Below are 144,179 nucleotides of genomic sequence, written 5' to 3' on the forward strand. Positions count from 1 at the left end.
AGTGATAAGCCGAGTGCAGACCCAGAAGTAACTTCTAAGCATTGCCAGGTGTGCCCCCAAGTAAAAAACTTTAAAAAAAAAAGTACAGATTAGAGCAGCATTTCTCAACCAGGGAACAAGTGAGTCTCCGGGATATTGCAAGGGGCAACAGGTAAAGATCATGTAAGTGACGGTCTACAGTACAAGACTGGGGGCTGACCCATAGGAGTAGAAGGAAGTAAGAGCAGAGAAAAGTTGAGATACAATGGTTTAGAGAATTGTTTTTGAGTTCAACTCCTGCTCCCATAGGGGTTTCTGCTTCCGTCAGTTTGCTAGCCTGACTCTGGAACTTGCAGGGATAGTTACTTGCTTGTGAATTCGTTTCCCTAACAGAGACTTGTTGATGTTTTGGTTTTATTAGCTTTTTGTTTATTGTTCAGATGGAGGGGTAACTTCCAACATCCTTTCAAGCTGCACTAGAAACCTGTGTCTCGATACATTTAAAAAATGAACAAGCTTATGTTGAACCACCTAGAATTTGGTTTGGGAAGGTGATTAGAGATAACCAGACACATGGAATTAAAGAGAATTTTCCCAAGCTGAGCAAAACCAGATTCTCGGTTCACCTTACACATGTCTAATTTATTCAGAGCTGACAATCTCATTATGTCTGCTACCTATAGTAAGAGGTGGTAATAGGTTACCCTGGACCAGGCCCATTGAAGGAAATGTTGTGTCATAAAAAACAAATTTTCCACCTTTTAATTCTCTCTGTGACTGACAGAAAGAGTTATCTTTAGAACATAAAGCAATTTAAAATGTATTTCAGGAATATCTTGGTATCATTCAGCTGGGAAAAAACCAAATTTCTCTCCACATTTCCCTACAATTCCCAGGGGTCTTCTAGGGCAGAATCACAGACTAAAAATTGCTGAGACTAATTTGGGCTCAGTTAGGGAAGCTATTTATCCTGCTGCACATATTTTTTTCCTTTTCAAACATCTAGTCTTTCCATTAATGCTGTGAAAGCATCTATGTGGAATGAACAAGGCTGTTGCACATAGTGAGTCATTTCCATGAAAGCAATTCTCAGAATTATTAGCTTTTCTTGAGTATCTACTTTTCTCCCACAATATTTTAATACACTGTTACCATATTATAACCAAAAATCCTTAACATTTCAATTAGGCAAACAAGCACATTCTTGATGTGCAAATATTCAGATTTTAACTGAAGAAACTTAGTTTTACACATTACCCTTTCTTTATTTCTGCACTTCAAAGTTTACTCTATCCAATGATCTTGGTTTCATATATGTCCACATATTTCCATGATCTTGGTTTCATATATGTCCACATATTTATACACTTGACTGAAGATACTTCATTTTTGCCCTTGCACACTGTGGTCATAATTTGTTAATGCTTCATCTATCCATAGGTTTTTCACATTGTATATTCCAAGTCCTTCCTTCAAAATCCTTCCTGCTTTTCTAACTGCATTTATTTTGTTTCTTCATATGGCCTTGATGAACCCTCAGCTTGTGATTCAGTATGTGGGGTAGCCAGAAAGAACTAAGGCAAGTACGGATCTTTATGGATAAGAACTTCATTGTGAAAGTCTCTCTTACCCTGTGGTTAAAGAAACCGGTCTGCCTTTTAGGAACTTTTAGCTCCCACCTCACTTTACCAACTATGTCTCCAACAAATGTCAGGTGCTGTTATACTATATATGCTAGGTCAATACAAGTTGTAGCAGTCAAATCAGTAAGTAATTTTTGACGTGGCCAAGTAATCCTCAAGTACTAACTTTATAGGGGGCTCTACTCTTGGCACTAGAGATTCAGAAAAAAAAGATAGAAAAGTACCCCAACCATGGATTCCACCCAAAATCTAGTCAGGGAGAGACTCCGCAGTTGAATAAGAACTAGAAATCAGAACTGAGAGTGAGGGCCTGGATTTCTTTGCCATGACATTATTTTATCTTGTCACTGTCACTGTCATCCCATTGCTCATGGATTTGCTCGAGCAGTAAGGTCTCCATTGTGAGACTTGTTGCTACTGTTTTTGGCATATCAAATACGCCACAAGTAGCTTGCCAGGCTCTGCTGTGCAGGCGGGATACTCTCGGTAGTTGCCGGGCTCTCCGAGAGGGATGAAGGAATTGAACCCAGGTTGGCCACATGCAAGGCAAATACCCTACCTCTGTGCTATTGCTCCAGCCCTTAAAATGATCTTAAATATTACTAAATTATATTAAAATATTAAGATATTTTATATTAATATTATTAATTATTAGCATACTACTTCATCTTGAATAGTCAGGTAAGTATCTCTGAGTCCAGTTAAGCAGAGAAAGTCACCTCAGGACTAAGGAAAGGCTGAAATCATGAATGCTTTTGTGTGTTGGCTGGGATTTCATCCAGGTTTCTTGCATGTGATCTGGATTTGTCAAAAGCATGAGGCCTCAAGGGATTTGGATTTCTTGTGGATCACTCAAACAAACAAGTGACCAAGTAGAACTAAGTGCAAACAGTATCTTTCTGACCTTCATTTAGAAGTAACATGTCATTATGGTCATTACCCCGCTTTGCTAAGGGTACTGGGCAAATCATTAAGGCCAGTCCCTACTCAAGGAAATAAATACAACATATCTCAGTAGAAAGAGTGTCAACTAATGTGCAAAGGTGTTTAGAAACTTTTATTAGTTAACTACATGGCAGGAACTTAATGGTTGAGGGCTTTGACAAATGTGATTTCCTTATATCCTTAGGAAGAGAATGAAATAGGAAGCTTGAAACTATGAACTATACTGTGAATAGGCCCTACTTAGACACTACAGCTATCAATTTTCCTTTCTCATAGCCCATTATTTACTTTCCATTGTAACTTTCCTCTTTGATAGATACTTTACTATTCCAGGTATGCTAATAAAGAGTCTGCGTTATAGTCTGCTCAAGTAGGAATCAGCAATCCTTGTTCACAAACAGTAGATACTTCAGGACCTGTGGAACACTTATGGTTTCTGTAGCATAACTGTGTTTTTTTACAGTTCTTTTAAAATATAAAAACCACTCTTAGCTTGTTAGCACAAAAACAAATTTATTCCTGAGCTCACAGGTTCTTGAAAATTGTATTAAAGGTTTGCAAGACAAAACTCAGAAGCTTAAGAAGCTGAAGTTTATTGTACAGTTTAAGAAGTATCCTGGTCCTACTCTCATTGCTTCCCTGTACTTTTAATGTAATTGAATACATCAAAGTACATAGCATTAAATTCGAAAAGCTAGATATTGAGAGGTTCTCAGTTTTTATATCTGCTAGCTGAGGAATAAATGAGGCTGAGAGACTAAACATCTCTGAAATCACAAACTCAGTGAAGGACATGATTAGAACACAAATCCAGGCTTGCAGAGTTCCGAACTAATGTTCTCTCCACTTCATCGTATCATAAACTTTCTCAGAACCTTCTAATCCTTTGTACATTACCTTACACTGCTTGGGGAAATAAATATCCTTGGGATTTATTAGGTCATTGCTGACTATACTTCAAATTATAGAGGAAAGCATGTCTTAACTTGCAAAGTGAAAAATTGATGTCACATTATAAGTTTATTGTAATATGTTTTCAGTGTGAAGATTGTTAACCAAGAATGAAAAACAGTGTTATAAGAAAAGGCATAAACCGCTCAACTATAACAAAAACAAATTCCACCTCAATTTTTGTTTTTTTTGAGGATGAGCACTTCACCTAACACCACCAGATCTCTAACTCTGAATTAACTCACAGTTATTTTCCCCACAGAGTTATTTCCTGTAGTTGATGTGCCCAGATTACTTCGGTATCATTTAAATCAAACACGCATGGACTAATTCATTCACCCTTCAGCTTTTGAGTTCTGACAGATAGCAATAACCATAAGCAAATTTCAAGTAGAGTATCTTACTGCTGTGTATAATTAATAGAAAATAGTAAGAATTCCACATCATGGCTACACAGAGATAGAAAGGGGTTTCTCAATACTGGAATGGCAGACTTTAGAATGATGAAGGTAACTTCATCAAGTCTTTCAAGGTAACTTACCCTTTAGTGGCTATATATGTGTTTTGATTTTTCCATACTTCATTCATTCATCCCATAGGTGAGTGCCGCATCCAAAAAGAGGCCCTCTGCACATCCATGATTGCTCCTATTCTTGGAGATAGAGTTCTTGCAGCACTGACCAAGGAAAACATCCCAAGGCTTCTTTTCCCTTCTCTAGGGTTGTTTGCCTTTGCACACACTTGTCACATGTGCTTCATTATCCACCTGTCCATGCCAGCAGAGGCATATTTACCAACAGAACTTCACACAGTATGAGCTTCATCAATGCAAATGCAGTGGAGTTCTGATCTTTCACCCCTCTCAGGACGCTGTGTGGAAACTAGCATCTCCTGGGAATGTTCTCTTTTAACCACTTAATCTGAAGGAATGGTAGCCAGTGACTAACACAGGGGTCTACTTTCTTTTCACCATAGCCTGACTCTGAAGGCAGTCCCTCACTGACTGACAGGCCTCTTTCTCTCGTGAAAGTCCCCTGGCCCATAGGGAGCTTTGACTTGACTGTTTTGCCATTGAACCCCAAAAAGGGGCTAACACCCAGCTGGCACTGAATAAGTAAATGGTTGTTGGGATGAACTAAACGAATTCTTAGTTGGCCACTGCTTGAACTATTCCTCGTTGTCCAGGAGTTTTTACTTCTCAGGTATATGAAGCTTGAGTAAGAATTGAACACTTTACAAAAAAAAAAAAAGATGTGTGAAAACATTTGAAACACTTGGAAACACCTGGCATATAACTAATTCTGGCAGGCTGCAGAAAGAAACATTTTTCTTTCAAGTAAGCAGGTTGCCGGCCTTTTTTGTGGAGAATAGCTTCTTCAGAATAGCTTTCCTCCTTTTGTTCTGTGGCTTAAGGACCGGGAGCAACGGGCGCTGGGAAGGGATGACGCTCTCTTGGAAGAGCCGGTAACGCCTTGGGGCTGGTTTGCCCAAAGACAAAAAGCCAACTGAAAAACGCGCCCTGGAGTGGAGAAACAGTCTGGGGCACCCAGGAGGTAGCTCGCGTTCTTGGAGTCCGGGGGTGGGGCGGGGGGGGCAACAACAGGTTTCCCCCTTCTCCAAGAGCCGCTCCGGGGATGCTTCCTAGAAAGTCCCGGGTGCGCCCTAGCCGGCTCCCCCGCAGACGCGTGCCTGGCCCCGCCTCGCCCGGTCCGGCTCGGAGGGAGTCGCGGCTCGGGGCCACGTCACGCGCGTCCCTTTAAAGGGGGATCGTGACGGCGGCTGCGGGGGCAGAGGCGGGAGCCGGGCTGGAGTCGCGGTTGGCACGGGAACTCCGCGGGCGTCCGCTCCGCCAGCTCCGGGCACCGCTCGGATCCGCGCCCAGGTGCCACCCGCGGGGACCGCGCCCGGTGCCCTCTGCCACCTGCGGGGGTCGCTCCCCGGTGCACCCTGCCACCCCCGGGTTGCTACCCGCGAGGGTCCCTCCCCGGTGCCCCTTGCCACCCGCGTGGGTCGCTTCCCGGTGCCCTCTGCCACCCGCGGGGGTCGCTCCCCGGTGCCCGCTGCCACCCGCGGGGCCGGACGGGGCTGCCCCTGCGCCCGGGTGCCCGCTGCCCCCGCGCCTGGCGCGCCTCGGTGCCATGAGCCAGAGCCCCACGTTCGGGGCGGGGGCGCGGCGCGGCGACAGCCAGGACTACCTGCTCATGGACTCCGAGCCCGGCGACGACGGCGGCCCTCGGCCCGCGCTGCCCGCCTACGGCTACTACCCCTTCTAGTAAGTGCACGCGGGAGACGGGGTGGGGGGGGGTACGCGGGGCGGCGGGGACCTCCGGGCTCTGCTGGCGTCCCTGCTCGCGGGGCGATGCCTGGCATCCCCGAGGGTCGGCGCGCTGGGGGCGCGGGCTGCGGGACGCGGGAAAGTTGCCGGGCGCGCGGGAGTGGGGGTGCGGGGTCTCCGACCCGGGGGTGGGACCTTCCAGGTCTTGGGCCCAGAGAGGCGGCCTGGCCTTAGACGGTGTTGTCCATTCCAGTAACCCGGAGAGGGGGACTTAAGCGCGGCGTGGGGAGGCCCGAGTCTCGCACCCAGGGGCAGCAGGAGAGCGTGTCCTGCTCGCGCTAGCCGTGCCTGGTGTCCGGAAGGGACATGGTCCACGCCCCCCAGCTCCTCTACCCTGCGGTCTTTCCCCCACCAGCGCCAGACCCTCGGCCTGGGCTGCCCAGCGTCTGTCCACGTCTGCCCCAGCGCTGTCTCCCGGTAAACCCGAATGGTGCGACTCATTTTCCTCCAAACAAAAAAAGAAAGAGAAGTTAGAACTGGTTCCGTTGGTTCCGTTTGTACAACTTGAAAACATTTTCTTCACTGCCTCCCTCTTCCCGCCCCAGGCCACCAAGAAAAGTTAAGAATCTATTTCCCGTGCCATAAAGTTGAGCCGTTTCAGTTGTACCGTTCAGTGTTTAGGATGCGCACTAAGTCGTGGACCCATCACCATCGATGCCAGGGCACTGTCATCTTCCCGACAATACACGTTGCACTTGGTGTTCGATTAGAAAATACCTCTGCTTCCCAGCACGCGGCCTCTCACACTTTAATGAGCCAATGAATTACCGCAGAACCTTGTTGAAATGCGGGTTTTGAGTCAAGAGGCTCCAGGTGCAGCCAAGATTCTGCATTTGTAAGTCACCCTGATGCCAGGCTGCTTCGTGGACCATGCTCTCAGTGGCAAGGGGTCATGACAAAGGACACATAGAAAAGAAAGCCAACCCTGGATGCTTTGAAAACAGCTATTTTCGAATTTACTTCGAGGGTGTATGTTTTAAATAGACGGACTTTTTTTTTTCTTTTAAACTGGCGCAGATTTAAGATCTAGGAAGCCCCAAGATTATGGAAATGTTACCTATTACTAAGTTAAGCAACTTCAAAATTTAGACTAGCAAAATATTTCCTTTTTTTCTCTTAATCATCTGATCATCCTACAGTCACTTGTTATATTATCCGTGATAAAAAATAAAAAGTAGGGATTAAATCCTGGTAGTGAGGGAGAATAAAGTATGATAAATAACAAATAATAATTTCAAGGTGTCTTATTAACTTTAACACTTTCTTTGAATGTGGTTCACTGTCTTATTGCTGTACCAGTTACTGTTTAAAGAATATGTATTTTCCTCCATTCAAGGAATTCCAGGTCACTTTAATGGATAGGCCTGAGCCCCAGAGAGGTGAATGAAATGGTTTACTATATGTGTACTATAATGAGTGCCCCTGGGGTTTCATGTTGCAAGAACCATAATGGATTAAGGGGGATTCATGTTCCAGAATATGTTTGATCTTATCTGAATCTATTATTTCCAAAAGATCCTGAAAGATTTCCAAAAGGTCACTTTTCATCAGTGTTATCCTGAAGTTTTATTTTTCAGTTGATTAACTAAAAAATCTAACCAATATGTAATATTTAACAGTATGTAATATGTATTACATTTGAGAGCTTAAAAAAATTTGGGCCAGAGAGATAGTACACTGAGTTCTAGATTCTTGCCTTGCTCATGGCTGATCCAGATACCATCTCCAGAACTGCATATGGTAATTCCTTTTCCCCTGCCCCAGTCTCCCAGAAGTGATCTTGAGTGCAGAGCAAGGAGTATGACCTGAGTATTGCCAGGTGTGGCCCCCAAACAAACAGATAAAGAACTTAAAAATGACTTGCAATTAGGAGAGCTAGAAAAAGGGCTAAGGCATTTGCCTTGCATGTGGCCGAGCTGGTGCATGCTCAATACCACATGAGCACAGAGCCAGGAACTGCAGTCTTTCTTCGGCTGCAGCACCCTTGGGTGGGTATGGTCCCAAAACCAAGAAAGGAAGGGATAAGGAGAGAGGAAAGAAGGTGGGAAGGAAGAAGGGAGGGAAGGAGGAAAGGAAAGAAGGAAGGAAGAAGAGAAGGAAAAAAGGAAGGAAGGAAGGAAGGAAGGAAGGAAGGAAGGAAGAAAGGAAGGAAGGGAGGAAGGAAGGAGTGGAGGGAGGAAGGAAGGAGTGGAGGGAGGAAAGAGGGAAGGAAGGGAGGGAGGGAGAAAGGAAGGAAGGAGTAGAGGGAGGAAGGAGGGAAGGAAGGGAGGGAGGAAGAAAGGTAGGAAGGAAGGGAAGAAAGAAGGAAGAAAGGAAGGAAGGAAGAAATTTCTGTTTGGTAGAGAGTACAAAAAATCTTTTTACATGCTATTAATTTGTGATTTAATAAATTTCAAAATATTTTTCCCATGTAGGAAGCATATTATTTGTGTGTGTGGCTATTACTAGTATACTTTATAGATAGATTTGCCATTTTCTAAAGTTCTTGACCATTTTCCCTTACAAGATAGCAAGATCCTTATAAGTAGTTATTTCTGTGAATAACTCTATTTAAATAGTGTTCCAGAATCAAACATATATGATCCTTAGAATCAAGCCCAGGGCTTCCACATCAGAAGTTCATCATTTGTTTTGGGGGCCACACCTGGCAATGCTCAGGATTTACCCCTGGTTCTGCACTCGGGAACCCTAGTGGTGCTCGGGGACCATATGAGATGCTGGGGATTGAACCTGGGTTGGCTGCATGCAAGGCAAATGCTCTCCCTACTGTGCTATCGCTCTGGTCCAGAAGTATAGCATTAGAATTTTAACAGTAAGTCTGTAGTTTGCCATAACTGAATATTTGGACATAAGAAAAATGTTAGGGCTTTCTAAATTTTCATAATCTAAAATGCACTATCACTATCACTGTCTCCACCCATTGTTCATTGATTTGCTCAGATTCAGGACTTTCAATAATATTTATTTTTAATAAATTAAGCACAATATTACACTTAATGGGCTGGAGTGATAGCACAGTGGGTAGGGCGTTTGCCTTGCACACTGACTGATCCAGTTTTGATTCCTCCTCCCCTCTGAGAGAGCCCGGCAAGCTACCGAGAGTATCTCACCTGCGTGGCAGAGCCTGGCAAGCTACCCGTGGCATATTTGGTATGCCAAAAGCAGTAACAACAAGTATCACAGTGGAGACATTACTGGTGTCCGCTTGAGCAAATCTATGACAGTGATGTCAATAATGATTACAGTTAATATAAATAGTATTTATTATGAGTAATGCTGTATCTTAAATATTAAAACTAAAATATAAACTAACAAAACTGTTTATAAATAAATAGTATTAATTTAGAAGATAAAACTATGACAACATAATAAACTTAACTAATCTGAAAAAAATCACCTGTCAAGACTGGACAAAATACTGGAACGTCACTCAATTCTATTACCATGTGGTCAAAGCCAGGAAGTCAAAAAGCAGCCTGTGAGGTGTCAGCTTGTGAACGGACATAGCTGGCTGGAGGATTGTGGACCAGAGTGACCACAGAGGCCGGGGATAATGCTCCTGTGAGGCCAAGAACCTAATGCTTTGCCCGGAGAGGAGGTGGAAGTCAGAAGGAAGATGTCCCTGCTCCTTGCACAAGACCAGAAACTTTTTTTGCTTTTTGGGTCATACTTGGCATTGCACAGGGGTTACTCCTGACTCATGCACTCAGGAATTGACGGTGCTTTGTGGACCATATGGGATGATGGGAATAGAACCCAGGTCAGCTGCCTGCAAGGCAAATGCCCTACCCGCTGTGCTATGCATAGCTCCAGCCCTGACCAGAAGCTCTTTTTTTTTTTTAATTTTATTGAATCAGTTACAAGATAGTTACAAGCTTTCATGTTTGACCAGAAACAAGATAGTTACAAGCTTTCATGTTTGACCAGAAACTCTTAAAGTGAAAGTTAGCTTAGAAAAATGCCCCCATGATAGATTGAGAACAAGAGACTTTATCAGCAAGAGAAAAAAAAAAAGCCCTTTCCCCCAAGAAACAGTAAATGCTGAGGAGTGTGTGATGAAACATGGGTCTTCTGATTTCAGCTGTTCCAGCTTAGGTAGAAACAGTTTGGTGGCTTCTTAAGTGATCGAAGATACATCTGCCATCTGATCCAGCAGTTCAGTCCTAGGGATTTACTCAAAAGGTACAAAAACTCAAATTTGAAAATATGTATTGATGTCTAAGTTTATTGCTCCTCTATTTACTATAACTAAGACGTGGGGGCATTTAAAAACTCAGGGATCAGCATCATAGATTGTGGAGATATTACCAGGCGTGCTGAAATGCTGTTTATTCTATGAAAAACATATGTCTCTAAGAAGACATTAGGTAATTTTTTTTCTCTAGACACTTACATTCCTTTTTTTTTTCCTTTTTGGGTCGCACCTGGCGATGTACAGGGATTACTCCTGGCTCTGCACTCAGGAACCACCCCTGGCTGGGCTCAGGGGACCATATGGGATGCTAGGATTCAAACCCGGGTCGGTCGCGTGCAAGACAAACGCCCTACCTACTGTAGACACTTACATTCCTTAATGACAAGTAACTTCACAAGTAACTTAATTGTTTACAAATATAAATGTTGACAGATTTTTTTAATGTGAATGGGGTAGCCTGCAAGTTTACTGTATTAGTCTATCATTTTCAGTAATTCTTTTGTTTGTATTATAAGTCACACTTGGTGGTGCTCAGGGCTTACTCCTGACTGTGCTCGGGGATCACTCCTGGAGGGCTTGAGGGACCATTTGGGGTGCTGGGGATCAAACTCATGCAAGACAAATACCCTATCTGCTGTACTATATGTCAATCCCCAGAGTCCTTGGGTTTCTATGCATATTATCATGTCATTCGAAAATGCTGATTAGCTGTACTTATTTTTCAATTTGGATTCCTTTTATTTCTTTGTCTTGACTAATTTCTATGACTAGGCCTTCCAATACTATGTGGAATTATTAGTTGTGATCATGGATATCTTTGGTTGATGAGTTTTTGATCAAATGCTTTCAGTTTTTCACTACTGAGTATGATATTAGCTGTGAGTCTGTCATATATGACCTTTTCTATGTTGAGGTATATTTCTAGATCTTTATTTTTCTTGAATTTTAGAAGTAGCAAATGAATATTAGATCTTGTCAAATGCTATCTCTGAACCTATTTTATGATAATGTGATTTTTATCTTTCTCTTGTTGATATGGCTTATTGAATTAATTGATTTGCCTCTGCTAAATCATCCTTGCACCCCTGGAATTAATCCCACAAAGTCTTGACATCCAATGCCCTTAAAGTATTGCTGGATTAAATTTGCTAAGATTCTCTCGAGGATCTTTATGCATGTTCATCAAGCACACTAGCCTATAATTTTACCTTATGTGTGATGTCCTTGTCTGCTGTACCTATCAGAGTAATGTTGGCCACTTGTCATTATTTCTTATATGCTTATAATAGTTTTGGTTCAGAATTATTATATATGATTTCAAATAACACTTATATCTATAAAATCAAAGAACTAGAACTTAGTACAGGATGTGCAGTATGAAAGCGGCTATTAAAGAAGAGCAAGTGTAAAAAAAATCACCTTGGGGGCTGAGGCAACAGCTCAAGTGGCAGAGCTTAGGCTTAGGATGTCAGGTTTGGGTCAACCATTGGCACCAAATTGCCCTGAAATCTCTACTGGGTGGGCCTGGGCCTCTCAAGGCACCAGTGGATACAGACTCTATTAAAAATCACCTTTAGATTTGCTTCCCATTATTGATTTATGATTATTGTCCCAAGCCATTTGAATCAATGTATATCTTTTAAATCACCAGAGTATAGTCTGTATTCTGTATGATCTAAGCCACCTATTTTGCTTTCAAACCTCCCCTAGCTTGAAGCAGTCAATACATTGTTACTGTCACTGTTGTCCTGTTGTTCATCAATTTGCTTGAGCAGGAACCAGTAACGTCTCCATTGTGAGACTTGTTGTTACTATTTTTGGCATATTGAATACACCACGGGCAGCTTATCAGGCTCTGCCGTGTGGGCAGAATACTCTCAGTAGCTTGCTAGGCTCTCTGAGAGGGACAGAGGAATCAAACCTGGGTTGGCCATGTGCAAGGCAAAGGCCCTACCCACTGTGCTATCTCTCCAGTCCCTATCAATACATATAAATAACAAATTACTCTAATGTATATTTTTAAATTTGGGGGTCAACATTCTAGATTGTGGAGATATTACCAGATGTGCTGAAATGTCCATGTTCATTCTATGAAAAAATATATGTCTCTAGGAATACATTGGATAATTTTTCTCTAGACACTGACATTCCTTGAATGATAAGTAACTTCATCTTTTCCTGTTAAAAAATAAATCATACGAGAAGGACATTTTTTCTTGAGTCCATGCTTATTTTTCTCCTTTCACAAAAATGCTAAATATAATTGGATTCAAATTACCACTTGTGATTGCTCTTTGTTTAAAATCTTCTGCTGACTATTAGTACATGGAGAAGTATTCATCTATGTGCCAAATTTTAATTAAACTTTAGCATTTAAATTAAGTATGAAGTTTAATATTCTTACATCATTGAAAAGAATCGAATAAAATTTCTGCCCTCACTCATTCCTTTTCTTTGGATGGGATGGGCATTGGGGCCAGCTGCATGCAAGGCTAGCACCTTAATGCTCACGACATATATCCAGCCCTGAATCAAATTTCTTATAGAATATATGTTTAGAGCAACATATAGAAATGGATGTTATAGCAATATCTCTGTAGTGTAAGAGTTCTCTGTTTAATTCAGGTAACTCAGGTCAAAGAAGAAAAATGATATTCACTAAAATTATTTACTATTTAATGCAAATCAATTTGTTTTGGTAGAAAGACTAATCTATGTACAAATATTTGGGGGAAAAAATATTTTTGAATACTTACTCTGTAACAAATCCTTTTCTAGTTGTCATATAAGTTCTAAATTGTGATAGTTGAAAATTATCACTCTGGATAAGAAATGAATGCTGAAACTAGGTAAAGGGGCTATAAATAATACCTGTACTGCAAACCATAATGCCCAAAAGAAAAGAAACAGAGAGAGAGAGAGAGAGAAAGTGTAAAAGTGTTTGCCGTCAAGGCAGATAGGGGATTAAAAGTAGGGTGGCAGGAGGGAAACTGGGGACACTGGTGGTAGGAAACCCAATTATGAACAACTTCATAACTGTGTATCTCACAGTGACTTAATAAAAAAATTCTAAATTGTTCCTTAGATCAACTCTATTTCCATTGTACAAAAGACAATGCTGAACTAAAGGTTAAACATTGTTCATAAAATTACAGTCAGTAAATTGTTGTCAGATGATAAAATCCAAAATATCTTTGACAGGGGGCTGGAGAGATAGCACAGCGGGTAGGGCGTTTGCCTTGCACGCGGCCGACCCGGGTTCAAATCCCAGCATCCCATATGGTCCCCTGAGCACAGCCAGGGGTAATTCCTGAGTGCAGAGCCAGGAGTAACCCCTGTGCCTTGCCAGGTGTGACCCAAAAAGCAAAAAAAAAAAAAAAAAAATATCTTTGACAGTGCAGGCAGGATCTCTAGACACATGGAATGGCAGGTCACACTCTCTCAGCATCCCATAAAAATCACACATACACATGTCCAGGCTGGGGAATCAGCTGACAGTGATGGTGGACAGTGTTCTTGGAATGAACAGTCACCATTTCTTCTCTCTTCACAGGCATAGTAAAAGTGTAGATTGACTCTGATCTACTATACAAGACCCCTTATTTTGCGCTCATTATATCAATATTAATACTGGATAAGGGTAGAATTAAGAAAGAAAGTTTTGAGTAAATATAAAGCGATTTAGTCTCTACCTTCCCTTTCCATTGAAATGCTTATCATCTTTGGAGATCAAGCTACACATTCTACTGTTTTCAGAATAACAATAACAAATCAGAATTAAACTTCTCAGTGTCTTCTATACGTTAATATTCCTCTGTTTTCTTTATGGTGTAAACTAATTTAACATTGATAACAAACTATTGAGATATGCATTTTTATAAGCACTTTTATTTTGCTGTTAATTTTTTTCAAATTTCAAAAATGAAAGTGGAGATTTCATTATAGGATTTGTATAATTTTTAAACCCATTTTATATAGTATTCATCTGAAAGTTATGAGTGCCAGAAATAAATTATAGTGTAGATAGGTATGCTAAGACTCACAGCCTCTTCGAGGAAACTTTCATATTTGAATTAGTCACTCTGGTTTGCAGCAGAGAGCACTTTATCTGGACATAAAGTAGGGTTAGCAGGATTTTGGAATTTTTATGAGAATTACTAACAAAAATATCTCAAGAGTGAGCATAAGACTTAGAAATGACATTATTTCTAGAGCTCTTAAAAAATCTTTAAGGCAGCTAAACTGTTAAAGATAAAAATCATTTTTGTTAATACTGTGTCAACATCCTGAAATAATTTTGCACTGAGTTGGTTGAAGGTGACAGAGGTAGCTATAAAAGTATGGTGTCTGGGCCAAATGAAAATCCTCATTACCTCCCAGGACAATGTTTTTTCTGTTTACAGAAACCTTTTCTTGGAAATGTATTCAGAGCCAAACACTACTCCATCTGGAAGCAGATATTAATTTTTGTTTATAGTTCTCTGATCTAGCAGGTCCATATTTGGGAATCATGACATTACAGTATATTGAGTCTTATGGATCTATCAATTATAACCTGACCTGACTTTGTATATGATATCAGTAAATAGGCAAAAAATGTTATCTATAAAACCATACCTTACATTTTAACCTTATATTTATTTAAACAGGTATTATACTTAATTAGATATATATTTGAATCACAATACTCTCACATATAATAAAAGAAACTCTAAATAAAATCAACATATTAAGGTACTCCCAACACTCTTTAACACTGAGGAATGGGATTTTTTGCCTAACTTTCAACTCAGAAATTTCAAGATCCATATTTTTCTACATGGTATTGTCTACTAGGTCAAAAAGAACATTTTATAATACAGAATTTTTTAAAAGGAATCCAAGAAGCCCATGATAGACTAAAGGCTTTTGGTGCCATCAGTCACAGCGACTGTAATTATATAAAGCCAGCCCATTTTGATTAACAGTTTGCCAATGAGGCTGAACAAATCAGTTTCACTGCTGTTCTTCACATATGCTACCTCACTTCCTTCAATATATGTACACATACACACATACACATACACACACAAACTAATTTATTTCTTTGGCTTGAAAGGAATTCTCAGCTAGTGTTTACATATTTATTTTCAATCTACTGTAGTCCATGAAACTTTAGGTGTCATTGCTTTTCTATGCACTGAAATGAAAATTATGTCATAATAATGAAATGAAGTGAACTACAATGCAATGAAAACTATGTAACATTTCATAATAATGAATGACATCTAACTGGGAAAGACTGAAAGGAGGCTTAAATTTTCACATGTTCTATTCCAGAGACATTCAAAGGAAAGAAGTGTCTTTTGGAATCAATGAAATACGGCATTTGGGCTTCTAGAGTTCAAATAAGTTAAAAAAAAAAAAAGATGAGATCTGAAAAATTACAAGGCAAATGACATCCTTGAGAATCTGTCCAGATCTTAAGAGATTTGAACTTTAGCTGACTTAAAAACAAATAAAAGACTATTAAAGTCTTATGCTTTGTTTATATTATCTTAATTTATATTTGCTTTATTTACGTAACCTTTCTTGATTCTCTAGGAAAAATTTCTTTGTTTTAAATTCCCATAGGAGGGCCTGGAGAGACAAGAACAGCGGTTAAAGTCTCTCGCCTTGCATGCAGCTGACTCTGTTTTGATCCCTGGCACCCTGTATGCTGATCTCTCAACACAGAGCCCAGAGTAAGCCCTGCTCACTGCTGGGTATAGCCCCTACACACACACACACACACACACACACACACACACACACACACACACACACACACACACACACCCCTCAAAGGAAGTTCCCCAGAGTATTCACTTTGGAGACCAATTATTTTAGTGATTTTAGATTCCCCCTAAAAGTCACAATGTGGAACTAAGTCTTATTTATCATTTGTGTATGTGTGTATGTGTGTAAGTTTCTCATAAGTAGAGTAGAAGCTATAAAACTTAAAAATCCTAAAGTTCATATGAGGCACATACCTACCACCGAGCCACATCCAGGCTCAGATCATATCACTGCATCTCCGAGAAAGTGCGGGACACAGGAGACTATAAAAAGGAACAAAAGCAAGTGTGTAAGAGAAGAAATAAACCTGCCGTTATTATACAGGAACATGGCATATTTTTGATCCATACTCTATTTGATAAGGAATTTTAAAAACTCACTATCAATATCATATTTCAAAGCCAGAAATAAGAACAAAGGTACTTGGCTGATTTCAACTCACAACAGTCAGTGGCTGCCCTCATAGGAAAATGAATCACATTATTTTATTAAGCAAACTTTTGGTAGAAATAACTGAAATAAAATTTAAATGATTTGTTCTAAAATTTCTGGTTGTACAGAAAGATACACTCTCATCAGTAGTGAAAAGAATAACAACAAAAGAGCATAAAGAAAATCACAACATGATTTACAAGGGGGTGTCCCCTGGAAAATTTGGGGACTCAGGATGAAATCACATTGTTCTTTAATTTAGGGGCTGCCTCTAACTTGTAGGTACTATGCATATACTACTTGTTCACATCTTTTCAAATACCACTGAAATTAGCTATTTATATTAGCTTCTTCTCTTCCTCTTTGCTCCTCTTTCTAAGAGTTAAAAGTCTTTATTTTTTAAGTACCTCATATTTCTTCTCTTTCCCTTCTATAATAATGTCTATCTACTTTTAGAATTAGTGGGGAAAAAATAAAAAGCAAGTGTCTATAGTTAAAGCACAAAATATTTTAGCATGTCAAGATAATTATTTTACCTCAAACTCTCTTTATTCATCTAGATAAATGAAACTGTCATATTTGATGACATAGGTTATTTAGATTTATAAGATATGCCCTAGGAAATTCAATAATAAATAAAAGGACCAAACTTTGAAAGGAACTTGATTGTTTTTAACTAGAATAGTTTGTGTTATTGGGCCATTATATTCATGAAACCGTATCACTAACACTATACTCTAAATCATAGCACTTCAAATAAAAATAAAACAATTTCAAATTAATTAAGATAGGGAAATTTAAGGTGACCCTAAATTCTCTGGATATTGACTTTTCAAATGTTTTTCTGAAAGGAAGCAAGGGAAGGATGAGTTTGTATGTAACTCAGTTCATATAATCTATGTCTAAAACTAGGGTGCTTCCCTCCCTGCCAACATTCACTGAATTGGAGGTAACGTGGGAGGGACTAAGGAGATGGAAATAACTGTTATCTAATATGCACAGAAGTCAAAAATTGGTGGGGGTGGGGGTTAGGGGGGTGGTGGGCTTCTGAGTAGAAGAGCTGGCAACTGGCAAAAGGCTTGTTCATACAACTCATGAGATACTCAACCCAACCTACATAAAAAGATTTCCTGTATATATTTCTGACAAGTCTGGTCCTTTTAGCCCATCATGTACCTGAAACAAAAAATAAAGAGGGGAGACAGGGCCAGTGAGATGGCTGAGCAGGCACCTGGGTCAAATTCTTGCTATCATGTGCTCCTGTGCTCCCTCTTCCCCATGCCCCTGACTTCGCACCTCACCCCTGCACTGCCAGAGACACAACTCAGTGATCTTCAGTGAGTATCACTAGGTGGATAAATAAACCCAAAACAAAACAAAAGGGCATGTGTGGGGACCCAGCTATGAGATATTATTATTTTCTCTCAGCTGTTGAAATTATATACAATTTTAGTTTGCCTACCTTTGTTTAAATCTAATCTTTTCTGTTGAAAGAAAACAACAGTGGAGGTGATAGAAGTGAATGAACATTACAAGTAAAGAATGAATGTTACAAGGAATACAAATTGATCAGTAAAGAATAAATGTTACTAGTGACACAAACTTAGGGGGCCAGAGCCACAGTACAAGGGGTAGGGTGTTTACCTTTCACAGGGTCAACATGGGTTCAATCCCCAGCACCCCATATTTCCCATATTATCTCCTGGCCCCCTACTCTGAAGAGTGCCAGGAGTAATTCCTGAGTACAGAGCCAGGAGTAAGCTTTGAGCATCCCCACCCCCCTCAAAAAACCAAAACAAGTAACATTTTTAATGTGAAATATATGGACAAAAATGGATCTGACAATTTTTTTTAAAAAGTCATGAAAAATAACTTTTCCTATCTTAGTGCCTGAAAAAGGTTGAAAACTGAATCACACTGATATTTCTACTATAATATTCTCTATCAAATAAGAAAATTTTCCTAACATCTTTATATTAAAAATGTGAGTTACTCAGGATAATGTTAGTGTAGGCATAAAAGTTTCATAACTCTGAGACCCACTTAGAACATTGATTTTCTATTGACAGCAAGGTAGAATGATTAACATATTGAATGGTAGCCTGAATCCATCAAAGAAAAAAAAGGCTCTAAACATTTTGAACACAAGTTCAGTAAAGAGAGATGTAAGCAGAGTCTCGGGCCGGGGCCAAAGCTTGGGCTCTGGCCGAGATTCGACCCGGGTGGCCATGCCTTTGCACAGCCGCGTGGATGTGGAACGAGCAGGAGCCAGAGCAAGCTTTATGACTTGGGGTTCCAGTGAGTGCTTGCAACCATGTATGCAGACTGTGAACTAAGCTTTTGCTCCATGCTGCTCCAGGAAGGGAAATGATTCAATTTCCAACTTAAATCTCCCTGGCCTTAATTACTATAATACAGAAATTGTAAACCTTTTTATCTCTTCATTCTCATCAGTGGAAAACTTATTATCAAATATTTCCTTGTCAATAGAGCTGTATTCTTGGGGGATAAATTCCAACAAAAGTAGTGAGCCTGTGTTGAAACTCCAACAACAATAGTGAGTTTTGTGTTGAAATATGGAATATAATCAAGGTAAAGAGAAAAGGAAGTGAAATTATCAGTCACGCAGGGGGGGGTTGGGGGGTGATGTGTGGGATGTATACTGGTTTTTTTTGTTTGTTTTGTTTTTGTTTTAATTGGTGGTGGAATATGGGCACTGGTGAAGGGACGGGTGTTTGAGCATTGTTTAACTGAGACATAAGCCTGAGAACTTTGTAACTTTCCACATGGTGATTCAATAAAATAAATTAAAAAAAAGAGAGATGTAAGCAATGCATTTTATGAAGAGTTAAAATCCAGGACAGGAAAGATAGTACAGAGAGGGTGAAGGAGCTCTCGTTGCATGCGGCCAACATCCTGTTTAATACCTGGCACTATAAGGAATTTTTCAACAAAGGGGCTAGAGAGATAGTGGAGGGGTTCAGATGCGTGTCTACACCACAAGTCAGGTGACCCAGGTAATCCCCAACAACCCAGGACCCTCAAAGCTGCATCCTCAGGCTCATAGCCAGCTGCCAGCTTGGTTGGCCAAGAACAGCTGAGAATTTCTGGGAGCGGGTCTCTGGTCTCCCAAATACTTCTTGGGAGCCCACTCCAAATAAAAATTCCAATAAAGGTAACAAAAATTATTCATGGTATAGACTTGATAGTATAGTAAGATGTTAATTACCTTCTTCACAACAATCAAATATAACCTGAGACCCCACTGAGAGAAACTTTCGGGCATCTACGGTGTGTCTCCTCAACCCCTTCCTTAACATCCCCTCTTCTTACCTTCCTCTTGACCTTCCTGCTTTAGCAACTAGCATGATACTTTCACAAAAAAAAGCCATTTCTTTCTTTGAACTATTTCTTTAATCACCTGTTCATGGGCTGGGCCTGTCCACAGGTGTATTCAGGTTGAAACCACTATCTACTACTGTAGCTACTGACCTGTGGGCTAATACACAGGGCAGATGCTGGTTCCCAGGTGCAGAAAGGGCGGACAAGGCTGGTCTAGATGACATTTTCCCCTTTCTTTAAACAAACTTCCGCTCCATAAAACGTGTTGAGGCTGGGGTTCCACCTTAGAGCAGATAGAGCCTATTGGTCTCACAAACTTGACCAGTGAACTCTGCACGTGTCTGCCGAATGGGACTTTCAGGTATTGGAGGGCAGAGGCTGGGATTGAGTGATATATTTGTTCACTGCAGGACGGTGTATCATATACAATGTCTAAAAGTGTCTGAGGGATGCAAGATGGAATCAATCTTACTGCCTCATATCCTAAGCAAGTAATGAGAATAAGTGAAGCAGGCCGGCTACTAGGAAGTATTGGGAACACAGTGACCTTGAGAGGCTGCACCCTACAGAAAAGGCAATTTCTGTGCCACCTGGGTCACTGTTTCCAAGAGACCCCAACTAGAAGCATGTGCCCCTGGTCCTCCAATTTTTAAAAGAGAAGTAAGATTTTTATGTGAAATGTTGTGATTTTATTTTTTTTGACTGGTTGCTGATTGAGATTCTGTGGTTTACAAGAATTTTAACGATGGTTTCTTATGCACATAATTCCATGCCAGTGAACCCGCACTTCCTCTCCCTCTCTATCCCACCCCCCCACCCCGGAAATGTTCTGATTTCTGATTTTAAAATGCCAAATGGTTCAAACAGATAACAGAACAGATCTAACTTTCAGACCAACATTGTCAAAGAGATTTGGAATAAACAAAAGATTAGTTTCCCATGAAACCCTAATGAGGTTGAGTAAATTTTCTCACAACTCCATTCAGCACAATGTTTATATAATTAAAAAGCTCTGTGTGTTCTGTTTGAACCCAGGTTATGCTGTGCATCTCTGACAATGTTTCCAAGAACATGACAAATACCTGCAGGGCAGCACTGAAATCAAATGTGGAAAGAGAGTCTGTGAATATTTTTAATGCTGAACAATGAACTATAAACTTTCATTGAAATCTTGTACAGAGAGCAGGCAGGATGCTTGCCTTGCACATGGTCAACGTGGATTCGATCTTTAGTACCCCATATGGTTTCCTGAGCACTACCAGGAGTGATCCCTGAGAGCAGGGCCAGAGTAAGTTCTGAGCATCACTGGGTATGGCCCTCAAACAAACACTCCGGTATAGAGTAGGTGTTTGCAAAATGCTTCTCCCCCCCTCAAGTTTCTTATTTTCCTTTGTTATATGGCATATGGATGATAACAGATGTTGATTTGGGTAGCCAGATGATATGGGGCTGCATTTCTTCTTTTTAAAACCAACATGGGAATCAAAGGAGACAGGAGTATGATAGAGGAGCTCTTCCAATATGTGTGAAAGAATAACTGAGCAGCAGCCTGTATTATATAAGGTATGGATGAATGAGAATTATTTGGTTTAGCCTGACCTTCAAAAGGATCTGTTGGACTAGCAAATTAATAGGAATTTAGTGATAGTGAGATATCTGGATTTACTCTATGATATCATCTTACTTTAAAAAACTGAGTCTGAAATAGGATATAAGTCATAACAAAAATTTAGGGTGAACATTACTAAACCTTTGCAGGGAGGAAGAAAGAAAACCTAGTGTGGCGTCCAGAGCTATAGTACAGCAGGTAGGGCCCTTTGTGCCTTGCATGTGGCCAACCTGAGTTCGGTCTGCTGCACCCCAAATGTTCCCCCCTGAGTCTTCCAGGAGAGATCCCTGCACACAGAACCAGGAGGAAGCTCTGAGCACTGCCAGGTGTGGCCCAAACAAACAACCTTAAACTAGTGTGATCTGGGGCTGAGGGAAGCACCACTAGACCTTTTCCATCCCAGACTGCCCAGGCTGTTGTTTCTGAGTGTGTGGAACTTCACATGTTCATGGACCAACTTGGATATAAACTTGGACAGAGCCTGCTGAGTCAGGCATGGATGGATGAAACGACTGGTGGCCTCTTGACCAAGTTCTGCGCTGGACTCCCTATCTGACTTCCCCTTAGAGCCCAACTTCCTGAATGTCTGTAAGCCCAGCTTCTTTATTCACGGCAACTGATGTCATTTACTCCCCATATTTGGAGAAAAGAATGATTTTCCTGGCCCTGATATTTTCATCTTATTTCTGCCACTCAACAGCCACACCGTATATAGTCTGACAGTACTTTAAACTGTCCATGTCTTTGCATTGTTGTTATAGCCACAGCCTAGAGTCCAGAATTAGACTGATAGCTCATTCAGTGGGGCAAAACAGGCAATATTAACAGAAAATAGTAATGTAGGATTGTAAAAGAAAATAGGACCAATTTAAGATATATAATGTGAGTTATATGTTTTTTTAAAAGATATTAGTAATCTGATAGCCAAGACTGGATCTATTTTGGGATTTGTTGTTCAAGCATCAGCCCACTAATTGTTTTTGCTCAGGGCAACAAACAAGCAAACAGAGAGAAGAAATGATGTCTCAGAAGGAAAATGACATTTCTGGCTGACCCCCTTCATTTCTGTTTTGTGCCAGAATGAATTGATTAAGGTTTTATTATTTGGGCCAGATGCTTCCTGGACCATTTTTATTTTTGAGATACAAATTACTGAGACATAAGGTGATAAAAATATTTAGAGTCAAATAATTTGGATGCTTAGGAAACTCTAATACCCATGGCTGCTCCTTCACTTTTTTCAAATATGTGGGGGGATGTGGGTGGTGTTGGGTATTGAACTTGGGTCAGCTACAGACAAAGCAAGTGCCTTACCCTCTATACTAGTTCTTAGGTCCTGTAAAACTGTATTTTAAAAGGCCTACTTTGTAGAAATTCATAGGATTCTGATAACCTTTACAGAAATCCTATTTTAGCCCTATCACTGAAATAATAACTTTTGTGTACACAGAAAAAAAAACCTGCTCTGTTCTGAATCACCTTCAGAACATTAAAGTCCAAATTGGCATCTCCTAGAAACAGCTTATATGTGTGAGAAGTATGTGTGAATATATTTGAGTGTAACATATTTATTGACATAGCAGTTATGTATTGGTGTCAGAATTGGCTAGTCATCGCATTTTAGCATGCTTTAGTTTGCTATGTAATCCTGAATATTAGCCATTAATGAGCAGCAGAGAAGACAATAGGATAAGAGTGTATCTTGAGACAAAGAAAATACTGCATGACATTAATTCCTCACTTTAATATTGACAGTGTGTTCTTGGAAACTATAAGTAATGTGAAGCAGAAACATCCAACAATGAAACTAATTTGACCATAGATGATTGACCATAGAAGAGCTTCTTATTTCTATGACGTGTTTCTGATCATAAAAATACCTAGCTTCTAAAGACCCCAAGACTTCTAGTATTAAACAGTAATCTGTATTCATTCATTCACTGGTTTTCCAACCTGCTTATTCTAGTTCAGGGTTATAGGTGACCTGAGCTATACTTTGAAGACTTTGGGGCAGTCTTCCAGGATAAAAGTCACAAACACAGAAACATTACTACCTGGGTTTCTGTTAAGATCTTCATCTTCTGGATCAGGTTTCCAAGAGCTCACTGTAAGTTACAGCTGGGAAGAGATGCCACAGGCTGAGCTCTGGCAGGAGTGGACAGTCCTGGCGGTACTCCCGCTCAGCTGGCAGCTCTCCTGCAATCCATGGCGACCAGAAGTTTCTGAGGAGGGCTCGGAAGGTTCTAGGTCGGGGACTAGAATCTGAAGATATTCTTGGCAGCAGACCTTTGGGCATATCCTTAACCCTACATAGTTTCGCAGAACTGAAGCTGCTTTGCTACTTCCCACAGTAAAGATGAATTATTTTTAATGTTTGTGAAAACCTGGAGATTTAAGGCCCTTTCAGCAACAAGTACCAAGATCCCTAAGAAATATGGAAACTGCGCCCGAAAGAGCTTCATCTCTTTCACCGATGTAATGTGCCAACATCCCTCCATCTGACCATAGCTGGAGACTCTGTTTTTGTTTTTTGTTTTTTTTTGGGTCACACCCAGCGATGCTCAGGGGTTACTCCTGGCTTTGCACTCAGGAATTACTCCTGGCGGTGCTTGGGGGACCATATGGGATGCCGGGGATCGAACCCGGGTTGGCCGCGTGCAAGGCAAACGCCCTACCCGCTGTGCTATTGCTCCGGCCCCAGGAGACTCTGTTTTTATGTACCTTCTCTTCTTCATTCATTTATCTCTCAAACAAGCTCATGATTGCCTTCCAGGATTTAAAGCCAAGTTCCTTCCCTTGATGGATAGTTTTTAATGGGATGGGGGTTGTGGGACCTAGCAAATACATTAAGCAAGGTGATGTTTACTTTACTAAAATTATGTATTTTTTTAGAAAAATGAAATCAATAAATGGGACAAACTATGATAGGATGGAGAGCTACTTCAACTAGACCTGGCAAGGAAATAATGTCCCAGGAACAGAGAGTTAAATGGCAGCATTGAGACAACAATAAGTACATAGGTCAGGAAGGAAGGTTATTCCAGGGACGAGGGAGAAATCTGGAAACACTAATGACAACAAAGCCAGAGTCTGGAGTCTGAGCTATGTATGGTTAGACAGTTTTCTACCCTATATGGTTTATTCTTGACAAGTCTGAAGACACTCAGTGCAATAGGAAATTATTAGACTGTTAGCAAAATAAATATATGATCTGATAAATTTCAGTAATTAACAGTTTAACTGGAAGAGCAAATTGAAGCAGAGAAGTATGCAAGATGCTTGATCTATTACTTAGTGCTTTAATTGTAAATCAAGATTGATCCACAAATAAATCCTTTACTCATAAAAAAATGTGAATCTTGCTTGAAAGAGCATTCTTCAAAATGTGTATGTTAAAAAAGGGCAGGAGAGGAAAGGGTAAAATGAAAAATTGTGAAAAGTATCTTTTAGTGATTTGTTAATAAATGAGATAGAAGGCAAAATAGAAAAAGTCTTTTTTCTTGAAGACAATAGTTAATGCCCTAAAGGGTGAAGCACAAACCCTCTCCCAACATCAAAACAGCTCACAAACCTCTACAATATCTTTATTTTGTAATACTGACAGAAGAGGGTGCCATTGAATTAGGGATTTGTACAATGTAAAAAGAGAACAGAAAAATATTCCAACCATGCTGCATCCTTACCAAAATATGGTATAATGACTATTAATTTAATTTAAATTTATTTTATTTTTTTAATAACATGGGAGTACTGCTATTTGTTCAGCCATTGAATAAGCTGATTAAATTAGGCATGAACTCCACATTATTTCTTTTATTGTTTCACTGTGAAATAGAGTTACAAAGCTTTCACGTTTGAGATTCAGCCATACAATGATGGAACACCCATCCCTCCACCAGTGCACATTTTCCATCACCCATATCCCAGTCCTCACCCTTCCTCTATGGCAGACAATTTCCCCAAAACTCTCTCTCTAATTTTGAACATTATGTTTTGCTCGAAATTTCTCACCACCATTCAAACCTACCTGCCAGGGGCAGATGCTAGGTAATTTATTTTCCATTGCTCATTTTGAGTATCATGAGAGCTTGAGTGGCCACGATTGTAAATGTAAATTTCTAGATTGTAAATGGTTGGGTTCCAGAGATAGCTCTGTATGGCACTAATCCATTTTTGGGATTCAAATGGGAGTCTCTGGGCCAGGGCCGTTGGTGCACTAAAATGGCACCTGGAGGCAAATTGTGGGTGTAACAGCCAGTCAATTGGGTGGGAGGGGACCCAGGGAGGGACATCCTGGGTCCTCTGCCGCATACGGTCTGGAGATTTAGTCTTGGAAACTGCATGGGAGGGGGGTGCGCTTGCTTGTGGAAGCTCTTGGTTGCCGGGATTCCACTGGAGTAGGTGGAGAGGATGCACCTGCTCCATCTGGGGTGCCCCGGTGAAATTGGTTCGGCATGGGGCCTGGAGAGCTCTCCGACTCTCTGGTGTCTTCCAGGACTTGCTGCTGTGTCTCTGGGCCAGGGCTGTTGGTGTGCTAAGATGGCGCCCAGAGACAAATTGTGGGTGTGACAGCCAGTCTGCTGGGTGGGCAGGGACCTTGGGAGGGACAGCCCAGGTCTTCTGCCGCCATGTGGTCTGGAGACTCTTAATTTTAGTTAAAATAATTCTAGGAGGAATGCAGTAATATGATCTTTAAAGTATATTTTTTATAGCAAAAGGCATTTAATTTTTGGTTTTCAGGCCATACTCACGCTGTGCTCAGAGGTTACTCTCAGCTCTGTGCTCAGGAGTGCTTGGGGTACCAGGGACCAACCCTGGGCCTCCTGCATGAGAAATATGAGCTCAGCCTGCTGAGCCATCCCTACAGCTATGTAGTGGTATCTCAGACTGGTTATCACTGCATTTAGCGATCCTTATTACATCATTGTTGGGGCTGCAGGAGGCAGTGCTCAGGAGCAACTCCGGCTTAGTGCTCAGGGGTGGGTTACCACTGGCTATGCTTGAATGTAGGCCCCTGCAGGCTGAGCACGCACTCCAGCCACCGGGCTCCCATCCCAGCCCCCACAGTTCTGTTAGTGACTCATAATGTTAAGCATCTTTTCTTATACTTATTTGTATTTATATCTTTTTTATGATGTGTCTGTCACTCTGATTAATTTTACTTGGAATCTTGTTTCTTTTATTTTGTCATTTTCATTATGTTTCTATTCCATTTTCATTCTAGAAACAAGTGCATCATCACTTATCAGGTAGTTTATTTATCACTTATCAGGTAGTTTATTTGCAAATATTTTCCCCTAGTCTATTGTCTATCTTTAATTCTCTTAAACTCTTTAAAACTAAAAATGTGTTTTTTTTGCTTTGTTTTGTTTTGTTTTTGCTTTTTGGGTCACACCCAGAAATTAGGGGTTACTCCTGGCTTTGCACTCAGGAATTACTGCTGGTGTTGCCTGGGGAACCATATGGGATACTGAGAATTGAACCTGGGTTGGCCGCATGGAAGGCAAACACCCTACTCGCTATATTATCACTACAGCCCCCTCAAACTAAAAATGTTTTAAATTTAAAAACATTTTGAAAAATAAAGGTATTTAAAATTTTTTGAAGCACAACTTACCAATTTTTAAAAATAATTAATAGATCGTGTTTGTGGAGTTAGATCTAAAGATCAATCTTTTGCTAATCAAAGCTGTCAAACTTATAAGCATAAATTTTCTATAATATTTCTCCTCCTCCTCCTCCTCCTCCTCCTACTCCTACTCCTCCTCCTCCTCTCAGGGCTTACTTACACGTGGATATGCACTTAGAAATCATTCCTGATGTTGCTCAGGGGACCACATGGGATACCAAGGATGGAACCTGGTCAGCCACATGCAAGGCTGTACTATGGCTCTGATCGCCCTGGCCCCTCTCCTATTATTCTTTCAACATCTGCAGAATCTGCAATATACCACTACTCTCATTCTTGACTTTGGTTATTTGCATTTTATGTCTTTTTTGTTTCAGTCTGAAAGGGCTTATATATTTTTATCCTCAAAAATTGTCTACAGAACACTGGTGCTGAAATTATAGCAAGCAAATTTTTAGCGGTATCTAGTCAATTCTGGTTTTACCTATGCATGTTTCCATCTATTAAATATTTACTAAGAACTCACTAGATGCAGGCACTATCTCAGGCATTGAGAAATAACCATGCCTTTATAGAATTATAGAATCTACATTCTTGTGAGAGAGACAATAAATAAAATAAGTGAGCAAAAATATAGCTGTTAGTGATTTGCAGAGCCCTTGCTGTCCTGCAAATCATAATGGTGGAAAAGGCAGGAAGAGAGATTTAGAATGTATGCACTAGTGTTTGACTTTTAAATAAGATCCAGGGAAAGTGTTGCTGAAAGGTGAAGTTCTACAGGAACTGGACTGGCAGTCCTATGTTGGGGGCAGGCGTCCAGGGGAAGAATAGCAGAGAAAAGCAGAGCCTGGCGTAAGCCTGCCCCACACGGGAGGGAAAGGTGACTGGAGCAAAGGGACTGTGTGGGGGAAGGAGTTCAATGTCAGGCAAAAAACAGAGGCAGTTCAAGGTCAGTTGGCACTGCGCCTGGAAGATCCTAGCAAAGTTGCTGCTTTTACCTTCACCTCTGCATCTAAGATGATGCAGAGGGTTTGATGATCCTGGAGGGTTTTGAGATGGCTAGGGGGAACCTGACTAATGTTTGAAATGTTGCTTTATCCCCTATGGTGAGTGTCCACTGTGGTGTGGTGGATACTGCAGAGACGCAATGGAAGGAGACTGGACACTGAGATAATGATCCAGATGACATGGTCAGATTATACAGCAAAAAAGTGCTCAGATCCACGATCTGTTTTCAGGTGCAGCTGAAAGTGGATCTTCTAAATGAACTATTTCTAGGGTAACAAAGAAAACAATGAGACAAGAGTGCCACCAACATTTTCCCTTCGAGACTAGGAGACCAGGATGATAGTAACTGAACTAGGGAATAAGAGAAGATGATCTTAGAGAGAACATTATAGAATGTTTCCCCCCAGTTCTCAGCTCACATAGGTTATACAGCTAAGTTTCTAATTCTTAGATGCAGAGGTAAAGGTAAATGTTGTAAATTTTACTATTAAACTGGAAAGTGGAGTTTTCTTCGGCAAGCATGCTTTACATTCATAAAAATCAGACTTAAAATATGAAATACAACCTCTTCAAACATAAGTTTACACTTTGTCTTTAATCAGTGATTGTTAGTATTAACTTAGAGTTTCTTATATATCATAACTAATCCAAATCATTGTAGAGTTGACTTATTCATAGGATATTGTCTTAGTTTTTAATAGTTTTATTAAAAAATAATACCAACATTTTCCCCTATGTATAGCATATCTGTTTAGAATCAACTCATCAACATTTCTTCATGATGGGTAAAGTAGAAATAACAAAGCCCATATCACAAATCATAGTGAATATTCAGTAATAGTTGTTGGGGCTGGATCGACAGTACAGCAGGTAGGGCATTTGCCTTGCATGCAACTGACCTGGATTTGGTTCCCAGCATCCCATATGGTCCCCTGAGCACCGCCAGGAGTAATTCCTGAGTGAAAAGCCAGGAGTAACCCCTGTGCATTGCCGGGTGTGACCCAAAAAGAGAAAAAAAAGAAAATTCAGTAACATTTGTAAAGTGATGGGTACATAGTAAACCTTGAATAAATGTCATTCTTCAACATCCAGTTCCATTCAAACTCATTAATTCTATACATACAGATTATACTCGGTTTTATTTATAAACTAGAAAGATATGAATATTTAGTGAACTTATAATTTACTTGGTACAATTAATATGCTCAAAATAAAACACTAACAAATTGCTATATTTCATTTTTACTGAAAGTAAAAATATTTTATTTCTTTTTTTACTGAAGATGTATAAGTACATGAGTTTACAAGTAAAAATTACTTTAGAATACAGTAGGATAATACTTATTAAGGCTCAGCTTGGGACACTTGCTAATGTAAGTGGTAACTTCTTTCTTTTGGGGGCTGGGAGTAGACCCAGTGGCACTCGGGTTACTCCTCCAGCCTGTGCATAGGGGTCTCCTCAGGGTGTTCAGGGGGCCATCAACAGCATGTATCATACCAGCCCTCCCTCCCCTGCCTGTGCACTCTTGTGCCTCACTTTACCTCAGTGAGAATAATTAGAACACCTATTGAAGGTGATTGTTTAAACATTTATTTATTTATTTATTTTTGTGTTTAAACATTTAATTAAGACTAACAGAGCTCTTAGGAGTATGCTAGGCCTATAATATTTTCTGAATAGAATACATATGATATTACAGCCTTTCTACAGATCCTTTGAAATAGGAATGATATAATCTTAATTTTGGAGGAAGCCAGAGTCAACAAATGGCCAAGAGAGAATCGAACCTATTCCTTGACTCTCCAGTGTCTGTGCTCCTTTTCTCCATGTTTCATCAGGGACCTCCTGGCATGTTGGGAGACCATGGCGGTGGTGAGCCAAGCCAGGAATCAAACTCAGGGCCCACACATGCCAGGCTCTACCACTTGAGCATCTGCAGAGCCTTGTTTTCACTATTTTAAAGCAACTTTTCCTAAACAAATGATCCCACTTTATGAATTCAGGGCATAGGATCAGAAAAACTAACTGTGTAGCTTAAAAAATATCTGACATGGGGCTGGAGCGATAGCACAGGGGTAGGGCATTAGCCTCGCTCCTGGCCAACTCGGGTTCGGTTCTCAGCATCCTATACGGTCCCCCAAGCACTGCCAGGAATAATTCCTGAGTGTAGAGCCAGGAGTAACCCCTGTGCATCACCAGGTGTGACGCAAAAAGCAAAAACTCTCTCTCTCTCTCTCTATATATATATATGTATGTATATATATATGAGGATACTGCATGATATACAGAACAAAGCTATAGAATATAGATTTGTTTTCAAAATCATTGGGCGCCATTAACAATGTATTATGTTTTCTAACAACATGCCCACCCACTTTTCACTGCAGTGCTAGAGATGGAAGTCAGGCATGGAGCCAGGCCCCAGCCTATGCCTAGTCTGTCAAAGGCATCATTCCATTGAAAAAAAGGGTATATTTTACTACTGAAATATCTAAATTGCACCAATTTAGTTTGTAAAAATTGGTTGACTTCTCATTCCTCTTTTCATACTCATATATAAATTTATTTTATTCCTGCAATTCCATGATCTGAAAACTAGTGTGTTATAAATTATATTGTATCCTTCTGGCAAGAGATCTTAAATGAACAGACTTATTTTATAAGAGATGAAGCAAATAAAAGTGTTTTTAACTGCAGAGTAGTCTCCCTTCCCTTCAACTATCTGAGTCATGCTTACTTAACAAACACAGGATATATTTCTTTTTAAAATATAACATTCTGATGGGCAGAGGAAGTTTGTGCGGGATGGCTGTGACACATATGCTTATTGATTAAAAGTGACATTCTAACTGTGTGGCAAAAATATAAGTTCTTTATCTTGAATTTAAAAATATGTAGAAATTCCTAAACATGTGACAAAGCTTTTTTTTGGTGCCTGGGCTTGTGCTTGGCACTGGAACTAGAATATGAATATGAGCTCAAGTTTAAGAATTAGGTGTATACAAAACTGGTAAGGGAAATCCTCAATCAGAGGAGGAAGAGAAAAGAACAAAATGCCATATAGGATAGTTTTAGAATACATTGAAGATTAAAAAGAAAATACCAGGGCACCGAAAATACATTGTAAGCTATGTTAGCATGTAGAACAAGAACAGAGGACAAGGAAGGGTCAGTGTGTTGTTTGGGGAGGCACAGAGTTCATGCTTAAGAGATGGCATTGGGGCCAGAGAAGTTATTTCATGTCTACTTAGCAATGCACATGTGCTTATTACATATTTTCAAACTGGAAAAGGTTGAACATTTATGATTAAGCAGTGTTTGAAGTCTATAGATCTACAAAGTGCTAAATAATTTTATACTAAATTTCACTAATCACTAAATACAGAATCACTGTGCAAAGCAGCTATATCCTTGAGGCATCTGAGACTCAGAGAAGACCCAACTAGCTAGAGAAGAATCAGCCTTTTCCCCTTCAAAGCTAGATTCTTCCCTCTAGTTTGAATAATTCCCTGGCTCCCCTCAGCTCCAGCTCAGCCGCATTGTATTTGCTCTTAATTGTCCTGGTCTCTTCAGATTCTGTGTCATGGTGCTGCAGACTGAAAGCAGGTATTCTCTCTATGATGCATGTGCTCTGACACCAAGCCTGTCTTAGCCCCAATAGCTACAAACAGTGAAGAGCCAAACACCATTCATTAGAGACTCGAAACCTGAGTTCTGAAACATATCTCCTAAATTGGAATCCTTAGCTCTGGGGGACTTATCTAAATTATTATATTCTGCCTTAAGGATAAACCCTAAGTGCTAAACTAAGGGTCACACTGGAATCCAGTTTTGAGTACCTGAACTGATCGATGAATAAACTGCTAAGTTGCTGATGGTGGACATGAGATTTGATAGTGACATCAAAGACCTAGAGCCCCTGAGTAAAAGAAAGGCTTCCCCAAATTTCTCATTCCATGAATTAAACTGTGCACCACCCCGTCCAATATTTGGTATATTTGGAGTAGCTCATGATTCTAGGCTCCAAGTGACAAAACCTCACTTTGAGCATTTGGATCTAGCCCCGTGGTGGTAGCTGAGAGCACATTGTAGCCTGTTCCAAGTTTCTAAATCAGACTTGTTTTCTCAGGGCTTACTCCTGGCACTATGCTCAGGGATCACTTCTGGCAGTAATGGGGGTCCATGTGTGATGCTGGGCTTTGAACCTAGGTTGGCCATGTGCAAGGCAAGTGCCCTCCCTGCTGTGCTATCTCTCCAGGCCCTGGAACACCAACTTAGAATACAGATGGTTGAATCGCAGTTAAGGCCTCTTTCTAAAAAGATAATGAACTTCCTGGAATGGAATGTGGGTGTCTTCCCTGACACACAGCTTAAAGAAGAGAAAAATAAGCTCAGAAAGGTGAGAAATGATGATGCATTGGTGACTCATTATAAGAAAAAGTATACTTACTGTTTTCTCAGTGTGTATATTTTTTTTCTGAAGGAGTTAATCATAACCAAGATAAATTGCTCTTCAACATTACACTCAGTCTTCTATAGAGGGGGATAGAACTGGTGAAGGTATAGAGGGACTGCACCAAAAGGTATTTTTGTTCCTGGACTTTGGGTTGGGTGCCACTCACCACATGGCCAGCAGGATGTCAGCAAGCAGGAGGTCAGTCCCCTGGTTCTCTCCTTGAGAGTTAGCTGTTCCTTTCAGTTAGCCTGTCTAACTTCTGTTAACTTCTCTGTCCTTATGCCCTTTCAGATCCAATCTACAGTCTTAATTTAAGTACCAGGTGGTTTCATGTTGGATTTCCCTAACATCTGCCCACACATTCCTAAGAGTCTTTTCCTTAAACTCTTCAGAGGGAGGGAATACATTAGTGATGGGTGTGGTGCATGAGAAATCATCAATAGAATCATCAGACCACAGAATATCAGTATGTATCACTTGTCATCCCGTTGATCTTCAATTTGCTTGAGCGGGTGCCAGTAACGTCTCCATTTGTCCCTGTTGCATGCTAGTGTAGCCCAGTGATATCTGCTCGATCCAGGAACAGGAAGAGCCTCAAATCATTCATTCAGGGTTTTGATGAAGAAGTCTGACCATCTCGTAGGTGGGCGGCCACGCGGTCTTTTGACGTCCCGTGGAATCCAGTCGATAACAGCTCTAGTCCAGTGGTTGTCTGTGAATCGCATTCTGTGTCTGGCCCATCTGATTCTTGATGCCTTGGCAAATGAGACAGTGTCCCTAATTCTTGACCGTCGACAGAGATTGTAACTCTGAATTTTTTCTCTCACTTGAGTGAAACGTGATACTCCTAGCATAGGTCTTTCTATTCCTCTTTGGGAAAACCGAATAGCATTTGGGTTAATTTTTAATATCAGTAAAAAATTTAAAAATTATTTTATATAATTATATAACTCCTCAGATTACCTGATTTAAATATATTGTATTTGTCTACTTGGGCTCTGTTTTATCACTGTATCACTGTAATTCCATTGATCAACTATTTGCTCAAGCGGGTGCCAGGAATGTCTCCATTCATTCTAGCCTTGAGACTTTAGCAGCCTCTCTTTAACTCATTCTTCCCAGCGGTGCCACATTGGAGGCTCTTTCAGGGTAAGGGGAATGAGACTAATCATTGTTACTGTATTTGGTATATCAAATATGCCACGGAGAGCTTGCCAGGCTCTGCTCTTGGTAAGATGCTCTAGCAAGATGCTCTCAGTACCTTGCCAGGTTCTCTGAGAGGGAGAACTTGGGCTCTGTTTTATATAGGAGTTATTTTTGAAATGCTATATAATACAATGGTTTGGGTGGAGATTAATAATAGTAGCAGAGGGTTGAAACCTCTTGCTTTGATGAAAAAAATTGGATATATTTTGCTCATATTATACATAAAAATTTTAATATGCCAAAGACTACTCTATCAGAATAAATGCATGTAACTAGGTATCTACCAAAGATCATTTGAAATAAGGAAGAAATGACATATGAATAAATAAAACCAGAAAAAGGGGCCTGAAAGAAACAATGATATTTCAGATTCAGTTATTTGATTAAAAGTCAAGTTCCTATAATTGTTCCAATATTTACTCACGTTTACATTTTCAGTTTCTAATGCACATAAAGAAGATTCCAGTGAACGATGAAAATGAACAAATAATGAATATGTGACATGCACAGTACAATTTCCATCCATCTTGCTGGCGCTCAACTCACAGTGTAGAGTCCAGGCTTCGTTTTGTTGGTGGAGTGAGGAAAGAGTGGTGACATGTGATCGGTCAGAGAGAAAGTGTTTGATGGAATGAGAGGCATCCAAGGGGAAAACAGAAGCTAAATGAATATGAAGAAATAACTGAAATGTGTTGGGAAGTTAAGAGGGATTTAATAGTACACTGGGCAGATGGGTGGTTATGCTCTGCGTGTGGTGCCAAGGATAGGCAGAGAGAGTAGACGTGAGACAGTATCTGTTCAGAAAATCTCTGCTTCTGCATGAGGACAAGCCGCAAGGATGCTATTAAGAAGTATCTGTTTGGAAATAATCACTTGGGACAAGAACTGACCTCTGAAAGTAGATAAAAGAAGGAAAAACATAACCTTTCAGTGCCTGTATTGCAAACAAGAATGCCCAAAAGGGTGGGAGAGGGGGTGGAGAGAGAGAGACAGAGACAGAGAAACAGAGAGACAGAGACAGAGAGACAGAGATAGAGAAACAGAGACAGAGAAGAAAAATGCCTGCCATAGAGGCAGGCTGGGGCGGGAGGGCGGGGGTAGTTGGCAGGAGGGAAACTGGGAAGATGGTGGTTGGGAAATGCACACTGGTGAAGGGACAGGTGTTGGAACATTGTATGAGTGAAACCCAGTTACAAGTTACATTGTTGTAACTCTGTCTCACAGTGATTCTTAAAGAAAGAGAAAAGAAAGGAAAAAAAAGTGTCCTTCAACTCCCTTTACTCCCTATTGTTCCCTTTCCGCCTTTTACTTTTTGAAATGGAGATAAAATATTCTAGAACACACTGTGTCTCAGTTTTAATACTTTGTTACTTTTTGTTTGTATGTTTTGGACCCACACCTGGCAGTGCTTGAGAAGGTTACTCCGGATTCTGTGCCCAGAGTATTGTGCAGTTCCAGGTATAGAGCTCCGGTCCCCCACATATGGAGCATGCGTTATGGCATTTTGAGCTCTTAAGCACCCATGTTTTGCTTATTTTTTGTTTGTAGGATTGTGCATCCTTGTGGAAGCTGCTGGCTTTATAAGGGGAAAAAAACATGCTCTAAACTTTTACTCGTGTGGGGCTGGAGCAATAGCACAGTGGGTAGTGTGTTTGCCTTGTACGTGGCTGACCCGGGTTCGATTCCCAGCATCCCATATGGTCCCCTGAGCACCGCCAGGAGTGATTCCTGAGTGCAGAGACAGGAGTAACCCCTGTGCATCGCCAGGTGTGACCCAAAAAGAAAAAAAAACAAAAAAAAAAACCCCTTTTAACTCCTGTGATGAGAGGGATTCATGCACTTGACAGTTGTGTATGAAATCACTGCTGTTTCCCTTCTCCTATGCATTGGGGGTCCAGTGGGGATCAAGGCAAAAGTCCTCGCTCTCTCAGAATGAAGGGGCTCCAGAGTTATTTTCCTCTCCTCTAGTCTCGGCAGAAGGGCCAACCAGGACGTGTCATGTGGCCAGTGATGAAGTAGACAGAGTAAAAAGTCTAATTGTTATAAAATTATAACTATTTTTATCATCCATACTCCTAAAGTGGTCTATAAAACTGCTAGTTGTATTGATTATAAATATTCATATACCAAACTCTGACTTCCCCGCACCGAAAATTGTGTACATAATAAAAATACATAATATGAAATTTCTTCATTTCCTCATTCTCAGGATGACTCAAAAAGTCTGTGTTTTTCTATGCTTCCTGAACTAGTTACGTGCCATTTGTATCTTTAAAGCTTTTACTTTAGTATAATTATGCTTTGATTAAAAAATTTTCAAGGATTCTTAAAAAAAAATGAGTGGAGCTAGCTATTTCATATGGACCTGAATTTGTGGAGACACGGTTCCATTTGATGAAAGTGCATCATGTTTGAGCAGGAAGGAAAGGAAATTAATGCACATGCTCTAGTCTCAAGAATACAGTCCATTCAGCTCAGAAGCCAATTTGTGCTGCTGCATTTTCAGTACAGATGGGTCATTCCATCTCCCACTATCCGGGGAAGCAGCCACTATTTCGCCAGCAAAAAGAATGAGGAAAATGAGGTACGTAAAAACTCAGTTTTCATGACCTAATCAATATGTGAAAGCTGTAGGGGACATTCTTTCCTAAGAATTGTATACATGGTGATAAAACAAATTTAAAAACATTAAAAAAATTTAAAATGTACTAAATATTATGGCTTCAATGGTTATATGGATAAGGAACAATTAATAAACATTTCTCTAAATATAGAAAAGCCAACTTTGCAAAAGTGTGTCCTTTACAACTAGATGGAATAAACTATCTCTTTCACTGATTTAGTACTTTGAGCTGAAGTTTCTCTAGGAATGGTTTTTCTAGGTTCCACTTGTAATTAATTTTGTACAAAATATATTTTTAAAATTTAATTTCAGAGAGGCATTCTGTCAACATTTAGTACCTTGATGGTAAGGTTTAAAAGTTTTGTTTTTTAAAAAGTTATTTATACTGCATTTGAAAGTCAAGGATTAAATCTTAGTGGCATAATAACTTATGTGGGAGCATTTATTGCTTTTTTATACTGCATTTGGGGAAGGGAAGGAGAGGTTGCAAAGCATGTGTTTTGTTCTATCAACATACAAGTTGCTTGTCCCTTCTCTTCCAACCACGCAAGGAGGTTTGACTTGCTGCGTGCAGTGTTTATCTCCTTAAGCAAGCTCGGATGCTTCCATAAATATTCTGTCTATGTCTTGTCTGATGAAGTCATTACATTGCTAAAGTAATGATGATAGCACAGGTCATTTTTTTAAGAAATAAAACTGTAAATTTATGTCACTACATATGATTAATATCTGTGGTAATAGAATAAGACAGGCGATGCTTTAAAGTTGAAGAACACAATTTCCATGGAAAGGTCCTTTTAAAGGATGGAAACTATAGGCATGACGTTATAGCAGTTTAGAAGGAAATTTGGTATATCCTTAGCATTAGTGGCTTATCAAGATAGGCATTGAAATAAATCATTATTTTAAAATTATGGAATTAATGATAACCAAATTTGACTTATTCTACCTCAAATTTAGATATGTTATGTGAATAAGTAAATGTTTGAAACCAGGTTAAAATTTAAATCATGACTAAGTTTACTGATCATAATTTTTATTTCCTTAAAACAACAAAACCCACATACATTTACCATTGCAGTACTTGACTTTTTATGGATATTTAAAGTAACAACTAAAAGTGATAAAGCCAGTGTCATTCTTCCTAGATATCGGCATACAAAAAATGATGAGACAGAGGTTATAAAAAATAACAACTCAGCATTTCTTTCATGTCTAAATTCAACTGACCATGGAAATAATTCTGTGAAATAAGCTGGACTATTCTTTTTTTGTTTTGCCTTGGGGGCCACACTCAGTGGTGCTCAGGACTGGCTCCTGGCTCAACACTCAGGGATCAGTCCTGGTGGGCTCAGGGGACCCTGTGTGGTCTGGAGATCAAGCCAAGGTCAGCCTCATGCAACATTATCTGCTATTCTAGTGCTTAGGCCCCCACCTCCCATTCAAAATTTGAACAAATACTTATCAAATACCTATTAGGAATCAGAACCAGATTCTAATCTGGACCAGCTGCTGTCTAGACTTGAGGAACAGATGTTGCATTATCCTCCGGTTTCCTTTTACTTGATTGTGTTTGGTTTTGGTCTATATCCCAGATCCTCCTCTTTCTTATTTTGTTCCTTTTCCTGATACAGAACCTTTGCACTGTGGTGTTCTTAGTAACTAGTGTTCCAAATTGGGAAAAGAGATTCAGGTCCTCTAAGGTCTGCTCACTTTGGAAGGAGAGATGGTTGGGGTGGGGCAGGGGTGGGAATCTTCTCACTGGAAAATTTGTGACAGACATTGAGGAGAAATGTTCTCAGAGTTGTTGTTTTTTTAAGAGGGAAATATCTAACTTCAATCATCAATCACGATTTTTTTTCTCTTTGAACCCACCCTATCCTGGCCTTTTCCTATTCTACAGGAATTTGTGCTCTCTGAATTTTTAGTAAGTGATGATAATAATAATGCTCAAAAGACGCAGAGGATCAAGAGAGATTGTCCAGAGGGTTAGGAGCAATGCCACAAACCTGGTTTTAATCCCCAGCATTACCTTTCTCTCCCCAGTAGTGTTAGGAGTAGGCTGAGCACCTGCGTTGTGGCCCCAAATTTAAAAATGACTCCTAGATAAAAGATAAAAAAATCAAAAAAGGAAAAATCCCCATCATGGCATCTTGATCAGAGGTGAAATCTTTTTTTCCCTTTCCTATGACACACCGAATTCCCACAGTGCATGCTGGATACCTCTTAGTCCAATGTCTACAGCAGTTATTGTTAACTGTCTTTCTTATCTTAATTATAATTTTCTCAAGCTCCCAGTTATTTTTCTTAATAACACCTAGCACAAGTCAACCCTTAATTGTTCCTGTGAATAAAACTAATGCTGTCATACTTAACTGATTCCTCTCTAGCAAATCTTCATTTGTATTTGACAATCTCACTATTCCAAGACACATTCTCACCTGGCTTCTCGTCATCCTTGCATTAACTTTGCCCTGTTATATTCCCCTGACACAGAGTTATTGCAGCAAATAGGCAATATGTTTGCATCTAACTTACCCCTTAAACTGTAAGATTTGTAACAACAAAAAAATTCTACTTTTTTTCACCATTAGTTTTATGGGTAGTTTATAGTGCCTGACTCAAGCATAGAAGCGACTCAATAAATATGTCTTGACTTGAGTAGATTTGCTATTTTCTCTATTTAAAAAATACTTCATACCCTATATACTATTTGTAACTAGATTTATTTTATGTCTATACCATCTGTAGTTGAAAGGTACATATCAGTCTCTATGTGAATAGCACACAGATATTAGGGAATTGCTTTACTCTCCCTCCCAAATTTGGAGGTTCAGCTCTGCAGTGCTTGGTATTCTAAAAGAAATTCTTAGAGTCCATTAACGAATCAACATATCCTCATTTTAAATCACTGTTGGCCTACCAGTGACGAGAAAGCATCTAATATACTTGAAGATGGCATTAGTTGAAGAGCAGGTCATTTAGCACACTAAAATGCTCTTAATACAATTTGTTGACAATTTTTCTATTTTCTTACAGTGGGGGCACCGACAACAGACTGACTCACCGGCGGCAGACGATTCTCCGAGAGAAGGGTAGAAGGTTGGCCAACCGGGGGCCAGCGTACATGTTTAATGACCACTCCACAAGCCTATCTATTGAAGAGGAGCGCTTTTTAGATGCAGCTGAGTATGGCAACATCCCTGTGGTGAGAAAGATGCTGGAAGAATGCCTCTCACTCAATGTCAACTGTGTGGATTACATGGGCCAGAATGCTCTTCAGTTGGCAGTGGCCAATGAGCACCTGGAGATCACAGAACTTCTGCTGAAGAAGGAAAATCTCTCTCGTGTTGGGGATGCCTTACTTCTAGCTATTAGCAAAGGTTATGTTCGGATCGTGGAAGCAATTCTCAGCCATCCAGCTTTTGCTGAAGGCAAGAGGTTAGCAACCAGCCCCAGCCAGTCTGAGCTCCAGCAAGATGATTTTTATGCCTACGATGAAGACGGGACACGCTTCTCCCATGACGTGACGCCCATTATTCTAGCTTCCCACTGCCAGGAGTACGAAATTGTGCACACCCTCTTGAGGAAGGGTGCTCGAATTGAGCGTCCTCATGATTACTTCTGTAAGTGTGGCGAATGCAACCAGAAACAGAAGCACGACTCCTTTAGCCACTCCAGGTCTAGGATCAATGCCTATAAAGGACTGGCAAGTCCAGCTTACCTGTCATTGAGTAGCGAAGACCCAGTCATGACAGCTTTAGAACTTAGCAATGAGCTGGCAGTACTGGCCAACATTGAGAAGGAATTCAAGGTAGGTCTTTCACCATTGGAACTTCACCCTCCATAAGCCAACTCAAGGCCTAGTAACAAGTATCCACTCTTTGTGCTAACTGCTGTGGACAGTAATGTGCTTTTTTTCAGCAGACTCTTTATTATAATATTGTATGGTAAAACTTCTGAACATTACCACTTAATGTGATGTTATAAATACTGCAATTTATTATATCCAATTCTTATCACAATGTTGAAAAGGTATCTCCTTTCCATACAGAGGTACAGAAAGGTTAAATAAGGTCCAAGGTCACCACACAGTAAATGGCAGAGCCCGGATCAGAATCCAGATAACTGCACCCCAAATCTAACTTATTTCTGCTCTAAGGCATTATTTCTCTATTCTTAACTCTAAACTCCCCCTGCCATTTACCTAACCTATTTTATAGGATCTTCACTTTATCTTACTAGTGTTATTTCTCATATATTTTTTCCTTTTCCTCTGCTGTATATTGCTGGAATTCTGGTCTGGTTCATCAAGTATAGTGTTTTGCAATGACAAGTATTTGTTTACTTGAGACATTTGTTGCGAACACTATTTGTCATAGCATTCCGTAGTTGACTCCATGCAGATATGAGAATCAGTCCGTGGCAGAGAAATCTAACAATGAGAGGTCAAAAAGACGTAGAAACAACCATGGGCGTGAAGAGCTAGTTGCAGGTCTCTGAGGAGACTGGGGAGACAGACTGTGTACTCATTTACACATTAAGAATATTCTATCACAGCTGTGGTGAGGGAATTGAACAAACAGTAAAAATATGCAAAACCAGTTGTAAGATCAACAAATATAAGGTATATAATGTATAACGTGATGACTATAGTAACATTACTATATATTTCAAGTTGATAGTAAATCCTAAAAGTTATCATCTCAAGGGGGAATCGACCTTCCTTCTTTGTTTTATTTTTATTTATTTTTCTAAAAATTTTAAAATTTTATTGAATCACCATGAGATAATTACAAGCTTTCATGTTTGGGTTACAATCTCACAATGATCAAACACATTCCACCAGTGCACATTCCCCACCACCAATATCCCGGGTATATCCCCCTTTCCCACCCTCCCCCTGCCTCTAAGGCAGACAATATTCCCTATACTCTCTCTTTTTATATTTTTATATGATATGATACATGTTAATTAACTAGGTGATAATTTCATAATATATGTGAGTCAAGTTCTCATATCATATAACTTTCTACAAAGTTCTATGTCAATTATAAGTGAATAAGACTGAAAGGACAAAATGGGGATGGGAAAAACTTTTGAAATTCAAAACTTTTTAAATGCAAATCAAAAGTGATATCTGGTATTTGCCAAAAATTCTCTGTGTTGGTAGCATGACACTTCAAAAACCTTAAATTTAAACTTGAGATATACCTACTATTGGCAACAAGCACTAAATCAATTAACAAACAAACAATTCCCCCCTCACCCCATACACACTAGAACTTGAACTAGATACCGAAAACAAAGTCACATATTCAGGCTTCTTGCCTTAACTCAAGTTTCAGCCCTGATAAAGAAGCATAATTTTTAAGACAAGAGATCAATACCAGGTTTTGTTAGCAAATTCATTTACTCAAATTTTTAATTTCTTACCTTAGTAGCCCACCATGTACCTATGACTTAGGACTCCAAACCCTTTTCTTGACCCTGTTTTTATTTTAGGTCACCTATGGTAAGGAACAATGCTCTTTTTAATTGTACTATAGTCACCAATTTTATACACCAGGATTTTCCTCAACTCTGCCATTATGGATAAGTGCTTTCACAGGGCTTTTCTAGATCCTTTGTGTCTTTCTAGGATACCAAGGATAGTACATGCCCCTCCACGTACTTTGAGGAAGGGGAAGGTGTAGATGACCCTGCCATGTCTGTTTGGAAACCGTTGCTATATTCTGATGTCTAAGTGTTCAAAAGTGCCTGGCATTGTTTGAAAGAGAAATATCTTTTAAGAAACCCCAGTGAAAAGTTTATTTTCTTAGCAGGAAGGAAGTGTGACTATTATCAGACATGAGTGTCACTTAGAAGCTAAAGTAGCCTGCAATAGCAGAATCATTGCAGCAGAAGTATAGGGCTGAATGCAAACCAAAGTGTAAGAGAAAATGTAACAATGCTGATCTTTGTAATTTTATTCTACATGATTTATATGCTAACTTTATGACATGCCAACATTTGCATTCCTTATAACAAAGGAGAAATGAGCAGAAATCCAGAAAATTAAATAACCATCCCAAGATGACATCGTTTTTAAGCAGCAGAGCAAAACTTCAGATACAGGCATGCCTTTCACCCAGCCATTTCCTCTCTTTAAATGAACAACAACAGTTTTTATTAACCTACCACATGCCACATACTTTGCTGGGTTGTGAGGACTCAAAGATGTGTAAGATATAGTGGATATTCTGAAGGTCATTGGAGTTGTTCAAATGAGGCAGACACACAGCCAAATAGATGCAGTAAAAAATGTCTAGAAGAGTGTGTTCTTGCCTTTGAATTTCCTGTCAGAGAAAGAGTTTGTTTGAAATAGATGGCCAGAGGATATCTCATTCTAGAAGTTTTAGATCTCTGTCAAGCCGAAAGTCAGGAAAGAAAGCTAAGTGTCACAACTTGCTTCATGGGATGCCGAGTGCCCCTGAAGTTACTGATTCCCTGAGTCACTGCTCCTCACACTTCCGGGAGAATGAGAATTGCTATGCAAAGGGAGCAATAGAAACTGGTTATCAAACACTACACTGACTTACATAAGCAGCCACTGCTGATGGAAACCATCGCCAGAAATGTAAGTCGCACCTGACATATCCAGGAAAAGTATTTTCTTCAATTACTGTTTGAAATATCTTCTTTCTTTTTTTCTCTTTTTGGGTCACACCCAGCAATGCACAAGGGTTACTTCTGGCTCATGCACTCAGGAATTACTCCTGGCAGTGCTCGGAGGACCATATGAGATGCTGGGAATCGAAGCCGGGTTGGCCACATGCAAGGCAAACGCCCTACCCGCTGTGCTATCGCTCTAGCCCCCATCTTGTTTCTTTTTATCTTGTATCTATTAGTATCTGAGTGATAGTTGATCTGAGAAGTGTTTAACTTTCATATCCCTCACAACCCCACACAGCACGCATGAACACTTTATCATTCATATTCGTTGTGACAGAGCTCAATGATTAACAAGTTGTTGGTGACAATTACTCTGAAAGCAGGAATACTATAGAGTTACTAACCAATTCATATACATTGCATTATTAATGTATCCTATTGTACATAATTATATTATTTATAAAATAATTTGGACTGGAGCTATAGCACAGCGGGTAGGGCATTTGACTTGCATGCAGCTGATCTGGGTTCGATCCTCTGCCCCTCTCGGAGAGCCCGGCAAGCTACAGAGAGTATCCCACCTGCATGGCAGAGCCTGGCAAGTTACTTGTGGCATATTTGATATGCCAAAAGCAGTAACAACAAGTCTCACAATGGATACATTACTGGTGCCTGCTCGAGCAAATCAATGAACAATGGGACGACAGTGCAGTGCTATACAGTACAGTGCTATGAAATATTTTGTAAAATAATTATAAAATTATTTATAAAAATAATATTCTATACTTACTCCTCAAGGACATAACTAATTTTTTTAAACTCCCTGTTTAGTAAAACTGTACAATAACTGGTACATAAAGCATATGGTCAAAGAATGCATGAATGAATAATTGTCTTATTTTCAATGATACCCAGGAATTCCACATGACCTTACCGTTTCTAGCTTTGTATTTGCTCACTGTATCACCATCACTGTCATTGTATTGTCCATCAATTTGCTTAAGCGGGCACCAGTAACGTCTCTATTCCTCCCTGTTGTGTGCTAGTTCGGCCTGATGACCCTTTCAGAATCATGGGAATGAGAACCATCATTGTTACTGTTTTTGGCATATTGAGTATGCCACAGGTAGCTTTCCAGGCTCTGCTGTGTGGGCGGGATACTCTCGGTAGCTTGTCGGGCTTTCTGAGAGGGACGGAGGCTTTGGGGGTGGCCTCTAATCTCCTTTATAGGTGTTCCCAATCTACCTACTGTAAGCTTTTGGTGGACTGGCATGTTGTAATGGTCTGCACACTGACAAACATGCACCTGCCTGCCTCTCTGGGCAGCACCTGGGACATCTGCGGCCTCAGGTTGATCTCCTTGAGGTTGATGGAGTGTGACCAGAGGTTGTTGAGCAGCTGTCAGAGCAGAACCCTATTTTGGAGGGTCTGTGCCAGGTTGAACACCTGCGCTGAATCCCAGGTCACCCAGGGGTTGGCTGACAGCACCCCACAGTGGATGAGCCACTGTGCGCACTGCTGCCACGGCTCTATGTCTGGTGGTGTTGCGACTCGGCCTGGCTGGGGCAGGCGGTGCCACTGCAGCCACCACCATGGTTTCTCCATACCACACCAATGCCATTCTGTCTGAATATTGCAAAACAGCCGATGATGTCCATCAGAAATCATGCATAGAGTTCCATGCCTGGCGTGCTGAGCTGTGCCTTGTTGAGGCGAGATGGTGAGCCGGGTTCGGGAGAGTGGGAGGGTTTCGGGCAGCATTGGCGCCCTCTTGCTTCCAATCAAATATAGTGTGTTATTTATGGAAAATGAGTAGGGAGTGTTTTATGATGTGTTGTGCGGCTGCTTTTGTGGTTTAGGAATATGTTTGCTTATATGTGAAGCTCAGCCTGAGAGTGTGGAAAGTGGCCTGGAGCGTGGCAGCAGTTGGGTTGTGATTGTTGGCTGTTGGGGCTGGGTCCCTTGGGGCGGGGAGGGCTCTCACTGGGGTGCCCCAAGTGAAAACAGCCTGGCACAGAGTCCAGTGGCATGGTTATGGGGGGACTCACTTTATGCTCCCTTCTGGGAGAAGCAGCCGTGAGTTTTGGGACAGTGGCCGATGAGGAGATTATCTGGTGCCGGCAGGAGGTGGCTTATGGCTATGAGGAGACTGGGGTAAGCAGGCAGAGGATCTCTGCTCCTGGGTTCCATTAAGCCCAGAGTCCAAGGTCACAAAATTTCGCATTACCTGGGTTCTGTGGGAATTCAGTCATGTGTGAGGCTCGGCCTGAGCGTGTGGAAAACATCCTGGAGCGTGGAGATGGTCGGGTTGTGGAGGTCGGCTGCTAGGGCTGGGTCCCTTGGGGCGGGGTGGGCTCTCACCCCGAGTGAAACAGCCTGGCATGGAGTCCGTATTTGTTACTTATGTCAGTTATAAAATCAGATAATTTGGTGTGGAGAGACTGAAAATACTTGGTATAGTGTATGAAATACTGAAAACAACAGTAATAATCACCACTGACTCAATAGCAGCACTAGACCAGGAAGCCGGCATTTGTTACCCGGGACAATCTCCACAGCAACTCTTAGAATGGGGCCTCTATCAGTCCCATTTTATACAGGAGGATGTTGAGGGTTTCCACGATTAAGTCATTTGCTCAAAGTCAAGCAATTATCCATGGCTTCTCCTATCAACATGATGGACCCTTCTCCAAAGCCCCCAGGGTTTGACAGTAATTTCTATGAATCAAATATCATGTCTTGCATAGAAAGAAGAGTCAGATATTACAATTACATAATAATTATTTTTATATGTAGGATAAAATAAAGAGACCCCTTTGAGAAGGTAATTTTTACATTTTTACCTGGGCACTTTAATGTCTTATTATCTCTAAACTCTGTTCTTTTATCCCACTGTCAGCTATTTTCAATAGAAAGGTTAATAAATGATAATAAGTGAGTATCCCTTCTCATTTATTAATATATGATGTGGAGGTGACCTTGAGATATTAAACTAAGCTTCCAGCTTCTCTTTCTTTCCTTTCGAGGCCCAGTCACGAGAGTAGCCTCTGCCATATCCGTCCACACTTCACTGAAGTGAGGCTTAAAGTCTCCTTCTACCCATCTGAGATAACTTCAAGTAGGAAAATATTTATAGGGAGATTCTCAAGGAGGGGATAAGTGTGTATTTCTAAAAACAAAAATCTTATTATTTTAAAAATGTTTGTTAGAGAATGTCTGAAGTATGAGTAATGAGTTGGAAACCAATTTCCAGTAGCACCGAGATCTTGCACATTAGCCCCCACTGGGAGGATCAGGACCTTAATAAATATGCAACTTCACTTATGTCTTTTTCTGGAATTCTAGAGATTTTGACTATTATGGTCTTGTCTTTGAAAGAACTGATGATGCATCTAGAAACAAGCTTGAGAGGTAAGGTGCATTAAAGTTCCATGAATGGTATTTCAGATGCCAAGAAGTGGTTTGTTTTTGAATTTACCCTCTGATTCATCATCATCATCCCATTGATTGTTGAATTTCTCGAGCAGTCTCAGTAACTTCTCCATTCGTCCTAGCCCTGAGATTTTAGAAGCCTCTCTTTACTTATCCTTCCCAACGATGCCACATTGGAGACTCTTTCAAGGTCAGGGGAATGAGACCCAACATTATTGCTGGTTTTGGCATATGAATACACCATGGGGAGTTTTCAAGGCTCTCCCACGTGGGCAGGAAACTCTCAGTAGCTTGCCAGTTTCTCCCAGAGGGAGAACTAGGCTATAAGATGTTGCTTCCGGGAGCTTGGTTTTAAGTCTCTGGATGTTGGCTGTTGGTGGGATTACACGGCACCAGGGGCAGTTCCTGGGTGTGATGGCTAGCTACTGGAAAATGGGAAATCTGGGCGGAAGAGGTCCAGTCCCAATCTGAGCAGGCTTCAGAAGTCTCAGCCCTGGGTCCCACACACCTGCGTTCCTCTGCTGGTACCTTCATGCGTGAGGCTTATCTGAACATATGGAGAGGGGCCTTGAGCATGGCTGTGGCTAGGCTCCAGAAGTTTTCAGCTGCGGGAGCTCTGCTCGGGATGGGGAGGAAAGCTGGAGCCCACCCTCTCCAAGGGGCCCTGGGGAAGACAGCCAGGCGCGCGAACAAGAGTCTATCTGCTTTTGCTTTTGCTTTACCCTCTGATTATATATATATATATATATATATATATATATATATATATATATATATATATATTTACTGTTTTAGCCAGATATTTATAAAAGTTCAGAATCCTGTTAAGTATGCATCAACTCTTTAAACATTGATTTAACCTCACTCACCTTGTTATTTTATGTGTAAAATGAGGCTAACATGGTCAGACAGCTCAATGGGTTAAGTGCATGCTTTTCAAGTGGGAAGGCTGGGGTTGGGTCATGGGCACTGCAGAATGCCCTGAGCACAGAACCATGAGTAGTTCCTGAGCAACTTTGGGTATATCCCTAAGACAAAAGAGCAATAGAGAGTAATGCCCCTAGTCCAGAGAGTGGTTTGAACTTATGTAAAATCACACTGAGAGCTGAATTTGACTGCAGCTGTATCTAACTTTAAAGCTCCTAATCAACATACCCCAGAGTTTGTTCAGATAGGGGCTGGAAATGTGACTTAAGTGACAGAGCCATACCTTTTACGTGTGAGTTTCTGGGGGTTGGTCTCCAGCATCTGGTAGTCCTTGGGCACTGCTGGATGTTGTCACTGTAGCAACAACAGACAAACAAACAATAAATGGTTGTTCCCATGATCCAAGTTGACTATTTCATGAAAGGAGTAAAACTGCTTGCAAGTCTGCTTATAGTATTTTGCCAGATAGCTTATTTAGAAGTAGTTTAAACCATTATCAGCCAAGAAAGGTTCTGCTATTAGCAAAACAGTGTAGAAGTTATTAAGCTCTTCTGAAAGATCACTTGGCATGATTTACAAAGGGGAGCCCAAGTACATATTTTACACATACCTAGCACGAGGCTATTTTCAAAACACACCTCCCCCAGTATTATCTTAGTAACTGACCAGAGCAATTAATCTTTCTCCATCATCTTTCTCACTTGAGCCTCCTCAGTGATCTTTTCATCCTACACCACATTGATGGCTTCAAGATGGAGACAACTACCTCTAAATTTGCAAAGCTGAATTTTAGAATAAAGTCTACCATGGAAGCTATGGCAAAATGGGAAATGGTTTGACCTTCTTGTGTCCTAGTTCTTCAGAGATCAATGCAGAAATTCATTTTACAAAGAACCAAAGAGGCAAATTCTTAAAGGCAAAGAATTTGGGGACAAACAAATTGATTCTGACACTTTATGGCTGTGTGATCTTTGACACGTTATGTAACCTATTTTAGCAAGAGTGGATTAAATGAGATAAAATAATCCATGTTTAATAGGTCTTCATGACACTGGGTTACAAATGACTTATATCAATGTAGGAGAGTTAAGAAACAAATATTAGAATGCTCTGGATGAAGATGTACGTGCATGCCGTATGTAAGCTTGGCATGAATTGTTGTGTCTGAATTGATCTGTACTCTAAATATTCTCAGTAGAGTTAGGTTGCCAGCAACAAATCACAATAAAAACATTTTCATCAAACCTTCATTTATCCAAAGAATTTTAGCTAACAGCTTTTACATTATTACCTTTTGACTCTGTCACATTGAACATAATGTTCTTCAGTAAACATTTACTAGTTAAACAGATAAATAATGTTAGCTTTCCTCTGAATTCTCAGAAAATAGCCCATCTCTCAAGTTAACCAAAATTGCTTATAAGATTTATCAATGTACATTTAGTTGATGAAATTATGAACACAGAAGATGTGATGTATCAAAGGAGGGCAAAGCTGCTTACTTTCCATTTCTTCAGAATCAGTCAGAATTTGGCAGAGTATACTGCCTCCTGGTCATTTTGATTATGCACTAGGAAAATTTCCTTTTTTAGGATATCAAGAAAATCTTTTTGAGCTAAGATATTTCAGAGAACATTCAGCATCAACTAAGATGGTAAAACAATAGTAAGCCACACCCGGCCGCAAGGAATCTCTGCTTTTCCCCTCTACACCATGAAGTCACTGAACAGTTCTGCTGTACGACGCAGTAAAATGTGCCACTTTCACATCACCATGTTTTGTCTTGCTTTATCTTTTTTCTAGAATGACTACAAAAAACTATCAATGCAGTGCAAAGATTTTGTTGTTGGGCTCCTTGATCTGTGCAGAAATACTGAAGAAGTAGAAGCCATCCTGAACGGGGATGTGGAAACGTGCCCCAGCGGAGCAGACCAGAGCCGGCCAAACCTCAGCCGCTTGAAACTCGCCATTAAATATGAAGTGAAAAAAGTAAGGTTAGGCACAAAGCCCCGTTTAACTCATTGCACATTTTATTGGTGCTAAGTGATGGTTTGGTGGAGGCAACAAATTTTCTAATTAGCAGCTGTACAAGACAGGCTCCCTAAGGAGTCTCAGAAGCCTCCTGTGAAGCGGAGCCCAGGCTAAACATCAGGCTTGTATGAAGTCTGTACACACAGCAGCACACTGACCACCACTTTGCTCTACTTACTAATGATCTCCAGCAGTTTTGTGTGACTGAAGAGGTTTTTGTCATGTAGCAGGAGCATCAGTTTCTAAGACCTGACTCAGCTTTCCCATTTGGGACCAATACTTTCAAATCCTCCTATATTATATTTAAATCTACTCCTATTATGTCTCTATTACGTTGCATTATTTCCAGTTTCTCTTCATACATTTCCTCCCAATCTACATCCTTGACTGGTTCCTGAGGTTATGATGAATACATTAAAAAGAAAAGAAAACAGTTGGTGGGGGGTGGAATGGAGAGAGGAACTGAAAGGAAGTGATAGCATTGTACAGGAGGCAGGAGGCTTGCCTTGCATGGGTTCAATCCCAGCACTAACTAAGGTCCCCTCAGCACTGCAAAAACTGATCCCTGAGAGAAAAGAATAATCCCTGAGCATAGCTGGGTGTGGCACCCCCCAAATAAATAATTTTTTTAAGTTGTTAAACCTAGGCTATAGAATTAAAGTAATATATACTAGTAATAGCACAGTGGGTAGGGCGTTTGCCTTGCACGCAGCTGACCCGAGTTTGATTCCTCTGCCCCTCTTGGAGAGCCCAGCAAACTACCAAGAGTATCCCGCCCACATGGCAGAGCCTCCTGGTAAGCTACCCATGCCACATTCGATATGCCAAAAACAGTAACAACAAGTCTCACAATGGAGATGTTACTGGTGCCCGCTTGAGCAAATTGATGAACAACGGGAAGACAGTGCTACAGTGCTGTGGTAATGATAAATCTCCAAAAAGTATTGACATGTCCCCCCACTCTTATACACTTTAAGGGAAAGTAGTTAAAACCCATATTTCTCTTCACAAATTTTTGTGTTGTATATGTTTGCATATCGTTAAATAAGCATCCATTTAAGTTTTCTCAAAGGCTGCTTTGTTGTATGCTTGGTCAGTTTACTAAGTGCTCATTATTTTCTTTAGGCTTCAGTTATCACAGATGGTCCAACAAATATATTAGTTTACTTGTATGAATTTATTTGTAGACAAAACTCCTAGGCACAGAATGAATGTGGCAAGTTTCTACTTTTCAGAACATTTCAGAACATCTGCTAAATTTTCCTTGAAGACAGGTGCACCTGTTTACACACATGCCAATTATTGTTTCTTCCACAGTAGAAAAAGGATATGGTTATATTTTATCATTATGAAAAGACACACATTGTGCTATTTCTATTATCTTCAAGATTAACCACGCTTAACAATCATTTGTAGTTCCTTCATATAACCTATCCTATATAAAAACTTTTGGTATTATTTACCAATTTTTATTAGGAGTTATAAATTTTTTTTCTTTTTGGGTCACACCTGGCGATGCACAGGGGTTACTCCTGGCTCTGCACTCAGGAATCACTCCTGGAGGTGCTCAGGGGACCATATGGGATGCTGGGAATTGAACCCGGGTCTCCCGCGTGGAACGCAAACGCCCTACCCACTGTGCTATTGCTCCAGCCCCAGGAGTTATAAATTTTTATATACTAAATAACATTGCTCAGTGTCATACCTAGGTTTTATTTGTAAAATATCAGTATGTGAGAATAGCACTGTATGACATACATAACAGTATGTCATCCTGTTCTTCATCGATTTGCTCGAGTGGGCACCTGTAACATCTCCATTGTGAGACTTTTTACTGTTTTTGGCATACAGAGAGCTTGCCAGGCTCCGCCGTGTGGGCCAGGATACTATTGGTAGCTTGCTGGGCTCTCTGAGAGGGATGGAGGAATTGAACCCAGGTCAGCGGCATACAAGGCAAACGCCCTACTTTCTGTGCTATCACTCCAGTCCTCCAGTATGTGAGAATACATGTCATAAATGAAAAGAAATAAAATTTAATTATAAAGTTTTTTTCATTGAAAGAGTTATGATGTAGAAATAAAAAATATATAAACAGGATAGTATATACAGTCTAGAAACATACCAAATTCCACATAAATGGGAATTTAGTATAAAACAAGATTATTAGGGCCAGAGGTATCTTAAAGAACTGGGGCACATGTCTGCATGCAGGAGACCTGGGTTTAATTCCCAGCACTGTATGTTTTCCCAAGCACCACCAGGATTGACCTGAGTACTAAGCCATAATTGCCCCCAGGTTCACCTCTGGGAACAGGCTGAAAGAGCAAAATACACACACACACACACACACACACACTCACACACACACGTAAAACAAGGTCATTAGCATTTTAGATGAATGCATAAAAAGTAATATCCTTTCTTTAAAATGTAATAAGCTATGTGGGCTCATAGAATTTTTATATCACTCTTTCTAAATTGAAAAAGTATATTCTAATAAAAATCCTTGTGTGAAATATTAATGAATTATTTTGAAGATGATAAATTTTCAAAACTGCATATGTTTTGAAAAAATACCATTAGTCATAAAGGAAAGTTTGATAAATTGGACTCTTCAAATTCATATATATCAGAACTTCCTGCTGTCTTGTTGGATACCTGTCAAGTGGATGCTTTATTATAATCATTCTTCAATTTAAACAATACTTGTATGGAAAATCACGCAACGAAATATAAACACAAATAAATGATGTCTGCACCAAACCTTTCTTTAATCAAGCTATGAACTATGCTCTCTCCTTCCTGCTAGTTTGTGGCTCATCCAAACTGTCAACAGCAGCTTCTGTCCATCTGGTACGAGAACCTGTCCGGGCTGCGGCAGCAGACAATGGCCGTCAAGTTCCTCGTGGTCCTCGCGGTGGCCATCGGGCTACCCTTCCTGGCTCTCGTGTACTGGTTTGCTCCGTGCAGCAAGGTGTGTGCAGAAAGCACGGACCTCAGGGATCTCCTACCAGCATGTCAGAGCCGGCCAAGCGAGGAAAATTCTATTTTCCAAATGAAAATTTTAGGGGTGTCAGAATTGAGTTTAAATAGTCCTACAGGTTTTAATATCTTCCAGATAAGAAATTTTTTGATAAAAAAATAAAAAGAAATAGGGAGCAGAAAAATTTTACCTACAATTGAATGAAAGTTAATTATTCTGTTTATGTTGTTATATTTCCTTTTTAATTTCTCACTAGGTATGTCTATGCATATATCTTGATGCCATAGTAAGCACTGAATAGAAGGATTTTTTTAAAAAATCCTAAAAAATGGGGTCAGAGATAGTACAGAGGTTAAGGTGCTTGTTTTGCATGGGGCCAACCCTAGTTCAATCTCTGGTATTGCTAATAATCCCCAAGTACCTCCAGGAGTAAACCCTGAGAAACATCTGGTGTGACCTGATGTTTCAAAAATTAATTATTATTTATTCAAAAATTATTCAAAAATTAATCCTTCAAAAATAAATATTTCAACTTTTCTCCCTCATTAAAAAATGAATTGACAGTTTTTTGTTATTTTATCCATCATGATAAATCTTGCTTTAAATAAATTGTGTAAATACTAATATATTACTTGGTTCAGTGAAGAAAAGCTACATTAGGGACAGAGTACATTGTGTGACCCAACAGAAAACCTGTCTACTTGTACAAATTATATTCTTGGGCTTTGGAGAAAATACTGTGTTGGGAGGGACCCAGACATTCACTAGTGTGACAGAGCCAGCTTGTAAGTGTCGACCTGCTCCCTTAGCAGACACAATTTTCTGTTCAATATTGTCCAGTGAATTTATTCTACATAATTTTGAAGTACATTTGGGAAACTATTTAAGTTTGAACTCAAGAGTCAGACAGAGATCATCCCAAAGCAATGGGGTTAATGTGTCTGCTGCACCATCAATTCATATACTGTATATAAATGTCACTTCCTGAACCACTTGCTGTTTCCTAACATGGACACGACTCACTCAAATACCTGCAGTATTTTGAGTGCAAACACTTAGATCACCATTGCTAACATACAGTCTTCTTACTACTGAGCACAGAGTTAGTGCACTAGACTTAAGATCCTAAGGTGTTCACAGTAAAAGCAGGTGCTGCCTTATCAGTTTCTCATGCCTATTCCATTAGGCAGTTCCTTGTGAATAATGCAAATATTCTGCTCTGCCTTTTGTCGTGACTATAATTTTTTATTCTTTTGTCAAAATTTTATATATGTAAGAACTGGAGTATTATTTAATAGAAAATGTATTCACCTATCAATCAGGAATACCAGCATATGTGATGAAAAACGTTGCCAGATTTTGTAACCACCAAAAATTTATTTTTCTATAATTACTTCCATAAGTATACACCATTATCCTAGGAGATCATTGGCATGCACAGGTGTTTATTCTTGTCTATGTGAGTCTGTGTTTTGCAAGGCATATGAAACAAGCTAAACTTTTCCTTTGGTATGTATTGTGGCAGATGGGGAAGATAATGCGTGGACCATTCATGAAGTTTGTAGCACACGCGGCCTCCTTCACCATCTTTCTGGGACTGCTAGTCATGAATGCAGCTGACAGATTTGAAGGCACCAAACTCCTTCCTAATGAAACCAGCTCAGATCATGCAAAACAGCTGTTCAGGATGAAAACATCCTGCTTCTCGTGGATGGAGATGCTCATTATATCCTGGGTGATAGGTAAAGACTGATTTTTCTGTCATCATTTATTTTTGCAGCTTTAGCAATTGAACTGAATGACACCAATGCCCACACAAGTAAGATAAATGTATATAAGGCACCACACGCCATGATTTTCTTCTGGTGATTTTCAACACAAGGAAGCCTTGAGTTATTATCTCTATAATAGTCTTCATTTGTGCAGTGTGATATTTGAATTTCCAAAAAAAGCCATGATGAAAAGAACAGTACAATATTAGCAAAATGCTGCCAGTGATGAAAAACCTGCCACTCATATTTCTGGAGAGTTATGACTTATATAAGCTTAAAAACAACTACACTCATTTATGTCAAGATATAACAGTAACTGAAGTCCCTCACATTTGATGAGCATTTGTACCAAGCACTTTACATATATCAAATCACACCATTTCTCTGTGCCTCACATTTCTAATGTATACCATAATAATAACAGCTACCTGATAGCACTTGTGTGAGATCAGTCATTTGCTTTTCATCTTCCAGATGGTAAGTGAAACAGAAGAAATGCAATCTTAACTACTACACCCTTTGTGTATAGTGTCACTCAGACATACGGTGTGTCATTAAACATAATGCACATGGGAAATCTATTTCAAGCATATATTTAAAAGCAAATAAATTCACCTATTTGTATACAAGTTTACAAGCCATACCCAGCAGTGTTCAGGGTTTACTCCTGGCTCTGTGCTCAGGGAACCAGACACAGCACAGGGGATTGAGCCGGAGCCCACAGCATGGTGTGCAAGGCAAATGCCTTAATCCCTACTATCTCTACAACCCCATGAGAGAAAGCACTTAGTAGGTACCAAGAGCCTTTGTTCAATAATGAGGATACCTCAGGGAATGGCATAGCACTTCCTGGCAGTCTGGGAACAGGTTGGTAAGAGCATCAGTAATAGAAGTCTGTGTAAGAAATACATGTAAGGAGACATGGGACATGTCCATCTGAGCGAGGGGGATGGAGAAGACATCCCTAGACAATGTCTTCAGTCTGAAATTTTGAAGAGAAGGAACTGTCAAGTGCGTGGAGTGATTCTTGTGGGGAGGAGGTGTGACTGAAGAGCACTATGAGGTGTGGAAACACCAGAAGCTCGTGTGCCACGATGGAGCAGAGGTGCACCTGTCGGTGTGGGGACAAGGGGCGGGAGCTCCAGGCATGGTTTTCTGCTGTTGGGATGGAATCCAGTCCCCCTATAGAAAGAATTCCTTCCTGTGGCTGTAAGGTAGAGTGAGGGCTGAGTTTAGAGGATGGAAAACAGCTGGAGGGATGAGGGGAACGATGATGATGATGAGGAGGAGGAGGAGAAGGTGGAGGAGGAAGAGGAGGACTCAGGCACTGGGGGAAAGAGTCTGAGAGCCTCTTAAGAGAATGTGGAGAGAGAGTTTACCTGGAGAGAGCCGTGGGTTCTGGTTGGATTATTAGGTGCTGAGTATAGTTTGCTAAGAGGGAAGGTTTAGAAGGAAAGTCATGAATGCCATTTCAAAAATCCTTTTTAAGATAAAAGTAACACTTCTTTATAATATTATATAGATGTTAAGGAAAGATTTTTGTATCAACATCTGCATAAACTATCACTGTATCACTGTCATCCTGTTGCTCATCGATTTGCTCCAGCAGGCACCAGTAATGTCTCCATTGTGAGACTTGTTACTGTTTTTGGCATGTCGAATACGCCATGGGTAGCTTGCCAGGCTCTGCTGTGCTGGCGCGATACTCTTGGTGCTTGCTGGGCTTTCCGAGAGGGACGGAGGAATTGAACTCGGGTCAGCCGCATGCAAGGCAAACGCCCTACCCGCTGTGCTATCGCTCCAGCCCCGAGAACTGAAATCTTTTTAGAGAACTCTCAAGCTCAGTCGTGATGGTAGATGGGTATGGGGTTTGGGTGCAGTAGCTCCCACGTTTTTGTTTTTTGTTTTGGGTTGGTTTGGGTTGATTTTTTTCTTTTTGTTTATTTTTTGCTCTTTTTGGGCCACAACCCAAAGCTGTGGTCAGGGCTTACTTCCAGACCTGCACACAGGGATCAGTCCTGGCAAGGTCAGGAGGATCATATAGGTGATGCCTATGTCAAAATTAGGTTGCCTGTGTGCAAAGCAAATGACCTACCTGCTGTGTTATTCTTTAGGGCCTGAAGTGCATTCTTCTGCTACTACCCCATGGTAATGAAATCTACCTAACGGTTTCAGTCATGTGGAAGTCCCATTAGTTCTGTTCTGATTATGTGAGTTCCAGTGAGTGTTTTGGATGTTTTAGTTAAAGATTTCTACAAGGGCTAGAAATGTTACTGAGTAGTAAAGCTTTTGTCTTACATGTATGAGACTTGATTTTGATCCCTGGCAACTGGCACTACTTCACTACCACCATTACACACACACACACACACACACACACACACAACCATACAATTTGATAGTTTATGTGCAGAACTAATGAACAAGAATATTGATTGTTTTAAGGCTCTTGATCAATTTTTAAAAATTAATTGCTGGCAATGCACTATCATTGGTGAACTATGGGGTGTGTGGGGAATGGGATTTGTGGTTCGCTGAGTGGGTAGGGAAAGATTTTAAAAGATTTAGTGCTAAAACCTTTCAGATTTATTTTGCTTTGTTAAACAACTAGAGCTACAGTGAAACTGATTGACATTTTAAGCCCCTTTCTAATGCAGGCATGATATGGGCTGAATGTAAAGAAATTTGGACTCAAGGACCCAAAGAATACTTGTTTGAGTTGTGGAATATGCTTGACTTTGGCATGCTAGCAATCTTTGCTGCATCATTTATTGCAAGATTCATGGCATTCTGGCATGCTTCCGTAGCCCAGAGCATCATTGATGCCAATGATACATTAAAGGACTTGACAAAAGTCACATTGGGAGATAATGTGAAATACTACAATTTAGGTGAGTTTACAATACATAGTACTAACTTGAAAAAGTACTTTGAAAATTTTCTTTGTAAGGGGAAAGGTCAAAACTTATTAATTCTCATATAACTGCTGATGTGTTTCTAGCTTCTTTAGCATATTGTAGCTAAGATAAATCAGGTTTGTACTTCTGATTTATCTACTAGCTGGAAAACTGATAATCACAGGTTGTTTTCATTTTAGCTCTGATCAGTTGACTATCAAATTCCATTGAAAATGACTATACTGTGTCTTGTGTGTTTTTTAAATCTTTGTCTATTGTAAATAGTATACATTTGAGTGACTTTTTCATTTAAGACATAAAAGCTATTTGAAAGTTAGCTTTCAATAATCCACCCAGGATTTGTACTGGATGAGAAATAAGAAAGAAAGTTAAATATGGAGGACAAATTATCACCTCAAAGACCAACGAGGTTCAGGAAGGTCAACACAGGTCTAAGTTTATTTGCCCCTGCCTCCATAATCGTGAACCCCATGAACAGGCAGATGCTTCCCCTAATTTCCCTATAGAAGAAATGAGGTCATCCTTTTCAAAAAGGACTATCGCTGCTAATGTCCAGTCAGATGAGGTTCTTCCAATGAGGATGAGTGGTAAATTCTTAAAACAAAGAGGGCAGAGAAGAACTAAGAACACCTAGTAATTCTTTCAATTTGAGCACACAAGTCATTCTTCATAACAAAAAAAGTGACAAGTGGGATAAAAGTTGGTCCAGTTATTTGCTTAAGAAAAATCATTTTATTTAAAAATCTAGTGTGGAAAAAAGATTCCCTCTGAATATGTGCGGCAGATCCTCTGATAAGAAATGACTTAACATTCAATTAACATCTCTATGGGTTTACTGATGTCATTACATAACGATTTCTTTTTATTACTTTTCATTTGACTTACTACTTAAAGTTTCAGTATTAAGGTTTGAAAATTAAAGCTATTATTTGTATACAATACTTATATTTAAATCATTAAGAAAGGAGACTGCTCCCATTTGTTTCCTTTCCTAATTCTAGTTCTCAGAATATAAACAAATACAAATCTATAATATTTTCCCCTTTCTTACGCATTTTTTTTATTTTCCTACATAGTGGTTTCTTAACTACATTTTGATGATCTTATTTTTATGATTTTATGGTAAAACAGATTTCAGTGATAAATGGAAATTACTTTGAGGAAGCAGAAATCACTTATTAGAAGTGTTCCAAAAGCAAAGATCATATTATACTGTAATCATAGCTTAAGATTAAATAATATTCTACTATTTATTTAGTGTCAAGCATTTTCTAAATACATTTGCTGAATTTTGAAATAGTGAAAGGGATACAGAAATTTATGCTATCTAAATTTCTTTTACAGATGGGAAAATGAAGTGAAGTAATTTGTGCTAGTTGTTCCAGTATATGGGGGTGTATTTATCAGTAAGAGTATGTACTTATATATGCATGTATAGTTGGAAGTTATTAACCATTATGCTATGTCCTTATGGAAAACTGTCAGCAAACTAGGAGAGTCATTTTCTCAGTAAATGTAAATGTTCAAGTATATCTGACACAAAAATACTCCTTAAGATCAGAGATTGGGTTGCTAAAATACTAATACTTCTTCTTCACAACTGAAGTTTTCCTGATAAACAAGAAACTCACAATAAATTTTGTCTTTTCTTTTTCCTAGCCAGGATAAAGTGGGACCCCTCTGATCCTCAAATTATATCTGAAGGTCTCTATGCAATTGCCGTGGTTTTAAGTTTCTCCAGAATAGCGTATATTTTACCAGCAAATGAAAGCTTTGGACCTCTGCAGATATCACTGGGAAGAACAGTAAAAGATATCTTCAAATTTATGGTCATATTCATCATGGTGTTTGTGGCCTTTATGATTGGGATGTTCAATCTCTACTCATACTACATTGGTGCAAAAGAAAATGAAGCTTTCACAACGTATGTGATCTCAATCTTATGAGGATGGAAACTGATGATTAAAGAGATATTAGCATAACAGTTGTTAAAAATATTCATTAAGGTAGTTTTGATAAAGACTTCACCTCTGATTCATCTTACGTCTAGCAAAATGAAAGAATTTTAAAGTGAATTGGGAGAACCCAACAATATCAAACAAAAATAGCCAACATTTTTAGAGCCAAACATTATAATAAGTTTCTCATACCATTTTATTATTTCTATTCCATGGGAAGGGGAAACTCAAATTCAAAAAGGTGAATCTTTTGAACGTTACATAGTTGCTAGTATGTGAAAAAAAAAAACCACAACACAGTAGGCTGGGAGGTGGCACATAGGGCCAGAGAGCATACTTCCCATGTGGGAGCCCTGGGTTCAAACCCTGGCAACATAGGATCCCCTGAGCACTGATCTTGGAGCAACTCCCAAGAAGTACTGGGATGCCTTCTCAAAAAAAAATGGACAACAACAGTTCTCAGGGTGATCCCATATCTATGCTCCTAAGTACGGTGCTCTTGTGTCTACAGGAGTGCCCTGGGGCATGGCCTACGAGAACAGCTGCTGTTTAATTCAGTGTGTTGAATCTTATAAAGATCCAAATTATCAAAAGTGATGAGAGTTTTGACATGTGTTAAAAAATACCATAGACTTATACTTCTTATAAAATAAGTTTGGAACAGATCATTCAGTGTTACAATGAGAAGTATTTGCTGAAATGTGACCCACTTTTATCCCTGTTCCTATAACATGAAGTTTAGCAGAAAAATTAGATCACCTGGGTTATGCATGGTGTTTAGTTTTGGTCTGTGATTGGACTTCTTAAATTTTCCTGCTCATAACCTTTCTTTCATATGAGAAATTGTTACATGACTATGGCCATAAGGCATACAAAATAGGCATAGAAATTAAACATTTACTAATACCAAAACAAAAAAAATTATTTAAAACAAAATTTTAAGATTTTTTTCAACCCCATATTCAGTTATGGGACCAACACGGGGTTGCAATCCCCAGTTTAAAAAATGAGGATCCATAATAATGTCTAAAAGTTTCGAAGTTCCTGCCTAATTCATGTAATTGCTTATAAGATTTGCTAAGTTTGTACTTATATTTTCCATGAGACATTAGTATTCTCTATGTTAGTTTAAGTATAGATAAATAGGACACTTAAAAAGACTCTAACAAGTTTATTATTTTAATTAATATATTTACTTTCCACTTCATTGACAAAGTAATGGATTATTTAAATGTTAATATCTGTAGCTAGGAAGTTGTATCATTCACTGAATGCTTATTACATTTGTAAGATATTTGAATGGGTCTTTTTTTAGCCATACCCAATAGTACTCAGGTCTTACTCCTGGCTTTATGCTCAGGGATCACTCTTAGCAGGCTTGGGGGGACTACATAGGGCTCAGGGGATTAAACCCAGTCAGCAGTGTGCAAGAGCCTACTTGCTGTTCTATGGCTCTGGCTCCAAGTTGTATGTGTGTGTTTTATATTATTACCTCGTCCTAACATAAATCTAGAAGCAAAAGCTTATTGCACCTATTTTGTAGAAAACTGAGGTTCAGGGAAGTGAAAAAAATGTTCTCCCAAGTACCAGATAATAATTTGCAAGCTATAAAATGAACTCACTTTTATTATGATTACCATTTATTCATCAATGTTATTTCCTCTCTCTTTTTATTTTCCCTAGAGTTGAGGAAAGTTTTAAGACATTGTTCTGGGCAATATTTGGACTTTCTGAAGTGAAATCAGTGGTCATCAAAAACAATCACAAATTCATTGAAAACATCGGTTATGTTCTTTATGGAGTCTATAACGTTACAATGGTCATCGTTTTGCTAAATATGTTAATTGCAATGATCAACAACTCATTCCAGGAAATTGAGGTACCATAGCCACAGTATCACTGCTGCACATTTTTATGCTCTGTCCCTGTTCTTGCTTTTGTTTTTTAATTTTCATTTGAGGCGCTATGATATACAGGACTGCTAATAACAGGGCTTCACGCACGCAGCTTTCAGTTCCAACACCCGCACCAGTGTCCGCTTCCCTCCACCATTACCTCAGTGTCCTCCCACTTCCCCCCCCCCACCCCCCTGCTGTGTGTTTAAATCATCCCAGGGATTAGCTCAAGAAAAGTGCCGGAAGGACAGATGTCCCCTCTTCTTTTATCTGTCCCTGTTTTCTATATTTGCTGGGTTAGCAATCTTGAATATTTTATCTCTTTTCCTCGAATACAACTTCAGTGGGTAGAGTGTGACTACAAAACAAAAAGAGAAAAACAATGTCAGATTTAGCATTCTAGAAAAAGCTCTAGAAATTCTGTACCAACATAAGTTTATAGTACTGTAACACTGTTGTCCCGTTGTTCATTGATTTGCTCGAGCGGGCACTAGTAACATCTCCATTGTGAGACTTATTGTTACTGTTTTTGGCATATCAAATACATCACAGGTAGCTTGCCAGGCTCTGCCATGTGAGTGGGATATTCTCGGTAGCTTACCGGGCTCTCTGAGAGGAACAGAGGAGTTGAACCCAGGTTGGCTGAGTGCAAGACAAACGCCCTACCCTCTGTGCTATCACTCCAGTCCATAAATTTATATTTTATTTAAATATTAATTCTCCAAAAAAATTTAGAGTGATGTTCAAAACCACTCATTCTCAAATTTAGAGTAATAGCATAGAATATTTTGTCTGTGTCCTGAATTAATAAAATAAGTGATCTGTTGCAGAATAAACAAGTGAATAATTTTTCATACTGTTGCTCAGAATATAGAAAGGTACATTCATAACTGTCAGTGTATTTATAAATACATGCAGGCTTTGAGATCTATAGTCCTGAAAGCCTGATAAAATTCCAGACAGATTTAGGAAAGAGTGAGTGAGTTGAACACTAACACAGTGAAACTCTCTTGGAGCCTGTTGGGACCAAGAGTGTTTGCAGGCCCCGTTACTTCCACCACACAATGTCAGAAGCATCGCAATAATTCTGTTTCCTTGCATTCCCTTACTCAACTGTCATGTGCATTTGTCTAGGATGATGCCGATGTGGAGTGGAAATTTGCCAGGGCCAAACTTTGGTTTTCCTACTTCGAGGAGGGAAGGACCTTGCCCGTCCCCTTCAACTTGGTGCCAAGTCCAAAGTCTCTGTTTTATCTCTTACTGAGGCTTAAAAAATGGGTTTTGGAGTTGTTTCAGGGTCATAAAAAAGGTTTCCAGGAGGATGCAGAGATGAACAAGGTAATTTAACTGAACAATTATATGTTGTAAATGCTGCAACTGCTGGTACCACTTTCCTACACCCTTTTTAATTTTTTTTTAAAAGTCAACCATGATGACCAGTTCATCACTTTACAAAGTCAGGTCAGTATGGCCCGCTGATTTGAGTCTGTTTAGTAGGAACACTCTGGATATTTACTATCAAAAGAACGACTGCAAGAGTCATGAAATAAAAGAACGACTGTAAGAGTCATGAAATGTAACTGAAATAATGTGTTCCATTATCTGGGGGCTTAAAGGGAGAGCTGTTCAGCATCCCATTTTCACTACTGTGACCACGAATCCCCCACTTCATCTTTGATATATACATTGAGGTAGAGAATCAGCCCTGGATATGACTCGGGGAGATCTGACAAATCATCAAGTAAATTCAACACTGAGAAGTACTGAAATCTATCGCTTAGCTGCAACATGGGAGACAGACTTGGCAGTAGATGGTTAAAGAAAGATCTAAGGATAATAATTGGAAACCATAAATAAGAGGCAATGCAATCTCAAGACACCATAAAAGCAGTATAGAGCCTAGGAAAGTTGATGGAGAGTTCAGAAATGTTTAGAGCATGTGTAGAATGCTACGTGTAACTCTGTGTGTGTGTGTGTGTGTGTGTGTGTGTGTGAGTGTGTGTACACGCGCACGCGCACGTGAGTATGGAAGAGACTTGCTCTACAGAGGGATTTTGTAAAGGTACATAACTCTACACGCAGGAGGACTCAGAGAGTAGGTGCCCCCAGAACAGGGGCAACTGTGGTGCTGGGCTCATCTAACAGGAAGTCAAAGGGGCGGTTTCATCTGAAGACCTGGGGTAGAGCAGGACAGGATGAATATCTTTAAATTTTCCACTTTTGGCTAGAAAGTAAAGTCTGCTGTTCCTTCAAAAATAGAGAGGCATTGAGCAAAAGTTGCAAACTCCTCAGTTTTAATTGTATGTAAAAATAAAACAAAAAGATCTGTCCAGTGCATGGCTGGGCTGTCTGAGAAAGTGGCGAGCCCTCCCCATTGTGATTGCTGGATAAATGCTGGAGAACCCACGCAGGAATTTACAGACCTTTCAATATGGGGTGAACATTGAAGTAAGGGATTGTAGAGCAGTTCTAAAATTCTATTATTGAATGACAGAAATGTTCTAATCCCTACTCCATTTTCCATTAACTGCTTGGGGTTATAAAGTGGGTAATCCACTCTTACAGCTCTGGTTTCCTCAACTATATTGGACTAGTAACAATAAAATATAACTATAACAATAACTATCTACAGTATGATGAGCAATTCAAATTAACATGTTAAATAAAGTGCTTAAAAATCAAAAGTCACCTTCAGGTTCAGATATTATAAATATTTATATAAGAATTTTATAAAATTATATCATCTACAGATGATACTCTTCCAGATTTATCATTTATGGTACTCTGGGTAGAGCAGCAAAAATTTTGGTCACTTTCTTTAATGTTATTTAGTGTGTTGCTTACAGGGGATAATTAGAACCACAAAAATGTCTGAAAGAAATGTCTAAGTACTTACTAAATAACACAATCAGAACATGTCTAAATTTGTTTAGAGTATTAGACTAGGTTGCTTTCATAATATGGAATAAAGAGTAAATTTTACCTTGTAATTCCAAGTATATAATTGGCAAGTGTACTCATTTTACTATTTATCTTTAAAAGAGAAATGAAGAAAAGAAATTTGGAATTTTTGGAAGTCATGAAGCCCTTTCAAAATTGTCCCTGGACCAAAAACAGGTAAGATGATATGTGAAACTATAGAAGTTTCACATTTATGTGAAATGTATATGAAGCTCTGCATAATATCAGGCTTATTTTTTTATGAAAAGGGGAATGGTCAGAAGTAATTTCCAGAAAGAAAAAGATAATAACCATAAAATATTTTAACTATTTTAACAACATTTAGAGAATCTGCTTAAGAGAGGTGGAGATAAGTTTATAGCCAATTAACAAGAAAAGAATTATATGTATATTTAAGACAGATATTAAACATATCTTATAATACCTATAGGGGATGAAACACAGAAACAGTAATGTAAAGAAGGAAAACTTAAGATAACAGAGGATCTGTCAGGATTTTGGTGAAGCTACAATGAACTGAGCTCAGTTGAGAGGGAAAGCACGCACATCTTGAAGAGGCTCCTTAAATGGTTATCATGGTTGTTAAACCAAGATTAAGTATGGAAGAGTCTAAGAGATAGCACAGTGGGTAGTGTGCTTGCCTTGCATGCAGCTAACTCAGGGTTGGGCCTAGGCACCGTTTTTTTAAAAACAATTTTATTGAATCATCGTGAGATAGTTACAAGTTTTCATGTTTGGGTTACAATCACACAATAATCAAACACCCACCCCTCCATTAGTGCACATTCCCTACCACCAATATCCCCGGTATACCTATACCCTCCTTTCCCACCCTCCCCCTGCCTTCATGGCAGACAATATTCCCCATACTCTCTCTCTACTTTTGGGCATTATGGCTTGCAACGCAGACACTGAGAGGTCATCATGTTTGGTCCATTATCTACTTTCGGCACACATCTCCCATCCTAACTGGTTCCTCTAGTCATCATTTCCTTAGTGATCCCTTCTCTATTCCATCTGCCTTCTCCCCTCCGCTCATGAAGCAGGCTTCCAGCTATGGGGCAATCCCCCTGGCGCTTGTATCTACTGTCCTTGGGTATCAGCCTCATGTGATGTTACTCTATACTCCACAGATGAGTGGTGCCCTTACCCTGCCAGGAGTGATCCTTGAGAGCAGGGCCAGGAGTAAGACCTGAGTACCACAGTGTGGCTAAACAAACAAAATTAAAAAACTAAATAAAAGGTAAAATATGGGAGCAAGCACAGGGAAACCTCAATACTGAGTATAACTGACAGAGTTCCCAGATAGCCTCGTGTTCTGGAGATGCATCCACTCTGGTGATGGGGATATCTGCTTCTTTCTTATAGCATGCACACAGCAGAGAGGCAGGGCATGTCCAGAACCGGGCCCCAGAAGGCTGCTGGCAGGGGCGATTTCCTGTTGCTCCTCAAGGTTTTTGGGAAACAGATGCATAATGGGAGCTTCCATCTCTAACACATTTTTTTAAAAAAAATTATTTATTTTATTGAATCACCATGTGGAAAGTTACAAAGTTCTCAGGCTTATGTCTCAGTTATAAAATGCTCGAACACCTGTCCTTTCACCAGTGCCCATATTTCACCACCCAAAACCCCAGTATACCTCCCACCCCCCCATCCCCACCTTCGTAGCTGATAAATTTCACTTCATTTTCTCTTTACCTTGATTACATTCCATATTTCAACGCAAAACTCACTGTTGTTGAAGTTTCTCTGTTGGAGTTTCCCCCCAAAAAAACAGCCCTACTGATAAGGGACAATGAAGTGGGACATGAAAACTGAATCTTTGACTACCCTTAGGAGCACTTCCGGCAATTTCTGTCATTGTAACTCACTGAACAGAGAGCTATGCTACAGCAAACCCCTCCGCACCCCCACCTAGAACACAAATACCAAGGAGATTATTTAACTTTGTTGTTGAGTATGTAACTGTCCCCAGTTGTCCCCAACAAAAGAAGGGTACTCCTAATTATTAAGTCTTAGTACAGTATTTCTGTAATATGCACTGGGGAAGTTGAGGTTCATCTCATTTCTTTCCTGTTCACTATTTAATTAACTTCTCTGAGCATCAATTTCCTCATCTATAAAATAGGGATGATATAATTATATCAGCTGATGGAGAGTGTGATGGTGGAATGTCTTATGCATAAAACCCTATCATTAACAGTTTTGAAAAACCCAGTGCCAAAAAATTTTAAAAATCAGTAAACATTTTTAAATAAAATAGTCCAATTATAAAAATAAAAAACCCTGTACATCACAGAAGGTTGTTGGAAGATGTTAAATTGGTGCTTTGCAAGTTAAGACATATCATAGAAAGATGGCTCCTTTTTACTAGTTGGTAAAAAAAACACAAATAAATTAGAAATTAGCAGCATATTGAATTTTATAGTTTTGCAGTACCCAAATACTTATGCTATGTGACAATTATAACATTAAATCTTTAGACAAAAGTTCAATGGAATTAAAATGCATTTTAAAACTTTGTAATAAAAAATTGTCTTTCAAGACCAAATAATTTTATTTTCTGTATAGTTTCTCCCAAAATGTAGCCAATTAAATTTTGGATCTAAATTATCCAAAATACATGGAGCTGGGCACATTGGCACTGTTCAGGGGCTAGTCCTGGCTCTGGGCACAGGACTGACCCTGACAAGGCTTAATGTCTATTTTCCCCCATCCAAAAAAATTGGGGGACATTTTGGGTCACACTCAGCAATACTCAAGGTTTACTCTTTCCTGCGTCTGAGCTCAGGAATCACCCCCAGTGGACTGCACCCAAGTCGGCCATGTGTAAGGCAAGAGTCCCGCCTGCTGTAATTTAGTGCCAGTTCTGCTCCATTCAAAATTTTAACAAAAATTCATGAAATATCTATTATGTATTAGAAACTGATTTGAAAGCTTTTTAAAAAAAAAACTGTATTTGCACTCAAACTCATTCACATTTAAAACAGAACTCATATCATAAAAAAATATCCAAAGGAGTTCACAATTGATTCATCATATGTCTTTAAATTGGTAGTTCCCGTGTAAGGGTGACTTGTCACGCCCTACCACAAGCATCCTTGGGTCCATTTGTGCTACCTATTTTGCATTGTCATAATTAGAGGGGAACTGTTATCGGCATTTAGTACACAGAGGCCAGGACAGTTGCTGAATATTCTACAGTATAAAGGAAGCTGCCCAGAAGATAGACTCATTCCTGCCCAAAGTGTCAAAATGTCACATTTGAGAAACCCCAAGCACAGGCAAAGCAGAATGCGGAGTGTTGTGCAGAAACTCTCCGAGCAGACGGCAGTGGCTGCTGTCCTCTAGAAAACCCACAATCACACATGTCCTCAAACAGAAAGAATCCCATTTTCTGGCTTTCCTGGCACTGACAACTCTTTTGTGCCACCCAGATCATTTGTAAGACATCAGCCAAATACCGCCTAGCTACTCCTTCATGTTGTGGAAGAATTATCACCATGTAACTGAGTTATACCACCTGGTCCCTATACCTGGGCTGCACAGGAATTAGGTACTACGTGCCCAAGAAGCCAAACGAATAATAAGTACTCTTCCTTCGTCTCTCCATCTAACAATGCTCAGACCTTATGGTGCCTGGGAAACCCAGGATATCCCAGAAATGCTGAGGGCCTCAAGAAATGCACCTGCCGATGCTTTAGGGAGCCAGGTGATGCCAGAAATTAAACCCAGGCAGGGTGCATGGTAGACATGTGCCCTAGCCCTGGGGTGCCCCCAGGCCACGTGTGTATTGTTTTTTTCTGGTTCTGATAAGACTGGCCACAGTTCCCTTATTATCGTAACTCTGCTAGATCATAACTGAGTTATAGCTGTTCTTTCCTGGATACCCAGAACTTAGCACAGCACCTTATATAGAAAGGACACTCAGTGTAAACTAGTTGACTTGATGAGTATGAACTTGGCTGTTTTAAATCAGCATGTGGCCATTTAAAGCATCAAAACCTTGGATTTAAATCAAGGATTTTAACTGAGTGTCACTGAACTGTTTTAGCACGTTAGGTGTCACTGGGAAAAATAAATCATGTCCATCTTTGAAGCCAGGCTTCAAGTTTTCATCCCCCAGAAAATAGTTCTACACCCAACCCATATATATCTGGGGCTGATCTGTTTTTCTCTTATTCTCCTACATTTGCTTATGAAACCATCTTTGGCTTTAGGAAACTCTTTAAACAGTTTTTAGTCATCCTCATAGCTTATTAAAGTGTGTTAACACTTTTTTTTCAGATTTTTTCTTTTTGGGTCACACCCAGTGATACTCAGGGATTACTCCTGGCTCTGCTCTCAGAAATTACTCCTGGCAGTGTCAGGGGACCCTATAGGATGCCGGGGACCAAACCTGGGTTGGCTGCGTGCAAGGCAAACACCCTCCTCGATGTGCTATCTCTCCAGTCCCTCAGATTGTTTCAATTCTTTGCTATTGACCTGTTAAGACAAATACATTGTTTTAAACTGGTTGCCCAGATGTGGTCTTTTGCAAATCCTAAAGTCCAAGTGGATTAATTTGTGCATTTTTGACACTTACATTCTGCCTCTTAGCAAAGCTTTGCCTTGGTGCTTTTTGGGGAAAGTCCATGAGACTGTCATGCTGCAATTCATCTTCTTGCAGTCCTCATATTGGCATGCTGATCCCATAGCAATAGACCTTTGCAAACACCACCATTATGTCCCCAACTAGATTGCCTCTTCCTCTATCACAAGATGAAACTATGGGAAGGATCAAACATGACAACTCTTGGTTAGATGGCTGCCCTATAGCCAAAGATCCCAAAGATTCCTCAGACAACTGCTAGATGTTGATAGACTAAATTGTGATCTGTCTTGGAAGATAATATACTAAGCAAAATACATTATAATGGCATTAAATATGTAGATTATATAGAGAGGTTTATAGATGTGACTGATATATATTATTTAAATCAATTCCTAATTATTTTCAACTTATAGCTTGGGCACAGTAAACAGTCAAGTATAAGAAGTTCAGAAGATTTTCAATTAAATAGTTTCAATAATCCTCCAAGACAATATCAGGTAAGCAATTATTTTTAAAGAAACAAAGCTAGTTATCTAAAATATGTAGAATCTCAAACTGTGCTGTTCTTTAAATCATACTGAACTACATTTTTCTTATTTCAAGAAGTATTTGTGTAGTAACTGCCATGTGCCATATATTTACTAAGTATTAGAGATAACGAAACAGATAAAGTCTTGGTATCATGGGTTTTAGAATCTCTGTCCATTTTTAAAAAGTACTCTTTACAAAGAAACAGAGAAAATAGAATTTATCTCAAGTCCCAACACTACACTTAAAAATTTAGAATACATTTGGTGAATACTCTCCAGATGATTCTAAATGTATATAACTTTACTTATATTTAATACTATTAAGAGTGAGTTTAATATATTTATAACAGAGGAGGGGCCAGTGAGGTAGCCCCATGGGCTGAGCACATGCTTTGCATGTAGGAGAACTGATGGTTCAGTCCCCGTATTACATGATTCCTTATCACAGTGCAAAGAGAGTCCCCAAGCACCACTGGGTATGGCCTCCCCCCAAAACCCTTAATAACAAAGAGTAATGGATTTTTAACCTACAAAACATATTCATATTATTTTTTTGATGAACAGCTTAATTTAGTACAAATAAATAATATGAACTTCCTTGTTGATGTATACTCATAGGTTTACTTTTGCTGCTATTTATTAGTGCGTTATTAATATACTTGTCTAGAAATCCAATTATGTATGTAGAATAAGATCTTGGAAGTAAAATTGTGCTGTCCACCCTTAAATTGAAGGCTTAAATGTAGAATTTGGTTTTGCTATATATCCCCCTGCCAAGATTCTGTGCAAATTCTGAGTCTGTTTTTCATTAAAAGATATTTATATATATATACAGCAATATATATGAGTATATGATAGGTATCTGGTGCCCGCTCAAGCAAATCAATGAACAATGGGATGACAGTGCTACAGTGCAGTGCATATATGTATAAAAATAAAAAGAAAAGGCGCGGGCGAGGGAAGGGACGCCTCACCGCACCGAGCCAGGCACAGGGCCTAGGGCAGCAGCCGTCTCTCCCGCCACCCGAGTTCGGTAGCCTCCGGCCACTTCCCCCACCCCGGGGAGGTTGATGGCGAAGATGTGGCAGGCGAAGGAAGGAACGAAGCCATGATGGTTGGTCTCACTTGCAGTTTATTCCAATCTTCTCTCTATACACTCTCCCCGACCTATACACTTTCCGCCCTCCATACACTTTCCGCCTCTATACACTTTCCCCCCTCACCTTCTCTCCAAATCCCTTTTATTGATCATGGCCCTTCCAAAGGGCGCAATACATTGACGTCACCAAAGCACCAAAAGATCTTACAGGAAGGACATTGAGGCAACATAATTCTCTTGTATCTGCAGGCCCTTAATCTAGGCCCCTGGAAAGAAGATACAAAAGCAAAACCAAAGCCTTCTTTGGGCTGAAAGCACTGGGATTTACATTCCAAAGACTAGGCTGGGCCAGAGCCTGGAATCTACAAAGTCAAGTCAATTCTGGCTAGCACCTTAGATCCGGGTCAAAGATCAGCTAGGTTTTCAGTGACAAAAGATTTCTGTAACAAAACTCCAGAAGGCAGCTGGAAAAGGGGAAATATTCCAACACATATATATCAGTGAAACTATTTCTTAATTGCCAGCAAGTACAAAAATCACAATTGATAACATTTCTTGAAAAGAGATAGTAAAAGATAAAAAAAAAGTACACATTTTCCTGTCCCATATGCAGTAATCATATCCTTCATGTGTCCAACTTAAAGGCTGGGTGTTGCTTTAATACTTCTTAAACAAAAGACAAGCAACACACATCAAGGATTGGATCTTTGCTGTAAACCTATTCTTTTCTCCAGAATTAACTTTTGAGTCATTAGCTTAGGTGCCCATGAAAATTGCTTCAGAAAATCTGGAGAGTATAATATATTCCCTGTCAGCTAAATCATAATAACCTTTAACAACCATCACTTCTAAAGGGAGACAGACTCAGAAACCTATTTCAAATGAGACGTCTGTCATGAACAAAGAAATTGAAATAACTTTATCCATTCTCTCCTTAGAAAATAATGAAGAGACTCATTAAAAGATATGTACTAAAAGCCCAGATAGATAAGGAGAGTGATGAAGTAAATGAAGGTGAGTTTAAACCAAGGACATCTTATTCCCTTTATGTACCAGATCCAAGACACGGGACTTGCAGCAGGACTGAGAGAGAGCTGGAGAGGGACCTGGGAATGATGAGTGTCAAAAGGCGAAAAAGACAGGCTCTCTCTAACTTAGCAGTGCCATAAAATACTGACTGGGGAAATGGGCTGTGGAGAGATGCCATTTGCTAAATGAGCAACTATTGTTTGTGAGGGAATACTGAACAGAAAAGCAAATGGGTAAGAGAAGAAAGAGGCTAGATCCCTACAATGTCTGCCACCAAGTTAATTAAGAAAACAGAAATTTCTCCTTTGGGAAGTTATTTCTTTTGATAGAATTTAAAATACAGATGAATATGGAGTTAGGTGTGACTTTTATCTCTCCCTTTCTCTCTGTATCATGCATTTATATTGGACTTCTTACCACTCTTGTTTTTTCAAAGGGGAACTGAAGGAAATCAAACAGGACATCTCCAGTCTCCGCTATGAACTCCTTGAAGAAAAGACACAGAATTCAGAAGATTTAGCAGATCTTATTAGAAAACTTGGGGAGAAACTCTCAGGGGAAGCAAACCAGGAGGAAAGCAAGAGATAATGTAAAACTTTCCTAAAATTTCACCTATCTTCGCCAGAAACTGTATTTTTGAGTTTGTTTTAAAAGTGTCAATGTCACGGCATTTTAAGCAAGAAAAGGTTGAAAGGCAACTTGTGTACCCAGAGACCTACTATTTGAATTTGTGATTAAATTCTATTATTCAAGTTTACTGATTATGATGAAAATTAGGGGTGTGGTTTGGTGCTTGTTTCAGCGGAACACTTATGATGCTGGGACTGCCAGGACAGGGCAGTCACCAGGAGGGGCAGAGTGCTCCAGACCCCTCCTATTTCCAACCCCACCCCCGGAAGGGGAAGACTAGCCATTCTCTCCCAGTGTGTACTCCAGCCCCTCCCCTCCTCCCCCCCCCCCCGCCCCCCGCACATCTACTTCCTTGTGGTCATTTCTTTCTTAAATTTTTTTTTTAATTAAGTTACCATGATTTGTCAAGTTATTCATCGCTGAGTATCAGGAATACAATCCCACCACTAGTGTCCATTTTCCTCCACCAATACCCATAGGTTTCCCGCGCCCCTCACCCCTGCCTGCCTCCTTGGCAGGCATACTTTTAAGTTTGTTTTTTATGATTTGGGTCGCATTCTTACAGTGCGGTTTAAATCTGCACACACACCACTCCTTGAAACCCCAATGTGCTCCTGCCCCTCTCCTGTTAGCTCCTGTTGGCCTCTTCTGACTTCTCCCATTTCCATCCTATCCCATGTTCATTTCAAATATCTTCTGGCTAGCTCTGTGAGTTTCTCACTGGGTAGTGACTTCCAGTGCTGAAATCGAGAGGGAAAAGATACTCAATGTTGGTGCTAGAGATAGTGCAGAGGGTAAGATGCGTGACTTGCATATGGCTGGTGTTGATTCGAGCCTCAGCACTCCATATGGTCCCCCAAGTTCTCCACTCATCAACACAGAGATCTCTGAGCACAGAGCACTGCCTGGAGTGGTCCAAAGACCAAATCCCAAACCAAAATCTATATGGCCATTTAGAAAATGCTATTTAGTCACATACCCAACTTAGCTCCCTCAGAACGTGATTAATAATGCAAAGATAGTTATTTCCTAAGCTTTTGGATTCCTCTCTTTGAAGATACTACACTGACAGTGAAAGTGTCTGTTCTGCACATGAGTCATGGAACCTGCTAAGCTGTGTGTGTGTATCTGCATGTACACTCATACACATGCAATGCTTGCTTGCCTTATTTTCTTTTGCAGCCAACATCGATACCAAAATCTCTTTATGCTATTTTTTTACTGTGCCTGAAACATTACCACTCCAGTAAGGGTACTGTATTGCAACCATTCAAAGTTATAAACAATTCTGGTCATTTAATCAAATTATAGCACAATTCTGTCCCACATTCATGGTCTTTTTTCAGGTGAATTCCCACATTTGGCATCAATTGAAAAGGGTAAAGAGTGTTGAAGGAACTTGAAGATACAAATCTGTTATTCTTACTATGTTCTGTCCTCATTTCAAAATATGTAAAACACAAATTTGCACTTACGAGCATTCCCCAAGAAGTTATTACTCACATGTGTAAGGCAATAGCTAAAATAACTGCAGGAGAAGGATAAGGGTTGAGTCGATCAATTATCCAAAGCCTGTTAATATTTGATGATTTAAACTCAATAAAGGGGGTTTCAAATGCATCCTTCTAGCTTGATTTAAAGATGTAATGGTCCCAGAAATCTGTTTTTGTTCCTGTTTTGACTTATAGAAAGCAAAGAATCTTTATGTAACCAGATCAGAATTTACAGCAAACATTTTATATCTTGTATTTGTGGGTATTATTTATTAAGTCCTCTGAGGCTGGAGAGATGAATAGCAGGTAAAGTCTTGCACACAGCTGACCTAGGTTTGATCCCCAATATTCCATATGGTCCCCTAAGCCAGCCAATAGTGATTCCTGAATACAGAGCCAGAAATAGCCCCTAAACAAACAGAAAGACCTCTTGCTCACGTTAGTGATACAGACAAGTTCTGTTTTCAAATCTTTCCTGGCAATATTTAAATCAAAAGTTATAAAAATCCACCTCATACCGAATCACTATCAGCAAATTAGAACTATTCTAGTCTCCACAAAGCTTATACATTGTGCCATGTAAAAGACCTACCTCCGTGCCAAAGCAGTCTCTGTGATGGTTCAGGGGTAACTACGGTGTCTCTGGATATAATATTCCTATTTCTTAGTGTCTAAAACTGGATTAGTTTGAAGAGACACGAGTTTGGGAAGACACGCCAGAGGTGATAGATTCCCGTGTCAAAGGCATCCACCACGAGTTCCACATACTGTCATCCAAAATCACCATCCTAATGTCAGAATTTCCTCAAACTAGATAAATTGGTACCTATCCTGATTTCCTTTAAGTTTAAAGATGAAAAGAGAAAGTTTTTTTTAATTATTTAAATTTATTTATTTTTTAATTAGTGAGTCACAGTGAGGGTACAGTTACAGATTCACACATTTTCATGTTTTTTTTTTCCCTCATGCAATGTTTGAGAGCCCATCCCTCCACCAGTGTCCATTCTCCACCACCAATGAACCCAGTATCCCTCCCACCCCCCAATCCCATCCCCCCCACCCCACCCCACCTCTGTGGCGGGGCATTCTAACTTGATATCTCTCAAAAAAAGAAAGTAATTTTTTAAGGAAAGAAGGCTTTAAAAATTCCAACAAGAGCTCAATTGAAGGCATTCTACAAAGGAAAATGATAAGCACAATAGCGAGACTCTTTTCCATCCTATTCATGTTAAAATCAGCTTCACCTTTGAAAAATAAAGTAATTAATTAGTTAACATTTATTTTTCTAAACTGCTCTCTCTGTGATGTTTTTCCCACCCATTCTGGAGCTTTCTTGGGGTTTGGACACTACTAAAAGAACAGAACCGAGATACTCAACACCCCAGTGGCCACATCCCGCCTATTCCTCATGGTGGACCCTCCACCACCAAACAAAATCAAGAATCTGTTTATCAATGTCTCATCCTGCTCTCTCTTGTTCTCATTACTTTGAGAAATAACATAAATTCAGCATAATTGTATTAGACATATGAAATCAATGGCCAAAAAATCTACTCCCTACTTAAAACTCTGAGAGGGATTAAAAAGAGCAAGAAATGACCTTTTAGCATCAAGGATCTCAAAACCAAGAAGACAAATGGGACTAAATACAACTTGGAAACACTTCCTGAGTACCTACTATATGTAAAGTAGTAGTATAAATGCTCCCCATGCATTATCTAATTTGATGTAACTCAATATTCACAACTGTTTCAGATAAATACTATTATTATCTTTATGGTAAATGAGAATACAGAGGCTTTTAGAGGCTGAGTAACTTTCATGCAAAGGGCTAGAGCAGAAACAAATCTGAGCTGACCTCATGGCAGAAGCTTTACTGTGCTCCTGATAAGTTGTTTATTTAAGTCTGCTCCTTTCTTTCATAGCTTGTATTTCAATTTTTGGAGAGGGAAAATGGTGATTTGTGAGAACCCAAAGTTTCATTATTGGCTTACAGTCCAAAGACAGAGCACAGCATTAATCAAGGGAACCTGAGATAAAGAGAGTGTTTAGATTCAAAAGAGAAGCATATATATATATATATATATATATATATACTTCTCTCATATATATATAATATATTTGTATATATAATATATATGTATATATATATATCACTCTATCACTGCCATCCCGTTGATGATCGATTTGCTCAAGCAGGCACCAGTAATGTCTCCATTTGTCCTAGCCCTGAGATTTTAGCAGCCTCTCTTTACTTGTTCTTCCCAGCGATGCTGCATTGGAGGCTCTTTCAGGGTAAGGGGAATGAGACCCATCATTGTTACTATATTTGGCACATCAAATATGCCACGGAGAGCTTGCCAGGCTCTGCCGTGTGGGCAGAATGCTCTCGGTACCTTGCCAGGTTCTCTGAGAGGGAGAAGTAGGCCATAAGAGGTGCATGGTCGAGAATGTGTCACTCTTTTTCAGGGAGCATTGTTTTATAGTCTCTGGGATTACATGGCATGGGGGGGGGGAAGCAGTTTGTGGGTGTGGCTGCCAACTGGAAAATGGGGGGTCTGGGTGGATGAGGCCCAGTCCCGGTCTGAGCAACCTTGGAGATCTCAGCCCTGGGTCCCGCACACCTGGGTTCCTCTGCTGGTTCCTTCATGTGTGAGGCTTGTCCGAACGTGTGGAAAGGGGCCTTGAGCATGGCTGTGCCTGGGTTTCCGGAGGTCTTCTGCTGCCCGGGCTCCACTCAGGGCTGGGAGGGAAACTCAACCTGCCCTGCTCCGAGGGGCCCTGGTGAAGACAGCCAGGTGCGGGGGCAAGAGACATATAAAGAGTGGGGATAGTGTGAATAAGGTCAAGAGTTGGTATCGCTAGACAAAATCATTATTAATATTTGCAATAAATACTTCCAGTCATATGGAAAAAATAAAGAGTTGGGATTGAGGAAGGTGCTCAGTACAACGCATGCCTCTGTGAGAACAGATCAACTAGAAGCAAACACAGGGACTTTAGTCAGATTCCATCTGTCCTAGACTAGTCCAACATCAGAGAATCGTGTTGTCATCTGAATGAGCAAAGAAGTGAATAAGAAACCAAACTTTCATGCTGGAGTGATAGCACAGCGAGTAGGGCATTTGCCTTGCATGCGGCCGACCTGAGTTCCATTCCCAGCATCCCATATGGTCCCCCGAGCACTGCCAGGAGTAGTTCCTGAGTGCAGAGCCAGGAGTAACCCCTGAGCACTGCCGGGTGTAGCCCAAAAAGCTAAAAAAAAAAAAAAAGAAAAGAAAAAAAAGAAACCACAACTTTCAATTACGATGAGCTATCTGGCAGTACTTCCAAAATGGGCCAAGTGACCAGATGTCCAGTCCCTAGCTTCTTAAACTGTGGGTCATGACTACTGTTTAAATAAGTATGGGAGTCATGAAAATTGTCTATAAATGAATTTATGATTTATTATCATAAAGGTCTGCTTTTATACATATTTTATAGCCTAGAGTTGCATAAATTTTTTTCTGATGAAAAGTTGCCAGTGGGAAAAACATTCCAAAGCACTGGTCTCATGCCCAGTAGAAAAATTCTCAGGACCAAGTTCAAGCTTCAGGCTAAGGAAGGGATGTTTCTTCAAGGGTTGTGTTTTCAGTATGGCCTTTTGATTCTAAGAAGCTGCTATAGCTTCCTTCCTTCTGAATCCCTCCTGAACCATGGGCATCCAGAGGAGGCATGCCACTTGAACCTGCAGTCAGGCTGAATGCCGCTGACATGTGTTCCTTTATGTTTAGTTTGGGTCATTTAAAAAATGGGGGCGGGATCTTCACACACTTTCCTCTCAGAAACCTTTTTGGGATCATTTATAGCGGATTATTCATAACAAGCAGTACAAAATAATTTCGGTTCTGCTTTGGGGGCAGGATTTGGGGTTCAGGATGGAAATAGGGTGGTGGGAAGGTTTATGATGGTAGTGGGATTGGTGTTTGAATATTAACTGTAATCAAATATTGTGAACAAATTTGTAAAAATAAAACAAATTTAAAAAAATTTAAAATGGGGGTGGGGACAGCTCTCAAGTGGTGCTCAGGGGCCTGGAGGCAACTCCTGCTGATTCTCAGCCAACCAGTCAGCAGGTTAATGCAAGGGCCACGATTTGGTGCTGCGTGGGTCCTGTGGCACCATGTCAGATTACCTGGGCCGTGCCAGTGGTGCTTGAAATGCCTTTTCATGGAGGATGTGCAGGTGGACTTACAAAAGGAAAAGCATTTCTTACTCAGGCACTGTACACAGGAATGGGCCAATTAGCTTTCCAAGTGAGCAAGTTACACAAAATTTGTGTAGGAAGGCAACCTGGCCCCCGAATGGATGGACGTCGGAAATGCAGGTCAACATCTGTTATTGTGCAAAACAATGACTCATGATCGGAGCTTTTTCATTTCCATGTAGCTAGCTGGGTAAAAGATACACCAGGAACTCTTTGAAAGACACAGGTAATTAAGGCAAATGCACTTTTCCCCCCTTAAGTCACTGAATGATTGCTTACATTTCTGCTTCACTCTGGTTGACATCCATCAACATAAAAGGTTCCACAGATGCTTTAACAATTTTCCAAGAAGAATGTCATAAAAAACACCAATTCACAAACCATAAAAGCCTTTCAATTTTTTAATCACTTCTGCAGGGATTTTTGCCAAAAGCTGAGCAAATAACAAGAGACACTGATAAACTACATGAGAGATGTTTTTATATTAGTAGCATTTGATGGCTAGATCATCGTCATATTTATACATGTTTTTCAAACAGTTATAAAAACAAGATGCCATGTAACCAGTTATTCAACAGCAAAGAGAATTATGCTCACTAAAGAGATCATATATTCATATAAGTCATAGTACTGCCTGAGTATGTTATCTAGGACATTGAACAATCTCAGAGTAAAAAGTCTGTGAATTGTCATGGCTCAGACTAAAAGAACAATAATAATGCTTTACTTTTGCCTTAACCTTTTCAGTATTCTTAGTATTCTGTGATTCAGCCACTTGACATTTACCTTTCATTCTTCAGAAATGGACTATCCTCAGAATAACAAGAAAAAGTTGAATTTTAGTGTTATCTTATATTTCAAAAAACATTAACATGTTACATTGTTCTATTTTGAATATGAAGAAAAATACATAAATCTGTACATATTTATAGCCTCCTTTGATATATAATATTGCATTACAAGTTTTGTGATATATGTGTGTATATATGTATATATATACACCCAAGCCAATATACTAACTCTTCATCCTTAAACAAAGACATTTTTCAAAGTATAGCTATGGTCTTACAAAAAAAATACTTAGACTTTATTGTTTCCTTTTTGTTTTATTTCAATGATTCCAACTCTTTACCTGTCTCTGTTACCTACTGCTTTTACTGAGTTCTTCGCAGCCTAGTCCTGGAGAGGCTAGAATGGAGAGCCAGCACAGAGTGGGAGTCCCATCTCTGACATTTTCTAGCTGTGCATTCTACAGTTCCTTAACCTTTCAGAGTCTCATCATCCTCGTTCTCCAGACACATGAAAACTAACATTAGCTCTTGCACAGAATTTCTTAAATACGAAATTAGCTAGCACATTTTAGACTGAGGTACTGGCACCTGGCATCTAGGAAGCATTCAATTTATGTCAGCAATTATTGAAGAGATCTTGCTCTAAAAATTCCTTTTCTACATCCCCCCCTTTTTTGTTTTAAACCACCCACTCAAAAAACTTCATAAAACTAAATGAAAGATATATTTTTCCATTCTAATAGCTCATGAAAGTTAGGTTTCAGTGTTGATGAGTTTGTTCAGTGTCTGAGGCCTTGGATCTGAAAGATTCTGAGGCTCCCAGTGAAGAACAGGGGGAAAGAACAACACACATACCACTAGAATGTCTCCACGAACACCAGGAGTTGGCTCTCATGCCAAGTTCCCATTTCTGATGAATATATAACTGGGCTCCAGCTTCCCTCCCTGCCCTGAGCAGAGCTCCGGGTGGCCGAAGACCTCTGGAACCTAGCCACAGCCATGCTCAAGGCCCCTCTCCACACGTTTGGACAAGCCTCACACATGAAGGTACTGGCAGAGGAACCCAGGTGTGTGTAATCCCATCAATAGCCAACATCCAGAGACTTAAAAGCAAGGTCCCGGAAGAGAGCGACGCAGAGAGTCTCTTATAACCTACTTCTCCATCTGGGAGAAGCTGGCAAGCTACTGAGAGTTTCCTGCCCACATTGGAGAGCCTCGCAAGCTTGTAATGCCAAAGCCAGTAACAAGCTGGGTCTCATTCCCCTTACCCTTATAGAGCCTCCAATGCGGCATTGTTGGGAAGGCCGAGTAGAGAGAGTCTTCTAAAATCTCAGGGATAGGACAAATGGAGAGGTTACTGAGACCGCTCAAGAAATTCACGATCAACAGCATGATGATGATGATGATGATGATGATGATGATGATGATGATGATGATGCTGATGATGATGATGAAACTGTATAATAAAAATAGGTCTTATTTGGATATTTTGGGAAAAAGTTCAAGGCACATTTTTACCTTCTTTAAGAGTCTTGGCTATGCCTGGCATGTCCTAGGATGTGCTCAGCAGGTCGTGTCGTGTGGTGCCAGAAATCGAACCCAGGCTTCCTGCATACAAAGCATGTAGCTCATATTTCTCAGAATATTTTGAATATTGAAAAAATATTTGCTCGATGGTAGAGCACTCGTTTTCAGGTCTCTGCTTCTTGGGTGCTCCCAGCCCTTGCTCTCTTCCTCTCTATTTCACTTTCACCCTCCCTCTTGCTCTCTTAAACACACACTGTTTACTGTCCACCTGCTCAGCTTTATAAACTGAAGCATGGCCGGGCCAGCAAGACTCACATGCCCCGAGTCGCTTTCTAGTGCCACCCTGTGGCAGAGGATGGGTAAGCATGCTGTTCTGTGGCCTGTAGGTCACTGGTAGGTGCTAATTGTCTTGCTCATCACTGTGACCCTGAGGACCAGATGAGAATGAAGGCAGCTGTATCACTGACCCATGGACTCAAGCTGTCCGCCCCAGGATCGGATAGGGCATTTCTGGGTACTTAGGCTGCAATGATTATGTTCCACTCTAAATGAGGTACATCCAGGTACAACTGTCCTTGCATGCGCGAGTCCCTGTGTTTAGTGTCCAGCACTGCAAGGGGACAGCTGGAAGCAGTTTATCGCTTTAAATCTTTTATCATTTAAAATCATTACAACTCTGCTATTGTGTGTGTTCTATAGATGGCGATCAGTAACAATAGCCTTCCAAAACCTGTTTCACACACAATAGCAGAGTCTGTGCTAAGCATCACCTCGTCATCTTCATGGCAAACCTCGGACTTTGATGTTGCCTATCAAAGAGATGAAGGAGATGAAGGAATTCAAGTTCAGTTAGAGCAGATGCCAGACATCCAGAAAGTGGTGGATTCCGGAAAAAGACAGGGGCTTGCCTGGAAACTGCAGTGAGTGGGAAGGAGTGCAGGCCTGGGCACTGAGCTTCTGTTCACTCACGGCTGTGCTGGCTTTGAGTCCACAGGCTCATCTGCACGTGCTCAGTCTTGTGGTACTTGGGGACTTGTACTACATGGATGGAAATTCTGTTTTCAGCTACAGTCCCCAGCCTGTAGGGAACATCTTGGGGGACTGTGTCAGGAAAGTGTGTTTTTTCTTCTGCCATGCCAAAACGTAAGACAAACTATTTGATTTGGCCCAAGACTTCCAAAACTTGTTTCATGAAGATAAGATACTAAGATGGAGCTAAGAAAAGGATGTTCAGATGACTGTTAATTTTGCTGCTGGCCAAATGTAATTTGTTTAATTCCCATGTCACATGGGTTAAAGCTAACCCCCAGTTCCTTAGTTGGAAATCATGGATGTCAGACCTCTACCATCGATTGAAGATACACAGAGAAGATTCTGCGAGCTGTATAGAATAACATTTAATGTTACTAAAAAACATTTAACTCTATACTTTATAAAGATTATGAAAAGGTTCATTTAAGAATTACTAGGCCCCTTTTGTTATTTTAATAATCTGGATTCCATTGACTACTAGAGTTGAATATATGTCATCCAGGCTTAGAAAAAGTGAGTCACCCCTTTAGAGAACATTCAATCAATGTGCACCCACTTCTCTCTGGGAGGACTTCCTTGGATACCTTGTTGAATTTGCTTATTCTTTTTCCAGATGTTCATATTTTAATCCTCACAGCAGTCCCATATTGAGTTGTAGAGGAAAGAAGTAGCAGCCATTACTCTTAACTTGAGAGCAAGATGCCAGATTGAGGTCAGCACCAAGAATAATACTTTATACATGTGAATACATAACTGTCAAAGTAACCAGCTCCAAGAGAAAGAGTGTTGGGGTGATGGTCAAACACAGGTCAGGTTGTACCGATTTACCAAGCGTGAAGCTAGGAATGGATTTCTTTCAATTTACCAACGAAAGACATCTTGACAAAGTTCTTCCACTAGAGGGAACCACAGCCCATCTCTCGCACAGGACAGCATCACCAAGATGCTTGAAATTGTAACCCAAACATGAAAGCTTGTAACTATCTCACGGTGATTCAATAAAATAAAATTTAAAATAAATAAATAAATACTGCAGTCTGTGTGTGGAATGTCCTGTGAACTGAGAACTGTCCCTTAAATAAGACAGAAAGTCAGCTTAGCAGCCTTCTTGCTGCAGGGGTGCAATGGAGGATGAAGGAGGCAGAAGTTCAGCAAAAAATGTTCTAGTGGGTCTTCCCCACCTTGCTAATTTTCCTTTCTTTTTTAAAATTTTTTTAAAAAATTGTATTAGTGAATCACCGTGAGATACAGTTACAGACTTATGAACTTTCATGTTTGCATTTTGTTTACATCCTTGTAAATTTTCAAGGAAAGAAAAAACATTCTATAATACTCCAGGCAGTTTGACTACGGTGATTTCTGACAGCTATAGGTCACATGTATTATTTTTTTGTCTGACAAGGCTGACTAGCAGCTGGCGGCTGCTATAAACCCAGATAGCCTGTTCAGATGATAAACTCTTTCCACCTGAGCTAGAGAGGCAGGAGGGCTTGGGCTGAATGTTTTCATGTCCTGGAAACTTCATTTGAAGTAAGTGATTTGGCCTGCAGGTTGGGGAATGAAGCTTAATGATTCTAAGAACCGTGGCCTTCATTTCCTCCTGAGTAGGGAAAGGAAACAGTTTCTGAGCTTCTTGCCTTGCCTCTCCTGTCCCTCTGTGGCCACATCAATTCAGTGAAGTCTAACACATTCAAGAGTTTTTATCAAACATCTGGCACTGCTCTAGGCACTGAGAAAGCGAGATAAAAATGCAGGCTACCTCCAGGACTGACTAACTACAGAGACAGGCCATCAATGAGAGTAGTAATTGTGGTGACCGACTCATGCATAAAACTTACGAGGTGCAGTATAGGTGAGTGACTTTGAGTGAGGAGAACTGTGGAGAATGTCTCAGTTCATGCATAAGAGAACACTAGACAAAGGAATGCAAATGGATTTCCAGAACATAATGCTAATTCCCTGTCCTATAAATTTGAAATAAAAAAGAGCTGACAGGTGAAAGCCTGCCCTTACCCGCATCCCGAGGGGCTCTGCCAGCACAGCTGCCCCACCCATTCTGAGGGCAAAGCATCTTTTCTCTGCCTGTCCCCCTGTAGGCGCCCTCACGTGTTCCCATTAGGGTTTGTGCACCCAACTTCACTTTATTAATTCTCTCTTCTGCAATATTTTTGTAACCTTCATTTTTCACTTCCTTTAGGGACACACACACATACACACACATATGTCCTGGGAATGTGCCCACTAGATTGTTCTTGTGCTCAGCAGACCAGAAGTACCCACTTTTCCCAGAGGAAAGGGCACTGTCAAAGTGCCATGAGGGTCAGCACAGGTGAATGCATCCACTTAGATTTCCCACATTAAATTACCAACCATGCCCCCCACTCTCTTATAGTTTTTCTTCTCTTTTTCACCCGGGCCACTGCTTGCAGTGAAGGTGGGGGTGATGATATGGCCACTCTCTGCTACATTCAGCCCAGGGTGCAGACCCGATAGTTCAAGCTAGGTGGCGCTCTCACATACACTGGGCAGGTGCGCTACCACTTGGTCATAAACCTGCCTCTTTTAGTTGTTTTCAACAAGCTCATTAACTCTATCCTCATTCCCCCTTAATCCCTTCTTAACGGATCTTCCCCCCAAACCTCATACTCAGGGTTCCTCTGCCTGTTTATGCCTCAGTAACTAGGCTGCTAGATATGCATTATCTTGCTACCAGGGGAAAGAAAGGGGGTGGGAAGGGGCTCTGAGGAAAGGCCTAACGTCCTACTGCCATGGAAGTGATAATGGAGCCCGCTCTTGCAGGCCCAACCAAGAGCAAGTAACATGGACATGGAACACTTGTGTTCTCAAAATCATCAATGTCCTTAGATAATTAGGGGAAGGAACAAGAGAGTCACAGATATAGAACAATACTGAAGGAAAGCTGCAGCCTTATGTGATGGGGTTCCTGGAGAGTTGGAGCGCTGGAAGGTCACACCCAATCACTCCACTGTGTGGCGCAATTCCCTGCTCTTCCTGGGCCAGCCAGAAGCTGCTTCCTCTCCGCCTACTGAGAAACTGAGCTATGGCCAGCTGTCAGGCAGCCTGAAAACTACGCAAACCAGCAAAAATGCTCTGACCAGTACTACCATCAAATCATATCCCCAAATCCCTAGAATTTGCTCTAAAGCCAAACAATAGAATATTTCATTTATTTAGATTCTTTTTTTTTATTCTTTTTGCATCACACCCAGCGATGCTCAGGGTGTCACACCTGGCTCTGCACTCAGGAATTACCCTTGGCCATGCTCAGGGGACCATATGGGATGCTGGGAATCGAACCCGGGTCGGCCGAGTGCAAGGCAAACGCCCTACCCGCTGTGCTATCACTCCAGCCCTGATTTAGATTCTTGACAAAGGGTAGAAAATATCTAGTACGTAGGCCTTTATTACTGTATCACTGTATCACTGTCATCCCGTTGCTCATCGATTTGTTCAAGCGGGCACCGATAACGTCTCCATTGTGAGACTTGTTGTTACTGTTTTTGGCATATGAATATGCCACGGGTAGCTTGCCAGGCTTTGCTGTGCAGGGGGGATACTCTTGGAAGCTTGCTGGACTCTCTGAGAGGGATGGAGGAATCGAACCTGGGTCGGCCTCGTGCAAGGCAAATGCCCTATCCGCTGTGTTATTGCTCCAACCCTTATAAGGCTCACAAAACATGAGCTTCCTGTCTAGTGCTGTGGCCCGAACATCTGTATTGGTCCATAGGCGATGGGTGAGTGGTACAGCCATCTATCCAAAACACAGACTCAGCAACACTGAAAACAAGAGATCGAAGCTAAAACTTTGTAATGTCTGTCAAGGTAACAGTATGAGGTGTGAAGGAAATCTGGAAACACTGGTGGAGGGAAGTTGATACTGGTGGTGGGACTGGTACTGAAATATTATATGCCTAAAACTCAACTATCAATAACTTTGTAAATCACAGCACTCTGGTTAAAATAAGAAAATGACGAAACAAGCAAAGTATCTAGAGAGTCCTTGGGGAAAAAAAGGTTTCCCACTTCATTACTTCTTTCCTGCTTTGTGTTTGGCCACAGCACATGCTAGGGAGCCTCCAAGTTTTCATGTACTCTGGAAATGGCACTGAACATCAGGGGGTGATGTGCATCGGGTTCACAGTGGGGTCTGGACTCCCAGTTCTTAAGGGCATCACCTCCACAAGAACAGTCCGACTCAGGAAAAACTTGAAGTTTTATTGCCGTCAGAGGAGATCTTCAGGGGCAGAATCCAACATCCTTCCCTGCCAAATGAATTCAAACCGGGGCTGTTCGCATTCAGCCACAGAAGCTTTGATTTCTGATGAGAACTAACTGGAACTGGGAAAAAGGGTTGTAAAATATGAACTGCGTGGTTCCCAGTCAACCCTGGCAATGATTGAAGCTGAAGACAGGGGCTAGGTCAACACTTCTGTGTTGCATTGCCAGAAAAGCTTCTAGGACTGCAAATCAAATTGTACCTGGTCCTGGTGTTCTGGCAGCAAATAAAGAGGGCAAGAAGAGACCTGCCTTCTCCAGCAGACACCCTACACCTAGTCAGGAGACAGCGTCCCACATTTTCCCCCCTGGCCATCCTTGAAGTTTGCACAGAGGCAAGTTTAACTTGCAGGTATAATAAATAATGAGTTTTATGGAAAATTGTATTGGAAATTTTCCCTCTTGAAAATTCACAATGCTCTTAGGTATCCTAAAAATGTTCAAAATTCCTGAAGTTAGGGCCAGAGAGATGATACAGGGGTTAGCTAAGATGTTTGCCTTCCATGCATTAAACTCTGGATCAATCCCTGGCACTACATGTGGTTCAGTGTCACTAGAAGTGATCCCTGAGCATAGAGCCAGGAGTAAGTCCTGAGTACATCTGGCGGTGGCCTCCAAATAAAAAGAAATTCTAAAGTCAAAATGTTTTAACTTTTAAAGATTCCATAATTTTTCAATTAAGCATTTTAAAATTTGAGTGTTGTTCAAGGATAGACTGAGGTGCATGTCAACATTTTAAAAAGTGAGCTAAAATTCATGTAAATCAGGAAGTGCCAAACCAAAGTGACTAAGGTTGCTCCCACAATCCTGGTAAGAAGCAAAAAGAAGTATTTGACGGGCTGAAGTCTTGAGCCTTGCTGACTGTGACTGGTTGATCGGAGGTTAGATTTCTGTAAACTTGAAGCAGATACAGGCTTAGTTTTGCTTAGCAGGCCAACTAAGGCATCAGAATTACCTCAGTACGGAGGGCTGGGTGGGGAAGTGCCTGCTTTCATTAGAATCAGTTTAGCAGAAGTTATTAACATCTCTAGCAATCAGTTACACAATGCACATTTTGGGGTGGCATACGGCAGAAGCACACAACAAATTCACGTGGTATACAACCATGTGGGGGTGAGGATGGGTACATGAATGATATCTGTACAAATCCTTTTGGACCAGCCTCATGGAACACTGTAATAAAGACCTTAATATCACTGTATCACTGTCATCCTGTTATTCATCGATTTGCTCGAGCGGGCGCCAGTAATGTCTCCATTGTGAGACTTGTTGTTACTGTTTTTGGCATATCGAATATATTCATGGGTAGCTTGCCGGGCTCTCCAAGAGAGGCAGAGGAATTGAACCCGGGTCAGGAATCTAACGCGGGTCGACTGCGTGCAAGGCAAATGCCCTATCACTGTGCTATCGTTACAGCCCTTAAGACCTTAAGAGTAATTGCTAATTTGTCCAGTGTGACTGGCACTGGAGGGAAGAGACTCATCTCTTGATACTCCCCTCCAGACCCACAGAGGCTTTTCCTGTAGGTCACAGTAGTCCCCAAACTTTGTCAGAAGCACAGGATGATTCATCCACGGTAGGCCATCTGTGGGGACGGGCCGCATGACTCCACAGGGTGCTACCTGTGGTAATGTATTACCAGAAATGAATGCAGAGAGGGAGACAGAGAGGATGCTGGAATGAGATTAGAAAACTTGCCTTTGTGTTCAGGATCCAGATACAGCTGATTGGGAATGCAAACCCAGAGGGCAAAAGAACCCAGTGGCCGGCTGGGAGGCCTGGATGGCAGCCCAGTGGCTCCCAGCCCTGCTGCAGTCAGCTGTGCTTTGCCACAAGTCCCTCTCTATGGGGATCAGCCGTCGGGGAAGAGAAGCTCTTTGTCTGGGAGCACAGGAAGAGTCTGGAGGCAAACAGCCCAGTACTTTGTTGTTTACAGAGATCTGGGTGGGGTGAAGAATCCAGGAATAAAAATTCTTTTTTCTTAAGATAAAACACGTTTTTTTTTTTATTTTTGGGTCACACCCAGCAATGCTCAGGGGTTACTCCTGGCTTTGCACTCAGGAATTACTCCTGGCAGTGCTTGGGGGACCATATGGGATGCCGGGGATCGAACCCGGGTTGGCCGCATGCAAGGCAAACGCCCTACCCGCTGTGCTATCGCTACGGCCCCGATAAAACACATTTTTATGGAGTTTCTAATACCCTAAAGCTCCCCTGTGTTAGTTCGGGCCTCCTAGAAGCAGACTCGATACAAGATCAGCTGCATGAGAGATTCTTTGGAGGAAAGGAGTGTGTATCTAAGGAGGGAAACGGAGAGGGTAGGCAGTGTGAGGTGGGGGAAAGGAGGGGAAGGAAAGAAAAGCACTTGGGCCCAGGGAGGTGTGACCCATTAAGGAAGGTTCTGAGCAGGACCTGCCAATGGCATCTGGTCTCTCGAAAGAATGAACCCATCTCGTAGCTCTGGTTTCCCAGCCTTACCCCGACCGTGGCCCCCTGCTACCTATTTCCTTCCTGAGACCCCCACCTCCACTCTACCTGCTGGCCCCCTATTCTCATGCCATTATATCCCCCCCTTACAGATTTTAACCTTCGACTTCCTCAGAGCACGACGGGTTCCTCAGGCCCCTGATGAGAAGCACCAAGCAAGCTGTGTTCATTGGGTGCCTGATCCAACTTGACTAGTTGGTGGTTTACTATAACTCAGCTTGTCTGGACCCCAGTCCATGGTCAAGCATCCATACTGGGACTAGACCCCAACAGCTGGGAAACAAATCTTTGGCTACAGATGGCTAGCTCCTCTGGACACCAGAGACTGGACTGTGATTCTGCCACCAGGACCCTCCACACGCCCACCCTCAGCCCTTCCCTCACTGTTACCAGATTGCGGGATGCACAGGGCCAGCAGCAGTGTGGTACCCATGGGGCAGGCTGGACCTCAGTCTCTCTCACTGTCACCTGGCACAGGTGCCAAATCAGCTTTCCTGAGGGTGACAGAAAAACACCCATAGGGACTATGCTAAAGGTCTTTGTGAGAGAAGCCATAAGATAGTCATTTATCTTATGTTCTGAAAGGGGAATCACATATGTTTCTGACTACAGGAGTCCGTGAAGTGCAGGTTCCTGAATCCCGATGTGAATTTCTCCCTCCAGTCCTAGCCTGTAGTCATTTTTCCATGGAACGGAACTGTGTAATATTCTGCAGGATGTCCAACAGACCCAGGTCTCTTCATACTATATTATGGCCAAGTCTGGGGAAGCTAACATATCGCAAGGGAAAATTAACTGTATTATTGTTCATCCCAAGTAAATGCAAATAATTTGTCTTTATTTTCTAATTGGAATAGGAAAAAATTAGTCAATAGTAACTGTACACCACATACCAGAGGTTTATAAATCTTCCCTAGCAATGAAACCTCATCTTCATCCTTTATTTACTTATGGCATTATCTTTCCCAGAATGAAGATCTTTCATATCTAATTTTGGCTTATGTCTAGTAACTGATCAAGGAACTCCACTCTTTAATAGGACAAGCCATCCTCAGCCTCCTATTCTCCATCCCGCCAACACCCCACGTTTTTTCATGGTGGTAGAGTTTTAAACACCCTTAAAGACTGCCATTTATTTTGCTTCTAGACATTTAATTGACCTCTCTAACATAAAGTCCCTTGGATAGACCTAAACTGCTTAGGCCATCCTTGACAGTTATGGCTGATTATGGTTTCCTGGTTTCCTGCAGGTACCACTGCACTTGGCCTCTGATAGAGAGATCATCATCATCATCATCATCATCATCATCATCATCATCATCATCATCATCCCATTGATCGTCAATTATCATTGATCGTCATTGATCCCCACCTCAAGGTCTGCAGCCACGCGTTTGCTTTCCACATGTTTGACCAGATGACTAGAACAGTTTTTCCATGGAGCCAAAAATCAACATCATAATTTTGGCCCTATATCATCATCATCATCATTATCCCATCGATTTTCTCAGTAACGTCTCCATTTGTCCCAGCCCTGAGATTTTAGAAGACTCTCTTTGTCCTTTCCAATGGTGTCGCATTGGAGGCTCTTTCAGGGACAGAGGAATAAGACCCATCATTGTTACTGGTTTTGGCATATGAATATACCATGGGGAGCTTGCCAGGCTCTCCCACGTGGGTAGGAAACTCTCAGTAGCTTGCCAGATTTTCTGAGGGAGAACTAGGCTATAAGATGTTGACTGTGCTTCAGGAAGTTGGTTTTATAGTCTCTGTATGTTGGCCATTGATGGGATTACACAGTGCTGGTGGCAGTTTCTGAGTGTGACCAACTAGCTACTGGAAAATGGGGGATCTTGGCGGAAGAGGCCAAGTCCCAATCCGAGCAGGCTTGGAGATCTCAGCCCTGGGTCCCGCACACCTGGGTTCCTCTGCTGATTCCTTCATGTGTAAGGCTCATCTGAACATGTGGAGAGGGGCCTTGAGCATGGCTGTGGTTATGTTCCGGAGATCTTCAGCTGCCAGGGCCCTGCTCAGGGCAGGGAGCGAAACTCAACCCACATGCTCTGAGGGGCCTTGGTGAAGACAGCCTAAGGCATGAGGGCAAGAGACTCTGCGTTGCTCTCTTCAGGGAGCCTGGTTTTAGTCTCTGGATGTTGGCCTCGATGGGACCACTTAGAATGTTGAGAAGTGTCAGTAGAAACGGAGATAAACAGATTAATTGTGAAATAGCAGCTGAATTAAAGGCATTTGAAATAAATGGGAGAGTGGGGTAGAAGGAAGGAGAGAGGCCAAAATAACTTCCATATTTCTAGCCTGAGCAACTGAGATATAGGTCGGTGCTAACAACTTTGGTACAAGATGATGATTTTAGTGGTAAACATGCTTGTTGCCAGTGTTGGCAAGAAAGTCAGATGGAGGATGGTGTTCAGTAAGCTGCTCTATACGCTGATCTGCTCTTCAGGAGAGAAGAGCAGAATCTGGGTGGGGTATTCAGCTGTCAGTATGAGAGCTTAACTATCCTTTTTTTTTTCTTTTTTGCTTTCTGCAAGGCCATTATCTGTTTAGGTTTTCAAAGAGTTCATTCTACCTAGGTACAAGGCCTATTCAACCATACAAAGCTTCAGTCAGAGGAGTTGGGGGATGGGTGGGGAGGACTGAGGAATGGGAAAAAAGAACAAAAGGAGGAAGGTAATGTAGGAAGGAACAGACAAAATAATCTAAATGTATATTGTAAAAAATACGCACGCGGAAGGATGTGTGTTTTCGGGCTCTCCAGGAGGCTCTCTCTCACCCTCACCGCCCGAGTTTGGTGCTCTTGAGCTGCTGTGTATGGACTGGATCAGGACGGTGTTGGTGATGGGCGGGCGAAGAAGAATGAGGACCAAGCTGGTTGCTGATTAGTTGCCGTTTATTCAATCTCTCATCTCTCCCATCTCACGCACTCTTCCTTCTAGCCCTTCATTCCTTGATCTCTCCTGTCTCTCCTGTTCATCTCTCTGCGCTCCATCTTGCTCTCCACTCTCTCTCCCACCTCCTCCAACTTTCTTGTCTCCCCCTCTAGCACTCTGGGCCCTCAATCCAGTCTGGTAGGGTAGCAAAATCAACATAAGAAAGCCCTTCCTGGGGCTGGAGAGAGAGCACAACAGGTAGGGCGTTTGCCTTGCATGCTCAGCCAATCCGGGTTTGATTCCCAGCATCCCATATGGTCCCCCAAGCACCGCCATGGAGTAATTCCTGAGTAAGCCAGGAGTAACCCCTGTGCATCACTGAGTATGGCCCAAAAAGCCAAAAAAAAAGAGAAAGTCCTTCCTGACTGTTCATCAGGCTCGAGGGCAGAAACACCACCTAGGGACAGGTGTTCCTCTTCACTTTAGTCCAATAACTTAATTAACATCTTAATACTAGTTATTTTTGTATGGACACAGTCAGAGATACATTGAGGTTTGTAGGGCAGCTCTCCTGGGAGCATCTTGCCACAGACTCAGATTACAGTGCTCAGGCCAGATTAATCATTCCTAACCTTAGCAGGGTCTGAATCTAGTTATTACTTTTTGGATCATGACAGAATTTGTCCATGACTATGCTCTTAACTTATAGTTAAGCATTACGGCACTTTGGCCAGACCTATCTCGATGCCAGGGTAGCACATAGCTCACCACTTTCCCTGGGTCCATGCAGTCCCTTGTCAGGACCCTGCTTTTGAGGTGCTAGGAAGTAAGGGCATCTGTGGCTTAAGTTGAGAGAACAGATGCCCAGAAGGTAAATATCATTGAGATTCCATTAACTCCCAAGTTACGAAAGCATAGCATTAACTTTTCTTGTGCCCATACAAAAAGGACATTACTCTGAATTAACTATGCAAAGGACGTGAGGAGAAGAGAAAAAGAATATTTACAAGTCAACAGAGCACAAGGAAAGAAGTTACAAATAAACACAGAGGAATGGGAGCACTGTGATGGGAGTAACCCAATAAACCTAAGTTTCCTGTAGCAAGGAGGAAAAGACAAACCTATGTTATCCTACAGTATATATTGCCACGGAAATGAAATTTGAATAAACAAGTATCTTGGTTTGCATTACAAAGGACTATGCTAGATGCATTACTCTAGAAATCTGAATGCAGGAGTTTTTTAAATTTACTTTATTGAATCGCTATGAAAAAAGTTACAAAGCTTTCAGGTTTAAGTCTCAGTCATATAATGGTTAAACCCCCATCCCTTCACCAGTGCACATGTTCCACCACCAAGAACCCCAATATGCCCCCTCCCCCCACCTGAGTGGCTAATGATCTTCACTTTATTCTCTCTATACTTTGAATACATTCAATATTTCAACAGAGAACTCACTATTATTATTTGAAATTTTCCTCCAACAATCAAATCTGCTAAAAAGGCATCATTTGATAATTTGTTTTCCATTGCTGAGAATGAAGATTATATGAGCTTTGGTTTCAGATTTCTGATGTTTAGCTCAGTTCACAGTCTAGGTGCATTTCTGTAAGAAGCCACTGGGTGCCAAAATGGGTTAGAAGACTTCCCAGATCATAGTCTTTAAGGAGCAGAGGGGCCGTTTTGTGCGCGGCAGCTCCGGATCTCATCAGGGCCTGAATGCAGGATTCTAAGAACTTACGTTATATATGATATGGTAATTTTCTACAGAAAAAGACCTTTTAAATGCAGACTTTTGACCCAGCCTGTTAAAAAAAAAACAGTATAGAACATCTTTTAGCTGTCCACACTTGATAATAACATACACCTATGCAAATAACTTTGAAATGAATTCTGAAATGTTAGAAGCATATTAGATAGTATAAAAAGACTAAGTACATTAAAAATCCAATACACTAGGATTCCAATGAGCATACAATAAGTTTTAAACTGTAGCAAAAAGTCCCACTCAAACTGTTTTATTTTTTTAACTCCCATGACTAAAACCCTTATCTAAGTGGCCCAGATAGGGTTCCTGACCTCACATGTACGACTTCTATCCCATCACTTACATGACATTAAAGTGACTAAATTTTTAGTCAGCTTTCCTTCGTTTGAATTTGAACTTCCTAAGGACAGCAACTGTGTCATTTCTTTTTATGTCCTTGTGATTGTTTGGCATACAACTGATGTTTAATAAATACTGAATAAATGGAACTCGTTGTTCACTGCTTACCCCCAACTTGTTAAAAGAGTGGGTGAGAGTTGGGAACATAGCTCAGCTAGCCCTGAGTTCAGTCCCGGTACTGCAGGGAGAACTCTGATTCACAGGGGGAGTAGCCCCTATATGAAAATGGATACATTCAGAAAGATACTTTAAAAATGCTTGGTGCTGGAGAAATATAGCACAGCAAGGAAGGCACATACCTCGCATGTGGCTCACCCAGATCCCTGGCACCACATACAGTCTCCTGAGCCCTACCAAGAGTAATTGCCGAGCCCAGAGCACAGCTGAATATGGCCCCCAAATCAAACTAAAACGAAACAAGACCAATTTAAAAATACTTCTTCAGCTAAAGCCAACTGAAGATACTCTTCTATGGCAAATTTTCTATGATAATTCTCTATGTGGAGGTTTTTCCTTGTGCCTTAGAGGAGGTTTAGCAGCACTGGTGGCTTCTACCCACTGCCAGTAGCACCCACACTATGTGACAACCACAAGTGTCTCTAGACATTGCACAATATTTTAGGAGGGTAAAAACACCCCAGGCTGAGAACCACTGATCACGACTGTCATGGGTTTTATGATGTAAGGGGTAAATGATATAAAGATGAAGTGAAATCCAACTTTTGTTTAAGGCATGCCAGCTGTCATGTACTTGAAGACTACAAGCCTCAGAAGTGAATGAAAGAGTCAGAATGCAGGCCTTGGGTGGGTTACACTGGAAATAAAGCCACCTCCAAAGGTTCATGGACAGAGTGATATATGACAAAATGTACAGGAATGCCTGATATTGCTCCAGGCACATACAAATCTTGGGAAACAATTGTTGAATCTGAAAGCTGATGCAAAATGCCCTTGGTAAGGCATGTTAAGTTGGCAAAAATCAACAAAATATTTTGGGTCTGCCATCAGCATAATCAGCTGCTTTGCTTTTAGTTTTCATGTTTCAACATCTCCAGTTTCCACACTTTGCTGTCTTACTTCAGTTACTGCAATGGTGACCCAGGTAGGATACAACATCTTTCTGTCCTAGGAATACCTGCATGCAGTGAGGGAGTGATTCCCGTTTTCAGTGTAAACATTTAATTATCACTAACAGCATTCTTGTTTCATCAATACACCTTTACCAAAGTTAAAAAAGTAAAATTATCTCTTGGAAATAAATAAAGTAAAAAATGCTTGATAAGTCTTTACCTTTAGAACTACTTCCAGTGGTTTTATGGTTTTATTTTTCCATAAAAATAGAAAATTATAGGAAAATGAAGAATAATAAAATAGGCCACTATTAATATTCAGTTCTTTATCATCATTACTATTCCAATCAATAATTTGATGGGACTGGAGAAATAATACAATAGGTAAGGTGCTGACCTTGCAAGCAGCCAGTCTGGGTTCGCCGACACCCCATATGGTCTCCTGAACCCACCAGGAGTGATCCCTGGGTTCAGAGCCAGGAGTAAGTCCTGAGCACAGTTGAGTGCAGCCCAAGAACCAAATAGACTGTCACTGTCATTGTCATCCTGTTGCTCATTGATTTGCTTGAGAGGACATCAGTAACATCTCCATTGTGAGACTTGTTGTTACTGTTTTTGGCATATCTAATATATTCATGGGTAGCTTGCCAGGCTCTGCCGTGTGGGTGAGATACTCTCGATAGCTTTCCGGGCTCTCTGAGAGGGCAGAGAAATCGAACCCTCTTTGCCTGCATGCAAGGTGAATGCCCTACCCACTGCACTATTGCTCCAGCTCAACTAAATTGAAAGTACTTTTTTTAAACAGTAGAATGAAAACCTTAATTATTTTTAAATGATTCACTTGGGTCAAATATTAATTTCAATACTACCTTGTTAAAATTCACTATAGTGTAATTCACTATAGTGTAATCTGGGCTGGAACGACAGCACAGCAGGTAGGGCATTTGCCTTGCATGCGGCTAACCCGGATTCGATTCTTTCATCCCTCTCGGAGAGCCCGGCAAGCTACCGAGAGTATCTTGCACACACTGCAGAGCCTGGCAAGCTATCCATGGCATATTCAATATGCCAAAAACAGTAATAATAAGTCTCACTTGGAGATGTTACTAGTGCCTGCTCAAGCAAATTAATGAGCAACAGGATATTAGTAATACAGTGATATAGTGTAATCCAGATCCTCACTATCACCAAATTCAGCACTTGGCAAAAGTCATTACATAAACCTAAAAAATTTGTAATGTCCTCTAGGAAGCTTTAACCTTCTTTAGTTGTGACTTTCACATAAAAATTAAGGTATTCAGAGATATTCAGTCTTACTCTACATATTTGTTGATAATTCACTGAAGACAGTACAAAATTATTACACAAAGGAACAAATTTAGTCTTTCAAAATATCTCATACCCAAATGTTTTTGTTAATAAAATATCTCAAAGAGAGGTTTTTAAACATACTTATGTTATAAGCACATCACACAGCATTTTCTAGAAACCTCAATGTAAAACTATTTCCTGCACTGCAAATACTGCTTAAGCAGCCAGAATCTGCTCGGTGCCAGGCCCAGGCTTGACCAGGAAAGGTCACACTGTCCTGGCAAACGGTATCCCCGGCTTTGGGCGTGCTTTCATTTTGCTGTGGGAGAAAGAATAAAGAACTGCTCTCCATGCCTTTCGGGAAGGGGCAGCTCATCTTTTGGCAAGCCTGTTGCATTCCTCCTGGTTTGGGAGCAGCCCACAAGACATCCAGAAGTCTTATCACCCCAGGCTTCTCTGTGAATCTGAGATGCACTTGAGATCATATCTGAAGCAGGAGCTATTCAGAGACCAAAAGGAAATCAGCTATTCCTATACAGGTAATCTCTGAGCGTTCAGGTCATTTATCTCGTGGCTCACATCCTCCATCTACCACCTTTATGGAGGTACCTTAAAAATGTCTCCCTTGGGCCAGAGAAATAATAGAGGCGTAAAGGTTCTTGCTTTGCATTCAGCTGAGCCCTTTTCAATCACTGATACCACACCTAGTCCCCTGGGTAGTGACCCTTGATCACAGAGTCAAGACTGGCCACTGAGCACCACTAGGTGTGCCCCAAATCTCTACCCCATGTCCTGCCACTACCGCCACCAAATTCTCAGCCACAAAAATAATCTCTTTTTTTTTTTCCTTAAGGAAATTTCAAGGATCTCACATAAATGCTCCCTCTCCAGTGGCCCTGCCCTTCTGTCCCATTGCTTCTACTGGTCACAGCACTGTGACTTCCTGACTCTCATGGAAACCCTTATAAAAAGGGTTTCCTGTATTCTTTTTCTTTTTCTGCATTCATGGGGACCATGATTGCATAAGGTTGGGGCTTTACTCCTCTGTAAGTGAATACCTCTAAGAATAGTGAGGGAGTCCTTCAGGGGTCTGAAATGCTTGAGGACTGTACCCCTCTTACTACCTCACTTTTACAGTCATCTGTGCAGAAACTGCGATCACGCTGACCGGAGCTTAACAATAGAACCGAAGACCATTCTCATGAATGACATCATTTCAGAGAAAAACGGTGCTGTTTCTTGTCTATGCTTCCTACAGGAACAATACAGACATCTGAAGCAGGTATCCTGGGAGGATCAGAGGCTCTCTGAAAGTGAGAGAGATAATGGATGGAGAAGTGAAAATCTTTATCTTTACGATATGTCATTGTTATGATAGGTTCTGGTGCCTTATTGAGATTATGGTGATGGTGTGGAGTGGCTTCTGAGATACTTTCACAAGTGAATTTAAAAAGGCATCAGTTTTTGGTACTTTGATCTTTTACAAAACTCAGTTTGGTTTACATACTCTTCTGTGACAGAGTTGAATTTCGAACTGAACACTTGACTGAGGCTAGAAAGGATGGGCCAGCCGTCAATTTCTCACTATCTCAGATGGAGACAAGAAAGGTCAAGATGACGTCCAGCATACTTGCTTATGGGCAGTCATATATCAGAACAAACTTAGAGAATCAGTCAAGGTTTTTATTGTTTGCATTTGCAGGAAGAACCAAAACTAATACTATTAAAAAGCATTTCAATAAAGTGGCTACAAATGCTTTTTGAATGCTACAGTGATTCTGCAAAATCCACCAGACATTTTAATATGGTTTGATCAAACTCAAGCGGATGAAAAGCTGTAAAAATTAGAGTGGTGAAAGGAAGTGATGACACTCAAGAACTGGTGAAGACCACATGAGCACCAATCTATAAGCACCCAAACATTCTCTCCAAATCAGTCCTGTGTCTTTCTAACAATATCTGAGGTTTGACTCTGAGGAATACTTCCTTGACCCATGCAACACTGTTACTATGGTCCTTGCCTTTCCCACAAGGAAAAGAAGCCCTTTCTCATCCCTCTTATTACTTTACCAAAAAGTCATGTGGTGAAAATATGTTTCTAAGTCAAATATGTCTGACCTCATTTCAAATTTCAGTCTTATCATTTTTTACATCTGTGACTAAAAGAAACTACATAAGCACTCTGCATCTCTATTCCTCTAAATAGAAGTGAAAAATAAATTGCAGACTATTTCATGTAACATAATGTGACATGGTACAGATAGACCTGGGTTAGCAACGCAAAAAGCACTTGGTAAACCCTTCTGGCTCTTCCTTTCTACCTTTGTGCCATGATTCCACAATGTCAACGTCAGGGACCAGAGAAAAAAGGAAAACAGACAACTAGGAATGGCTCTCACACTAGGAATTGTCATGTGAGTTATAATGAAATGAAATCAAATTACTACACTACTGAGAATATTCTTGAAAAGCTATCAGAAGCTGGAGGGAGCTGTTAATATTTAGTTGATTTAGTACCGGGTAGTTAGCACATATTAAAATATGGGCCCCTCTATTTATTTTTAAAGGTCCAGAGCTTTATTCTGTAGTAAAAATGCAGGTTTACTTCCTTTAAGGAGTTGATAGTTTTGAGACAGCAATTCTGAAAACATCAGGATTCGCCCAGGACATACATACTTAATTTGATATTTTTTGGATATAATAATGAAAAAACATGTTTCCTCTATTTTTAAAGTTCCTCTTTCCACATAGCACAAAAATTTGAATCCTCAACAAATGATTTGGGCAAGTTCTGGAGGAATAGGGGGAAGACAAAGCTCTTTCCTCAAGACAATGCTGTTTCCATGCCCACTTTCCCACCATCTAAAGCAGCAATGGGGTACCCCACCCCCAGACCACAATCCTTTCTCAATCTTCCTTTGATCACCAAAAGATACTGATTGAGGTTGGTCTTCCTTCCTGTTTTTTTTCCAGAAACTACCACTAACTCAGCAAAACCAGCACAGAATCGAGGCTTTAAGAAGCTCAATCACATGGCAGGCACTACAGAGATCATAGGAACCCAATCAAGTCTGGCGAACAGCTAACTCATATTTAACTGAGAAAAACAGAGTAAGAAAACATTAAAAATGGAAAGGATTTCTTTTATTATTTTATTTTATTTTTTAATTTTTTTGCTTTTGCCTTTTGGGTCACACCAGGCGATGCACAGGAATTACTCCTGGCTTATTCACTCAGGAATTACTCCTGGCGGTGCTGGGGGGACCATATGGAATGCTGGGGATTGAACTCAGGTCGGCTGTGTGCAAGGTAAATGCCCTTCCTGCTGTGCTATGGCTCCGGCCCCTGGAAAGGATTTCCTTTAGATAAATAAAATAATTTAAAGGAACTGAGATAGAAAGGAACTAAACAGAATTTTCTTAATGGGAACATTAGAAAAAAAAAAAAGTAGCAGCTATTTCAGCCGAACCAGAGCAATCCTGTGAAGAGGAAGAGATACAGCCCAGGGGAAAGAGGTCAGTGCAGGAAAGGCTCAGGAAGGAAGGAGAGAAAGAGAGGGCCGTGTGAAAGAATGGTAAGAGGAGACGAATAGTCTGGAAACGGAAGCCAGGAAGGAAAATACATACCAGGGACCCCTCATCCCCTTTTCACTGACTGAGCTGAATAAATATATCTCCACACACAATGATCCTGATCAGAGGTTGGTCTGTCGAGGGGAAAGGTCTCCAATGACAGCTGGAGCTTCAGTGCCCCTCACAATGACAGAGGGCAGATAGGCAGAAAATTGCTCAATTTTCTGAAGAGCCACATTCACGGGAAAACTGTCCTCCCCTTCACCCCTTCTTCCTGGTCTGATACCTTGATGTCACTTGTCGAGGCGTGCGGGCTTTACCATGGTCGATACTAAACCTAGAGAAATATGCAGTGACTCTGCTATGGTGAGTATTGGATAACTTGCACCAACATGGCTTAGAAGGAATATTAATTAGCCTAATTTATTAGTATGAGGGTACTCAACCTCTAGAGCTGTCAAGGAGACGAGGCTGTCTTCTTCCTTTTCCTTAAGTCTCTTTCCTGGAGTTCACGTGGCCACTCTCCCCCTAGGGTCTCTGACTGACCACTCTCTGCGTCCAGCCCAAATCTATGACCTCTGGGCTGTTTTCAAAGATCCCCACTAGCCACACTACATCAAATATCTTTCCTTAAAAGATCATTTTATGGAAGCTGGAGTGATAGTACAGCGGGTAGGGCGTTTGCCTTGCATGCGACCAACCCGGGTTCGATTCCCAGCATCCCATATGTCCCCCGAGCAACGCCAGGAGGGATTCCTGAGTGCAGAGCCAGGAGTCAGCCCTGAGCATTGCCGGGTGTGACCCAAAAAGCCAAAAGAAATAATTTTATGGTAGATAGTGATTTTTGTTTGGGGGCCACACCTGGCGGTGCTCACAGCTTCCTCCTGGTGCTGTGCTCAAGGATCACTCCTGACAAACCAAGTTGGCTGCAGCAAGGCAAGCACCTTAGGCCCTGTCCTCTCTCCATCCCCCATATGCTTCATTTTTAAAAGGTTAATTTTTTAGTTTCCCCCCAAATTTTATTTTATTATAGTACCGTGATTTGGGCTGGAGCGATAGCACAGTGGTAGGGCGTTTGCCTTTTACGCGGCCGACCCGTGTTTGATTCCTCCGCCCCTCTTGGAGAGCCTGGCAAGCTACCGAGAGTATCGCGCCCCCACGGCAGAGCCTGGCAAGCTACCCGTGGCGTATTTGATATGCCAAAAACAGTAACAATAAGTCTCACAATGTGAGACGTTACTGGTGCCCACTCGAACAAATCGATGAGCAATGGGATGACAGTGACAGTGACCATGATTTACTAGACTGGAGTGATAGTACAGCGGATAGGGCGTTTGACTTGCACCCGGCCGACCTGGGTTCTTTGCCCCCCTCAGAGAGCACGGCAAGATACCGAGAGTATTCTGCCTGAACGGCAGAGCCTGGCAAGCTACCTGTGGCATATTCGATATGCCAAAAAACAGTAACAAGTCTCACAATGGAGGTGTTATTGGTGCCCGCTTGAGCAAATCAATGAACAACAGGAGACAATGCCACTGCGCTACCATGATTTACTGTTATTTATAGTTGGGTCAACTTCCCTCCACTACTGTTCCCAGGTTCCCTGTCCTACTCCCTCCCCAGCCTGACATCTTGGCAGGCACCTTTTAAAGTCTGGTGATTAAAGTTTGGGTCTCATGACCTCAGTGTTGCTGACTCTGGTTTAGCTATTTAGCTCTATCATTCCTTAACACCACTAATGTACCTTGACCCTTGAGCCTTTTGCTTCTCATCTGTCTCTTCTCTTCGCTCCCCACCCCCATCCTACACTAGCTCTTTTTCCTTCTCTTCCCTGTACATTGGGACCAAGGGTAATCTAGGTATCCCCCCTTTAAACCATCCAGTTACTCTAAATACCACATCTAAGTGATATCATCTTCTGTTTATCCTTCTTCCGAGTTACTTCACTTAACATGGTATCTTCCAGTTCCATGTTGCAGCAAATTGCATGATTTTCATCATTGCTTACAGCTTTATACTATTCCATTGTGTTTGTATGCCACGTTTATGATCCACTGATCTGTTGTTGAACATCTAGTTTGATTCCAAATCTTAGCTATTGTATTGAGTACTGCAATGAATAATGGTGTGCAAATGTTCTTTTGAATGAATTTTTTTTTTTGTCCTGGGGTTAGTTACCCAAGAATTGCTGGATCACATGGCAGCTTAATTTTAAGCTTATTGAGCTCTCCAGACTGTTTTTCACAGGGGTTGAACCAGACAACATTCCCACCAACAATGGATGAGAGTTCCTTTTCTACCACATCGCCACCAACACAAATTGTTCCCATTATTTTTCATATGTGCCATTCTCACTGATATGAGATGGTATTTCATTAGAAAGCTTTTTAAGCATGAAAATGCACGTCATAGATTCTCTCAGGATATGATGACTCTCAGTAATTTCTTATTTTGTGTGCCTTTTTTTGTAGTGATGAGGTTGAGCTGGATATTCACTTTAGTGATTTATGACTATCTTATTGCAGAATTATGAGTCATGAAATAATTTTTTTTTTTTTTTTTTTTTTTTTTTTTTTTGCTTTTTGGGTCACACCTGACGATGCACAGAGGTTACTCCTGGCTCTGCACTCAGGAATTACCCCTGGCGGTGCTCAGGGGACCATATGGGATGCTGGGATTTGAACCCGGGTCGGCCGCATGCAAGGCAAATGCCCTACCCGCTGTGCTATCTCTCCAGCCCCGAGTCATGAAATAATTTTTAAGTGCACTTAATAATATGTGTGACGTTCTTCTGATACAAAATCATTCAATATACAACATGCTTCTTATTGATAGTTAAAGTGTTATTGATCCGAACTGTATAATTTTTCTACTAACAAATTCCTGTTGGTGGGTAGGTATAATGGTGGTGGAACTGGTATTGGAATACTGAACATAAGAAATTTTTGTGAACAACTTTATAAAAATACAATTAATTTAAAATTAAAAGAAAATTCCTGAACTTTTTGACAACAAGGAAAAGAGTATATTTAAAAGCATAGAATTTTTTTTAAAAGCCTATAACATAGACTAGGGATGTAACTGATGTTAAGTACATACTCCACATTTTGTAATTCTGGCATTTTTATATTTACTTTTATCTTTGATTGAAAAACATGACGTAGGCATCTTCCAACCATACACACTGAGTTTCTTTATGCTAGGAGAGAGAATTTAGGAGGACAGCTAGAGATACCATGAGGCGAGGCCAAATAGAGTCTATATGGTGGCTACACAGTTTTGTGGCTACACATAGCTAAGAAGTGACAGGGTCCTGAGGAAAACTTTAATGCAATATGAGGAGTTTTAGAGTTGTCTGAGTAATATGACCCAGAATTTTTACCAGATTACATTTCTGATGACAGTGAAAAAGAGAATTATGAACAATCTTGAAAGGAAGACCTCATTTTATAAATCTACCACTTCTACTTTTTATTACTAACAGTTCATCACTACCCTTAGTTCCATGTTTTCTGTTCATGATTTTTTTTTTAGTTCAACTGCATCCCTTCTGGAAGGATCGACCATCTAGCCTACATCCTAAGAAAAAGTACTTGGCTTTACACACTTTCGGTTACAACAAAAACTATTCTAACTCATATTATTCTCAATTATTTACCCTGGAACCCTCTGAAGTGTACCATTTGTCGTTTTAACCTAAAGAAAATTCTGTTCCATTTTCCTGGGAAAATTTTGTCTTTCTATCTCTGAATTCTAAAAATATGAACACCTTTTAAGCAAGTGAAATAGGAATTACTATAAAGTAATTCCTTCATTCTTGAAATTCCGGATGTGAATTCAAGGAAAGCTAAAATCAAGCTAAAAGCTAATTAAGTATTTAAATTTTTTTCCTGCATGAAAAAGTTATCATACTACTTACGACTAGTAAGTAATTATCAAGTTCCCTAAGAAATTCTGCACAAAATAAAGAAGTGTTGCATACAAATTTTTAAAGAAAGATAGTAGAAAGCTCATGTGCCATGCCATCCCTTCTGGGGACTAAGTGTTTCTAGACTTAATTCTGGGTACTAGGTTTAAAGCCTTTTGGAAGAAGCCTACTACTGCCACTACTGCCAAAGATGAATTCTGTCTCTTGCAGAAATATTCTACAAATGGCTGTTCCCATAAGTGCTTGGAGGCCTGGGACTAGTCCATGGGACTCACAGTCCGGCAGTTTGGGCATGGCAGTTCAGTGCTTCGACAAGCCTGCACATGCTAAATATTTGTTCGACCACCTTAGCAATCTCCTTGCACCCCCAACACTTCTTTTTAATTATTATTTTATTTTCAAGAAGAATATTTTTCCTGGCATAACTTTATTTGAAAAAAAAATAAGATTAGGAGGATACTTTTATATTATATTCCACCTGCATACAGCCTAAGTGCTGTTCACACCATTTATCACTTACAGTTAGCAAGAGAATTTTGTCCTAACTTACTCTCTGATAGCTCTACTACAGCAAATGGAAAAAGAATCACTTTTACCCTTAGAAGGAAAAACTAGGCTGTCACTTTATAGCAATTTTACAAAAAGTTCACTGTGTTCTTGTCTATCACATTTCAAGTTTTTGGGAGGTTATAAAATCTGACAGTTATTTTGTATCTAATCAGTGTAAGAATTGTATAACATGGTAGTCTGAGAACTATATAATACACTGTTCAAAGTGATAATCTGATCTGCTGGTTTTAAAATACAACTGAATATTGCACATCTAGGTTCTAAGTAAATAAGGAGAGTTCAGTATATTTTTCAGACTCAGAAGGAAAGTTCCTGCCATAAGACAGGCTGGGGGAAGGGTGGCGGGAGGATACTGGGGACTCTGGTGGTGGGAAATGTACATTGGTGGAGGGCTGGATGTTGGACCACTATATGGCTGAAACTTGAATATGAACAGAGATCCATATTTCATGGTGTAGCACTGTCATCCCGTTGTTCATCGATTTGCTCGAGTGGGCACCAATAACGTCTCCATTGTGAGACTTGTTACTGCTTTTGGCATATTGAATACGTCACGGGGAGTTTGCCAGGCTCTGCATGGTTATTCAATAAAAAAAATTCCAGAGAGAAGAAAAATCATTCAGAATGGGAAAAAATATTAATTAGAAATGTATTCCTGTAAAAGCAGCAGTTTCATTTTTTTTTTCCTTTTGGGTCACACCTGGCGATGCACAGGGGTTACTCCTGGCTCTGCACTCAGGAATTACCCCTGGCAGTGCTCAGAGCACCATATGGGATGCTGGGAATTGAACCTGGGTTGGCCGTGTGCAAGGCAAACGCCCTACCCGCTGTGCTATTGCTCCAGCCCCAGCAGTTTCATTCTTCATGAAAGAAGGCTAATAATTTTATTATTTATCCCATAACTTGGACATTTACTCAAATATTTTTTCCTTGAGAGGAAACAGCACAAGGTGAAACGGAGAAAGGAGGACCTAAGCACGAACAGAAGAAAGTCTAACACCACTACAGGAAGGAAGGTCTAAGAATCCCTGCCCTGCCTGGGAATGAGTGGTCACAAGGAACAACTCTTCACATCAGTCTTCATTTCAGCATGCTTTCATAGTGGCCTGTTGAAAATAACTCTCTTTCCTTCTGTTCCAGGAGTGACCTCCAGATTCTACCTTCCTACCCTGACAGCTCATCTAAAAATCACAACCTTCCTCCCGCATCTTGATACCCATTTAGTGTACCTCTCTCTTTTAAAAAAATTTTTATTGAATCACCATGAGGTACTTACAAGCTTTCATGTTTGGGTTACAAGCACACAATGATAAAACACCCATTGTTTGATCTTCATACTACTTAATCACAACCTAAAATTCCTTCGTCCCTCCCTCCCTTTCTCTCTTCTGAATTCTTATTGTCATCCCAATCCCCATTATCTTAAGGAGAAATATTCTACTTATTTAACTTACCTTTTTTATTAACTAGAATGTTGCATGGCATAAAACTTCTCTCTCTAAATTTATATAATACACATGTACTATATACACACATGTTTATATGTGCACGTGTATGATATGTTTAAATTAATGAATGGCTTTGATAAGATTTAAATTGCAGTCTGAGATGTGTCAGTGCAGCTGTTACTGACATCTAAAGCAAAAAGAAGGCAGTAAGTGGAGAAAAAAATGTGTACACGTTTTTATACATATATATGTATATGTATATATGTCCTCTTTTAGTCTCTTTATAAGTTATGGATAGTAAATTTTCAATGAGGGGAATAAAAATAAAATTAATCAAGAAGAATTAATTATTTGAAAATAAACAGGAGCTGCAGAGATAGTACAGGGGTTAAGGAATTTGCCTTGCATGCAGCCCACCCCAGTTCCATTCTCCGCAATTCAAAAAGGTCCCCCAAGCAACTCCAGGAGTGACTTCTGAGGAGTTCCTCAGAATATTGTTACTTAAAATAATGGGAGACGCTCACACATTTATTTCATCTTTAAATATTTTATCTATATATGTTGACGATCACTGTATCACTGTCATCCCATTGCTCATCGATTTGCTCGAGTGGGCACCAGTAACGTCTCCATTGTGAGACTTGTTGTTACTGCTTTTGGCATATTGAATACACCATGGGTAGCTTGCCAGGCTCTGCCATGCGGGCTAGGTACTTTTGGTAGCCTGCCAGGCTCTCCGAGAGGAACGGATAAATTGAACTTGGGTCAGCTGCGTGCAAGGCAAATACCCTACCCACTGTGCTACTGCACTATGCTTTTTTAAATCAGGATGTCTCACAACTATTTTATCTTAATAGCAAATTCTTGAATTCCAATTTTGTACCTATAGGTTAAATCACTACAGTTTCAGGGGAAATGAAGAAAAATGATATCCAGTTTATTAGATAACCTTAAATTAAATCAACCTTAAATATGTAACTATTTTGAATAAAACTGATTTTTCCTCCAACAGACACATGAGTGCTTTTTTTCCTATCTGCTCAAATTTTATTTCTCTTAAGTATATGTAACTATATAGTATACCAGTGATTTGAAAATGTGGAAAGTATATTAACACCTATAATAAGCCTTCCTTCTCTAATAATGAATATGTAAAGCCAGATTTTCTTCATAATATTCAACCAAAACAACACATTACAAAAGACTAACTGCAGAAGCAGCCACAAAAACCTAGTTGTGATGGCTAATTTTGTGTTCCAATTTAACTGGGCCACAGAGTTCAGAGATAATTGCTTAAACATTATTCTAGGTATGCCTGTGAAAGTGTTTCAGGACAAGATTAATATTTGATCTTAGACTGAGTAAAGCAACTGCCCTTTCAATGTTAGTAGTATTTACTCAATTCATTAGAGGTCTGAATAAAACAAAAGACAGAGCAAGGGAGAATTGGCTGTCTCTGCAAGACGGTCTTCAAACTGAGATTATCAGCCTTCTGCTGCCACTGGTCTCATATTAAAAGTGGTTCTTGGGCATTCAGACAGGTCTTTAACATCCTCTGTAATTTTATTCCTCAGGTAGGACTTCAGATTTAGATGAGAACTATATTATCAGAGTTCCTGAGTCTGTAGATTGTAGACTTTATGAATTTTCAGCTCCCACAGTTACACAAGTCAATTTTTTACATTGTAAATGTATTTTGTATGTATGTACATAGTATCCATTTCATATTGATTATATAACTGCTTAGAAATGGATAGATTAGGCAAATTTTATAAAGTGAGCTATAAAAGATGTGAGCAAAATAGAAAGCTAAATTTGATGGGAATTTAAGACGCTGAACTACAGAACAACATGATACACTTTTGTTTTGTCTAGCTTATAAAGAACATTTACAAAAACATGCCATAGACTGGAAAATAGAATGAGACACTTTTCAAGGAAAAGAGATTGTAGATATGTTTCTCTGACATCAACATTAAACTGCAAATAATGCCAAAATAAATATGGCTAAATTAATTCTGAATGTTTGAAAATTAAGAAAGATCTAAATAAATCTGATGTTTAGTGGAAATCATAATTAAAATATATACAACTCAACATTACAAACCAAATTTGTGTGATGTGCTTAGAGCAACACATAATTTTATGATTGTATAACTGATATTAGAGAAAAATGGCTAATATATATATTTTTACTTTTTTTGGGTCACACCAAGCGATGTACAGGGGTTACTCCTGGCTCATGCACTCAGGAATTATTCCTAGCCATGCTCGGGGGACCATGTGGGATGCTGGGAATCGAACCCAGGTTGGCTGTGTGCAAGGCAAACACCCTACTTTCTGTGCTATGGCTCCAGCCCCCCAAAATGGTTAATATTTATTGAGCTAAGCATCCATCTTCAGGAGTTAGAAAAGGGATATCAAAATAAGCCCTCAAAGTAGATATGTAAGAAGGAAGAAAAGCATAGAAGTATAGAAAATATATAGATATATAAAATTATATAATAAAAGTATAAAATAATGGCAGTATTAGTTCAATGGTACTTTGATTAACTTCCAGACACCTCTTTCGCTAAGGTCTACTAATCTGTGGAAAATGTCCCTTCCCCTCATTCTCTCTTCTATCCCACAAATATGTGAAATAAGCTGTTAACCTGAACTTCCTCCTTCAATAAACAAACATTAATAACCCACTTGGCACTGAGCTTAGTTCAGAATGTTATTCATTAATAGATTCTGGATGCTGAAAAAGAGTCCTCTAGTTAGTATTAAGTAACAGGGAAGTCTCCTCCCCAGGGCCTGCAAGCAGTATTTAGGACTTTTCCCCACTGGAGAATGGAGTTCTAGGAAGTGCTAGTCAAACAATAACAATATATTTATAAATTACAAGACAACTATCCATCGTTCTATACCATTATTCCAACCCTGCTTATCAGTTTGCATGATTCAAAATAGATTCACTTAATAGTCTTTGTTCTGATAGCAATATTTCTATCATCAGTCCTCACCAACATGATAAGTGTGAATAGATCAACAGAGTAAACACTGATATGTTTACATATTAATAGCTTCCAAGAATATATATATGCATATATATACACACATATATGGGACACACACAATAAAGGGACATACACACACACATATATATATATGACACTTTTCCACTAATTAATTTTTAAAGGTATTTGTATTCAACTATCTGAGTTGAGTCTTCTGAATACTTTGTGTCATGTCCCAGTTGAAGGCTATGTTTATAAATTATTCTTTTTCCTTTCATAGATTGGTCAGAAGTAAAATAATTTGCTCAGGAGCATAAATCACAATATTGGCACCAATATCTTGATTCTGTCACCCACAAAGATGGTGAAGCCATATGTGAAATTCTGATGAACAATGCATTAGTAGACAGAAGGAGGCACAGACATCATAAAAGTTTGTTTACCTTGCTTGAATATACTCAATTGGAAGTAGCATCAAAATTGCTGCCCATTTTCCACAGTGAAAAGCACTGCTCTTGAGACTATTCTTAAAAGGTTAGGCTATGGGATGCTGTCTGTAAAACAAACATTTCCCATATTGTCTCTCAGCCTAACAACCACTTACATTAAAGAGGCTAGTCTGTTCTTTATTTCACCTCAGGGATTGGCCAGAAGTTGGAAAAAAAGATATAGACTATCCTCAATTGAGATTGCCTTTCATCTTTTTGGAATGTAGAGACAGAAAACAAAAGCAACTAATCTCCAATAACATGGGGCAGTGACAGGGATGGGCACAGCATTCATTTGTTGGTAACTTGAATGAGACTTGCCACAGAGAAAAAGGACCAAGGACCAAGACCCAAATTTCATGGATTGTTAACCCTCTGGTCTTGGCAATTTAAGGACACAAAGAAAGAACTAAAAAGCCGTGGGTTGTCCCAAAGGACCTAAAGTTTTTTTATGGAATCTGCCACCCATTGGCTGTGGGGCTCTGAACACATCATTTAACATCTTTTAATCCTCAATTCCCCTGTATGTTAAATGAGAAGGATAAGTAACCATATATGTTTCCTTCAGTTTTTTAATTTTTTTTTTTTGCTTTTTGGGTCACACCCAGAGATGCACAGGGGTTATTCCTGGCTCTGCACTCAGGAATTACCCCTGGCGGTGCTCAGGGGACCATATGGGATGCTGGGAATCGAACCCGGGTCTGCTGCATGCAAGGCAAACGCCCTACCCGCTGTACTATTGCTCCAGCCCCTGTTTCCTTCAGTTTTTAAATTCCAAAATTCAACTTTAGCCTCAATAAAATGTTTGCTCTGAACACCATCTCATCACTTACAACCAACAGACCTATCCAAGGGTTTCCTGCATCAAAAAAAAAAAAACCAACAAAAAGCAGTGCCTTGTATATCCTTGATATCAATCCCTTATCAGATGGGTATTGGGTGAATATCCTCTCCCATTCAGTAGACTGTCTTTGTATTTTGGTCACTGTGTTTGTTTGAGGTGCAGAAGCTTCTTAGTTTAAGGTAACCCCATTTGTTTATCTCTGTTTTCACTTGCTTGGCAGAGTGCCCGAAAACAGATGACTGGTTGAAGAAACTTTGGTACATCCACACAATGGAATACTATGCAGCTGTTAGAAAAGATGCAGTCATGAAATTTGCATATAAGTGGATCAACATGGAAAGTATCATGTTAAGTGAAATGAGTCAGAAAGAGAGAGACAGACATAAAAAGACTGCACTAATCTGTGGAATATAAAATAACAGAGTGGGAGACTAACACCCAAGAGTTGTAGAGATAAAAACCAGGAGATCTGCCCCACAGCTTGGAAACTGGCCTCACATGCTGGGGGGAAAGGCAACTCAGATAGAGAAGGGAACATCAAGTAGAGGATGTTAGGAGGAACCATTCAGGTTGGAAGATGTGAACTAAAAGTAGACTATAGACCAGACATGAAAGCCACTCAATACCTCTATTGCAAACTACAACACCCAAAAGGAGGGAGAACAAAAGGGAATGCCCTGCTGAAGAGGCAGGGTGGGGTGGTGAGAGGAATACTGGGATCATTGGTGGAGGTGAATGGGCACTGGTGGAGGGGTGAGTAAACAATCACTGTATGAGTTAAATGCAAACACAAAAGTTCATAAGTTTGTAACTGTACAGCACAGTGATTCTCTAATAAAAAAATTTTTTTAAAAACCTCACTGTTGAAGTGTAGAACCATTTATTTCCCTTTCTGAAGAGATCATTTCACAACCCTGGTGTAATCATGCCATTCCCTAGGCTGAAACGGGTCATGTACCTCTAATAGCTAACACTTACTGAGTGTTTACAATATTCTATGCACATTTCTAAGTGCCTTCTGTGGTTTAAGTTGCTCAGTTGGGGAAGGGGGTGGTTTGGGCCACACCTAACAGTATTCAGGATTTAGTCCTGGCTCTGTGCTCAGGGAACCATACGTGTGCTAGGGATTGAGCCATGGTCACGTGCAAGGCTAGCGCCTTAACCCCTGTACTAACACCCCAACCCTTCTTCAGCCTTTCAGCAAGCCTTAGAAGGTTTTTTTTAAAATAGTTTTTTTAAAATCATTATCACAGATTTCATAAATAAGGAAACTGAGGTATAGAGTCACAATCCTAAACAGTACTTTGCTGCCTTTCCTTGGCAGGATTATGGAAAATGCATTGACCTTAATAATAACTCTTAGGATAAAGACCAATTAATTCCTACCTAAATTAGCTGAACGCTTCAGGGATTAGGTCCATGTTTCAGAGCCTCATTACTGGTACCATCTCTTCTCAATATTCTGTTGCAACTAAATAGAACTAATTACAATTCTTCTGAAAATAAGACTTTAAATGACAGTGAGAGCATATTGCTACCTTTGCCTCTAATATTCACCTCCTTAACTAGGTAACAAAATTGCCAATGTTCAGAATTAAATTCCCTCAGGGAATTGATGAGTTTAGATAGCCATCCTAAAGTGCTCCTGTATTACTTCAACTGCATGCCTAACAGACTACTTAGATGACCTGCTGCTTTTCATGTGCCTCTACTATAAGCTTTTATTTTTTGAGGGGGGAACTATGTATTCTTATAGCCTAACACATTTATATTCAAAGTTGTTTAAATTTATGACAAAAAAGAAGCATAGCTTCTCTTTCCCTTTTCTTTCTTTTTTTTTTTTTTTTTTTTTTGCTTTTTGGGTCACACCTGGCGATGCTCAGGGGTTACTCCTGGCTCTGCACTCAGGAATTACCCCTTTCATTGCTCAGGGGACCATATGGGATGCTGGGAATTGAACCCAGGTCGGCCACGTGCAAGGCAAACGCCCTACCCGCTGTGCTATCGATCCAGCCCCACCTTTCCCTTTTCTTACCTCATATGCTGTTGTGTTAAATCTGTGAAAACCTAGTGAAATTCCCTAATGCTCTGAATCAAATCTATTTTCCCTTCCCCATTAAAACGTAGGGCTGGAACAATAGCACAGCAAGTAGGGCATTTGCCTTACATGTGGCTGACCACGGTTTAATTCCTCTGTCCCTCTCAGAGAGCCTGGCAAGCTACTGAGTATCCCACCCACATAGCAGAGCCTGGCAAGCTACCCGTGGCAAAACAGTAACAAGTCTCACAATGGAGATGTTACTGGTGCCCACTCGAGCAAATCGATGAGCAACAGGATGACAGTGACAGATTAAAATGTATTCAATCCGTGCTCTCATCTATCAGATTCCTGATCTACTTGCCACATGTCTAATGGTGGGATATATTACCCTTCCCTCAGTTTCCCAAAGGAATGTTTTAGGTGTGGAGGCACTGAGGTAGGTGAGATATTTCTGACCTACTCATACAACCAGAGGCTGCTAGCTTTATCAATACATACAGTCCATACTGCGGCATTAGAGCTCTTCTGATTTTCAGGACTGTATGAGTTTGAATGCTCATATCATTATTCCTTACCCTGCTCTGAAATTGTTGGAATGGATGATTCCAACAATTATCACTGTTGACCCTACAGATGATATAGGGAAATTATTTTACAAACTGTCATTAACAGATTTAAAAAATGCTTATGAGATTGATTTAACTTTCAAATTTGTATGAGGCTGTTTTCAAAGCAAGAGCAAACTTTGACAATTTCAGCTAGCACAAATACAAATAGGAAAAAAGATTTTGTAGAAGAAAACGAAATTGTTTCTCCCCATGGAAGAAAGTGTAACAAATATCAGGGAGAAACTTCTTTAGTTCACAGTTGCTACTAACCCCATTTAAAAGTCAGGGCTCCTTAACATTCTGCAACTCTACTGCAGTTGCCTAAATGTTTCTGGGGCTTAGGCTTGAGGTTTCAGATGGAAACCCAGGAACAGAGCAGAATATGATTGCAAAAGCCACTATTTATTGCCAATTTGAACTATTCTAAGACTCCCCCTATGTCTTTGAGCACTGTTTACCATAGAACCAAGGAAATAGGTTGGCAGGAAGGGAGGTCTGCAGGGTTCTCCTGCAATACAGGCAAGCCGAGATCAACTTGGGGTGTTCGTCTTTCCTAGAGGCAAAATGATGTAAATTAAAACAAAGCAAAACAAAACAAAAACAAAAACAAAACAAAAAAACTATTCTGCTAACGGGGCAGCAGCAGAAAGGCCTGGTAGCATTAGACCTGCTTCCACTTGGACGAGACCTCCAAGCTGGGGTCCTGCACCGGATGGAGATTCGTGCTATGTAGCAGAAGCTCAGCAGAATTCCTGGAGCACAGCAACTCCTGTGCCCGTGGCCCAGTTTCACATGCAACCGGGTAGCCTGGAAATCTCCTCTCCCGTGTCCCCTGAACGTGGCGCGCGGTCCCACAGGCAACCGGGTCCACCCGGGAAGCTCCTCTCTCGTGTCTCCTAAATGCGGGGCGCGGTCCCACAGGCAACTAGGTCGCAATCCCACAGCAGCCAGGTCGCGTTCCTACAGGCAACTGGCTCGCGTTGCCACAGGCAACGGGGCCCACCCAGGAATCTCCTCTCTCGTGTCTCCTGAATGCGGGGCGTGGTACCACAGGTCCTGGGTCGGTCCCACAGCCTCCGGGTTGCTCCCTCACGGCAGCCTCATGGGTAACAAGGTCGCACCCCCACTGCCTCCGGGCCTTGCCCCCCACAGCACCTGGGTCACGGTGCCACAGGCAACTGGCTCACGTTCCCACAGGCAACGGGGTCCACCCGGGAAGCTCCTCTCTCGCGTCTCCTGAACGGAGGTCGCGTTCCCACAGGCAACCAGGTCTTGCCCCCACAGCCTCAGGGTCGCGCCCCCACAGCGGCGGCCAGCCCAGCAGCGTCCCTCTGGTCTTCCCTCTGGTGTCCGTGGACGCAGGAAAGCGTCGCGCTCCGTGGGTCCCGTTCCAGCGCTGGCTGCGGGGCCGCTGTCCCTTTCCAGCAGCCCAGCGGCCGGGAAGCTGCAGCCACGCACGCTCCAGAGCTGCAAACCCCGCCTGCCCGTGCAAAGCCCTGCCACAAAGTGCCGCGTCGCGACAGACACTGACCCCGAGCCACGTGGCCGAGCACACAGTCAGCGTGATCTTCTCGTCTCAAGCACGTTATTTTCCCCGGGCGCCAGCAGGGCCACACAGAGCTGCAGCAGGCGCGCATCTCGGCCTTGTGCTTGGCTCACTATGATTTTTTAGAAAATTTCAGAAAAGAAAAATGCCGCGTTTTCCATAAATTTAGAGTGAATCTCATGTTAAGGCCCGGATGAAAATTTAATGATGCTACCTGAGATGTGCTTTGCTGCTAAAGAAAAATTTGGAATCCCTGGCTGAGAGCGATTTAAAACCCCAACCATCTAATTTCAACAAGAAGTGAGTCACAGGAAAGATAATTTGTAGATGCAAAATGCCGAAAATATCACTTTCATTCTGGCAAAGACGATTCCATCAGTTTTTATTCAAGTAGAAGCAGTGGAACATATTTGAAAAAACTATGATTTAATTTGGTATGTACTTATTAAGAATTTATTTTATGCTGAGAATTATACAGGATCCTGTGTTGGAAGGACTCCCAAAACATGCTCAGGAGCCGTGTGCCACTCTGTATGACACTCCATTTTCTGGCCAAGCTGATTTCAGGGCTTGGGAGTTGCACTGGGTGGCCATGAGGCATCCTAGTGGTGGAGTGAGTTTGGGGGTAGGTGGGAGGGCGTTGTAGTTTGGGTGGTAAAATGTGGGTGCTCGTGCTTTCAGGCATGTACTCCTGAGCCCTGAGCTATCTTCCACGGGCCCTGTCTTTGGATGCCGTGATGCCATCTTGGAATTTACATTGGAAATAGGGTTAGAATTTACTTAGAAATGAGGTTTCCACAATCTTGGAATTTACTTTGTCATGAAGGAAATGAAATATGAGTTATATCCTAGAAAATGCAGAGTGGAACATAATAGTTTCAGTAGCATCATGTGAGAGTATTGAAGCTAAAGGAGATCTATTCCAGGGTGGGAAATCTGGCCCCTGGAGGACAGGAAATAAGAACTGGGAATCCTACTTAGAAAGCAAGAAGTAGTATCCGTATACACACCGGTGCTAATCCAGTTAAAAATTTATCAGCTTTTAGCCTACTTAACCATTCTGAAGAATCTGACACTTTTAGCCATCCTGTTCTTCCTTTAGTTTATCCTCTTTCATTCCCTCCCCCCTTTGCTCTGTTCGTTCCCTTTCCCCCTCCCTTACCCCCCATTCCACAACTACTCCTCATATTCCCATATAGTGTTGCCTAACATTGTCACATTGTCCTACTAATAAATTTGTCTCTGTCATGAATTATGCCCATCCAATGACAACATTCTTCACATTTCTTTTTCACATCATGTGTCCACACTATTTTAGCAGTAGTTGTCTGAGTTCCAAATCTGGATGTCTCACAATTTAGTGTACATCTCCACTTGGTTTTCCATTGACACCTAGCCTCAATATGTTCAAACTTCATTTTTTGGTTTCTCTCAAATGTGTTTCCTCCTGTCTCATAAACAGTATTACGGTATCATTAAAATATCCACTCTTCCACCTCTAATGGAACCTCAGTAGTAGCTTCAATTTGGGCCTCATTATCTTTTCTTTGGTTGTAGTATTTTTTTGTTTGTTTTTGGACCACAATCTGACAATGTTCTGGAGTTACTCCTGGCTCTGCTCTCAAGAATCACTCCTGGAAGTACACAGAGGTCCATATGGGATGCCGGGGATTGAACCTGGGTGGCCACGTGCAAGGCAAGTGCCCTACCTGCTGTAATATCACTCCAGAAACCACAATCTTTTTGATTCCAGCCTCTTCTCACCTATCTTCTTGGTATAGGCTGAGGATGGAAGGCCTGTTGCACAGGTCAGGAGGAGGGACAAGAGGGGTGGTGTGGAAGTCTGGAAGCAAGGAGATTTCAGGCAAACGAGACAGAAAATTAAAAACAACTAAAAACAAGCGCAGTGTGTTCAATTTCTTGGACATTTTAGAATTCTGAGTTGCTTGTGCATAGTTGCTTATGTGTGTGTCCAACACCTCCTCCCTCCACACACACACACACACACACACATAGGGTCACTGATATTTTTTGTACTTGTTTTTGTTAATAAACCGACTTATTTCAACAGAATTATTACTAATTGTTTTCCCTTGTCAGTACATTATGGGTAGTCATTCAGCCTTCTTCTTTAATTTATCTGGCAAATATTTTCTTTGAATTTGTTTTTTTATAGGATTTTCATGATGATGCATCTGTTATTGTTCTTTGAGTTTTAAAATTTTGTGTCTGTGAAAAAAGATGTTCTTGATCAAGTCATGTTCCTGTGAAAACATGTTGTTGTTTCTACATTACCTTTAGCTGCCTTGTATCTGACATGTATTTCTCAAGTGTCCTGGGCACTCTGGTGCCTGTGTCTTCTGAAAAGGGCCTAGCTGCATTAGCTGGTTGTCTGCACCCTCTGCATGTAGGTGTGAAACCATGTCCAGGTGCTTGACTAGCATGGGTGTGTTCATCAACTTTATAAAGAAAGTTGAGTAGCACATGGATTACAGTGAGAGCACATGGTTTGAACACATGTCCTACATTGGGAACACATATTACTTCCTTATGAAAAGAAACACTAAGGTTTTCCCCTCAAAAAAACTTAAGGCTTTTTTTTTTCTGCTTTTTGGGTCACACCTGGCAATGCACAAGGGTTACTCCTGGCTCTGCACTCAGGAATCACTCCTGGCAGTGCTCAGAGGACCATATGGGATGCTGGGAATCGAACCTGGGTCAGCCGTGTGCAAGGCAAACACCCTACTCACTGTACTATTGCTCCAGCCCCGAAATTAAGGCTTCTTTTGGTACATCACCACAGAGTTGGGTGTTTATACATTTTTAAAAACTTTGTTCTGAATGGGAAGTGTTTTAACTTATTTTTCTTCAATTTCTTCTAATTTGTTTGTTGTTTCCTCAAGAGTGGGAGTCCTTTATATTTCTTTTTCCATCTTGACCTCCAAATGAGTAAGGGCAATATTGCAAACAGAATTGTGGCTGAGAAACATATACTGTGGGACCACATGCTCCACAAAACAGGAAATTGAATAAATCACAATGACTTTTTGAGAGTTTCTTGTCTAAATAATTAGGTTCTCTATGTACTATCCACAAAGGAAGATGTCTTCTTAATTAACAATCATAATAAAAAGGACATGTACCCTAAGGACAAATAAAATAACTCCCTTATCTTGAGCAAAGCTTGAAACTCATAATGAGGATATCCAACGGCCACGGTTAGAACATAAAACACATGAAAACTCAAATATTGGAAAACATAAACATGGGATTTCTTTCCAAGAGATGAAATTCAGGGGTGGGGGGAATGGAACTACTGGAACGATGTGGGAAGGGGGAGACATAGTTCCAGTCAGTTTTCATGGTTTTTGTCACAGAAAATACTCCCCCTTACCCTAATTTCCGGACAACTGCAAAACTAAGTGGACAGAATCGGTGATTCACTTTGAAAGAACCAGAGGCTATCACGAATTGCAGCCTCTGAGCCACATGGACCCAGAGCAGACCACACTGCAGTCTGAGAAGCTGCTTCCTGGATTCAGTCTGGAGAGAATCCCCATCACCTACTTCCTACTGCGCCAGCCTTACTTTATCGCTGCACACCAGACCTCCAAAAAGAATGACATCCTATCACCATCTAAATATGCTTGATCTCTTTCCTTCTTGTGTTACTTTTCTCTGGACACCATTGTGCGGTCTACACCATGAGGACAAAGGAAAAAGCTAGCAAAGACTGGAAGGATCTAATGCATAAGACAAACAAGAAGGTGCTGCTGCTAAGACCTGCCTTCTCCGAGTGATGGGCTGTGATGGGCACAAAGAGCAGGAAATCGTGGTGGTGATGGTGGTGCTGAGGCTGTGGTGACACTGGGATGGTTTGGTTTGGTTAGAGCCTTCCCTGTTGGAGTACTAGTACTCATCTGAAAGTCTTCTGTGTTATTCTGCTTTCCTGGTTCTTGCCAAAGAACTGGGTTCGTATTCCCAGGTGAATAATATGTACCCAAATACTCCCTCAAATTCTGCTGTAAGGGGTCCCAACATTGCCAAGAACAATTCGAAAAAACAGAAATATGTTAAAAAAAAGAACATTGAAGAATTAAGCTACGTTTTGTGTGACTTACTACAATTCCAAGCTTTTTGTTATCAAAATTTTGTTTCTTTTGATTGTATTACTACATGAAAATGACTTTGAGCAGTGAGACAGAGACTATTCTCATTATGATGACCTTCTCTGACGGGGCAAATGCACTTCGTCTTCCCTTTCAATCTTGCAATGCTGTTTCTTTGGGACTAGAACCATTTTCATCAGCTTTTCCTATAATAAATAATCCTCAGTTTAGCTTCCAGATTCTCCTGCCCTCCCCTCTGCTGCATTCTCTGTTCTCCCTCTAATGTACTCCTGTGACACCCTGAATTTCCAAACTGAGATGTATTATAAACCCCTTTATTCTGTATCCAAAGAAGGACATAGAATGTGTTTGTCATGCCTGAGTTCCCAGGATCTATCACAGGCCATGACATATAGCGGGAATATAAATCTAAATGAAAATGAATGACTGCCAACAAAAGGAAGACATATAAGGGAGTATTATGTGACACAGGGCATGACAGAAGCTTGGGATCACCTTCTCTTTGGGAGGGACCATTGCTCGCACCCATTTCTAGACTTCTCCAGGCCACTCTCTACCACTTTCCAAGAGAGAGTTGCAGTGCAGGAAAGAACGCCGGGCTGGCTTTGGAAAGGAGCCGAGTTAGGATCTCCAGACTGTAAATTGCTTCGTGAAAGGGACCAACCACATCTTATTCTACCTTTATTCTCAAGTTCCAACCTTGCTAAGCACAATGGTAACAAAAATAAGATGGGTTTCATTGTCTGGCACATCAGCAAGTGCCACAGAAACTCTGTATGAATAAGCTGGGGTGGAGAGAGGGGTTAGGATCCAGGCTTTATTCTGGGGCCACTGGACTCTGCAGCCTGGAGAGTTTCATCAGGGCTGCCTGCTGGCCTGAGCAGCTCCGGTTTCTTGGGCCTTGGCACTCAGCTGCAGGACATGTTGACCAAAGACCACGGTGAGAGCGGCCGCTGGGCCCCTGAGCACAGTCCCTTCCAGAGCCCCACACCCCAAAGAATAAACAAAATCTTCTTACCTACCTTTCCCACTGACAATTCTTTCTTTTTTTTTTCTTTTTTAAAATAAGGCTATCCCAGTAGTGCTTGGGCAAGGGAGTTACCCCCAATGATTGTCCCAATGGAATTTGGGGGGGGGTTATGCAGAACCAAGGAGCAAAGTCAGAGCCTCACATATGTTAGCACTCAGACATACCTGGGCCCCTTTCATTACTGATTCTTAGTCTTGGGCTTCCCTTCCCTGAGAACCAATTTCTTTTCCTCCTTCGCTGCTAACCACATGCCAGGATCCCCAAACAAACTGCTGCCAGTACCTAGAATGCTTCCCTCTCTCCCCTGTGACCAAAATCCTACAGAGCCACCCAAATGCCCTGATGATTCATAAAGCTTCCTTCCCTAGTTCCTCTGGGCTTCTATTGACCTTCCTCATTCAATCCCATAAACCTATAATCACAGAAATGTTATCTCCTCCTGGGGCAAAAGCTCTCTGCCTCACAGATCCGGAGTGCAGAGATAAATAATGGTGCCCAGAGTGTAACTGGCATTCAGTAACTGCTTTTGGGTGTTTTAAATAAGTCTGGATAGTGGAGTGAGATGAGCTAAAAATTTTGTTCATCACTCTCTGTACTGCAGAACTAATTTTAAGATGAAAGCAAAGAAAAGCTGGCCTGTTTTGTTTGTTTCAGGTTTTTTGTTTTTGTTTTTGTCTTGAGTGGGGAGAGGAGGAAGGAAGGGATTCATTGGCAATTAATGTAAGGGAATTTATAAATATACATAATGCAGTGGACTGGAGCGATAGCACAGCGGTAGGGCATTCCCCTTGCACGCAGCTGACCCGGGTTAGATTCCTCCGTCCCTCTCGGAGAGCCCGGCAAGCTACTGAGAGTATCCTGCCTGCACGGCAGAGCCTGGGAAGCTACCCATGGCACATTTGATATGTCAGAACCAGTAACAAGTCTCACAATGGAGACATTTACTGGTGCCTGCTCGAGCAAATCAATGAACAACTGGACGACAGTGCTATACAGTGTTATACATAATGCAGAAGGTTATTGTAGTTCTTAAAGGAGCAGGGTCAATTTACCTTCTGAGGGGTGTTGACATTAATAAGGAGAGAGCTCGGTGGGCTAGAACCTAGACTGTGTGCCAGAGACCCAGGTTTGACAGCACTAGGGTCCCAGAGCATCACTGGGGTGGTTCCTGAGGCCATTGGGTGTGACTCCAAAGAAAGAAAAGAAAAAAGAAGAGAAGAGAAGAGAAAAAAAGGAAAGAAAAATAAGAGAAAAGTGAAAAATAGAAAAGCATGAGTCTCTATGATGGCAGCAATAGGGGCTTCAGAATGGGACCTTTTCTAAAAACTGAAAACATACAATCTTTTAATGGAAAACCAATTATCAAATGCTTCCTTAGTAAGGCTGTCTTTCTTGGGGGGAAACTCCAACAACAATAGTGAGTTTTGTTTTACAATATGGAACGTGATCAAGGTAAAGAGAAAATGAAGTGAAATTCATCAGTTATACAGTGGGGGGTGGGGGGCGGGGGGTATACTGGGGATTCTGGTGGTGGAATATGGGCACTGGTGAAGGGATGGTGTTTGAATATTGTATAACTGAGACATAAACCTGAAAACTGTGTATCTTTCCACATGGTGATATAATAAAAATTAAAAAAAAAAAAAAAGAAAAGCATGAGTCTCTATGATGGCAGCAACAGGGGCTTCAGAATGGGAATAATTTGCATAACAACAGAATTGTTTGATTTTATGTGTTGAAGGGGAAGTACAGTTGCTGCCCAGAGGTAAAACTGTTCTTCAATTCCATACCCCTTGACCAGACTCCCTATTCCTCTCCAAGAGAGCAAGCACTGAAGCCAGAGCACCCTTTGGGTAAAAAGCATTTGCATGCTGTCCTTGTATAAAGCCACATATATTAAAAATTGTGCTTTTGAATATTCAAAACTGGTGGAATGCAAGTAGTTCTTGTAAGGTGAGTGAAGGGAGAAAAACTGACCAGAAAATTAAAATGAAAAAATGATGCATGTGAAGGAGAGCGTCCTAGGATGAAGAGGTGTCTGGAGGGACCTTGCTGGACCTCAACATCTGAAACTGCAGCTCAAGACTTACAGAGGCAGGAAGCGAGAGCACACACCTCTCAGAACAAACTTGGTGATATACAGGATTTTTAGTTTGTTTTTGTGTGCGGGCTATACCTGAAGTGCTCAGGGGCTACTAAATCAATGACAAATTTGATCACATGTTTGCAACTCCGAGGCAGCAGGGAGCATTATTCTTCCAAGTGTATTGATCTACAAACACCCCTAAAGCTCCCATTTCTGCACACTTTAAGAAACGGAAGCCTAAGTCCCTTAGTGGCTGCCACTGGGCTAGAACCTAGACTTTGCATGCAAGAGACCTAGGTTTGAGCAGCACTGAGGTCCCAGAGGTCCCCTGGAGCTGGGAAGATAGCAGGGCAGTTAGTCCTGAAATAAGTGCACGTAAGCGCACATTTCTGCCACCTTGACTGGGTATTGGGTGTAACAGCTCCTTGGCTTTGTATTTTGAACATTGAGGAAATAGCCCTGAAGCAGGGAGCTAGTGGGGACCTGCAAGGTTGGTTAAAGGAGTTACTCTGGCCTCAGTGTCCCAAGGCAGGAAGGCAGGAAGCCCATTGAGATGCAGAAACCATGGCCTAGAGACTCTTATCTACATAGAAAGCCCTAAGTAGGGAAATTTGGAGGGGGGCATGATTTATGAATCCAACTTTGCAAGGGCAAGGACAGGCATTCCCATTCTGGGATTCTCCTGCACCCCAACTTTGGGTGGTATACTCTTGGCTCTCTCCTCTCTGGAGAAGTCTGCATTCTCTCCAGCAGATATACTAGGGTGAGGCCACAGGTAACGAGTTCTCTAGGATATAATACAATTGAGATAGAATTGAAAGAAGTTACTCATCACTAGCCCTAAGTAGCCAAAAAGCATCATGGCCAGACCCACTTTGTGGAGACAGGAACTGAAGTCTGAGATGACTCTAAACTGGTACCAACAGAGGCCCAGAGAGAGCTGGACACCCCACTACCACCCTCAGGAGAGAAGTTCTAGCAGGAACAGAGGGTTGTGATAAGGCCACGAAGGTAAACCACCAAAAGTTTCAAGCTCTCCCTCTTGACACGGCCATAGCAACAGAACTCTTTTCTGCATAGAAAGCCCCATGTGGGAACAGTTGGGGAGAAAACCTATAAAGGCAACTCTGAAAAGGCAAGTGGGTGCCTCCACATTCTGGGGGAGGTAGGGGAGGGGCTGTCCCACATGTCCACCTGAGATGTGAACTCTTGGCTCTCCCCTCTGGAGAAGCATACCTTTTCTCTTGAACACTTACTCTCCCTCCCTCTCCCTCTCCTCTCTCTCTCCTTCCCTTCTCTCTCACTCTCTGTCTCTCCCTCTTCCCCTCTCTCTCCCTCTCTCTTCCTCTTCCTCTACTTTTCCCTCTCCCTCTCCTCTCTTCTTCTCTCTGTCTCTGTCTCTGTCTCTGTCTGTCTGTCTCTCTCCTCCCACCAGTTCCTTTCACATAGTCTCTAGATAAATATGTTTTATGTCACTATTCATCTTCTGAAATTCTTTCCTGGAAAACCTGGGTAGAGTTTAGGAGTTTCCTTTCCTGCCAAGAGCAATCCCATGCTCCAACTTGGGCCCCACAGCTCCCGAGAATCAGATGGCTGGAAGCATCTCCCACACTGTGCAGAACAACTGGGGCTCCCCACAGACTCTCCTCGGTCCTTCACTTCCCGTGCACTTCCCCTCACAACTAAGGTGGTAGGAGAAAAGCAGTAGGCTCCCCTCTCAAGGCTCCCACCCCAATAGTGCCTCTCTCTCTAGTCTCTCCCTGTGCTCCTCCAACTTCACACCCCCGTTATAAATATATTTTACAGCATCATTGCTCTCCTCCTGGAATTCTTTTCTACGGGGTGGACGAGGGACCTGAAACATGGGTGGAGACAAAGACCAATTTTCTTTTTCCTTCAAGGAGCAAGTCCCATGATAAATTAGCTGAAAAAGAAAACCAAGTGAGGGGGCTGGAGCTCAATGCACAGCGGGTAGGGCATTTGCCTTGCAAGCGGCCAATTAGGGTTTGATTCCCAGCATCCCATATGGTCCCCCAAGCACCACCAGGAGTAATTCCTGAGTGCATGAGCCAGGAGTAACCCCTGTGCATCGCTAGGTGTGACCCAAAAACAAACAAAACAAACAAAAGAAGAAAACCAAGTGAAATGAAAAATAATAATAAAAGAATATGTGTGGATTTTTTCCTGAAAGAAGTAACATTCTCTCCTTTGGTGCAAGTTGAAGGCCAGACACAGCAGCAAGAGCACTGCCTCTCAGGACCTTGTCTTTCTGCCTGCATCAAGTTCCTGCCATTCGCATTCTCCAGGGGCTGAAATCCTACCAGGCCCATCATGACGGAGACGCTGTCCACTGCACTTACAGCTGTTTAGCTACTTTCCATGAGGTGATGTGGTGTCACTAGTTCATATTTGTTCAAAGGCTTTGCATAAAGATAACATGTAGATTGTTTTAGGAATGGGTTGTGATTTTAGTATCACTTCCGTTTAGGCCACAAAATACATTTTTCTTCATTTTTTGAGGGCTGGGGCTCTAATAGTGTTTGGGGCCCCAGGAACCACTACAAGTGTTGCTCAGGTACACACACACACACTCTCACATGCACAAACACACTCACGCACACTCACACGCATGCATGCACACATACGCACACATGCACACACACACACACCATTGTATACTATGTAGCTATAAGAAAAGATGAAAGATTGTAGTTTGCTGTATTGTTTGGATGGAATGGGAGGGCATTGTGTTAAGTGAGAGAGGAAATCTAGTTTATGTTTAATAACTACCTATTAGTAAATGTGTGATACTGAGTCACATGCTCAACACACAACTCTTTTTATACATTAGATTCCTTCTGTTTCAATGCCCACATTCATAAAAGGGCCAGGAGGAGGAAGTAAATAGGAAGCTTAGGCAAGATGAAGGAAAAGTCAAAATTACTGGAAAATATAGAAAAATTGGAGGACAAGATGGAGAAGTTATAAAGCAAGTAGACTGTGGGATTGAAAAGGGATTTTGGCTTTCAAAGCTTTTGCTCTTTTCTCAGAAAATGTTATTAGCTGCCATAAATTGCAAGCGAATGGCTCATCACAAAGCAGATTTAGGTGGAATTACCTTCTTCTAGGCCTCCATTCATTTGATACTTCATTTTGTAGCTTGGCCTGATGAAGAGAAATGACCTAAACTGCTCGTCACTGTGGAAACTAGCACCGTCAAAGATGCCTCCCAAAGGCACACATGTAAATGTGTATGTTAAATAATACATGACCCTTCTCTGGCATTTGATTTTAGGAGAAAGTTTTTCATCAAGGGTTGGTGGCCTGCACCTGGCACTATTTTCCAGATGCTCAAGGGAAAGGTGAAAGGATAAAAGGATTTTTTGGTTTTGTTTTTTAAAAAAATTAGGTGTAGGGGGGTATGGTGCTGCCATCAGGTCAACCTGTACCTGTGGGGCGAGTGCATCAGCAGCCTGATGGTGCCTTCAGGCTTCCTGATACCCCAAAATTGCCCCTGTGCCTTTGGCCAGACCCCAACAACTTGGGACCAAGTTTACCAAGAAATTAAACCGCCAAAAACTAGGTATGTGGGAGACACACCCACAGACCACCTCGGGCTCAGCTATATAAGCTCAACACAGGCAGGGGAAGGGTTGGAATGGGGGTGGGGGTGAGGATTATAAATGGGGATTTTGGTGTTGGAAAATGTGCACTGGTGAAGGGATGGGTGCTTGATGATTGTATGACTGAAGCTCAAACATGAAAGCTTTGTAACTATCTCATGGTGAATAAAAAAAAGGGGGGAAATAATAACAAAATAATAAAATAAAATTAACATTTAGAATAGAAGTTAAAAAAAATAGTAATGTGGAAACCAGCCACCATCCAGATCACAAGGTTGTTTCTCCTGAAAGGGAGCATAACATGAGGCCACCATAACCATGCCACTGGACTCCATGTCAGGCTGTTTCACACGGGGCGCCCCAGAGGGGGACGGGTGAAAGCCCTTCTCGCCCCAAAGGATTCAGTTGCGGCAGCCATAAACCTCCACAACCCAACCACTGCCACGCTCAAGGCCACTCCCTATGCACTCAGGCAGAGCCTCAATCATGAGTGAAGTCCTACGAAACCCAGGTAATGTGGAACTTTGTGACCTTGGACTCTGGGCTCAATGGGACCAGGAGCAGAGATCCTCTGTCCACTTTCCTCAGTCTCCAGCAACCCAGGGGTCACACCCATAAACCACCTCCTGCTGACCCCAGATAATCTTGTCATTGACCACCATCCAGATCACATGGCTGCTTCTCCCGAAAGGAAGCATAACATGAGATCCCCATAACCATGCCACCAGACTCCTCGCCAGGCTGTTTTCACTCGGGGCACCCCAGAAGGGGGCGGGTAAGAGCCTTCCCCCCAAGGGACCCAGCCTCGGCAGTCAAAAACCCCCACAACCCAATCACTTCCACCCTCAAGGCCGCTCCCCATGCACTTGGGCCGAGCCTCATATACGAGTAAACATTTTCCTGGACCACGTGGCGGCTTTTGCAGCTGCAACACATCATAAAACACTCCCTACTCATTCTCCATAATTACCACACCACATTTTATGGGGTTCAGATGGTAGGCAACAAATCATAGAGGGAAATATATATATGCATATATACATATTTTCAGATATATATAACAAAGCTCACATCATCAAAACTTCAATAACATGTTAGTGATATCCTGTAGGATGTCTTAATGGCTCCTGCCAAAATAAAACAATCTTTGCACTCTTTCCTATATGAACACTTTTTTGTAAGCATGTTCAGCAGTTCTTCATAACAGATAATATGAAATATACTATTTTGGTTTTGGGACATATACACATTTGTGTTTTGGGACAGGGATTGAGGCTTGGAATGGAAACATCCTGAATTTGGTGGTGGGAAGGTGTAATGGTGGTGGGATTGAATATTTGAATATATGAATATTGAATATTGAAGGTAATCAAACATTGTGAACTAACTTATAAAATTAAAAAAAATTTTAAAAAGCAATGTGGAGTTCACACCCAATTCAATCAGCTTAATCAATGGCTGAATAAATAGCAGTGCTCCTACATTAAAAAAAAATTAGGTGTAAATGATCCAGCCCTGGATCTAATATGTTCAAAACAGAAGCTCTACTACTGAACCACATTCTCTCTGCATTTTCTAAAATTTAATTAAGATATTTGGGAACTCATATGTAAGTTGCCAATGATTTTTTCCATTAAAAGACCTTGAAATGATAATAAGTATTCTTTTGGTCAAAACTTCCCCTCTTTTTGGTGTCATTTAGTCTCCTCAACCAAACAGATACAACACAAACATATGCAATTAAAATGATTGTATAGTGTCTGTAGTTCCAAATCTCACCATTGTTCTGAACTATCTTATTATTCTGTAGTACTGATATGAATATTGTCTTTTGGGCTGGAGAGATAGCAAGGCAGGTCGGGCACTTGCCTTTCATGCAACCAACCCTGGTTCAATTTCCAGCACTGCATATGATGCCCTGGCTCCATCCAAGAGTGACCCCTTCATGCAGAGCCAGGAGTGGGCCCTAAGTACAGCTGGGTGTGGCCTGAAGAAACACTACAACAAAATATTATCTTCTACTTTGAATCTACATTAGTGTCTAGAGAAGAAACTCAAATGTTGAATAACTGCCAAATAATTTCCAAATTAGTATATATTCTCCTGAAAACTTGCTTCTGAATTTCATGGTCACTGATTATAGTATTTTCTCCAAATTTCCACATGAAGTGGCCTTTGGCCATCATCCGAATTTCCGTGTCCCTACTATCCAAATGTACTCCTGGCCCTGCACTCCTGATTCCAGCCAATCATTTCCTAGCTAACTATTTGTGGCTGAAACTTGAAAAATCCTCCCTGATTTTTCCCTCCCATTATCATCTCCACATCTCCTTTAAACTGGTGTAACATTTCTCGCATCCACCCAAGCCTGCATTGCCAACGGTATTCTTGTTTCATAAGAGATGGATTTTCTAACCCTGAGTTTAAGCCCCGGCTTGAGTGGCTGTGTGCAACATGGCTCTCTGCTTCCAGACTTCTGAGCACAGAGAAGAGTACAGCACCGCTTCCCTCGAAGCTCTGACTCATAAGGTAAAATTCCAGAGTCCCCTGCCCGGGGCCAGATCACTCCCTCAGCCATCCGGCCATTCTGCTTATCAAATGTTCTCCTCTTCTTTGCCCTTTTATAATGAGCTGAAAGATTCAGACCAAAGGGGCAGCTTGACTCAGTTCCTCAACTGACCAGACGCCCCTCTCCACCCATGCCGCCTCAGACAGTCTCCACGGGAGGCCTGTGAAGGGTATTGCTGAAGTCCTAGAGACCCGTGAGAATACTTCCTGTGCCTTTTAATCATGTTAGAATGAAAAAGGCCCGTTTCCAAGGGAACAGAACAGTTGCACTAGAGGGGCTGCAAAGTAGACTCTTGGGATCTGAGACAGCTCCATCAGGGGAGGGAGGTTTATGAAGGGGTCAAGTGACCACACCGACCACTCTCCTGGCAACGAGTGAAAGGTAGAATCACTTTAGTGGCAGCAGGTTGTCTTAACATTTCGGGCAAATTATCTCCTCTTGGATATAAGTATACCAGGAAAATGCAATTTAACTTCCTCAGATTACACTCTCCCACCTCTGACCCAGGAAAGAAAGTTCTGACCTGGATGAGCAAATTGCTTTTTCCTTATCATTACAAATAGCCATCGTGACTCCACATACTCTGTGCCCAGGTTCGTGTGACGGCAGCCTGGCAGTAGGCATTGTTGTTGTTTTTTTTTTCTTTTGGGTCACACCCAGAGTGCTCAGGGGTTACTCCTGGCTCTGCACTCAGGAATTACTCCTGGCAGTGCTCTAGGGATCATATGGGATGCTGGAGATCGAACCCAGGATGGCCACGTGCAAGGCAAACGCCCTACCCACTGTGCTATCACTCCAGCCCCGAACAGCAGGCATTTTTATTCTCCTTTTCCTGCTTGCCATGTAGTGAGGGCAAGAGCTAAAGGGCAAAGCAAGAAGTGCAGTTACCACTGGTGGTCTAAGGTCTAGGGCCCTCACCTATGGCGTCACACTGGCTTTGCTATTCCTCAGATTTGGGTCTTAAGGCCAGACCCAAATATGCTTACTAATGGCTAATGGAGAAATACATTTTCAAAAGTGAAGATCACCCCATCATAAAATGGGGCAATGAAATGAACAGAAACTTTCTCAAAGAAGATATCCACATGGTCAAAAGGCACATGAAAAAATGCTCTTCATCACTAATCATCAGGGAGATGCAGATCAAAACAACAATGAGATATTAACTCACACCACAAAAACTGGTCCACTTCCAAAACAACAGAAGCAACCGGTGTTGGCACAGATGTGGGAAGAAAGGGACTCTCCTTCACTGCTAGTGGGAATGACGACTGGTTCAGCCCTTTAGGAAAACAGTATGGACAATTCTCAAAAAATTAGAAATTGAACTCCCATTTGACCCAGCAATACCACTTCTGGGAATATATTCTGGAAAGGCAAAAGAGTATAGTAGAAATGACATCTGCACTGGTATGTTAATTGCTGCACTGTTTATAATAGCCAAAATCTGGGAAAAAAACTGAGTGCCCAAGAACAGATGACTGGTTAAAGAAACTTTGGTACATCTACACAATGGGATACTATGCAGCTGTTAGAAAAGATGAATTCACAAAATTTGCAAATAAATGAATCAACATAGAAAGTATCATATTAAGTGAAATGAGTCAGAAAGAGGGAGAGACATAGAAGGATTGCACTCATCTGTGGAATATAAAGTAACACAATGGGAGACTAACACCCAAGAATAGTAGAGAGAAGGACCAGGAGGTTTAGTCCATGGCTTGGAAGCTGGCCTCAAATGTTGGGGAAAGAGGCAGCTCAGATAGAGAAGGGACCACCAAGTAAAGGGTATTTGGAGGACCAGCTTGGGTTGGGAGATGTGAGCCAAATGTAGGCTATAGATCGAACACAATGGCCACTCAATACCTTTAGTGCAAACTACAACACCCAAAAGGAAAGAGAGAACAAAAGGGAATGCCTGCCACAGAGGCGGGGTGAGGTAGGGGGGAGGAGGTGGAGGTGGTGGGAGGGATACTGGGATCATTGGTGGTGAAGAATGGGCACTGGTAGAGGGATGGGTACTTGATCATTGTATGACTGAAACACAAGCACGAACGTTTGTAAGTCTGTAACTGTATCCCACAGTGATTCACTAATAAAAAATTAAAAAAAAAACAGATTAGAATGAAACTCAAAAAAAAAAGTGAAGATCAGCAAGAAACACATTTTCCAGGCCACAAAGAAGCAGTTCAAGATAAAGCTTATGAGTGGTACTGCTTACTACCACTCCTTGCAATATTGACAACTGCTTTGCTAAACTCTAAGGCTCTAGCTCTCACGTTTCATTTGGCCCTTAAAGGCTCTGCAGCCCTTGGGGAGTGGAGAAGGAGAAGACCTTAACAGGAGATCCAGGAGTTATTTTCATGTCATCAAAACTCATTTTCAGAAATAAGGTTTCATGTCCTCCTAGAGTTAATGTGGTCATCCTTCCAAATGACTCACTCTTCTTCATCCACGGTGACAGATGTGTCATGGATTTGATTGCATCAAAAATAAGCACTCAGGATAGACTATTTACAGAATGAAAGGCAAGAGACAATATTAGACATTTATCTAGATGGGCAGGTACAAAAATACACAAGGGTGTCCTGACCCACCATGAGTTTCATGGAAAAATTAACTTCAAAAAGGCAATGATTTTGTGGTTAGTTTTGTTTTGTTTTCTGGGAATACTGCTATATCAGTGGAAAGAAATAAAACAGAGACCACAAACTTTCATGTGCACACTTATTATTTTGGTAATGTGCTTTTGCCACTGAGCTTTATATTTAAACAAGGTCATGGCCTGCAGCCATGGAAAATTAACATTTGGAAAGTAACCAATGGGGCCAGGGAGACAGCGCCAGGGTTAGACCCCAGTTTGATCCCTAGAACCACATTTTCTCACCCAAAACATTGTCTGGTATAGCCCTGGGGCGGGGGGCTTCAAGCACTACTGGGGTAACCTTGGTGGCCGCCCATGCCACATGGCCTGAGTAGTTCTTTATCCCAGGCTCTAGCCATTTAGCCATCTGTTCAGGTTGGACAAGTATTGCTGGGAACGGAACTCTGGGTTCCGTTGAGCACTGCTTGGGAGTATCTTCCACAAAGGAATAAAATGCAGGGCCAAGATATTCCTCACATGGTAGTGGGCTTGCCTTGTATGTGTGGGCCCTGGGTTTGGCCCCCAGCACCCCCCAGCACCATATGTCTCCCCAAATACAGAATGTTAATCAACCCTTTCCCCTCTCACTAGTAATGTTGCCTTTAAATTATAAAGTGTTTCTAAATGAATGACATCTTAAATTATTCTCCAGAGTAGTATTGAATTCAGAGAAAGTCAGCAGGAAACCAGGCTGCCGTGAATGGCATTTGTTAAGTTAAATAAGGTCCTCTTTGCATACTCCAGAAGACGCCTGCCTTTCTCCTTCTGGATGCAGGTGAAGAGAAACACAGTCTACAACCCCTCAGAAGCCGTCTCTTCCTATATTCAGCTGCAGATAGCATCCTCTGCTCTTGTTAAATTTGTACTTAACTGCTCATTGCCACCAAGCCCTAGCAACACACTTATATGGCTAATGATTTTGGTTCCCTAAATGTAGCAAATGTACTAGCGTACTAGTAAGAAAGAGGACTAGTGAGGGAAGAGGATATGCTCAAGTAGGAATGGAAAAAAATGGAGTGAACTTGAAAATATGCGCCCAACTCCACCGCCACCGCCACCCCACCCCACCCTCATACAGGCAATGACCTATGGGCAGCTTTCAGAGCTGCTCCTGGCATTCTCCGTTCATTCAGGGAATTACAGATTCCTGCCTCACTGTGAAGCAACAACCACTTCTGCAAGTCTCTCTTTATTCTCTTCCTACATCCCTTTTTTCACTCTCATTTCCAATTTAATTATATAAAAGGAAATTTGAAGCTCATGTGTGTTACTTTTTGCAAAAAGCACACTATTTGCATCCCCTTTAAACCATTCCATGGAACATTTTTAAACACTTCCTTAGAAAATTTCAAAGGGCAGACTGGAGCCAAAGTGCAGCGGGTAGGGCTTTTGCCTTGCACATAGCTGACCCACGTTCTATCCTTGGCATCCTGTATGGTCCCCTGAGCACTTCCAGGAGTAATTCCTGAGTGCAAAGCCAGGAGAAACCCCTGAGCATTGCTGGATGTGGCCCCCAAACAAACAAAAATATCAAAGGGCACCAATAAGTTAGCTTATGAGACTAGATTAACTAGATTAGGTTTTTTTTTCAGCTTTTAAAAATAATTGTGACATGTCTTGGTTTCAACATGACTGTAGAGCGTGGGAGAAAATGCCAAGGCTGGGACTCATGCTTGGCACACAGGAGCCCTGGAGTCAGACTTCAGCACTACAGGGTCCCCAAATCAAAGGTCAGATGACTCCTCTGAGCCCCTCCAGGCATGGCCCCCAAACAAACAAAAATAGAACAAGTAGCTAAGACTGGTGTAAAAGTTGCTGAGCAAAACTTCCAATCCCAAACATTTACATTCATAAAGATAGTCATATTTTTCTTATTGATAAGTTTTATAACTACTAAAATATATATTTCAATTCTATCTGTAAGTGAATTTAGAATGTGTTAACTGTTCAACCCTCATGATAATCTTATAATACATGCGTTGTCTTCACTTTTTACAGACTAGGAAACAAGTTCAGGGAGGTAATTCTCCTATGATGACACTTGGTAGCAGAGCTGAATGTCACACTCTTTGACTGGTACTCTAAGACTTCCATAAAAGTACTGACTTCTGGAGCCAGAGTGATAGTACAGCTGGTAGGGCATTGTCCTTATGTGTGGCTGACCCATATTTGATTCCCAGCACCCCATATGGTCCCTCAGACCCCTGCCCGGAGTTATCCCTGAGTGCATAGGAGTAAGCTCTGAACACCACTGGTATAGCCCCCAAACAAAACATCAATATTGACTTCAGTATTTACAAAACTGATGGGTGTAAGGACAATCAAAGTAACAGGAAAACCTTTGTATGCACAGTTTAATAAGGCAACACTTAAAGTACTATTAAACATATACATATATATAATATACATATATGTATATATATTGTAGTTTATGCCAAGTGCTTTCACGGACTTTTGTTGGTAAAATCCAGGAACTTTGTGTATTTGTTCCACTCAGTTTTCTATTAGTGAATCTTAGATGTTCAGGAACTTACCCTGGTAATATCTATCTCTTACCTCGGAACTATGACTCACTTTATTTCAAAATTAAACTCCTTTCTGCATAGACTTCAGATGAAAGCAATACTGTGGAAATACGTAAGATTAAAAGGGGAGAACTTCTCTGTCCACAGATAATGCAATTTTCCTGGGCTAGTGGTTGTGAAACAAAGGCAGGTGAGATGTTAGCAGGGTGCCAACTGTTCGCAGCAGTTGGCAGTGAGCGGTCAAATGCCCAGCAGTTAAGACACTCAACGACTATCACTGTTGATGATGACAACTACCTTTCATGTACTCATCAACAAAGGGACATTGCCTATTTTTTAAAACCTATAGATCATGAACACTCATTAGTGAAACACAGGAGTAAAGAGAAAAGGGTGAGAACAGGAAGGGAGGGAGGAAATGCTCATCTGCTGCGGCTTGCTCTGTCAGACGTATTTACCTGTAGAAATTCTCTGAATCCTCATAAGAGAATGGGTGTCACCACTTGGTAGCAATAAGGCAATGAAAGTTCTGAAGATGAAAATTTTCACATTCCGGGCCAGGAATGTAGCTTGAGAGGTAGAGCACAAGCCGTGTGTGTGCCAAACTTAGGTCCTTAGCACTGCCCGTCTCTGCCCCAAGCACTGTGGGGGTCCCTACTGACTCCAATGCTGCTGGATAGAACCACAGCACGCGCAGCAACACCAACAGGGATATGACTTGGTGGCAGAGCACATGCCTCACATGTGTGAGGGTTTGATTGGCCCCAGCGCGCGCGCGCGCACACACACACACACACACACACACACACACACACACACACCATATATTCATTCATTCCATGCATACAGTAATCACCATTGTGTTTGGATGAAAACAAACAATAGCTTTCGGTTCAGAGAAATCACTGCTGATAGGTCTGACATAAGTGACACACCCACTGATGAAAGAGCCATCACACCAATGGGAAGTAAGGGGGGGTTTTCTCCAAATTGATGATGTAGGTTGGTCCAATCACATATTTCTCTATATTTTATGAGCTTGATTTGAGAGCCTTCTGGGGGTTGCCAACAAGATGCTAAATAAAAGAGCAAGTATTTCACAGAAATTCTTCTTAACCAATAATTATATAGGCTAAAGGCTTATATCTGAAACATATTTTTGAGATACCGATTTGCATGTTCTTTTTTTCTCTATGAACTTCTTTCCTTTCTTCCTCATATTTAGGTTTATGGCTGAAACTGGCTTTCTGATTTAGTGAAAGTAGGTGGCTAGTTCTGTAAGTTTTTGTGACCTTTGATGCCCCAAAGAGCACAGAGAGGCAGATGGAGAGACAAAATAAAAATCTTGGAAGAGGGTTATTTTTCCATATCACAACCTCATTCATTGGTTGCAATGGCAGGCTGGGGCTGGCAGAGGTGGATTGAGAGAACAAGCCTTCTCTCAGAACCACCCTTGACCTTTTTTCAGCAGCATTGCTGAGAAGAAAGAATACCTAAAGAAAGAGTGGCATGGTACATTTGGATCCATCCAACTCAGTCAGCATTACAAAATATTCTATTTCCCAAGTGCATATCAAAGCATGGAGGCCAAAGGGCCTCAAGGGTGAGGACAGTGGAATAAGATCCATGCATTTAGGAAAATGCTGACCAAATTTCTGGAAGGAGAGAAGAGAACAAACAATTTCCCGTAGGTTAGATCTCGGAAACAAAGAAGGGGAATTGCAACAAGTTATGCTCTATATATATATATGCACACACATATGTGTGTGTATCACTGTATCACTGTCATCCTGTTGATCAACAATTTTCTCGAGCGGGCACCAGTAATGTCTCCATTCATCCTAGCCCTGACATTTTAGCAGCCTCTCTTTACTCTTTCTTCCCAGCGGTGCCACATTGGAGGCTCTTTCAAGGTAAGGGGAATGAGACCCATCATTGTTACTGTATTTGGCATATCAAATACGCCACAGAGAGCTTGGCAGGCTCTGCCGTGCAGACAGGATGCTCTTGGTACCTTGCCAGGTTCTCTGAGAGAGAGAACTAGGCTATAAGAGGTCGAGAGGCCACATTGCTTTTGGGAGCGTTGTTTTATAGTCTTTGGATCTTGGCTGTTGATGGGATTACACGGGGCAGTTTGTGGGTGCGGCTGCCAAGCTACTGGAAAATGGGGGGTCTGGGTGGAGGAGGTCCAGTCCCGATCCGAGCAGACTTGGAGATCTCAGCCCTGGGTCCCATACACCTGTATATATATATATATATATATATATATATATATATATGTATATATATGTATATATATATAACAATAATATAACAATATACACCAATGTTTATAACCCACTTTGGAGAGTAGAGAGGAGTGCATGGAGGTAGGGAGAGGGAATTTCATTCTTCATAGCTCTGGAAAGTATATCATAAACTCATGAACTCTTTGAACGATGTTGGGAAGGTTTAGCCTTCAAATCACAGCCACACCCCACACTCACACCCTAATCCATGTACAGTCCAGGAAAGCCCTTTAAAATAGCATCAACTCACCTAGTATAAATAATAAAGCTCAAGGCACTGGAGATAACTTAGGTGGTAGAACACATGCTTAGCACGCGTAAGACTCCGAGTTCAATCCCCAGTGCCCAATATTCCCTGAGAAGCTGAACCATCAAGTCCACACCACCTGGAGTGACCTCCAATCAAAAATAAAATCTTTATTTCAATACTAGGCCCAAATGTATAGCTATAATAAAATTTGAGGAGGTTGGTCATTGTTAATATAGTAATTTCTTCATATAATAGAAGACATTGATTGAACCAGGCTAAACAGATGTATACATGATTAAGTAAAGTAGTTTTACATCATGAATCATAAGCAGTGGGTGCTAAATTCCATACTACCTCACCAGGTATAAAGTAAAAAGTCTTTTGTCTGGTGTGGCCAAAGAAGCATTTTTTCTTCTCGAATTACTCATGTTGCTAATCAACTTCTTTGTGTTTTATTGGGTGTTAATTCCTTATGCGCATGGGCTTATAGCTATCAGATAAAAGTATTAGTCTGCAGTTGTGTTGCTAGAAGGATTAATTTTCTCACCCAGCCACACAAGGCTTCAGGATAATTATTATCATGTCAGAGCTGCCTCCCAGAGATGGAGCTGCTGTTTGCTCCTGTTTAGCTTCCTGCTTCGAGCAGTCTGCGCTCAGCAGGTTTTCCTCATCGTGCCTTATCAGGAGAGGGAAAGAACAATTCATTGCCTATAAATCCTTGATCAATTTGATACCTTGACAATGATTACAGGTGAAAATGGAGGAAGGATCACATACAAAACATGAGTGCCATCATGCGGGCATCATTTTGGTAAACGACATTGCTAGAGGCTTTAACTGGCCCACATAGTACCTGGGATGTGACTCCAGAATGACAGGTAGGTCATCATCTGTAAAAAACATCTGCCAGGAAGTGACCGGGGGAAAGCCCTGGCAGCACTCCTCTTCAGCTGTCCCCTGGGCTTGAGGGGGATTGGTCCCTGGCCGCTTGCCCAGCCGGAGCTGCCTGGGCCATAGGGCAGACGGAGGAGGAAACAAGGGCCAAGCCAGTTGATCCATCAGTTGCCGTTTATTCCATTCTCCTATCTCTCTCACTGCTTCTCTCCCTGCTCTCCATCTCTCTCGCTCTGGATCTTGCCCCACTCACTCTTACAGCCTAGTTAAATGCCGCCCCCCACCCCCAGCATGAGGGGGTTGGAACTTACATGTAGGTGTGGTCACAATCAATAGGGTTAAAGTTCTTTCCCTCAGGGGATGCTGCTTCTAGGACAGATTCTCTTTCAGCAGGATGACCCATCCAAGGGCAAATCCCATGAGTGTGTTTCTCCTCTCCTTGTCCACCAAACATATAAGCACTCATAATATTAATCATTTTGTATGGACACAGTAAGAAATGCATTAAGCTTATAGAATTGTTCTCCTGGGGCCATCTCGATCTCAGACTACAGAGCTCAGGCCAGATTAGTCTTTCCTATCCCTAGCAGAGTCCTAGTCTTGTCGTTATTTTTGGGTCATGACAGCATTTGTCCATGATCTAGCTTTTAACTTATAGTTAAGAATTAGGTACTTTGGCCAGGCCCATCTCGATGCCAGGGTAACACATAACTCACCGCTTGCCCTGGGTCTGTCCCGTCCCTGGTTGGGACCCTGCTTTTGGGATGCTAGGAACTGAGGGCAACTGAGGCTTAACAGTCAAGAAAGCAGATGTCCGGGAATGAATAATATTCAAAGCCATTTAAGTCCCAAGATACGAAAGCATAATACTGTCTTCTTGTGTCTATACAAAAGGGACGTTGCTTTAAAGTAAACTATTCAAAAGACACAAGGAGAGGAGAAAGGCAATATTAACTTACAAGTTCAGTGTCCTAGAAAGATCTAACCTTACAAATTAACAGAGTCTCATTAGGGGGAAGAGCTGATTAACTGTTTGGGGAAGAGAGCATAGAGAAGTGGTTATAGATAGACAAAGGAATGGGAGTGACTCGGGAGCACCTTGATGGGTGTGATTGGGATAAACCTAAGCTCTTTGTTGCAAAGGGGAAAGGAAAAGCAATGTCATCCTACAATCATCAATTACTAGTTACCAATTCATAATTGGAGAATGAAGTTAAGATGTGCTTCAAGAATCCAAATTTATAGAATCAAGAGCAGGGCTGGAGCGATAGCACAGCAGGTAGGGCGTTTGCCTTGCACTCGGCTGACCCGGGTTCGAATCCCAGCATCCCATATGGTCCCCTGAGCACCACCAGGGGTAATTCCTGAGTGCATGAGCCAGGAATGACCCCTGTGCATTGCCAGGTGTGACCCAAAAAGCAAAAAAAAAAAAAAAAAAAGAGCAAAGGAAAGGTAATTCCTGGCGGTGGTTACAACAATGATGATTCATTGTATATTTTAAATTACAATACAAGGTAGAAAACAAGAACAAAAATCAAACTCTTCACAGCCAGGTTGCTTATGGGAAAATGGCTCTGATTCAAAGCATTTGCCGAAGGGGAGTAAGGTTGTAATCCAGCTCAACGCTGCATTCTCACAGTCCGCTCCCATGACAACTCTCTCTAATCTGTCCGCATTTGCTTCCTACCAAGCCACATGGAGATGCCCCGGGCTTCCCACAGACCTCAAGACCAGGGTACTGCCTCGGGGCACACCCATTCCTTCTCTCTCCTATCACAGACACTGGGCTTTGGGAAGAAGAGTGAACCCTTCTATAAATGTCTCTAAAGTGCTCTACATGTTTCCAAAGTATTGTGAGGTTGCTTTAGCTCGAAGCTGTCAGCAGTCACACAGAGATACACATCCATCCTTCAGACTTTTCCCACCAGCCCGATCCACGCAAACCCATTTTTTTTCTTTTTGGGTCATACCCAGCAATGCTCAGGGATTACTCCTGGCTCAACACTCAGGAATTACTCCTGGCAGTGCTGGGGGGACCATATGGGATACTGGGGATTGAACCCGGGTTGGCCACATGCAAGGCAAACACCCTATCCATTGTACTATCTCTCCGGCCCCCACCCAAACCCATCTTTAAAAAATAGCATTTTTGATAGAATATAACAGTGGTAGACATAGCAGTATTGATGTATTAAACATATATACATTGATAAATTTATAAAGGAGCTTTATGAAATAAAAAGGTATTTAAAATGAGAAGTTTCTTATTTTGTTTTCATATATATTTTTTCATTACGTAGGCCTAACAGATTGAGGCCTTAAGATTCCACGAACAGTTTGGCAACAGTTACACTGAAATCAATCTTGGAGGAAGATAATATATGGATTTTAACCCATGATCCCTACCTCTGGGTCATGGGATCAGCTTGACTGCTTTTTTAAACTTTGTGCTTTGGACTTTTATCTGTATTATTATAGTATACAGGTATTAACTTTTTGTATTTGTTTTTGAGCCATACCCGGTGGTGCTCAGGAATCACTTGTGAGGGACTCGGGACCATCTAGGGTGCTAGGGATTGAGTCTAGGTTGGCTGTGTGCCAGGCAAACACCCTACCGACTGTACTATTTCTCAGATCCTAGACAGACATTAATTTTTGTTATTTAAAAGTTATTTTGTTTTTTTTAAATTTGTTGATTTTTTAATTAGTGAATCACAGTGAGGGTACAGTTACAGATTCACACATTTTCGTGCTTGTTTTTCCCTCATGTAATGTTTAAGAGCCCATCCCTCCACCAGTGTCCATTCTCCACCACCCATGAACCCAATATCCCTCCCACCCACCCCCAGTCCCATCCCCTCCACGCCACCCCGCCTCTGTAGTGGGCATTCCAATTTGATATCTCTCTTTCCTTTTGGGTGTTGTGGTTCCAAGTAAGGGTATTGAGTGGTCATCCTGTTCAGTCTCTAGTCTACTTTCAGCACGAATCTCCCTTCCCTCACAGGATCTCCAATCACATATTACTTGGTGTTCCCCTCTCTATCTGGGATGACTTTCCCTCAGTGTGTGAGGCCAGCTTCCAAGCTATGGAGCCAACCTCCTGGTATTATATACTACTATTCTTGGATTATATACTACTATTCTTGGGTATTAGTCTCCTAGTCTGTTTTCTATATTCCACAGATGAGTGCAATCTTTCTATGTCTGTCCCTCTCTTTCTAGCTCATTTCACTTAGCATGATAATTTCCATGTTGATCCACTTATATGCAAAGTTCATGACTTCATCCTTTCTAACTGCTGCATAATATTCCATTGTATAGATGTACAAAAGTTTCTTTAACCAGTCATCTGTTCTCCACACTCGGGTTTTTTCCAGATTCTGGCTATTGTAAACAGTGCTGCGATGAACATATAAGTGCAGATATCATTTCGACTATACTTTTTTGTTTCTCCAGGATATATTCCCAGAAGTGGTATTGCTGGATCAAATAGAAGCTCAATTTCTAATTTTTTTGAGAATCGTCCATATTGTTATCCAAAGGGGCTGGACCAGTTGGCATTCCCACCAGCAGTGGAGAAGGGTCCCCTTCTCTCCACATCCTCTCCAACAGCGATTGCTTTTGTTCTTTTGGATGTGTGCCAATTCTCTGTGGTGTGAGGTGGTATTTCATGGTTGTTTTGATTTGCATCTCCCTGATGATTAGTGATGCAGAGCATTTTTTCATGTGCCTTTTGGCCATTCATATCTCTTCCTTGGAAAAGTTTCTGTTCATTTCTTCAGCCCATTTTCTGATGGGGTTGGATGTTTTCTTCTTGTAGAGTTCAACCAGTGCTTTATATACCCTTGATATCAACCCTTTATCAGATGGGTATTGGGTGAATATCCTTTCCCATTCTGTAGATTGCCTTTGAATTCTGGTCACTGTGTCTTTTGCTGTGCAGAAGCTTTTTAGTTTAATATAGTCCCATTTGTTTATCTCTGTTTCTACTTGATTGCTTAGTTCTGTGTCATCTTTGAAGATACCTTTAGCTTCAGTATCGTGAAGGGTTTTCCCGACCTTGTCTTCGATGTACCTTATGGATTGTGGTCTGATGTTGAGGTCTTTCATGCATTTTGATCTGATTTTTGTGCATGGTGTCAGGTCAAGGTCTAAGTCCATTCTTTTGCATGTGGTTGTCCAGTTATGCCAGCACCATTTGTCGAAGAGACTTTCCTTGCTCCACTTCACATTTCTTGCCTCCTTATCAAAGATTAGATGATCATATATTTGGGGTTGTGTGTAGGGATATTCCTTTCTGTTCCATTCGTCTGCCTTTGTTCCAGTACCATGCTGTTTTAATTGTTACTGCTTTGTAGTAAAGTTTAAGGTTGGGGAGGGTGATGCCTCCCATCATCTTTTTCCCAAGAATTGTTTTAGCTATCCGTGGGCGTTTATTGTTCCATATCAATTATGTCATGGGTATCCTTATAGGGATTGCATTAAATCTGTATAATGCTTTGGGGCGTATTGCCATTTTGACAATGTTGATTCTCCCTATCCATGAGCAGGGGATATGTTTCCATTTCCTCATATCCTCTTTTATTTCATGGAGTAACGTTTTATAGTTTTCTCTGTAGAGGTACTTTACTTCTTTAGGTAAGCTGATTCCAAGGAATTTGATTTTCCTGGGCATGATTGTGAACGGGATTGCTTTTTTCATGTCCCTCTCCTCTGTCTCATTGTTTGCATATAGGAAGGCCATGGATTTTTGGGTATTGATTTTATAGCTTGCGACTTTACTGTACAGGTTAATTGTTTCTAAGAGTTTCTTACTAGAGCTTTTAGGCTTCTCTAGATATAGCATCATATCGTCTGCGAATAGTGAGAGCTTGATTTCTTCCTTTCCTATCTGAATCCCCTTAATATCTTTTTCTTACCTAATCGCTATTGCTAGTACTTCCAGTACTATATTAATGAGAAGTGGTGAGAGTGGGAATCCTTGTCTTGTCCCCGATCTTAGAGGAAAGGCCTTTAGTTTTTCCCCATTGATGATAATGCTTGCCATAGGTTCGTTGTAGATGGCTTTGACTATCATGAGGAAAGTTCTCCAAAACCCATTTTGGTGAGAGTTTTCATCATGAATGGGTGTCGGATCTTGTCAAATGCTTTCTCTGCATCTATTGATATGATAATATGGTTCTTAATCTTTATTTTTGTTGATATGATAAATTATGTTGATTGATTTCCGAATGTTAAACCATCCTTGCATCCCTGGGATGAATCCCACTTGGTCATGGTGTATGATCTTTTTGATGAGTTGTTGAATTCTATTTGCTAGTATTTTGTTGAGGATCTTCGCATTGGTGTTCATCAGAGATATTGGTCTATAGTTTTCTTTGTTAGTGGTGTCTTTGTTTGCTTTTGGTATTAGGGAGATATGTGCCTCATAGAAACTGTTCGGAAGGGTTCCTGTCTTTTCAATTTCCTGGAAAAGCTTGAGGAGAATTGGCAACAAGTCTTCTTTAAATGTTTGGAAGAATTCTCCAGTGAATCCGTCTGGACCTGGGCTTTTGTTTTTGGGGAGACTTTTGATTACAGTTTCGATTTCCTTAATATTAATGGGTCTATTCAGGTATTCCAAGTCTTCTTTGTTCAGTCTTGGGAGATTGTAGGAATCAAGGAATTTGTCCATTTCATTTCTTTTAGGTTCTCTTGTTTTGTGGCACTTATTTTGTTGTTTGAAAAGTTATTTAATAGTAGAAAGGAACTAAAACTTATCTAGGAATTACTTCTTGAAATACTAGGAAAGAAAAGAAATAATTTTAATTCAGAATTTGTGATTCTCCCTGGGGATAAGACATAGCAACACAAACACTAGAAATTGTAAAAGTTTTTTTTTTTCTTTTTGGATCACACCCAGTGTTGCATGGGGGTTACTCCTGGCTCTGCACTCAGGAATTACTCCTGGCGGTGCTCAGGGGACCATATGGGATGCTGGGAGTTGAACCTGGATCGGCCACGTGCAAGGCAAATGCCCTACCCGCTGTGCTATCACTCCAGCCCCAGAAGTTGTAAAAGTCTTGATTGGTCTCCCAACCCCTCTAGGATTGATCTCTGAGTGCAGAGCCAGGAGTAAGCCCTGAGCACTTCCTGGTGTGGCCCTGAAGAAAACAAAAATAAAATAGTTTATTTAGCAAATTGTAAAAATGGAAAAGCTTATAATAGTTTATATAATATCTTACACATCATTGTATATTTTAAATGAAGAACTCAAATATTATAGGTAAATAGTTTATTTATGTTGTTAAAAGTTTATATTTCAGGCTTCATTTAGAAGATAGGGTTGGCTTTTTAAGTTCAAGTAAAACTGATGACTATAAAATTTGATATCCAATAAATCAAAGGTGTAAGGAGAACTAAAAATAAGTAGATGAGGAAAGAGGCATAAACATTTAGTGACTCAAACAACCGGGAAGCGGGAAGTGTGGTCATCCAGTGGCTGCCCTGGTCATCCAGTGAATGATTGAGAAAGTGCAGAAAGGATGTCCCTGAGGTGAGGGAAATGTTCTGGACCTAAATAAATGCCTTGTTTTAAAGATGTCTATATTTGTCAAAATAGCTTATCTCCCAGATCTGTGCTTTTGATTGTATATAAGCTCCATACAAAATTAAAAACTGTCAAGAAGTATTCTACTCATGAGGTTAAGTCTCCTGGTGGTAATTTACTCTGAAATCATCCCCAAGTTAGGGTTAATAAATGGCCAGAGGACGGAGAGATGAGTAGGTGTTGCCGGGGGTAAATACAGTAAACTACTGATGGCAAAACTGTGGTAGGAATGCAGGTATTCACTGTCATCTTATTTCAAATTATATTCATTATCAACACCTTTTCAAAGTAAAATGTTATACAAATAACATCTGGATAATGCCTGCATACCAAAACAGGTGCATTTCCCTGCATCTGTAGCTCTGAAGTAGAAAAGTGTGATCATGTGAAACTCTTAGCTACTTATTCTTTGTTCATTGGCCTCTGAATATCCGCCCGTCATTGTGGCCATGTACAGGGGTTACATTCCTGTTGTGGTGCCAGGATCACAAGTCAATGCCTGCAGGGTTGCTCTCCACTGTGAGGGTGGTGCCAGGGATGGAGTTCAGGCAGGCTCTCACGCCAGGCAAGTGCTCAGCCGCTGGCCCACATGCTGGAGTCTGGACTCCAGGCCTTTCAGGCGCCTGTTCCTCCTCACCTCTCACCCCCACATCTCCCCTCTTCTCCTGACTCTCCCTGTGGTGCTTTTACTGCAACACCTTCTTTTCCTTTGTCACCACTCTTTCTCCTCTAGCCCACCTTCACCGTCTCTCCAACTTTCTCTCCAACCCTCTCTACATCCTCAAATGAAAAAACGAAAGAGGGTGGGTTGCAAATACCTTTTTGAAGTGTCTTCATTACAGGCAAATTAATGGTTATTCTTTGCAGAGTTAAAATCTGCTATTTTTTAAATTTATTTGGGGCCATACTCAGCAATGTTCAGAGGTTACTCCTGGCTTTACACTCAGAAATCACTCCTGGTGGTGCTAGGGGGACCATATGGGGTGCTGGGAATCGAACCCAGGTTAGCCACATGCAAGGCAAATGCCCTACCCATTGTACTATCATTCCAGCCCCATAAAATCTAATTGTTAAACCTTAAAGACAAATAGATACATTTAAATCTTAAACTAAATTCATTGCTGATCCACAGACACAACTTCAAATATCCTGGCACACAGGAGTAGTTCCTGTTGAGAATTTTTTTTCATCAACTGAAATGTGGTAAGAGGCTAGAAGAAGACACCCATGTGTATTAAAAGTCAGTGTTTAATGGTTGTATGCGTTGGAAAATATATCTCTGTGTGTATGCAAGTATACTGTTAATTGAATTAAACCTTCGGACCCTTAGACTGAAGAGCCTCTAATGCCTTGGTGATTAAAGCAAAGCAGAACAGAAGCCTGTCAAGGTCTCATTTACAGGAGCAAACCAACCTCAAACAGCCAAAATGGCTTTAAGCTCTTGGCAATAAAATAGTTTCCTCATTGCTTCTATATTTCATTTGGAAATGTTTCCCCCTAATCCTTGTATGTGCATAGCGCGCTCTGTATACAACAGTTTGCTGCTTCCTGATCGAAACCAACTTTAACAGATACCTCATTTTGTCTTTTGTATATGTAGCAAAGAAAAAAGATAGGAGAGGAGAGAGGGAAGGGAAAGATGCTGGAGATTGCCGAAGAGTTTTCTCCATAAATTTGCTTCCAGTCAGCTCCATAAATTTGCTTCCATTGTTTAGTCGTTAGATTAAACAATCTAACGACTAAACAATGTGAAAAAGATTAAAAATTGTTCCACCCGGGGCTGGAGTGACAGCACAGCAGGTAGGGCATTTGCCTTGCACGCGGCCAACCCGAGTTCGATCCCCGGCATCCCATATGGTCCCTCAAGCACTGCCAGGAGTAATTCCTGAGTGCAAAGCCAGGAGTAACCCCTGTGCATCACCAGGTGTGATCCCCCTAAAAGCAAAAAACATTCCTGTTTTGAGCAGAAAAATTTTAATCCCCCTCCCTGAAATTAGATTTTTTCGTCCTATTCCACATTTATCTTCCTCTTTAGCAGAATCCTGTTTGCTAAGAGACCGCTATTGAAGGGAGGGAGGCGGTGCCACAGGTTCTGGGCTGTCTGCTCTGCAAGCTATTACCTAATAGACACAAAAAGCCTGCTCTTCCCCTGCTAGTTCTGAAACAAATTCAAAAATAAATATGAGTAGTAATTTTTTCTTACATTAAAAAAGGCACATAAGGGAGTCTGGTAATTTGGGGAAGTATTTACTCACATTACCTATTTCTAGTGCTAAAATGAAAGAACATGTAAGCTAATTTTATTTTTTTCAGAAGCTCAGACTAAAGTCCCTAAGGATGATATATCTATTTTGAGAACATATATCTACTATCCTCTGTCCTAGATCCTACAAGATGTGAGCCAATCTTACAGAAATGCACCTAGACTGTGAACTGAGCTACAACCCCAGGCTGCCCAGGGAGGGGAAAGGTTTTTTTTTTTTTTTTCTCTCCTGGCCTCTTCTTTCTATGGGAATGGCAGCGGCAGTGGTGGCACTCATGTGACGACTGCCATCTTCCAGACCCCGTTAACTAGAGGTACGAGATTACAGTGACGTGGCACACAAGAG

At 41.1% G+C, this 144,179-nt stretch overlaps 1 protein-coding gene across 3 annotated transcripts; it reads left to right on the forward strand.

Moving 5' to 3' along the window:
* The first annotated feature begins 5,154 nt into the window (after nt 1-5,154).
* Nucleotides 5,155-71,905, forward strand: TRPC6 (transient receptor potential cation channel subfamily C member 6). Of its 3 annotated transcripts, none has more exons than XM_055133828.1 (13): nt 5,155-5,790; nt 39,211-39,985; nt 48,988-49,173; nt 52,025-52,189; nt 53,724-53,940; nt 56,628-56,861; nt 58,548-58,812; nt 60,530-60,725; nt 61,876-62,079; nt 63,784-63,858; nt 68,713-68,796; nt 70,867-70,942; nt 71,394-71,905. In XM_055133828.1, the coding sequence occupies exons 1-13, from the start codon at nt 5,657-5,659 to the stop codon at nt 71,543-71,545; spliced, it is 2,763 nt and encodes a 920-aa protein (XP_054989803.1). In that variant the 5' UTR covers nt 5,155-5,656; the 3' UTR covers nt 71,546-71,905. The 3 variants fall into 3 exon arrangements, with proteins under 3 accessions (XP_054989803.1, XP_054989805.1, XP_054989804.1); XM_055133830.1 differs by lacking the exon at nt 5,155-5,790 and adding an exon at nt 34,983-35,006; XM_055133829.1 differs by lacking the exon at nt 5,155-5,790 and adding an exon at nt 36,083-36,132.
* The last annotated feature ends 72,274 nt before the right edge of the window (nt 71,906-144,179 follow it).

Source organism: Sorex araneus, chromosome 3 (genome assembly GCF_027595985.1).
Source record: "Sorex araneus isolate mSorAra2 chromosome 3, mSorAra2.pri, whole genome shotgun sequence".
Lineage (NCBI taxonomy): Eukaryota > Metazoa > Chordata > Mammalia > Eulipotyphla > Soricidae > Sorex > Sorex araneus.

Bases quoted from the DNA above. Each gene is read 5' to 3' on its own strand.
- TRPC6 (XM_055133828.1), top strand. From the start codon at position 5,657: ATGAGCCAGAGCCCCACGTTCGGGGCGGGGGCGCGGCGCGGCGACAGC. The intron at 5,791-39,210 runs GTAAGTGCACGC...ATTTTCTTACAG, and splicing joins TACGGCTACTACCCCTTCTA to TGGGGGCACCGACAACAGAC. The intron at 53,941-56,627 runs GTAAAGACTGAT...TTTCTAATGCAG, and splicing joins CATTATATCCTGGGTGATAG to GCATGATATGGGCTGAATGT.